The sequence below is a fragment of the Martes martes genome (assembly GCF_963455335.1).
Source record: "Martes martes genome assembly, chromosome: 10".
In the NCBI taxonomy this organism is placed as follows: domain Eukaryota; kingdom Metazoa; phylum Chordata; class Mammalia; order Carnivora; family Mustelidae; genus Martes; species Martes martes.
The window spans coordinates 39,980,182-40,124,360 of NC_137898.1; the positions used below are offsets into that span (position 1 = coordinate 39,980,182).

General features: G+C 37.5%; 1 protein-coding gene across 2 annotated transcripts; it reads right to left on the bottom strand.

Moving 5' to 3' along the window:
• Positions 1–18,455: 18,455 nt before the first annotated feature.
• Positions 18,456–112,938, bottom strand: ANO5 (anoctamin 5). Of its 2 annotated transcripts, none has more exons than XM_080815979.1 (22): positions 112,506–112,938; positions 103,187–103,233; positions 92,256–92,306; positions 80,548–80,589; positions 77,460–77,573; positions 75,749–75,817; positions 74,231–74,515; positions 68,997–69,110; positions 67,521–67,636; positions 52,965–53,099; positions 52,506–52,611; positions 52,343–52,403; positions 43,434–43,585; positions 41,288–41,362; positions 39,417–39,639; positions 36,414–36,583; positions 35,670–35,767; positions 30,184–30,314; positions 27,836–28,041; positions 25,358–25,536; positions 23,840–23,945; positions 18,456–21,151 (listed from the first exon to the last, which is right to left on the bottom strand). In XM_080815979.1, exons 1-22 carry the CDS (start codon positions 112,543–112,545, stop codon positions 20,930–20,932), a joined length of 2,742 nt encoding a protein of 913 aa, XP_080672105.1. In that variant the 5' UTR covers positions 112,546–112,938; the 3' UTR covers positions 18,456–20,929. The 2 variants fall into 2 exon arrangements, with proteins under 2 accessions (XP_080672105.1, XP_080672106.1); XM_080815980.1 differs by having other exon boundaries at positions 92,256–92,303; positions 112,506–112,931.
• Between the last annotated feature and the right edge of the window lie 31,241 nt (positions 112,939–144,179).

Genomic DNA, 144,179 nt, shown 5'->3' on the forward strand with positions numbered 1-144,179 from the left:
AAGGTAAGGGAATTTCACTTTTAGAATATTTAGAGTGACATTTCCCAAAGTAAAGCTATGGGTACATAGTTTTTTTTAGTAGGACAGAATATTTAAAATACAGAGTACTTCACTGCTGTATGGAAACTCTATCACAATTTTGGGGAAGTAAAAACAACAGAAGTAACAACAGTGAAAAGATGTAATGAAATACAGTGTTGGCTATAAATCTTTTCTAACCTCTGCCCTCTAGTGGTGAAAAAGAAAAAAGAGTTCTTTCAGTTAAAAAAGTTAACCTAAAGCATGCTGACTTAAATCATTTTAAAATCAGCAGGTAAACATGTCTCAAATAATATTCATATTATTTGTTGTTTTTTCCTAACACCAAGAATAAAGGGCACTTATTAATTGCCATGGAAAAATTGTGCTACAACTTAAATAATTTTTTGGTAATTTTATGGTAATTGTAAAGACAATTATACTATGGTGAGAACCATGGTGAGTAGGTCTTATTATATAAAAAGGAGAGGTTGTGGCCCTTCACTGACACTGGATATTGAGTGCCATTTCCTTTGCTCATTCATTGTGGAGAAACAGAATCAGGGAGCTGATCAAACCATACCTGAAACCTGCCCTCTCACTAGACTGACTTTCCAAATTTTGAGCCACTGAGTCCCTTTTAATTAACATTTAAGCCAGTTTGAGTCAGGGTTTTCATTACTGGTAACTGAGATAATCCTGATTTAGCACCTTAAAAATATTTCATAGATGGATAAATGAGTGAATAGAAAAAAAGGATAAATAGATAGATTTGAGGTCTAGAATATAAATTAAAAACACTGGAAAGTGAGAAAGGTCATATAAAAGTAATTGCAGAACAAAATATCAGAAAGGCAGAATTGCATAAGACAGAAGAATTTCAAGTGAATTCAATTACACTTTTATTCAACATTTCTAAGTTATGATTATGTTCCAGGTCTTTTGATGGATACCAGGGAAACAGAAATATAATACGCAGATTTTGCTCTCAGAAAGCTCAGATTTTAATTAAGAATTTTATATTTTTTTCTTATAAATAATTATGATAACATTCTTAGAAGTTTAATCAGGCAATAATGTGGTAAACTGTGAAGAGAAAATGGAGGCAGTCTTCTCAGTTCAGAAGACAACAATTGCAATAATCTATCAGTTGATGAAATGTTTTAAAAATTAGTTTTCTTTCCCATATCATGATCCAGTTGTTGCTAAAAATAAGAGAAGCTAACATTAATATTTTCAGAAAACTTTATTATTTTTAGTTTTCTTTTTGTTCCTGCTTTTCTGTTAATTTCCTCTTTTTCACTTTGTTTTAGATTCTTTTAGAGTTTTTCCTCATACATGTAGGAGTCCTCAGCAGTCCATTTGTATTCAAGAGTAAGGCACTGTGGGGGTGCCTGGGTGGGTCATTCGATTAAGTGTGCAGCTCTTGATTTCAGCTCAGGTCATGATCGCAGGGTCACGAGACTGAGCTCTCTGTTGGGCTCCATGCTCCGCCTGGAGCCTGCTTGAGATTCTTTCTCTCTGCCCCTCACCCTGATCTCTCTCTTTCATAACTAGATAAATCTTAAAAAAAAAAAAAAAAAAGAGTAGAGCACTGTAAATACAGGCCTTATCAACCAAGATGAATCACACAAAAACTCAACCTTTCAGTTGTGGGCCCTGGATAGCAACAACGTTTGTTTGTTTGTTTGTTTGTTTTGTTTGTTTTTCTTAAGTTGATGAGATTCTCTATATAGGAGTCCTCCAATCTCTTTCCTGAAGATTACACATCTGACAACCAGTATTCTAGAAGATGAGTAGAGAAGAGCTAGCGATAGAATCTCGCTGTTCAGATGCACACTACCGTGTTTCCTCCTGACTTTAATAAGGCATGTTCCCCTGGACATCAGCTGTGCCTGCTTTCCTTGAGACCCAGGTCTATATGGTTCACCCTGCAGGGATAAATTTCCATATTCTGCAAGGGTGAGGTCTATTTGCCTGTCTCTATAGGCTAAGGTAGGTCTAAATCCTCTTTATATGGAATTGTAGCAAACCATCTGTTTTTAACCACAGGCCCACAATGCTGCTTTCAGAGTGACCTGGTCACTTCAACTCACAAGTTTTTTCCGTAGTTTACATATGAACCAGATTGCCTCCTGTTACCTCCCACAGAAATGCATTTAAAGTTCATCTTTCCCCACCATCTAAGCCACTTCCCACTTGTGCATCAGCCTTCGATCTTTTAAAATCTTGTTAACATCCTCTACATATTGGAAACTTCTGTTTCACTCTCTTTATCCTTAGGCATTTTTAACTTAGAAAAATACCTTACTATAATTTTAGTGAGGTCCTAGGAGAAAATGGACATAAGCTATATATGTTCACTCATCCAGATTTAATTGGAAATCAGTGTCTATTTTATAGTTTAAAAAAAATAATGGAAAACTATGCCCACACAGAAACCTACACATGGATGTTTATAGAGGTTTATTTATAAATTGCCAAAATGTAGAAGCAATCGAGATGTCCTTCAGTAGGTGAATGGATCGCTAAACTGTGGTACATTCAAACAATGGAAAACTATTCAGCACTAGAAAAGAAATGAACTATCAAGCCATGAAAAGATGTGGAAACATTTTAAATGCATATTATTAAGTGAAAGAAACCCATTTGAAAAAAGCACATGCTGCAGGATTCCAACTATATGACATTCTGGAAAAGGCAAAATTATGGAGAAAGTGAAAAGATCAGTGGTTCCCAGGAATTGTAAGGGTTGGGGACTGGGAGGGGAAAGGAAGAAAGGGTGGATCACGGAGGATTTTAAGGGCAATGAAAATATGATAACATACTGATGGATACATGTCATTACACAGTGGTCCAAACCTACACAATGTACAGCAGCAAGATTGAACCCTAATATAAACTATAGACTTGGGTGATTATGATGTGTCCATGTAGGTAGTTGTAATCCTCTAGTTGGAGATGTTGATACTGGGTATGGGGGAGGGAGTATATGCAAGTCTCTGTACCTTCCCCTCAGTTTTGCTGCGAACCTTAAACTCCTCTAAAAAAATAGGTCTTAATATTTTTAAAAAGACTGTTGTATAACCTTGAAGCCAATCTCATGTTTCTCTTTTTCAGGGATAGAAAAAAAATAACATATTTATCACAGAAACAATTCTAATATTTCAGCTTATACCATTCTGATCAAGGTTAGCTGAATCCTCCCTAGGGAAGCCTACCTCTACACTTTCATCTTAACTAATCTCATTCTTACTCTTTAGACACCATGAATGCAGGACAAGTGTGTTTTTGTGTTAGGACCTCTTCTGGCTTACTATCCTATTATATTTTTAAAAATTCTCTTCATTACAGGGAGCCTGGTGGCTTGGTTAGTTAATCATCCAACTCTTGATTTCAGCTCAGATCATGATATCAGGGTTGTGAGATCCAGCCCAATGTCAGATTCCACACAGGGTGTGAAGTCTGCTTGAGGTTCTCTCTCTCCCTCTCCTCCTCCCCTGCTCTCTCCCCCTCTCTCCTTCTCTCTCAAAATAAAAAGAAAAGTAAAATTATTTTCTTTCTAGATCTAGATTTTCCTTTTTCTGCATTAGAGCCAATGGAAAAACAGCTTAAGATCACTCAATGGCCATCCCTATCCATTCATGGACCTGTGGACCAGTCCCCAGTGGCAGGTTGAGCGCTCCCATCCTTACTAGGCAACGACTGGGTAGGAACAGAGGAGGGCATGCCTTCAGACCTCAGGCTGAGTGACATTAAACTCACCCTGAATCCCTGCTTGGTTACAGCCTTTTCAGCAGCAACATGATCTTCCTTTTTAATCTCTTCCGGATCCCTGTAGAAGTAGAGGTCAGGCATGGGTTCTTATAGGGCACCACACATACTCGGAACTTCTAGGTCAGCATCCACACATCAGACCCCTTGTTGTTGTGCAGAGTGGCATGTCCACATAGGGCATTCTATGTTACATAGAGTGATGTAGACAGGTTAGTGTAAGACATGTCTTTGAGAGGATGGTGGTCAGCGCTGGGATCAGTAACCTTCAGAAAATGTGGCTCCTGGGAAGCTGCCTGGATCTGGCTGGTGAAGTTTCCAGAAGCCAGGCAGCCAACAGTGGGAGAGGTTCTGGTAGCAGCGGCAAACTTCAGCCCATCCCCCTGGCCAGTATTCCTGGAGGATGTGACTCTGACATCAGCCACATCCTCAGTGACAACAATGGCGGGAGCCATCAGCAGAAGCGGCTCCCAGGTGCTCCTCAGATTTATGACGTCGACGCCATCACATCGCGTCACGTCACGTCCACGTCAGGTCACATCACATCATGAACCTGCAAGTCAATGTTAGTGCCACTTCAGTGGGCTCCTGCTGCAAGAAATTTGAGGACATCCTTCTTCACTTGCAAGATATCTGGGCTCCAGACATGGTAAACATTTGCCTTTAAGTTAGAATGGAAACCCAGGACATTGCCCTATAGAGAAAGCCCTGTTTGGATAACACCGAACGGTTCAGCAGGTATTTTTGAATAAATGAGTAATTGGTGTTTGAACTTAGAGTTGTTTTCTGAAGAAAGTGAATAGATTTTGTCCTCTCTAATGGCATTTGGCTCCTAAGTGGGCTCTTGGTCACTAGTCTCTCCTGAGCTCCAGTCCACTTTTCACACCCCTGTGGGACTTATCTGCCGGAAGCAACACTCAGATCTTTCCACCTGTTTTCGCAAAATCTTTCAGAATTCCAGTCTCTTTGAAAATCATTCCATAGTTCCTCCTGACATTAATGACATCTGCTCGTTGGTCAATAGCTGGTCTGAATCTGCCATTCCAAACGGATTTCCCACTTTTCCTTTTTAGTGTTCTACACATTCTAACAAATTGAAGCCTGCTATTACCCACAAAATTCCCACTCCTTTCTCCTCTGGCTATATGTTCCCTACCACTCGCCCATAATCCCATTGTCCTTGCCTTCGTTTACCAGTGCCCAGCATGGCTCATCATTCCAGACCCAGATCAAATGCATGCTGTTTAATGAAGTTCCTTCCTTTATCCCCTCACTGGAAAGTGAGATCCAGCTCTGTCATTGGAAAAAAATGAGCAATGCTAGAGAAGGTAATTAAACCCCATCAAACCTCAGTTCCATTATCTGTTAAATGGAATGAGTTATATCTCTCTTTTGTAAATTAAATTAAATAATGCATGTAAGCCACCTCTCACAGTGGTTGGCACATGGAAGTAATTATTAATATGACGATGATGATGATGATTTCTTTAAAACTGTTATATGAAATGCCATTTTCAACCCAGCAGCCTTTGAAAATGGGGTTCCTTTTGGCATTATGTGCATTTTCCATAATTCTTGCCAGACAGACAAACAATAAATAAGGTTGAATAAGTATATCCTCCTAAACTTTATTACTAGGTTCTGCTTGTGGGAAAGGGTGCTGTATTGGTTTCCTAGGGCTACCACAACAAATTACCACATTCTGAATGGCTTAAAATAACCAGAATTTATTCTCTCACAGTTTAGGAAGCATAAAGTTCAAATTCAAGGTGTTAGCAGGGTTGGTTCCTTCCACGAGGGAGAAATCTTCTCATGTCTGGCTCTTAGCTCCCAGTGGTTGGTGGCAATCCTTGTCTTTTCTTATAGATGGGTCACTTCAACCTCTGCCTCTGTCCTCACATTGCTTTCTTCTCTGTGTCTCTGTGTCCTCTCTTCTTAAAAGGACTTTGGTCGTTGGATTTAGGGCCCACTCTAAATTCCGAATGTTTTATCTCAAGGCCCAAATTAGGTCCCATTCTCAGGTTCAGGTAGACATGAATTTGGAGGAGACACTGTTCAATCCACTACAAGTAAATCCAAGGCTCCTCCTTCCTTATAACAAACTGTAATTAAGAATCTAAATTCTAAAACTACACTGCACTGGCCCAGGCCCTGGCCTTTTCCACCATGTGTGGCTTGGGTTACATTGCTTAACTACACCCAGTTTCAGTTTCTGGATAAGGGAAATGAGGATAGTAATAATACCTACCTTAAAGAGTTTCTGTGTGAATTAAGAGAAATAATCCTTATAAAGGGCTTAGGGTAGCCTGGTTATCATTAATCAAGCAGTAAATGTTGGCTTCTCCTTTCCTGTTTTGTTTTGTTTTACACGGCACATCTCTCTGCCTGGAAGGCTCACTCCCCTTCCCACTGTTTACCTGATTAACTCCTAAACATTCGTGTTTCAGCGTAAGGTTTACTCCCACGGGGAGGCGTTCTCTGATATCCTCTATGGGATCTAATAGTCCTCCATAGTCCTTTGTTCGGTCTTAATCACAATCATATAATGATGAACTATTACAAAACAATAATTGAACTCACTTCAGGGAATTAACATTTGACCTATTGCTCCCCACGGAGGTATATGCTCCACAGGGACAAGCACTCTGTCCAGTTTGGTAGGGACTCAGATGGGCTGGGGTGAGATCCCGGTCCCTTCAGTCTTCCGCCTTGCCAGAGCTCCTCTGCGCATGTCTGTTTCCGCACACAAAGTGGCTTTATGGTTATGACTCAACCGGGAAGTTGTTGGGAGGATTAAATGAGATCCTATCTGAAACGCACAGAGCTCCCAGTGTGTCTCACATGCCAAGAGCTTTAAAATCACTAATTAGTATTTTGTTTTCTGTTCCTGGCACTTAGTGGGTTCAGTGAAAGAATACGCCATGAGCCAGGTTATTGGTCAAATCTAGGAATACAGTCTGTGCCACAGAAGAACGTGGCAATTCAATAGTTTCCAGTGACCTTGTCCTCATCAGAGATTTTCTCTAACAAAAGGAGCTAAAAAGCCCAAGGGAAGACCTGCCTAACACCACTGCCCCCAAATAATTTTCTTTCTTATAGCCTTTACAATCCCATTTAGAACTGGAATTTAAAAAAACAAAAACAAAAACCGGGTCAGAGAATCCAATTTCTTTCTAGCCCTAGGGTGGTCTTTTGGAAATGGAGAAAAGCCTTTGGAAGGGCAGTGAAAAAGATCAGGCTAAGCAAGTCTAGTTCCTTATTAGTGAGTGACACGAGGCCGGACGCAGCAATGCTCTCATGTAAGGAGAGACAGAAACTCACCCGGACTTTGCAGCTTTTACTGGGCTTCTCTACGGTCTAGGAAAACAACCACAGTGCTGTGTGAATACAAAAAGGCAGCTTTAAAATGTTCAATAAGATTATCCACTACCCTAAGTATAAATCGGCGTTCCGGAAGGGAGATGCCCATTGAAGAGCATGCAATATTAGAGGCCGTTGAGTGGTACAGTGATGCCATCGGACTGACTAGGCTTAAAACTCCGATGGAAATGTCACCTTTTTTTTTTTTTTTTTTTAAATGAGTCATGAATCACACAGGTTATTTATTTATTTATTTATTTATTTTCAGCGTAACAGAATTCATTGTTTATGCACCACACCCAGTGCTCCATGCAATATGTGCCCTCCATAATACCCACCACCTGGCTCCCCCAACCTCCCACCCTCCACTCCTTCAAAACCTTCAGATTGTTTTTCAGAGTCCATAGTCTCTCATGGTTCGCCTCCCCTTCCAATTTCCAACTCCCTTCTCCTCTCCATCTCCCCATGTCCTCCGTGTTATTTCTTATGCTCCACAAATAAGTGAAACCATATGGTAATTGACTCTCTCTGCTTGACCTATTTCACTCAGCATAATCTCTTCCAGTCCCATCCATGCTGATACAAAAGTTGGGTATTCGTCCTTTCTGATGGAGGCATAATACTCCTAGTGTATATGGACCACATCTTCCGAATCACACAGGTTTTAAATCTACTTTTTAGGGGCTGACAGCTTGATGGCTGAAGTCATTTGTATTTCCTTAAATAGAGGGAGCTGAAACAATGTGTGTGTGTGTAAATATATATATATATATATAAATATATACATATAAAATTATTTTTTGCTGAGACAAATAATTTTAGAACTTGAAGATTATTTATTTTCCAACTATTTATTAAAATTGATTTTTTGTGTATTGACCTTATATGCTATGACCTTGATAAATTTAGCTATTAATTCTATTAGGGTTTTTGCACATTTGTTAAGATGTTCTACATATACAATCATGCTATCAACAAATAAATACAGCTTTCTTATTTCCTCTCCAATCTCTACGCCCTTTACTTTTTTTATTGCCTTATTACACTGATTAGTACCTTTAGCACAATGTTGAATAGAAGTGGATTAAAGCAAGAACCCTGGTTTTGTTGCCAAAATTTTCCCTAAGTTTGATGTTGGTGTAGTTTTCTGTTGATGCCCTTTATCAAGTTATAAAAATTCTCTTTTCCTCCCAGTTTTGCTGAGGGTTTTTGTCACAAATGGGTGTTGAATTGTCTTTTTTTCTCCTCCAAAATTTTGAGTAACATGATTGAGTGATTTTTCTCCTTTATTCTTTAAACGTGGCTAATTCTGTCAATGAACTATTGACTATGAAGACAACTTGCTTGGCCCCTTCAGGATAAGCCCCTCTGGTCATGAGATATTGTAATATTAACGTGTTGCTGATTTGGCTTGCTAACATCAGTTTAAAGATTTTTGTTTCTATCTTCTTAAGGCATAGAAGGCTGTTCTTTCGCTTCCTTGTAATATTGCTTCTGCTTTTGCAGAGTCATGCTGGCCTCATAAAATGAGTTGGAAGCAACCTCTCCTTTAAGTCCTTGGATAGACAGATAAATACTAGATATGGAGATATTAGCCAATTTAAAGTCAATACCCAGTAATTTAATCATCGCTGTCATTTCTACAGCTGTTTCTGTTGACTTGTTGGACCTCGTTATAGATCATAGTTTCCCACTTCATTATGTGTCTAATAATTTTTTATTCTATGCTGAGCTTTGTAAATGTTACACTGTTGAATGTCTGGATTCTTCTTTGTTCCTTCGGAAACTGTTTTTGAAATGCGGTTATATTATTATGAACCTGTCTGATTCTTTCATGACTTATTTTTAAGCATTGTTAAGTTTAAGAATAGCCTATACTCTAGGGCTAATTTAAATCTGTCTCACATGAGACAAGCCTAAGGTGTCATACTAAGGTGTGACCTTTCTAGGATCTCTACTGATTGTCACAGGTGCTCACAAGTTCTTTCCACCGTACACAGTCAGAACTCTGCCTTTCCCCATACCAACGTGAGCTTTGAGAACTTTTCAGCTGAGAGCCATCTGGTAATCATTTGCCTGACCTCACACACAGTTTAATAGTTGGCTAGAGAATCAAGAGAATTCCTGTGCAGATTTCTGGAGTTCTTTCTCTACATAGGTCCTTCCTTTCCAGTGGTATGTCCTGCAAATATCAGCCTTCCCAGCTCCCGGAACTCCAGTCTCCATCCCCTCCACTCAACAAGCCGGGCACTGTGTGGGCCTCCTCTCCCTGTTATTCAGCCTTGAAAGTGCCTCCAGGCAGAGAGCCCAAGGGGTAAGAGACTTCTCTTCATTCCGTTCCCTTCTCTTAAGAAGCCCAAGTCAGTGAGGTCTAGTTGTTTACTCTTTGCGGGCAAGTCCAGGACCAGTTAATAAGTGCACTTCATAAGGTCTTAATAATATCTGAGTATTACAATGGAATTTAATACTCATGTATGTGAGTTCTTCAGCACAAAGTCATCAATAGTGGTGTTAATAATTACTGTTTCCCCTCACCTGCCCACCTTTCAGTTCACATAGCAATAAATCAATGTTTAGGAAATTATTTAATCACCATGTGTCTGTAAATAAACTAAAATCCACTGATTTGTACACTTTCAATGACTGAATTGCATACTATGTATTTATATTTCAATAAAGTTTTTTTTTTTTTTTAATGCATGTGGCTTCCATTTGCAAACTAAGAGCTAAGCTTAGAGGTATCCCCCATAGAGTTTCTTCATTGCACAGAAAAAAACAATCTCAGCTTGCTGTTGAAAAAATCTTGAGCAATAATAGATTTAGAACTGGGGAAAAGCAGTGTATGGCGAATGGGAAATCGCACTGCTTTGCGGGATGGTGACAGAAAGGTGAAGTCAAAGAGAGGAAAGCATATTAATGAGACATTAATTTCAATTTCCCCTTCCTAGGTTTAGTCCAGAGAGGAATATTATCCTAATAAGGAGAGGGGATGTAAGCAGATGCTACTGGTACCCTACCCATCGCCCTTCACTCACCGAGTTTACTGCACCTTCAGTGGACAATTCCCATCAGACTGTTGGCATTCCAGCCCCAGGTGCCTGCGTCTCTTTACCTTTATCAGAATGATTTTTTCTGGCTGCTAGAGCGTTCTTGGCTTGCAGGGACAGGTAGAACTTCATGAGAGTCATTCCTAGAAGCAACCTTTAATCAATGAGGGATGGACTTGGTGGATAAAGACCCCATCTTGTCCCTCCCTCAGCGTAAGAATTCTGGACTTCGTTTTCAACGGTGTCTCTGAGGATTCTCAGTAAGGCTGAACTCTAGTTTCCTATAATGGTAGTCCACCGAGAAACACATGCCTTATTCCCTGCCTCATCTTCTCAGTCCTTGGAATCCCATCCTGAAGAAATCATTTCACCCAATCCTTATTGCATTCCCTGCGACAAGCACGGGAAGACTGAAAGCAGGAAGTACTTGCCCTGATATCCAGTTGGGGTCTCCAGAAGGAAACTAGGAAGTTATACGGAGGACTCTGCGCCACTATGGACCAGCCCAGCATAGTAACAAAGAGTCGATGGGTGTGATCAGGCAGACTATCTAGTTGTCCTCCTCTTTTTATTCCTCAACTCTTGTGTGCAGTGGATCCTAATCGGAGAATCTGTCGAACTGCCATTTAGCGCCCTTGGAAGATGGAGGGCACTATCCAGCAGAGGTTGTGAGCAGGCCCCTGGGCCAGAGGGCCAGATGGGGCCATGACATAAGCTGAGAGGCAGCTAACTAGCAAAACCTGAGGGCAAATAGAGCTGGCAGGAGGAAGATAGCTGCTCCCCCTGAGGTGTATTATCCACGCAATGTCACAGGTTTACTTGTCCTAGGATGTCACCAGGCTCCCAGTGGCCACACCTACAAGGGTCATTTGCCAAAGAACAGTGGAGAACAGTGCACATATATACTCCAAACCAGTGTGAGACAAGAGACCCTTCTCCCATTCCACATTTCCCTCCACTAATAAACTGGAACGCCATCTTTGCTATAAGAAATAAGAAGGGAGGCAGGCTCCCTGAGAGACGGGGCATTTTTATCCAGGAATTACTGGGATTACCTAAGCATTCTGTTTGCTTCTTTGGACCCAACTAACTTGGAAACTGGGTAATGGTTAAAAATTATATTTCTAGGGACGCCTGGGGGGCTCAGTGGGTTAAGCCTCTGCCTTCAGCTCTGGTCAGGATTTCAGGGTCCTGGGGTCAAACCCCTCATCGGGCTCTCTGCTCAGCAGGGAGCCTGCTTCCTTCTCTCTCTCTGCCTGCCTCTCTGCCTACTTGTGATCTCTGTCAAATAAATAAATAAAATCTTAAAAATATTTTTTTCTCAAAATATATATATTTCTCCTTGCTACCAGCAGGTGGCAATCAAGATAAAAGTAATTACAGAAAAACTTGCTTATCTCAATTTCAGATGTGAGTTAAACTGTGAACTCAACTGTATACACATGAAATTACAATTTTGTAGAACCTCCATATTAATTTTAACAAATAGACTGTGCTATATCCCAGAATGTTAACTTACTTAATCTTTACTAATTACTTTCAGGTTATTTCCAATATTTGCGAATTATAAACAATACTCCGGTGTAAAGAATATACTTAACTATCAACTTCCCACACAAATTTCTCTATCTACAGTTTACAATTTTTTTTTAAGATTTTATTTATTTAACACAGAGAGAGAGATCACAAGTAGGCAAAGAGGCAGGCAGAGGGCGGGGAGGAGGGTGGAGCAGGCTCCCTGCCAAGCAGAAAGCCCTTTGTGGGGCTCGATCCCAGGACCCTGAGATCATGACCTGAGCCAAAGGCAGAGGCTTAACCCACTGAGCCACCCAGGGGCCCTTACAAATTTTTTATTATTTCTGTAACATAAATTTCTAGTTAAATTGCTTGTCAGACACTTCGTAGTTTGTTGTTGTTTTGACTGTTAATTGTGAAAGACTTCAGACATATACAATAGTAGAAAGAATAGCTCTTAAAACCCTTATGTCCCCAGTACCAAACTAGAACAAATGTGAACACTGGCAATCTTGTTTTATTTTTATCTCCTCCCATTTAATTCCCCTCCCCATCAGGGATTATTTTAAATTAAATAATCACTATATCATTTCACCCACAAATGGTTAGGATGTGTCTCTAAAAGAAACATACTCTCAAAATCATAGCAATAATGCCATTACCATACCTAAAATTTAAACAAGATTCCATCATCCATTTTGAGATGAAAAAAGTAGTCTTCTGGAAGTTTTTATTATGAATGGGTGTTGGATTTTGTCAAGTGGCTTTTCTGTGTCTATTGATACGATTATGTGATTTTTCTTCATTAGCCTGTTGGTCTGGTGTATTAACTAATTGATTTGTGAAGATTGAACCAGTCTAGCATTCCTGGGATGAGTGCCACTTAGTTGTGGTGCATAATTCTTTTTATACATTGTTGGATTTAATATTTTTCCTGAATAATAATGAAGTTGAGCTCTTTGTCATGTACTTATTGGCTATTCGGATTTTTTTTATATTGTGTGTTTAAGCCTCTTAACCATTTTCAATAACAGGTTGCCTATCTTACAAATTTGTAGCAGTTTCCAAAAATATTGTGGATATGTTTTTGTCAGAAATATATCTTGTTAATACCTTTTCCTATTCCACGGTTATAATTTCAATTTTTTATTGATGCATGATATTCACAGAGTATACTGAAGAGATATGTACAGCTTAATGAATTCACAGTTACGTATACACCTGTGTAACCACAACTCAAACGAAAATATAAAACATTTTCAATAGCCCAGAAAATTCCTTCACCCATTCTCCCAAATGACAACTCTTCCCAAAAGTAACAATTATTCTGACCGCTACAATCATGGATTCATCTTGCCATGTTTTTCCACTTCATGTGCATCAAAAATATGTACGTTAGACATGCAAATGTACTCCTTTGTTTTGAGCTTCTTTTATACTCTGTGAACTTTAATCATGATAGTTCATTATTTCATTGCTGTTAGCATTCTATTGAATTAATATAACACAACTTAATTCTCCATTATGTTGTTGCTAGATTTTCAGATGGTAGCTAGTTTGGAGTATAATAGATAAAGCTGCTACAGACCTTCTTTACGTGTCTTCTGGTGGATTTAAGTATTTAAAAATTGTTCAGTCATAGGGTAAACTAATGTCTAGACTTAGTAGCTCATATTGAACAATTTTCAAAGTGTTGGTAATAATTTTCAGTCCCATCAGCTGTGGATGAGTGTTCCACTGGCTTCTTTCCTTTCTAACACTTGTATTGTTGGTCATTTCACATCTGCCATTTGGGTAGGGGTGTACTGGTCTAAACGGCATCTGTCTTATGACTAAGGGTGCTGTTTACCTTTCCATAGTTCATTGGTAATTTGGACTTTGGTAAAATGTCTGATTAAAGTTTTTTGCCCACTTTTAAAAATTGTGCCATTTTTAAAATTATATTTACAGAACTTATACATATTCTGGGTTCAAACCATTTTGGAAATACTTTTTCTTTATCTGTGGCATATATTTTCACAGTCTTAAGGTCTTTTATTGAATAGAGTTTCCTAATTTTAAAGAAGTTAATGTATCTCTCATTTCTTTAACGGTATTGTTCTTCCTAGCCCCAGCCATGAAGATAGTCTCCTGATTTTGGTAATTTGTGATTTCTCTTTCTCTTGATCATTTCTTGCTAGGTATTTATCAATTTTGTTAGCTTTTTCAAAGAACCAACTTTTGTCTTTGTTAATTTTCTCTGCTATTTGCTTGCTTTCTATTTTTATTTTCTCTTTTCTCCATTCTTTAGCTTTATGTTGCTACTTTTATTCCTATATATTTGAGATAGAAGCTTATCTTAATCTATTTTCATAATTTTGTCTAATGCATACATTAAGATCCAGATACTTTTTTCTTAAGGCAGTAATTTAGCTTCTTCCCACAAATAATGAAATGTCAATATTTTCATTTAAAAATGTTACCTAATATCCATTGAGATTTCTCCTCTAATCCATATGGCATTGAGAACTGTGTTGCTTAATTTCCAGGTATTTTGAATGTTTTCTAGTTATCTTTCCGTTGCTGAGTTCTAGTTTAATTCACTGGACCAGAGAACATACTCCAAATGATTTTAGTTCTCTGAAATTGTATTCGCTCTGTGGCCCAGGATATGTTCCATTTTGGTAAATGTTTCACGTGCACCTGTGAAAGAATGTGTATTTTGCTATTTTTGATGTAATTTTATCTCTAGATCATGATGATTGATCACATTGTTAAAAATTCCGTGTCCTTGTTGCATTTTCTTTTTCCTGCTTAGTCTACCAATTATGAGAGCATATTCTCATGGTTGTGGATTTACTATCCCTTCTAGTTCCACCAACATTTCTTTTATATATTTCTTGTATTTATTAGATATACATCTTTAGTATGGTTATGTATTCTTTTAAAAATTACCATTTTTTCATTATAAAATATCCCAAATTCTAGTTATTATATCTTGCCTCACAATCTACTTTGCCTGACATTTTCATATATCTATCTTATTTCATTGAAATTAGTGTTTCTATGGAGTCTCTTTTTTCCATTCTGTGCCTTTCAACCTCTCTGTGTCCTTGTATGTATAGTCTCAACAGACAACCCTGGGGTTTACCAAGGCTTCTTATCTTTGGGGGGCCCTGAACTTAAATATTTTTCCCAAACTCCAAGTCTGTTGGATGCTCAGCTCAGCTTCTCTCCCTCTCAGCTCTTACTTTTGCTTTTGGAATCTCCAATTTCCTCAAGGAGAAAAATCACCACAAACACGGGCTGGTCTTGCTCACTAGGTTTTCCTCCCCTCTCCTGGATACTGATTCTAAAAGGCTGCAAGTCCCCCTTGGCTATGTAGTTTTCTGATATTTTCAACTTTTTAAAACATTTTACCCAATTTTTCTAGTTGTTTTCAGAGTTTCTGTGATCTGAATAAAACTCAGGCTATTATTACCAGAAGTGTAATTTCTTGTTGCTGATTATAAAAGGGTGGGTCTAACATATTCCCATTGAAAATGATGTTTTCTGTAAGGCTTTCATTAATTTCTCCTCTTAAATTCATTCCTCCTTTCTTTTCCTGTTTACATTGCTGTTCTCTAATTTCTTTTGATGCTTAACCTATTTTTTCCTTTGTTCTGTTTGAACAGCCTAACTGAAGGCTCTATGCTTTCCCTGGAAGCAACCCACAAGTATTGAGTACACTCACACAATTTGAGCTGCTCGGTACTTTTGGTTCCATGTAATTAGAATTATCTTCTAGTTTCTATTTTTTTTTTAAGATTTTATTATTTATTTGATAGAGAGAGACACAGCCAGAGAGGGAACACAAGCACGGGGAATGGGAGAGGGAAAAGCAGGCTTCCTGTTGAGCAGGGAGCCCAATGCGGGGCTGGAGCTGGATCCCAGGACTCTGGGATCATGACCTGAGCTGAAGGCAGATGCTTAACGACTGAGCCACCCAGGTGCCCTTCTAGTTTCTATTTTGACTGATTTTTTTTTTATTCATACAGTATTTCAAAATCTGTCACATAATTTTCTAGTTATTATTATTGTTTTCTAGTTTCATTTTATTGTAGACAGAGAAAATTACCTTCTGATTGATTTTAGTCCTTTGAAATTATCTTATTTTTTTTATGGCCTTGCATTTGGTCAGATTTTGTACTGACAGTGTTCTTAGAAAGTCCTATTCTTAGTTATTGAATACAACATTTTATGAAGGCAAATTGGCTCTGCTTTTTAACCACATCGTTCAAATAATCAATAGTTTCATTAATTTGGCAGTTTTGTTTATATGGTAGTTTTGGTTAAGCTGGAGCTGTAATTTCCACTCCCTTATCTGGTGTCTGGTGAGATTGGCAAAAAAGGCAGACAGAAGTGAAGCCGCCGCTCTGTGCCTCTGGAGAGCTTTGCAGTGATTGATGACAGGAATCTGGTCTCACTCTTCTCCACTTCATGTCCAGACCTTGCTGACCAGCAGGGAAGCTGAGCTGCAAACCACAAAAGCAAGGAGCTGTACAGAAGCAATGACCTTCCACACTTAATCTTCGCCAAAAGAAAGACTCCTTCACTCGCCCTCCTTCCCAGTCTCACTTTAGCTCTTGAATATCCGTATGTGCTCAAATTTGTTCACCGATGGCAGCGTTCCAGGAGAGGTGAACAGTGCTTTTTTCTGACTCTCTAAATCCCACTTCTGCACCATTGTTTCTCACTTTCTTCCACAGTTTCAAAAGGCCTATTTTTCTATAACAAATTCTTTATTCTACAATATTCATCATTTTGCTGTCCTGATTAAATTCTGAAAATCTGTGTATTCTTTCAACCTAAAATGTGTCTCTCATACAGAGAATGCGATGAATTCACCTGGATTTCTGGCCAGTGTGCACTTCTCTTTTCTTGAATACACTGGTAAAAGCAAATGTATTTTATTTTATCCTCTCTCTCTTTTTTAATTAAGTAGAAACTACAAGTCTAGGACTCTTAATGTATAAAATTTGGATAACTTCTGCACACTGCAGAATTAGAACAGTTCTATGAACTTGGAAATCCTGAGTCTAACCAGCCGTGACATATTTCCTTGATGAGTTGGAATGACAAGTTTGTGAGTTATTATGAAAAATGTTTTAGTAAGGCTAGGAAATTTGGCATTCTTAGGAAACTGAGTCTTATACCCACCAACATGTAATGGGAGATTTTTTTTAAAGCTCCTCTCCCAAAGGTTTTGTTCCTAGAGATCTGGATTAGGACCAAGGGATATGAATTTCTCACAACTATCCCAGATAATTCCAATGCATGTGGTTGTGGGTTTTTTAGACCTTTATTCAGAATATAGGACTTTCTAGTCACCTTTATCAATTTTCCAAAGTAGACAAAAGTAGAGGCAAAACAATGAGAAGTACCACTTTCTCCAAATTTTCTGGACCCTGCAGCCTCTTATTTTGAGGAATTTGCATCTCTACATGTGACAAACATGTAATCTGGTGACTTAAACATGTTACAAGTAATATTTAATATTAATTGTTAATATTTAATATTAATTGCATTTAATATTTCTAAATAAAAAGAGGTCTAAAAACCTCGAGAGCACTCAAATTCAGAGCATTCAAATTATATCAATGTTTACTGGAAGAATAAATTGAATTCATGTCAAAGTATTACTTTATTCACTGCATGAATCTGAATCTCTTGAGATTTATATACCTGTTACTAAACTGCAACTTTCCCTGCCTAACCCCATACCCATCTCCTCGGGGGTGGGGGGAGAACGGAAGAAAGAAAAGAAAAAGGAGCACTTATTTTCTTGGTTGGCACCATGGCACAAAATCACTCATAGGAAAGACATTCCTAGTCAAATGTTTGGGAGGGGGGGAATGGAAGAAGGTATCTCATATATATTGAACCATGCTATTCTTTTTAATATTCTCATGAATTTCTGCCTAATGCTAGAATAATTGACATACTTGAATTATCACACATAAAACAGAAGAGTAAAAATTTGTCTAGAAAAAGAATAACATACTAGTTATAGTGAATCATGGTAGCAGACTTCCAAGCCTAACCAATGGTACTTCTGGAAACGGTCTCTTCCTTATTAACATTCTTTGATAACATAATAACTACTGCTAATTAAAAACAACTGTTATGGAGGGGTTCTTTCAAAACAATAGATTCCCCTTTTGAAGAAGCAGCACAAGCTCCTCACCCTGGACTGGAGTCAATCAACAGAGATTCACGGCTCTGCATAGCACCTGACTGTACAAAATCACTTTGGAATCAAAGTTTACTTTTGACAGGTAACAGTTTTCAACGTGATACTTCTTTGGCTTTTCTCTCACCCTCACTAAGATGGCTTAGGAGAGACATTCCCCTTACCAACCACAGCGCGCCATGCTGCCTCACCAATGCCTCCCCCCATGGAAGCATGTGCGGCTTTATATGGAGAGAACTCTCTTACCCCATTCATCCTCTGTCCCTCCTCTGCTTTATCATCTTCTTTCCATCTTCTCCTGGGAAACTGACTTAATGGCTTCTTTAAGAGAAGAATGTTAAAGCCAAGAGGAGTCACGAGATGTAGCAGAACTAGGACAGCATTCCATCTAATTAAGATACTCCCTTCTTGATGGAGTCCTCTAGAATAAATGTTTGGAAGGGATTCTGCTTCTTGTGTGCAAAGAAAAACTGATGAAGGCAAGGATTAGAAATGACATTTGAAAGAGTTATGTAATTTTTTTTTGTTTTGCACTTTAAATTATTTCGAATAAAATCTCCAGTGTCTCCTGGAACATTTCTGAAAAAAGTAAGTATGGGTTTGACCCGATGATGATAAACACACCAGCTGTCTTATAAATATCAACTTACACTTGGTAGTCAGGTGCTCTTAATTCAGCCCTCCCAGAATAACATGAGTTTAATTAGATAGGCCAAATCTACCTGAATTGATTGGACATTAAATTTTGGTCAGCAAGCTTTTAGGAAAGTGAGGGATACTTTTATTTCATTTTAAAATCTGTGAAACAAGGAAAAGGGTCTTGGTAGAAAATTGAAACATGAATACAAAGTATTTATCAATAACATTTTAAAAGGAAATATCTACCAATCATAGGAACTATTTACTTGTCTTAAAACTATTTCCTCTCTTGCCAGTTTCTCCATACATTCTAGAAACCCAACACTTGAGTTGGTTTGTTTTTAAGATTGCAGTGTACAGATAACTTTGTGAGTTAAATTTGTCTTTATTTATCTTAACACTCTAGGTCTATAAATACTATTAAGCCATAGAAACAAAAACTTATATCCAAGAAACTGATTTCCACACTCTTCCTTATTTTTATTAGCACCTAGGAAGAAAGTAATATGTATGAGCTGTGCAAAGGGACAACATGGTAGTAACACAGAGTTTGATATGACAAGCCAAAGATACTGCATCTGTGGCTTATTTCATGGTAACACTAGTGTTCTCAAGCAAGGAATAGGCCTCCTCCTCCTATGAAATCATTCTTCAATAATGAGATCATTTTAAATTACACACAAAAAATTTTTTTTATAAAATCTACCCAGTGGATGACAAGTTATTACTGCCAATATTGGGGTAATTGTCTCATGGTTTTATAAAATTCATAATCCTCATTTCTACATGTTTAATATCTATCATTAGTTAATACTACCTGCCATATAATTAATATTGACAATTCTACAAAAATGTATTAGTATCAAATAATGAAACTACTTTAAAAATATCTTGTGATAAAGTTTCTTCTTTTGTATGTAATTAAAAAAAACACTATTCTTTTGGAACCGAAGTGTAATTTAAAGCTAGAGATGCAAGTACTATATCTGAACAGTATCCCTCACTTTGTAGTGTTAAAAATGTATATGAAGTATTTTTCATAAGAGAAAAAGGAACTGGTGTACATGTGCCATAGGCCTAAGTATGAGAGAAATAATGCAATTAATTTTTTTTCCACTTAGCAATCAAATCCATCACCCCTTTCTTACTTGGTTAATCTACTTTTGGTGTTAAACTCTGTGACTGATGTTAAACTGACAGTTTCTGTACAACAAGCTAATATTTGAGATGTTACATCATATCACATGAACAGCACAATCACTTCTTGTGTGTCAAAGGTGTAGGGACAAGGCACTGAGTATTGTATGAAGTGATGCATCAATAGAAAACAGGGTAAACTCATTAAAAGATTCAAGATTGCTTCAAACAGATCAAGTTGCATAAACAACTTGTACCTAACTTATACAAAGAGCTAATGCTCAAACAGGCTTCATGATGCAAAATACGCATTACAGAAGAAAAATGATTTTTTTAAAAATAATTCAACAATTTTTTTCAGATTAAGGTCAATAAATTAGTCAATATTCATTGTCTTGCATTTGTTAGCTACTAAGGAGACACATTTACTTCTCTATAATATCTTTCATTTACTTGAAGAACTGAAGCAACCTAACAACTTCTTAAGGCTGTTTTCCAGATAAGACAATCCAGCCTTGAAACTACTATTACCAAAATGTTATCTTAAAGACCAGAGTTGTTAGTCTTTTGTTGAAACCCAAATGTTCAGTCTCTTGAAAAATCAATTCTGCATTGACCTGGAAGGGGAGTCTAGGATTCTGATGGAAGTTTAACTTAACTTACTCAGGATGATTTCAGAAACAAACCCCCGCCATGATATCCATCCAACATTTTTAATATGTGAGTTTTCTCAAGTCGTCAGATTTTGTTTTTTCATTCACATAGTCTGCAATGGCAGGAGATACATGGCTCAGGAGGCCACTTCACTTCCTTTCCTTTTGTCCCGACATTTTTCTTGATGGGAAGGAGTTTTAAAACAACCCAACAGAAGACCATGAAAATGTGCAGATGCACTGGAACGTGATGGGACAGCCCGAGTCCAGTGTTTAATTCTAAACTGCAACATTCCATGATTTTCCAATATTCTGATTCAACACACACTTTTAACAATCATTTCTAGAACTCTAATAAAACAATATCTGGGAAGAGTTCAGCCAATAAAGCAGACAAGTGTTATTCTTCCAACCTCACAAAGTAGGCCTCTGTAAAAGTGTACAAAACTCTGAATTAAAAAAGAAGAAGGAAGAGGAAGTGGGGTGAAATTGACACATGCCTTCTGGCCTCTACCCAAAACCCAGGGAAAGTTGTGACGCCAGAGAGGCAACCAATTGCTTGCTCATTATGGTGATTAGACTGCTGACTTGGCCAGTTGTGCTTTGTTTTCCTGAATCAAGACTTGTTTGGCAAGTTCATTAGAACTAATTTTCAAGTTCTCTTTTAATTTGTGAAGCTCAAAGTCATGAAGAATCTTGACAGTCATTAACTTTTCTCGCTTGATTCTGTCCAGAACAACTTTTGGAACATCAGGGATCATCCAGGCCAACAAAAATTTAACTAAAAACACAACGTGCTGGAAGAAACATAAGAGAAAATCAAGGACACTGTTAGAACTGTCAAATGTTCAGCAGAAAGTTCTTACAAATCACTTCATTCATTCAATAAACTGTGCTCAATACAGAAGGTATCAGGAATAGCAAAAAGATAAGGTTCCTGTCCTGGAACTTTCCCAGAAAGACAGAAAGACAAACATTAAACAAATAAATGTTTACTAAAATGCGTAATTACAGATATTCCAGGTGATCATGGTTATTGAATACACTGTTTATCTGTGCTTACGCCTGAAAACCTAATAAGATACTTGGAAGGAAGGGAATTTTAAAAAATGGTGTAACTCACAAAGACAAAAAAAAAAAAAAAAAGGAGGGAACAGCGATAACAGATTCAAGAGAGTAAAGAAAGCTGGCACTTCAGCTTGCAACTGATGATATGATGGTGGTAAAACCCAACAAGTCAAAAGCCAACTTTGTTTAGATCTTCAATAAAGTTCCAGAAAGACGGTCCTGAGGACTGTGAAAGCGTACATGTGGGTGGCTAACCAGAGGATTAGCCAACATCTGGTATAAGGAAAAGTTGGAATTTTCAGGACTTCTCTCCCATTGCCATCTAGGTACTACTTCCCTCCAACCTCACCCTGGCAGCAACTGAGTAATTTGTGCAGAAATCAAAACAGAAAGCCAGGAACTCAGGAGCACCAGAGACAGTGGAGGATGGAGGAGTGGCGCCATACTGAAAATAGGGCAACTAAGTGAAATTCAGTGAATCCTAAGATCCTTGGTCATCTTTGTCTCACTCAGGTCTCAGAACACAGGCAGCCGTAAAAGAGCACAACAGAAAGGAGTTCGGAAGACTTTTCTCTGGGGAAAGTAAGTAGTCTGTGAAATTACAACAGCAGATACCAAATTTTGTAGGTTTCAAATGAAAAGTCCCCTCACCACCTCATCACCCTACAGTGAAACCTGCCAAGTGACGTTCCTCCTGTAGGCACACAAAGCTTATAATTAGGTTTCACTTATTCGCTTTTAAGTAGGAGCAAATTGCCAAGAATCAGCATGTATGTAAAAGAAAGTATCTAATGCAAAAGAAAAAGATTGAAACAGACAAATAGAAAGAGGAAACAGATAATGAAGGAGCAAAACAACAGCAAAATAAAAAGATAAAAATATGAGTTCATCTAAAGGAGAGAAAATAATTACAGTTTCAAAACAGGAAGTATAACACCTGAATAACAGAACTTCTAGGAAGACAGAACAGAGAAAAGATGGAAATAATTCAAAAAATAATATGTATAAGCAAATTTTCTCAACTTGAAGGGTAAGTATCTTTTCAGATTCACAAGGCTCAGCAAGTGTCCAAAAAAATGAGTATTATCCAATAATAAAAACTTGTGATTTTTCATAAAAGAAGGACTAGTGAGAGAATCCTTAAAGCTTACTGATTTATAAAAAGATCATAAACAAAGACTGGGGAATTGGAATTATATCGCATTTTTTAACAACATTGAAGCTGACAGAAAAGAGAGCACTGTCTTCAAAAATGTCAGGAATATCTAAATAAGTTGGTTGAAAAATTTTCAGGGAAAATGACTTTCAATCTCAAATTCTATGCCATTTAGTCATCTGTGAGGAAAGAAAAGAAATATTCAATATTCAAGTTCTCAACAATTGACCACTCGTAATTTTCCTCAGAAAATTACTGAAAAATCCACTTCATCAAAATAAGCTAGTAAACCAAGAATGAGAGAAACACAGACCACAGAAAATAGTTTTCAATACAAGAGAAGGTGAAGAGAAGGTGAAAGTCCCGGGACGATGGTGAGTCAGAGCCTGGCATAATTAAAAACATTAATAAGAAGAATAAATAGACAAAAATCAAAGAATCCCTGGTGCAACTGACCAGACTGAAAGGTGATCTAAACTTATGGTGGAAAATATGAGAACAAAAGAGTGATAAGATCACAAAGAACGAGAGAGAGAGAAGAAAAATATAGGGAAGGATATACATAAGACTGCTCTCTTTTTCATCACATAGAATTTGTATGTGTTTGCATTAGACTTGACTACTACTGAACTTCATGGCAGAGTGAAGTTCATTTCCTTCATTGGCCCTCACGTCTTTTGATATAGAACATCACCATGAAACTTACCCAAATCCCTCCTCTATATTTGTTCTCTTTTAATGCATGCCCTATATCCATAGTAAGAGTCGATATTCCACAAAGGGGGAAACATAATATAGTGGACAGAGCAGAGGCCTGGGAGGGATATGTATCTGGCATGGAAACCCAGCTCCAATATTAGCTGATTATCTTTAAACCCACTGCCAATTCTGCTGAGTCTCAGATTCATTTTTCAGGAGTGAACAATAAAGTCTAACCTACAAGGTTATCATTATAGTGTCTGGACCAGTATGTAATAGCTATTCAGTAAAATCAGTGCATTCTTTGTCCTTTTCCTGACCTCGACAGAAGAAACCCTATGTTTTCTTTTCTTTATGTCACCTGGATATTTTCAACAATAGTAGGTGAATAATAGGCAACAACACATTGTACTGAAAATATCCCTATGTTGCTTTTCAGGACAACGAATACTTCCTTCAAAACAATTTCCTGAGATAATACTAATTTTCTCCCGAGCAGATACCATTAGAAATCTGGAGGGAGAGGACAGACTAAGTGGAATGTAAGTTAAGGGAGACTTACTTCCATAACAATGATGAAGGTCATCTTGGCAGCGAGGACGTGCCAGTACTGCATATTATGAAAATATTTCTGATCATGATCAGGAGGATATCTGTAATCTCTGTACCTGAAAAACAGAAGTAAATGCAAAAAATTAACTATCGCTTCTCATAGAGACCTAGCGTAAATTCTTATCATTTCTCTTAAGAGACACTTTTAATTGACTACAAAGGTCAAGTCATAGGACGGTAACTGCCATTATGATACATTTCATTTTTGCACAGATAAAAATCATGGCCATGTGTTATTTGTACATAGTCTGGTGTAGCAGGAGACACAGGTGAAACTTCTGTCCTGTCCTTCAAAGTCAAATTTCTCAAAAGAGTCAGCAAAATGATTCTGTCTCCATTCGCTCTCTTCCTACTCCTTAACACACTTAGTTCTGTCCACCACTCCACTAAAACGCATTGTCTCCTGCCATTAAACTGAAGAAACATGCTAATCCTTTTTTCGTATTTCGAGAATAGGACTTGGTATTGTTGACTGTTTTTTATTTTATTTTTTAACTCTACTTTCTTTTGGCTTATCTGACACTGCATTGTTTTTATTTTTCTTACTATTCTTCTGGACTTTTCTTAGTGCTCGACTTTGTATGCCCACTGTTTTCTGCAAGGTTACTAGACATTGATGTTCTTCAAAGATTTAGTCCACCTAGGAAGTGATGAAATCAAGAAAATGGACACATGCCCATGCTCATAAACACCATACTATGATTCCTCTATATGCAGGCCTAAAATTGAACAATGGTTTGGCTACCTGTATGTCTACCAGCATTTTGCTGTCTCTTGCTGTTTCTCAGAAGAAGTAGCTTGCTTAAGGTTTAAGTTAAGTGGTCTTGATGTACTAGATATATACTATATGTATAATCTTTATGTACTACATATATAATCTTTATGTCATATATATTTATCATATACAATCTTAAAATGAGATTAAAAAGACCCTCATAGTACAGGAGATGCTGAGTATGGAAACAGGTTCACAAACCTAATTTCATGCTCCCTGCATGGAGGAAAACTTTTACATGGGACAGATGGTGAATTTATCATATTATTTCTCCTTTTCTCACTCTATCTCTTTTTAAGAACATATAGTTATATTCAAGTAGGTTTAATGCAGATATATGATCATGGTGTAAATTCAAATAGGTTAAATGCAGATATACTATGATTGTGCTGTATGATCGAATAGATATTATATTGTGGGGCCAAGGGGCATTTGTTGGTGAGAAATCTCTCCAATAAATTTAGAAAATGAGAAACAATTCAAAATTGATACTATTTTTATCCATAATATCATTTTACTTTTGGACTTTCTACTTTTCCAAATCAGATCAGTGAAGTCTAAAATCGATGCACTTTACCCAGGATATTTATTGCCCTAAGTAAATCCTTTGCATCTCAAGCCATGGGGGAAATGGAGAACTTAAAAAACACATTTTAAAAAGCAAAATTAAAAGCTAAGAAATTAAGAGGAAACCTGCAAGTGACGAAGTCTCGTTTTTCCGAAGGTGCAGTGTGGTTTGGAAAATCAGCTATAAGGAATGTTGACAGGCTGTCATTGACATATCCTCTCATGGGCTCAGTGTCATCCGTTGAGTAGGCATAGTAGTAAACTAAACGGGGAATGATGTCCGATGTAAATGCCACAATAAAAGCCTAAAAGACAAAGCAAGAGGGAAATCTTGAGCTAACAATCTAGTTTTTAAAAAATGTCTGATTTGCATATCTCTCCATTATGGATGCAAGCGATTAAAATGCCATTACAAGTTACGTTAACATGGGAGTCCTTGGCCTGCAACATGAAATAGTCCTTTTCAAGTTTATGATTAGTATTCCAAGACTTCCCAGCTAGAGAGTGGCTATGATGAAAACTGAGCCTAAATGTATCTGGCTCCAAAAACCATGCTCTTTCCACCATGTCTTGTTATTTCTTACATCTGTTTCACAGCACATTTACAAATGCATTTGCCTGGGGGCGCCTGGGTGGCTCAGTGGGTTGAGCCTCTGCCTTCGGCTCGGGTCATGATCTCAGGGTCCTGGGATCAAGCCCCACAGCGGGCTCTCTGCTCAGCAGGGAGCCTGCTTCCTCCTCTCTCCCTGCCTGCCTCTCTACTTGTGATCTCTGTCTTTCAAATAAATAAATAAAATCTTTAAAAAAACAAAAAAAACAAATGCATTTGCCTGAACCAACTCCATAAGCTGGGACCGTGAGTGTGCATGCATCCGTGCGTGTGTGTTCATGCCCTTGCACTGGTCAGTGATTGGTGGGGAGGCGATGGAGAGAGAAGACCATGCGATGGTTAATGTCCCACAGTTCAGTGCAATTAATTTCAATATTTGATTCTACAGGAATGGTATTTTTCCATCCTTCCCCAAGCTCTGGAATGGTATAAATACCATGTTTCTTTTTACCAGGTAAGTCCATTGAAAACCATCTGGCTCTGCCCTCTACATTTTTAGTGGTAGGTTCTTTTGTTTAGTTTTGTTAAAGATTTTATTTATTTGTTTGAGAGAGCGAGCGAGAGAGAGCATGAGCAGGGGGTAGAGGGAGAAGCACACTCCCCGCTGAGCAGGGAGCCCAGTGCCCTTGGGGCTGGATTCCAGGACCCTGGGATCATGACCTGAAACGAAGGCAGAGGCTTAATCACCAGAGCCACGCAGGCGCCCCTTAGTGGTAGCTTTTTAAAAAACTTTTAATACTTTGGTAGCTACTGTTCCAATCAGGTTTCCTACCACTTACTGAATAAACTTTGGCAGTCTTTATTTCCTTAAAAAGGTGACAATTTCAAAAATAGATTTTAAAATTTATTGGAAGAAAGGGACATATAACAGTCTCACAATTTTCTCACCTGTATCTTATAACTCCTTTTCTTGATGGAGATTTTCAGAGTTCTGTTTATATGTCTTTTCAATGAACCAACTCTTAATTCACTTAGGAATTATACTGCTTTTTATTTGTTTTCCAATTTTATTATTTCTGATTGTATCTGTATTAATTTTTTCTTACTACTCTCTGTTGATTAGTTTTACATTTTTCCTTACATTTATGAACTCATGCTCAGCTCATGCTTTCAAATCTTCTTTAATAATAAAAGCATTTATTGCTATGAATTTTTCTGTAACTGTGGTTTTAGTTAATTCCTATTGGTATTCATCTTAATTAAGTGCTCTTTATAATTTCAATTTTGCTTCCTCTTTATATAATAAAGCTTACTTAGAAGTGTGAATGTTAGTTCGTTAGAGTTTTTTAAATTATCTTCATTATCAACTTCAATTTTTACACCATTTTTATATGTAAATATATATGGTAAAAATTTCTGCTTTGGGGGAATTTAGTTTTATTATCATTTTTTAATAAGTGCTCCATAAACATAACGTGTAAGTGTTGTATATTCTCTATTTTTAGTATAAAACATCATGTACAATCAAGCTTTACCTGTGTTATTCAAATCTTTTATGTACCATTACATATTTTCTACCTACTTTGTCATGTGTTATAAAACTGTACCATGGTATTTCGGGGACAGTGATTTTACAATTTTCCTTGTATTTCTAAGAGTTTGCATGTCATAAATTTCTCTTTGTTGTTTAGTGCATAAAAGTGGGGGGCACCTGAGTGGCTCAGTCAGTTAAGAATCTGAGTCTTAATTTCGACTCAGGTCATGGTCTCTGGGTTGTGAGATCAAACCAGGCATCGGGCTCTGTGCTGGACAGAGAACCTGCTTAAGATTCTCTTTCCCTCTCCTTCTGCTCCTCCCCTGACCTCCATTTACACACATGCTCTATCTCTCTAAAAAAAAAAAAAAAAAAAGCATAGGGATGATGTACCGTTATGGACTGTCACCATGATGAAATTAACATAGCTAAAGATGGAGTGAAGCATCATGCTTATCTTCCCATTGCCAAGAAAACAAAATGAAATACAAAGCCACCCAAGCAAAATGGGCCCACTTACATTAGTTGCCACAGAAAGGACGGCCATTCCATAGAGAATGTCTTGCCAAACACCTATGCTGTGAGCTTTAGCAGCCACGGGTCTCCGATACTGAGTCGTAAGTTTCCAGGCATCCACTCGGATCTCTATAATATTATTCAAGAGAGCAAGAAGAGGAGCCAGAGGAAAAGAGGCCACAAATAATGTAACAAATCCAAACTGGGTAACTGTAGGAAAAAAAGAAAAATTAGTGAACTCATTATCATGAAGGAGAAAAGGGGGAAAACTCTGCCCAAATTCCGCAACGTCCTCCTTTTGGAGGGATCTACACCAGCAAAACACACCAGGCCTCTTTCCATTGGCCCACTTCCTCCTCCCCACTGGAAGCGTAGTGACTTAGTTACTGGCTAGCACAGAGAGGAGAAACTGGGCATATATAGCTCAGTTCTGTCCTCGCTGTTTCTTTTGACATCTGCTTGTCTGAAGAAAGCATCTCTTCTTGTTTGATAAGAGATCCTTTTTATTCTTCTTGAAACCCAGCCTTTTATTAGGGGCCATGTTTAGGTCTATGCCGGTCTAGTCTTTACACTGGTAGTGACACATTAGTGGGGTAATCAAGTTCTTCTATCTTGAGGAATCTATGAGATCAGGGAGAATGTCTGATTCATTTGTGTGTTTCCAACAGCCAGCGTGTGTTGGTTATATAAACATACTCAACTACAACAGTGTACAAGCTACACTGTTTAAGGTTTGAAGGTGCTAACAGATGAAAAGACAGTGCAAAGGAAGATGCTTGAGAATAAATCAGAAAATGAATCATCTAAAGCATTACAAACATATATAAATTATATGTGGGCCAAGGAAATATAACACAATTTTCTGGAAAGATGTATTTGTTTAGGTCCTGGTCCTCTATACTATCTTGACATTTTTCTAAATAAATTTTATTTTCTTTCCTCATTAAGACTTAACACCTATGTAAGTTAGCTTCTCTTCCCATTTTTGTTTTATTTCCAACAATGACTGAGGTACAAGCGTACATTCAACTGGCAGTCTGGACTTCCCCCATAAGTGGAAACCATATAAGAGATACAGGAATGGCTTTCCAATGAAGGGAGAGAGGAAGGTGCTTCTACTAGTCCTCTATTTTTAGATGGATCTCAAGTGTTTCTGGATTTCAACTCTTCTCACAAAAGTTTCTCAAAAGAATTAGTCTTGCCCAGCTGAACACCTCTTCAGAGGAAGAATTATGTAGAAACAACTTGAATTTTCTGTGTTCAAATCCCACATTTTACTTAAAATCTTTTAGGCCCATAGCATAAATTGACCCATCCTAATTCCAGCATCCTCTAAAACAAAATGCAGTGAATGATGAGTTCTCTGTGGAATGTTTCAAGATGCTATAATGTCCACAAGACATCCACAATAAACTAACTCAGCTGTACCTCAGTAAATGGTAGTTAATTTTCTTATGAAACTTTGATTTCATTTTTTAAATTTCCCTAATGCATTTATGCACAAATGCATTTGATACACAATTAATTAAAAATTAGAGCCTTATCACCCCATAAAGCAAGGACTACCCAATTTTACAACCGGTTATATGAAACAGACTGCTCTCAGTTTGTCCTAAATTTACCTATTTCATTTCAGGTATCTTGTGTATGTATCACAGTGGAGAAACCAGTAGCAATTTCAGGTCACTTTTTCATTCCACCATGCTTTCATGGGCCTTAAGAGTCTTAAGCAAAGCAAACTGTCCTCCTTAATTTCATCACAGAAGCAGAGAAGTAACTTCAGAGGAAACATTTATGTAGACTTTAAGAGCAGTCTCCATCATCATCCCTCCTAAAATTTCACCTCAAAATCTCTTCTCTGTTCAATCCTTAGCATTTTTTATGCATTTCTTGTGTTCAACGTGAACTCCCCCTACACAACTGCTTTTAGCCTTCTTCTTTTCAGCCTGAAATAAAGGACTTACTCTAAATGTATGTCAGACTCTGGAAATGTCTACCAAGTTATTCTCTCTCTGGGCTGTAAGTAAGGCAAACAGGGGAACTATGCAAGCTAATCTGAGAGAGGAGTTAAAAAAAAATGACTCTTCCTTTACTTGGTTCAATAATCTTAACATTCAATTGATAGAAAATATATCTCTAACATGGGTGTTTTGAAACTCAGCTTCATTCTGCATTCTACCTAGTAAGGAATACAACCATCCACCTGTCTTTTTATCCACATTCCAATGGTTTATTGGACACCTACTAGGTACAAGGCAGGAAGAAACATTAAGAGCTAAAAAAAAAAAAAAAAAAAAAAAACACTTACTTTACTCAGCCTGACTATGTTTCAAGACAGTGGTTAAAACTTACCTGTTTCTAAGTACTCATAGAAGAGCCCAAGAGATCCAAAAGTTTCGAGGTCATGATCCTGCTCCCATCGACTGTATAGCTTTTCAGAGTTGGTCCGAGCTTTTCGACGTCTCCACCAATTCAGAACCATACTGTTGGAAGTGATAAAAGTAAATACATGATTAGAATTTAAAAGAAAGTGGTCAGAAAACCAGGGTGTTAGATCTAGAAATTGGTGGTGAGAGGGGTTAAGTAGCTTAAGATCACAGAGCAAAGAGAGTATAACTATAGCTAAAGTTAAATTAAGAATCTAGTGTTCAAGGTCAAAGCTCTTTATTGGTGTGTTAAGAAAATAAGACTACCCTGACTCTCCCCATGGAAATACTTTACCCAGAGACAGTTCTGTTAAAGAGCATATGGAAGAGAGGGTCACCATAGGACCACTTTTTTTTTCCATTTAATTTACTAATCTTTAAGTTGTCGTGATACTCAGAAGGATGCTGAAGGAAGTGAGAAATTGGTTACAAGAGAAAATATATAACAAAGGAAACAAAGAGGCCTATCAAACACGTGAAAATAAATGCAATAACCCTAAGTAAAATATTACCTAACTAAATTCCATAGTATTTGAAAAATACTGTATCATGGTAATGTTGGAATCCTTTAGGAACAGAAATTTTTTTATTAGAAAAGCAATCAATGTAATAAATGACATTAACAGATTTAAACAGAAAAATATAAAATTATGTTGACTAATGAGAAAAATGCATTTGATATATTTTAAACACCTAGTAAAACCTATTGATGACAGAAAAGCAGAAAAAGAAGGAAATTACCTCAACCTGATAAAAAAAAAAATCTGCCAAAATCCTGGGGCAACTATCATTCTGAACAGGGAAAACCTAAAAGCATTCCCTTTAGAATAAAGAACAAAGTAAGACATCTTATTCAAGAATCTATTAGACACAGCAAAGGAAACAACAACAAACTAAAAGACAACCTAGTAAGTAGAAAATACTCACAAATGACATATCCAATAAATGATTAATATCCAAAATACATAAAGCACCGATACAACTCACCACCCAAAAAACAAATATTTCAATTAAAAAATGTCAACATGAACAGCCATTTCTCCAAAGAAGACATATAGATGGCCAACAGACACATAAAAAGATGCTCAACACCTCTCATCATCAGGGAAATACAAATCAAAACCACAATGAGATATCACCTTGTATCCATCAGAATGGTTAACATCAAAAACATAAGAAACAATAAGTGTTGGCAAGGATGTGGAGAAAAGGAATCCTCTTACACTATTGGTGGGAATACAAACTGGTTCAACCATCGTGGAAGACAGTGTGGAGGTTCCTCAAAAAGTAAAAATGGAACTACCCTATGACATAGTAATTGCACTACTGGGTATTTTCCCAAAGAATACAAAAACACTAATTCAAAGGGATACAAGCACCCCTATGTTTATTGCAGCATTATTTACAATAGCCAAATTATGGAAGCAACCAAAGTGTCCCCTGACAGATAAATGAATGGATGAAGAAGATGTGGTAGGGCAGCTACGTGGCTCAGTTGGCTGAGTGTCCGAACCTTGATTTTGGCTCAGGTCATGATCTCAGGGTTGTGGGATTGAGCTCCTCATTGGCTCCACACTCATAAGAAGCCTGCTTGAGATTCTCTCCCCCTCTCTTCTTCCTTCCCCCCTACTTATTTTCTCTTTCTGTCTAAAATAAATAAATAAATCTTTTTAAAAAATGATGTGATATGTGTGCATACACACACACACCATGGAAAAGTAGTCAGCCATAAAAAAGAATGAAATTTTGCCATTTACAACAATGGATCTAGAGAGGATAATGCTAAGCAAAACAAGTCTACGAAAGACAAGTACCATAGGATATCATTCATATAAGGAATTTAAGAAACAAAACAAACAAAGGGAAAAAAAAGAGAGGGACAAATAAAAAGCCAGACTCTTACCTGCAGAGAACAAACAAATGGTTACCAGAGAGGAGGTGGGTGAAGGAAAAGGTGAAATAGGTGAAGGGAATTAAGAGTACACTTATCTTGACGAGCACTGAGTAATATACGGAATTATGGAATGACTATATTGTACACCTGAATTGAATACAACACTGTATGTTAACTACATAAATTAAAATTTAAAAAGTCATCTTACTTGAATAAAGTAGCACTATATCAAGCAAATGTTAGGAACTCATGGTCAATTTAATAAAAAATTTTCTGTAAAAACCAAAAAAAAGACTCTATAGGAGATCTTAGCACAGCAAGATGAAAAAGAAAAAGGCAAAAGAATTGGAAATGAGGAGAAGAAATTTCTGATTCAGATTATGAACAGTAATGTGAATGAAATGTCTGCTTAAAAAACCCAAATGAAGTTCGATAAGAATTATTGTTAAAAATGGAGTTTATCTACATATTTTATTCCTATATACCCATAAAACACAAGTAGAAAACATAATTTTTTAAAAGATACCATTTACAACAGCAACTAAAATTGAAAGTACTTTTAGATGGATTTGACAAAAGATCTGTAAGACCTATATGCCTAAGTTTAAATCTCTTTATAGTCACTGAAGTCCAAAATAAACATTCATGAAATAAAAAGACTTGGTATTATGAAAATGCCAGTTGTTTTATTGAAAAAACTGAAATGTAATTTCAATAAAAACATCAAATATTTTTCCATATGAGGTCTGGCAAGCTGTTTCTAAAATCTGTACAGAAAGACAAAAGACAAAAGATAGCCAATATATTTCTAGTATACGTGCTGCCGAAGCGAGCGCTAGCCAATATATTTCTATAGATAAAGAATAAGTTGGTAAGACTTGACCCACCAGAGATCAAGACTTACTATAAAGCTGTATTAATTAAGAGAGTATAGTATTGGTACAAGGATAGACAAATCCTGGAACAGAATGGAAACCTAGTACTAGCCTTGCACTTGCTACATGGCATAAGGTAATATTGTAGAGCATGGAGAGAGGAGAGGAGGAACTTCTCAATAAATGGTAAACACAACAATTACATATATATGTGCACATGAGAAAGAAATTAAATTTGAACTTCAAACACAAAAATCTTTTCCGTGTATATTCAAACTTTAAAAGATAAAGACAATAATGTTAAAATGTTAAAAATTTAGAAGTATATGAAAATATCTTTTTGATCTTGGGGTAGGAAAGGATTTATTAAATAAGACTTGAAAAATGTTAACCCATAAAAGAGAAGATTGGTAAATTCTACTGTATTAAAAGTATATTCTTTTATCCATCTATACCAGAGGTTCTGCAGAGAGTACACACACAAGGGCACAAGGGTACACTGCAATGTCAGAGACATTTTTGGTTGCCACAACTGGGGAGAGGCTGGGCTACTGGCATCTAGTCTGTCTAAAGTCCAAGCATGCTGCTAAACCTCTTACAATGCAGAGGACAGCTCCCTACAACAAAGAATTATTTGGCTCAAATTGTCAATAGTGCTGGGTTTGAGAAAAATAAAGAGACAAAACTTACGCTCGGATAAAATAAATGTAACACAGATGACCAAATCCCAAACAAAAACACTGTCACCAGAAGTAATAAAGTATTCCTACAGATCAATTAGAAAAGGATAAATTGGTAGAAAAATGGTTAAACAACACCAACAAGTGTTTCACTGAAGAGGAAACACAGTAGCTAAAACTGCTCATTCATGTTATTAATCAGGGACATGCAAAGTAAGACCAAAATGAGATATCATGTGTACCTTCCAAATTTGTAAAATTTAAAAGACAACATGAAGTACTATAGTAAATGTACATTAAAATGAATATTTACATGCTGCTTATATCCAAACTGAAAGAGAAAGGGCACAGAACCCCTCAGATTTTTCAGACAATATAAAAAAGATGGGCATAGATGGAACTGGAAAAACAAAGAAAAAAACTCACATTTTTCTTCATTTCTGGAAAATTTTCAGCAATTACTAATTCAGAGAATTGGTAAGAAAGAATTGGTCAGAAATTTTTTTTTTCCTCCAACATTACTCAGTTCTCTTTTTCTGGAACAACTAGTAAGTTAACATGGAAGCCTTTTTATGTAATATAGCTTCCTGTCACTTCAATTTTTTTAATCTCATTGTCACTCTGTTGTATTGTACAATGTGGGAATTTCTCAGTACTATTTTCCAATTCATTAATTCATTCTTCAGTTGTGTCTAATCTGCAATCAATGTCATCTACTCCACTCTTTATTTAAAGTAACATGTTTCATTTATGTAGAATGGGTTCTTTTTCATATTAATTTGTTCTTGTTTCATTTATATGTTTTTAATTAAATTATTTCCTGACCCTTTTAAATAACGGTATTACCTCCTTTTATGTTTTTAGGCTTTGCCAGAATCTTCTAGCTAGAGTTAAGTTCACTTTCTAAAAACCGATTTTGCTAGCAGCCTTCGTAGCATGAAATCTCATCAGCAGTTTTGGAACTTTGGTTTGCAGGCTTAATTCTACTTGCTTCTTTTTTCTTTTATCTCCCTGAGTGTCTCTTTTCCTCTGTGAATATTTACTCTCCCTCTTGTGTTTGGTTTAGGAGTTATTCCCATTCTGTCCTCCAGGTTCTCAATCTAGAGTTAGGACTTAAGATAATAGCTTAGAGTTATTTCTCTATGGTAATTGGATGTGGTTTATCAAATACTCTTTGTAGAGATACATCATGTTCTTCCTTTGTCAGCACATGAAATAGAACCCCAGGAGAACTACTGAACTGTGGGGAGAGGTGGAAACAGAGGAGAAAGATATTTTCAACTGTCTTTCATGAAGAGGTGAGAATAAATCCAATCCCTAACTTCAAGTACAGTTACATGAGCCAAGCCCTGGTCTTAAGTAGAGCACTTTAGTCCACCTGACATTGTAGGTGCTAAACCTTGATGCTGTCACTTCCTAACTAGGAGCCCTGCAAGATGATAGGCTTATGATTCTCTCTCTTTTTATTCATGGAAATTTTCAACTTTTATTTGAGATCAACTGTCATTTGGTTTTTTCTTTTCATAACATGTCTATTATTGTCATGCTTTTGGAATAGAAAACAATACCTTCATATACCAAAACTTTATTCATGACCAATTTTTGTGCCTAAGGTGCACAACACATGGATATTTTTACAGAGTTTAACTTTCAGTAATCTTGAGAAGTAATAGGCAACATATAGAATAATGTACAGAGGATAAAACATTTAGATTTCCCAATGGAACCTCCATAGGAGAGGGGAATAATACCTTTTCCTCAATTTCACTCAAGCAATAAAAATCCATATCTAATAGCCTATATTACCTCAATGCATTCCTGACTGTTGATTAAAAGTGAGTTTTTGTTGTTGACTCAACCATTTGCTAACAATGATACCATGATAATCACAGAATTCCATCTTCTTCCAGAGGAAATCTCTCATGGTTACCTGACTCAAGAAAAACTTGTAAGTTGTACATACGGATAAATGGCTTCTTTGACATTTCCGAAGATCTGTTTTCCAGTCATTATGATGGTCAGCTGGGCTGTCAATTCTATTAGACAGCCTCCAGGGTCACACTAGTCAGAAGCAAGGAAAAAAAGAAAAGGGAGCGATGAAAGATGGATTTTTGCCAACAAAAGAAATCTTAGACCCAGGATTAGAATCTGAAGATTTTGATGGGAATGGATATTAAAGGGATACAGATATTAAGCTCAATAGTTTCAAGCAGGATAACTAACCAGTTACAAGACAGCTGCATCACATTTGGATTGCTGGGTATCATTCTTAGAACATCCTGAATCTTTCTGTTGGGGGTCAGGGGTAGGGGTTGTTATTTTCTCCATGTGATTTGGGTGCAAGGCAGGTATGGAAACCATTGATGTGGTCTAGGTCTGTGACCCATGGTGGAGCCTTCCTGCTGTACTTCTGGAACGCTATCACTCATCCTTTGCAGGAAGCCTTCAGGAATAGAGAACTCACTTATTTCATTCCGTAGCTCATATTTTATTCCTAAATAATAGGCACAAAATAACTCCCTGCCCAAAAGGAACTGGGAAGTCTATCAGACGATAGGATGGTAAGACCAATACTCTCTGTGGAGAGAGCTGGTGTCTTACACTTCTCTGGGATCTTGAAAAAAATCTGAGTTACTGCTGGGCACACAACAAGTATTTAGTTAATACTGAGTTCCTGAAGCCACAAGCCTCTCAAGACAACTCTTACCTCTTCACTTCTCCACGCATGAAACAAATATGTGTATTTTCCGGGATAGCCCACGAACTTCCCTTTAAAGAATGCTACGTAGAAGCAGGACGAGTAAAAATTCACAAACTGAAACAGGAACATTTTCAAGGTAAGACTGCTCTCATATTCCTGGTAAGTTCGAGGAATTTCTGTTAAGTAATAAAACACCAAGGTTAAATTATGCACTTTCCTGTTTCTCCCTCAATTCTGTATTGCCTAGGACAAGTCACATTATTAGTCATATTATTCTGAGAGCCTGTTGAAATATGAGCCATTCTTGTCCTAACAGACCAATATTAAGTAACAGTTTGTGTTCAGCGTTCTGTTAAGAGGCTTTGTATTAATCTAATCACTGGAAAAGCCCAAGAAGCAGTTATTACTATACTTAGATGGATAAAATACTTTGCCTGGAGTCACACAGTCAGAATATGGAATTCAAACCCATATCAGACTGGAGAGGCTTATGCCTACCCTGGTACACTGTATGATATCCTATAAACATAACAGATCTCTCTCTGTCTGTTGTCAATCAGGTTTAAATAAAGTAAAGGGCATCCGCAAGGACAGAGGATGATTTCCAAACTAAATTGTGTTTTCGTCTCGTGAATTAATGCTTATATCAATTTTGAAAAGAATGTCATACAATTGGTGGCAGTAATAATACACTTTCTCTCTCCTTTATTTAAAATGCAGGATCATGATATAACATTTAGTGAATTCCAAAGACAAAAAAAATGTTAGATTTCTTTCACATCACAGATAAGCATCGGGAGGTGTGAAAGAGTCAGGGAGCATGTTTTACTGAGCTGATGATCTCCCAGCAGCATGAGCTGATCTAGCCAAAGTGGTAACAGTTTCAATGATACTAAAATGGTAACAGTATTATTCTAAAGACAAAGAGAATTCCTCCTTTTTAGAGAAATTATTTGCATTCTTACAAAATCTCTAATGTTTATTTAAGTGATTTTTCTCACTGAAATCTCTGATTTTTAAGATGCTTTAAGTGCTATATGCTAGATTTTTTTTTTATTAACAAAAAAAAGCAGTAAAGTTGAGCGAGAACTACAAACCTGAAAATAGCCTTTAATGAAAGTTGCTTCCTAGTGCAAACTCCGGGGCTGAATGAGTAATGTGCTCTTCCTGGTTACTGTTGGGTGCAGTGATGGTATACGGACTTGGAGGAGGGACCTGCGCACTCAGAGGAGAAGCTGACGCCTGGACTGGGGTCTCAACCTCACTTCCAACTTGCCAGGGGCAAGGTGAGAAGCAACTGTGCTCCATACCCCTCTCCCTGACTAAATCTCCCACTTTGACTGTGACTCCTTTACTGTCCCTCATGGCTATAGGAGAACTTTTAATAATTTAAAAGGAAAAGAGGGGCACCTGGGTGGCTCAGTCAGATGTGTCTGACTTGACTTTGGCTCAGGTCATATCAGGGTCGTGATCTCAAGCCCCACGTAGGGTTCACCCTGGGCATGGAGCCTGCTTACAATTCTCTCTCTCCCTCTCACTTTGCCCCTCCCCACCACAGCACACATGCACGCTCCTATCTCTCTCTCTCTCTCTCTCAAAATTAATTAATCAGTTCATTAATGAAGGAAAATAATCCAGGGTCTAAGACCCATGACAACTGAAAAGAAAAGTATTACATTTTAGATATATTCAGGAGGAGCTGATTGTTTTATTTTTCCCACAATGGTTTTCAAAAGCAAATCCCTTCCAAAAACCATACACATGAAATAAAAATTATCCGTGTCTTGAGAAAAGTGAGGCTTTTACTTAAAATTCAACTAGCCTGATCAAGGGAGGATTAAGACAAGAATACTCTGAAAGATCTACTGAGTCCTAATTCTTCCTTTTAATTCTTTTACTTGCTTCCACCATAATGGGTCTAAGTGTGGCTGTTAGGGAGTTCTGATTACCAGTCTATGTGTCTACCTATAGAACAAAACTGCCTTAGCAGGTGCCTTTAAAAACTGCCTTTAAAAATGACAGGTGTTTGGGCACCTGGGTGGCTCAGTGGGTTAAAGCCTCTGTTTTCGGCTCAGGTCATGATCCCAGGGTCCTGGGATCGAGCCCCACATCGGGCTCTCTGCACAGCAGGGAATGTGCTTCCCCCTCTCTCTCTCTGCTGCCTCTCTGCCTACTTGTGAGCTGTATGTCAAATAAATAAAATCTTTAAAAAAAAATGACAGGTGTTGGCGAGGATGCGGAGAAAGAGGAGCCTTCCTACGCTGTTGGTGGGAATGCAAGCTGGTGCAGCCACTTTGGAATAAGCATGGATGTTCCTCAAAGAGGTGAAAATTGAGCTACTCTTACTCAGCAATTGCACGACTGGGTATTTATCCCAAAGATACAAATGTAGTGATTTGAAGGGGCATGTGCACCCAATGTTTATAGCAGCAATGTCCATGATAGCCAACCTATGGAAAGAGCCCAGATGTCCATCAACAGATGAATGGATAACGAAGATGTGGTACATATATACAATGGAATATTATCAGCCATCAAAAACCTGAAGTCTTGCCATTTGCAATGATGTGAATGGAACTAGAGGGTATTATGCTAAGCGAAATAAGTCAATCAGAGAAAGACAATTATCATATGGTATCTCTGATATGAGGAATTGGAGAGGCAGGGCAGGGGGTCGTGGTGGGCAGGGAGGGAAAAAAATGAAACAAAATGGGACTGGGGAGGGAGATAAACCATGAGACTCTTAATCTCAGGAAACAAACTGAGGGTTGCTGGGGGGTCAGAGGGAGGGATAGGGTGGCTGGGTTATGGACATTGGGGAGAGTATATGCTATGGCGAGTACTGTAAATTGTGTAAGACTGATGAATCACAGTCCTGTACCCTTGAAACAACTAATACCTTATACGTTAATTAAAAAAAAATGAACTCCCCAAGGGATGGTCCAAAATTGATGTATAGCGCTGGTAGAATATTTTTTCAGTGCCACACAGATGACCTGGCCAACTTACCCATTTTTGTAATCCACACAGATATCTTTTCATAAATGAAATTCAAGATCAAGATGACGATAAAGTTCAAGCAGGATCCACTGAGTGACGTGGCTATCTGGGGAGTGAGGAAACTTTTGACATGCTTAAAGGATGCTTCACTTTCCATAAAGCTAGCAAATGTAGCAAACACTGACAGGCGGTACACAATCACAGCTACCATACAGGCGATGACAAGGGCCATCTAGAAAAGGGAAACAAGGAAATCAGTCACTCTGGTCTCTATCTCTGCAATGTGTACCCATCTGAAACATACTACTCTCTTCATCTCATTATGTTAAGGTCAGCCCCTCTGACCTGGGAAGCAGACCAAGCCAGTTCCTCTCACATAGATGGCAGGGAAAGAACGCTGGCAAGGCAAAAGGTTTATAGAGAAGACAAGACCTGTGGTTGTAGCTGGGTGAGTCTAAAACAGATGAGTAGCCATGGCCCATCCATCATCTGTCAAGTGTTGGAAAACTAGGCACAAGGCCAAATCCTGCCTGTGGCCTTACTCACTCTTATATGGTTTTTGAGTTATAAATGGCTTTTTGCTGCTTTTTTTTAAGGTTATAGGAAAAAACAAAGATGATCACATGCCAGAGACTGTGGCCCACAAAGCCTAAAATACATGTGGCCCCTCCACAGTAAACCGTTGCCAAACTCTGCCCCAGGTTGTAGTTAAACAGGTAGTGTGAAGACCATGTACTTTCCCAAGAAGGACACATTTAGAGATCCTATCTCATTTCCCCTCAGAATGTTGCCATTAGTGTTCTGATATGCCTGGTAGTTTAGATATTTATATAGGTGCTACATAAATTTTAAACACTTCCCACATTGGAAAACCCCAAAGATCTGGGGAAGCTTTTACCTCGATGATTGGAAAACCTGACTGTGAAAGTTGAGGGACTGAATCAAATGGAATGAGTACTAGAAATAAAAGATAGAATAATCTTTCTGGAACCACACTCTAGATTATTTCTCAAGCAGTGCCCTGACTTGCTCTATTATTAATAAAGTATTATTTACACTATCACTTCTCCTCAGTGACTGTTATATCATCTAAGAAAACACACAATTTTTTTTTTTAAGATTTTATTTATCTGACAGACAGAGATCACAAGTAGGCAGAGAGGCAGGCAGAGAGAGAGGGGGAAGCAGGCTCCCTGCTGAGCAGAGAGCCCGATGTGGGGCTCGATCCCAGGACCCTGGGACCATGACCTGAGCTGAAAGCAGAGGCCTTAACCCACTGAGCCACCCAGGCGCCCCCAAAAACACATATTTAAAAGAGAAAAACTGGGCCCCTGGGTGGCTCAGTGGGTTAAAGCCTCTGCCTTCAGCTCAGGTCATGATCCCAGGGTCCTGGGATCGAGTCCCGCATTAGAGAGCCCGCTTCTCCATCTCTCTCTGCCTACTTGTGATCTCTGTCCATCAAATAAATAAATAAAACCTTTGAGATGAACCATAAGAGACTATGGACTCTGAAAAACAACCTGAGGGTTTGAAGGGGCAGGGAGTGGGAGGTTGGGGGAGCCAGGTTGTGGGTATTATGGAGGGCACGTATTGCATGGAGCACTGGGTGTGGTGCATAAACAATGAATTCTGTTACGCTGAAAAGAAATGAATAAACAAATTAATTAATTAAAAACAAAAAAACCCCAAACAATAAATAAATAAATAAAATCTTATATATGAGTTTATATATGAGTTTATATATGAGCTCTATTCAAAATAAAAAGACAGGGGAGGGGTTGGGGGAGAGGGGCTCGAGAGCCATGGCAGATGAAACTACAGAGGTTATCCTAATAAGACTGCACATCAAGAGATGAGAGCAAGTTCCCAAAAATGCTCACCCAAAATGTCACCGTAGCTCCTGATAAAAAGTACCATGGGAGACGACTCCACAGAGGCATGTACGGTTCCATCTCCTGCAATTTTGAAGAAATCACAGCAAAATTCAAAATCTACCCTCAACGTTGGGACGCCAAGCCGTAGTCAAAACCGTAAAACCCAGTTAGAGTAGAAACCTCCCCGAGTCCACGACAGCTCATGGGCAGCTACATTCTAGCCCTGGTTCCTTCCCTTCAGGTAGAGACCTTCGGGGGTCTCAGGTGAGATCGTTCACACATGATATGAGCCATGATGGATACACGCTGTATCCTCGGGGTTGGATGAGAGTGCGGTTCAGGGCCTGGGAGAGAGGAAACGACGTCAGAACCCGAGGGCTGCTGCTTAAGCGGACATGCTTTAATGACAACAGCTTTCTTCTAATTGAATTGAATCAAGCTGCACTGCTCTACAATTGCTATGCATGATATTAAATAGGGCACCATCTTTATATTTACAGGACTGTGTTCTTCTGCACAGTTCAGGGGACCAAGCTTTTCTACCTGGATGTTCTTCTAAGCCATTAACGGAAGATAGTCATTACATCAGCTGAAATTCTTAGCTACATCAAGAGGCAGTGAGATCTTACCCCCCGAAAATTGCCATAGAGTAAAAAACAGCTGTCAGCAGAAATCTAAATCATGTAATTCTATCTAAAGGACAGGATTTTTACGGAGGATTTTTACACCTGGAGGATTTTTAGGGACGACTGAATGCAAACAGAACTTGACAGGCAGAACAGCTGTCCAAGAGCTCTACTGAACGTGTGTGCATGTGTGCACGTGTGTGTGTCCAATGTGTGTGTGTGTGTGTGTGTGTGCCCATGCATACATGTATGTGTTCCCCATACAGACTCAAATGTGAGGGCTCTGGTCATACTGACCTGCTGAAGAAGCCCTGCAAGTAAGTCAGAAACCTTGATTTCAAAACCATTCAAGTGGATGATTCACATCCAGTCCCTTCATACTGTTTTTCAGCTGGTTTCATATGCAAACATTCAGTACCTCTGGTTTTTATGACAATAATTTTAGGCCTACTTTTAGTTTCCTTTTTATACCATGCAATATTAATAGATACACATCATGTCATTATCATGACTAGTCTCTTTTAATATATTTTCTTAATGTCAGACAGCCACCTAAATTGTTAATATATTTTCTGAGACACTTGCTCACTTACTGGATTTTTTTGGTAATGTCTCAGTAAAGTCAATAGATGTCTAGTGAATGTGAGAATGCCTAAACTGTGAAGATAATTTTAAGTATTATACCACAAGAACAGTGTCCTGAACAGAGTGGGAAATTCTGCTAGAGAGATTGTGTTAGAGATATAGTCTCTTCTCCCTTTAACAGCTTTGGGCCACACAGTGATTATGGTTGATGGAAAGGTAGGGACGCTGAGAATATGCGGTCGAGTCTGGTCTTTGAAGGCAAAATACCTTGTATTTTTCACATTTAAAAAAAAAAAAAAAAAGGAAGAAAAAGCACCAAGAAGTCAAATTACTCAGTCGACAACATATAGGTGATTTGCCAGTAAAGGATTCCCAGACTTAGACATTGCCGTCCAGACACTAGTGCAATGATCTTCCCATTATAATAAATTAAAAGAGACTAGGTGAATAAAATTTCGTCTGATAAAACAATCACTCATAAGTTCACTATCCTAAAATAATACTATTTTAATTTTGATGTATTAACTTAGATAGTATCATTTCCGTGTATATATATTTATATACTAAGTCCATTGCATACACATTCTTTTCCATTTTCTTTTTATTTCATTTGTTACAATACTATGTTATATCATGACATGATGCTTTGTATTTGCTTCAAAATCATCCGGTGGCAGAGAGGAGCAAGTGTAAATGTAACAAGACAGTCTGTGAATTAGTATTCACTGAAGCTGGGTGACAGGTCCATCCGGGGGTTCATTTTACTTCTCTACTTTTTTCGTATAGATTTGAAATACGTACGAGAAACAAGGAAAGAAGTTTGTAAGATTTCTCTTTTGGAAAATATTTTAAAAGCAAATTAAAACATCCACTGTTATTTGCGTGGTGGCCTAGAGCAGTGACTCCACCGAGATATGCTGGCCGTCAGCGTGCTGACCCACCTTAGTCACCGCATTTATCTTCCTGTGTTTACACATCGCTTCAAACTCCGGTCTCAGCTGAAGCTGCTGCTGTTCCTCTTCAAAGTCCACCAGGTCCCACTCATATTCCATTCTGGCCTGTCGCTGTTTCCAAAACTCCAAGAACAATGTGACTATAGACAAAGAAAGACATAAAAACAACTGTAATCAAGGGATGGAGAATAAAATGCCTAAGAAAATAATCTGGGTTTTTTTTCTCCACTTTAAAAAAAAAAAAAAAACATGTTGGTTGAATGATGGTTCTTCTGTCACTATTATGTCAGCTTAATAACCTGTAATAACACTGACGTAATTCACGTAAAAACTCAAGTCAATTTCGTAGCAGTCCACGCAAGAGAAACAATTTCAGGCACACTACTCTCTCTTCATTCAAATAATCTGAAGTAATATTTAAACTTATCTTTTTGCTAAAACCTAGATTTTGTTTGCATGTTTTTTTTTTTTCACTGAAATCATTCAAGCAATTATACTAGTTTTTCAGGCTTAGGTAAATTTAAGGAAAACATGAGAGCCATTCCCATAGCACAATCTCTGTCTCTCTGTCCCTGTCCACCTCTGTCTCTCTTTCTCTCTCTCTCTTTTATATATACATATAATTTTTAATAAACTTTCAATTGCATCATAACATATTCACAGAAAAGTACATAAAACACACCTGTACAATTTAAAGAATTTTCACAAAATAAGCATTCCCATGGAATCAGCATCAATATAAAAAAATAGAACATGACCAGCACCCCTAAAAACACAACGTATTACTCTTCTAAGATGTAAGTATAACTAGTATCCTAGCTTCTAACATCATAGGATAGTTTCGCCCATCTTTGAACTTTTCATAAATGGTCACATAATATAGATAGTTTTTGTGTTAGGCTTTGTTTTGGTTCAACTTTTCTTGTAAACTGAATCCATATTGCTGTGTGTAGCAAAAGTTCATTTATTTTCATTGCTGCACAGTGTTCTATTACTTAAGTAAACCATAATTTTGTTTATTCTCGAACTCATAGACGTTTGGATTATTGCCAGGTTTTTTGTTGTTATTACAAATACTGTTGCTGTGAATATTGTACATATCTTTTGGTGGGCATATGCATGCCTTTCTGGTATATATCTAAGAATGGAATACTAACACAATCAATATTAACATATAATTTTTTCACCTGTGATTCAAATTTTAAAGTTTCATCTGACTCATTCCCTGCCTACTTTTATTTTCTTTAATTTTTTAAATTTTAAATTTTTTTATTTTTAAATTTTAAAAAATAGGATCTATAACCAGTGTGGAGCCCAACATGGGACTTGAACCTACAACCTTGAGATCAAGTCCTGAGCTGAGATGAAGAATCAGACACTTAACTGACTGAGCCACTCAGGTGCCCTTTTTCTTCCTTTAAAAAAAAATTACTTTATTGTAAGAACAGCTAACCTGCTTTGTATCCTCTTAACAAATTTTAAGTCTATAGTACCTTATTGTTGACTAGAGGCATGAGATTGTACAGTAGCTCTCTAGAGATTATTTATCTTATAAATAAGACTATACACCCTTTGATTAGTTACTCCTCTTTTCCCTCATTTCCACTAACCCCCAACAATCTCCATTCCACTCGCTGATTCTATAAATGCGACCATTTTAGATTACTTCATGTAAATGGAATCAGGAAGGATTTCTCTGTCTGTAGCTGGCATATTTCAAAGATCATAATGTCTTCAAGATTCATCCATGTTATCACATATTTCAGAATTTCCTTCTTTTCAAGGGTGAATAATATATCAAATGTATATACCAATAGTATATATATACATATATATACATATATATACCAATAGTATATATATACATATATACATATGTATATACACATAATACATTATATATATACATATATATGCATATATGTATGTGCATAATGTGTATATATATACACACACACACATATATATATATACGATCACAATTTCTTTACCCATTCATTTGTCCATGGACATTTAGGTAGTTTCTACCTCTCACTTACTGTGGATAGTACTTTAATGAACACAGGAGTCCCAACATCTCTTCAAGAACCTGATTTCAATTATCTGGAGTAAATTACTCATGGGTGGTACTGCTAGATCATATAGTAGTTCTATTTTTAGTTTTCTGAGGAATTTCCATACTGTTCTCCAGTACAAAAATTTATGATAATTCTCCACATCCTCATCAGCTCTTGTCTTTTGTTTTTTTGGTAATAGCCATCCTGACAGGTATGAGTTGACATCTCATTGTGATTTTTGATTTGCATTTCCCTGGTAACTAGTAATCCTAAGCATTTCTTTATGTACCTATTGGCCATTTGTATATATTCTTGGGAGAATATCTATTTGAATCCTTTGTCCATTTTAAAATCAGGTTATTAGGGCTTTTTCACTATTTTTTAAAATATTTTATTTATTTATTTGAGAGAGAGAGAGAGAGAGAGAGAGACAGCATGAGTGGGGAGGGAGAGAGGAAGAGGGAGAGAGAATTTGAAGCAGATTCCAGACTAAACACAGAGCCTGATGCAGGGCTCAATTCCACAACTGCAAGATCATGACCTGAGCCAAAAGGGAGTCAGATGACTAACCGACTGTGCCAACCAGGTGCCCCGGGTTTTTCCATTATTGAGTTTCAGGAATTCCTTAAGTATTTTGGAGATTCACCTCTTATCAGAGATATGATTCGCAAATATTTTCTGCCATTCCATGGGTTGTCTTTTCACGATGCTGTTTTCTATGCTGCACAGAAACTTTTTTAGCTCAATGTAGTCCAGATTGGTTTTGGTTTCTGTTACCTGGGCTTTGATGTTATGTACAGGAAATCACTGCCAAGATCAATGTCATGAAGTTTTTCCTTAAATGTTCTTCTAAGAGCTTTATATAGTTTCAGGTCTTACATTTGATATTTTATCCGATTTTGAAGTGATTTTTGTGTATAGTGTAAGATAAAGATTTAATTTCATTCTTTTGCATGTGTTTGTTGAAGAGACTATCCCTTCCCCATTGTGTATTCTTGGAACTCTTGTCGAAGAACAGTGAACCATACATGTGTGGGTTTATTTCTGAACTGCAGTCTGTTCTACTGGTCTGTGTATCTGTCTTTATGCCAGTGCCATACTGTTTTGATTACTGTAGACTTTGCAATTTTGAAATCAAGAAGTGTGATGTCTCCAGCTTTGTTCTTTCTCAAGACCGACCTGCCTACTTCAAGAGTCTTGTGATTCCACATGAATTCTTTTCAGTTGTTTTTCCCATTTCTGTAAAAAATGTCGTTGGGATTTTGGTAGAGATCATATTGAATATTTAGATCACTTTGGGTAGTATGGAAAAATTAATAATGTTAAGTCTTCCAATCCACAAGCATGAGGTGGCTTATTATTCCTCCAGATATTTAGAAATATGGGTATTGTTTGCTTTGCATGTTTCTAGGATGCATGTTCCAGTTTCCATGGGTTAGTGACACAACACAAGTCCCCCAGCATGACTCAAAATTCAGGTACTACACTATATTAACTGTGAACTGTTGCATAAATAATAGCATAAATAACCTAACTTTAGACCACAAGAAACTAGAAAAAGAAGAATAGACTAAGCACAAAGTTATCAGAAAGAAGGAAATAATAAAGATTAGAGTGCAAATGAATGAAACAGAGACTAAACAGACAATAGAAAAGATCAATGAAACTAAGAGCTGTTTTTCTTCTTCAAAGGATAAACAAAGTAGACAAACCTTTAGCTAGACTTACCAAGAAAAAAAAAATAGAGAGGACTCATATAAATAAAATTAGAAATGAAAGAGGAAACAGGACATCTGCTATCACGGAAATGCAAAGAATCACAAAAAGACTACTATGTATGCCATCAAATTGGACAAACTAGAAGAAATGCATAAATACCTATAAACATACAACCTACTAAGACTGAATCATGAAGAAATCGAAAATCTGAACAGACCACTGACAAGTAAGAATCTTGAATCAGTAATCAAAAACCTCCCCACAAACACAAGTCCAGAAGAAGATAACTTCACTGATACATTTTACTAATCATTTAAAGAATTAATGTCAATCTTTCTCAAACTCTCGCCAAAAATATAATAGGAGGGAAGACTTTCAGACTCAATTTACAAGGCCAGCATTACTCTGATACCAAAGCCAAAGACATCACGAGAAAAGAAAACTATGGCTCAATATCCCTGATGAACACAGATGCAAAAAACCTGAATAAAATAGCAGAAAGTCAAATTCAAAAATACAGTAAAAGGATCATACACCATGACTAAGTAAAATTTATTCCAGGATACAAGGATGGTTCTACATGCACAAATCAATCAATGTGGCATACTACATTAACAAAACGAATGATAAATCTTACAGTCATCTCAACTGATGAAGTAAAGGCATTGAAAAGAATTCATGATAAAAATTCTCAACATTACGGGTATGGAGGAAATGTAACAACATAATAGGAGGAAACGTACCAACATAATAAGAGTCATATATGACAAGCCAACAGCTAAGATCATTCTCAGTGATGAAAAGCCAAAAGGTTTTCCTCTATCATCAGGAACAAGACAAAGGATGCCCATTCTTGTCACTTGTTTTCAATAAAGTACTGAAGTCCTAGCTAGAGCAATTGGCCAAGAAAAAGAAAGAAATGGCATATAATTTGGAAAGGAAAAAGTAAAACTTTCTCTATTTGCAAATGGCAGTAAATTATGTTTAGGAAGTCTAAAGAGTCCACCAAAAATAGAATAAGGGAATTCTGTAAAGTTTGAGGATAAAAATTAATATACAAAAATTAGTTGTTTCTATAAACTAACCACATACTGTCAGAAAGATAAATTAAGAAAACAATCCCATTTCCAATAGCATCAAAAGGAATGAAATACCTAGGAACAAATTTAACCCAGGAGGTAAAAGATATGTACACTGAATACTACAAGATACAGATAAAAGAAACCAAGAATACACAAATAAATGGAAAGATATTCTACACTTATGGTGTGTAAGAATTAATATTGTAAAAATGTCCACATTACCCAAACAATCTTCAGATTCAATGCAATCCCTATCAAAATTCCAATGACATTTTTCACAGAAATAGAACAAACAATAATAAAATTTGTATGGAACCATAAAAGATCTGGAATACTCAGAGCAATCTTGAGAAAGAAGAACTAAGCAGTAGCCATCACACTGCCTGATTTCAAACCTACAGTAATTATATACTTTTATATTTTATAATTTTATATTTTATATTTTTATATATTATTTTATATTTTTAATTTATAATTAAATTTTATAATTTATAATTTTATAATTTATATTACAAAGCTATATTAGTCAAAACAATAGAATACCCGCAAAAAAACAGTCACATAGACCTACGTATCATCATCAATAGCCCAGATATAAACCCATGCATGTATGATCAACTAATATTTAACAAAAGAGCCAAGAATAGTCAAAGGGGAAAGGACGTTTCTTCAATAAATGGTTTTGTAAAAACTGGATATTCATGTACAAAGGAACAAAGCTAAATCCCTATCTTAGACCATATGTCCAAATCAACTCAAAATAGATTACAGACTGATTGAGCCTAAGACCTGAAACCAGAAAACTCCTGGAAGAAAATATCGTGGGTAATAAGCTCCTTGACATTGCTCATGGCAATGATTTGTTAGATTTGACATTAAAGCTAAGGCAACAAAGGCAATAATAAACAAGTGGGACTATATCAAACTAGAAAGCACAGCAAAGGAAACAATTAACAAAATGAAAAGGTAACCTACAGAATGGAAGGAAATATTTTCAAATTATATATTTGTTAAGGGGTTAATATCATATACACAGAGAGTGAGAGAGAGAGAGAGAGATACACCTCAACAGCAAAACAGAACAAAACAACAATCCAATCAAAAAATGAACACAGAATCTAATTAGATATTTTTCCAAAGACAAAGAAATGGTCAACAGGGGGGCACCTGGGAGACTCAGTCTGTTAAGTGACTGACTGACTCTTGATTTCAGATCAGGTCATGATCTCAGCATTGTGAGCTCAAGCCCCATGTTGGGCTCTGCCCTGGGTGTGGAGCCTGCTCAAGATTCTCTCTCTCCTTCTCCCTCTGCTCCCCAACCCCGCTCACACGTACATATGCGCTGGCTCTCGCTCTTTAAAAAAAGAAAATTAACCAACAGGTAACCAAAAAGAGTCTCAACATCACTCATCATCAGGAAAATGAAAATCAAAACCACAATGAGATATCACTTCACACCTGTCAGAATGGCTGTCATCAGAAAGACAAGACGTAACAAGTGTTGGCAAGGATGTAGAGAAAAGGGACCTCTTGCACACTGATGGTGGGAATGTAAACTGATATAGCCATTTAGGAAAACAACATGGAGGTTCCTCAGAAAAATTAAAAATACAACTACCATATGATTCAGCAATTCTACTTCTAGGTATATACCCAAAGGAAAGAAAAATCACAAATTTGAAGTGATATTTGCATCCCCATGTTTACTGTGCCATGCTTTACAATAGCCAAGTCAGGGAGACAACCTGTGTCCATCAATGCATGATGAACAGGTAAAGAAAATGTGGCATATACATATACAATGGAATAACATTCATCCATAAAAAAGAACGAAATCCTGCTATTTGGGACAACAAGGATGGACCTTAAGGGTGTTATGCTAAATGACATAAATCAGACAGAGAAATATAAATACTGTATGATCTCACTTATATGTGGAATCTTTAAAAAAAAAACACTTGTGGGAAGAGATACAGATTGGTAGTTACTGGAGTTGGGGGTGGATGGGTGAAAGTGGTCAAAAGGTACAAATTTTGGATTAGAAGAGTAATAAGCTTTTGTGATATAAAAGCATGATGATTATATTTAAAATGAAAAGTTGTTAAAGACTGGACCTTAAATGTTCTCATCATAACAAAAATAGGTGAAATGATGGATGTTAACCAAACTTACTGTGGTAATCATTTTATAATATATAAATATATAAGAAATCATGTTGTATACATTAAACTGATACAATATTATATGTCAAATATATCTCAATAAAACGGGGGGGGGAGAAGAAGTGACCTAAATGTCTCAATAGAGAACTGGTTACATAAAATATGATAAGCTCATGTAAGGCAATTCTACTCAGTCATAAATACATGTACACACACACACACACATCCACTGCTCTGGAAGGAGTCTCATCACTCATTGTTTAAACAATGAGTAGATTTAAAACTGTGTATAACAGTTATGTAAAATTGTATGAACACACATACCCACACACATGGAGCAGAAGATTCTGAAAAATCATGGCCAAGATAATGTTTCTATTTCTAGTAATGTTAACATTATTTTCTCTCTACTTCTATATACTACTTGAATTTTCTATGATGGGTATGTATTTTCATTATGAACAAAAACTTAAAAAGCACTTCCTTTCTGCCAGTACAAAGCATAGTAAGCATTATTTTCAGGTCTCAACCTTGAACTAGTGTTGTTCTTTTAACCTAGGATGTTTTTTCGTCAAACCTATTCCGCCAACTCATCCTTTGGTTTGGCTCAATTATTTATTAGTGGTTGTATTAAAACAAATATCCCCAAAGTTCTATTTTCCTAGAATTTGGCCACCATCCTCAAAAACCAAAGATAAACCAATTCACTATAAGAGTAAACTTTTCCCAAAGAACGGATGGTGGCACCTTTCACCATATGTCCAGAGACTGTGGGTCCCACATGCAGCTGCTTCTCTATCTCTGATGAAATAGAAGGTGGCTGTGGGTGCATCATCTCTCTCATTGGAAACTTAACTGCAAACTATTGTATTTGTTGCCATTGGCGCACCTCTCCTGCACTGCTGATTCCGAGTCACGACAAAGGAAGGACTTGGCGGCCACAGGGATGAAGACACATGGAGCTGGGTAATTAGAGGACTGTTGGTAAGATTTCTCTGTTCTCTGGTTTTTGAATCTAGGCTGCTATCTTCAGAGCATAGCAGCTCTGCAATTAGCTCTGCTAAATCCCTCTGCTTTACACCACATTCCCATGTCTTGGTGTCTTTTTGCCTGGATTAAGCTACCCTGGTTCTCTTGCCCAGTTTTTAAATGCACATATTGTTGAAGACTTTTTTTTTTTTTTTAAGTTGGAAAGAAAAGAAGTCTATTTTTCCCCAGAGTCCCCTGAGATTTGGGACATGTTTTAGAAGTCTTTAGGCTTCTTCCTGCTGACTTACTCTTACATAAAATATTTTCCTCACTGATGGCAGGAACAACTTCATGACACCTCTTCTTCTCATGTAAAATGAAAAAGATGAGATACTGGGACATTTCCAAAATTAAGGGGAACTCCACTTTACATGAAGATTTTTAACAAATAGAACTGGAAGCTGGATACAGAATTTTACTCAGGGAATTTCAACTCAAACATGGATTTATTAGCCCTCAAGAGTTGTTGATTCTTGTTCAACTTTGTGCCCATGATTCAGTGGCTTTCAGCCAACAAATATTCATGTGTATTCTCTCTTGCATTAAGTAGTTATTGAACTGGGTTTTTACCACGCCCTGGGAGACAGTGTAAGCTGAATATATACAAAGCTTCAAAAATTATTATCTCAGAGAAATTGAGAGATAATTAATAAAGACCTTTTTGGACCAAGGACAAAGGACTATGGGCCACTGATGCAGACTCCATCAGTGTACTGATGCTAGCTGGCAAAGACACAAAGGTCCAAAATCATCTTTGGTATAAGGTATGCCATCTGTATAGGTTATACAGATGGGCCATAGAATACATTACATGGAGAAAGTTGTTTTTTATGTAACTATTTACTCACCCCAAATTCCCATGAATATTGCAAAGAACACTGTCGACTCATTATCAAACAAATGGGAGATCTGTAAAAACGGCAATAACATCACAACGTCTACTTAGTATCAAACGCCATACAAAAAGAGAGAAATTCCAAGTCTTTTCATTGTTCTGTAGTATGTACATACCTTGGAAGCCAAACACGTGGTATTTAGTCTCCAATAATCACACACTTGATCACAGAGTGGGCACATGATAATCTGACCTCCAATTGTAGGGTCACAGATCTCAGAGCTGCAGAGGGAACAGCCAAGTTATTTGCAAAGTGATGTGTTTTCAGGTGGGAGAACCACTCTTTATACAGCTTCTCACATATGGCGGGGGGGGCAACAAAGCAGCAATTTCTGTAGTAGGTCAAGTCATGTTTTGAGAAACAGAACCTTTAGAGCTGATCATTAAAACAGACTGTCCCTAAAGCACCAGGTGAGGGGCAGCTGTTACATTGGGATATTTTTTTTCAAAAATATCAATTATCTGCCTGCCATCAGGAAACATTCTGAAACACATGCCAGGGAAATCATAGCAATAGCCTCAGTTAGCGTAACAGCAAAGTGTTCGCTCTGTGTGGGCAATTCAGCTGCACTCACCTGCTTGAGTTACTATGCATGGATAATAAGCCGTAAATGAAACACGCTAAGCCAACTATAGCTGCAAAGGACAGCATCTCGGTGTAAAATCCAAGAAAGACAAAATACATGGCAATTTTTTCTCCAAAATAATTCCTATGGAAGAAGGTAGAAATAAGATCAAAGGTTAGAAGCATGATACCCTTCAGAGAGCTTTGGTTTTTGTACTCAGACGAGACCTACATTCCTCTCTCCCTTGCTCTTGAGCCCTGTAATCTTGGTAAAGTTACTAAACTCTCCTCACTTTGGTTTCCACAGCACAAAACGCAGGAGGGTGCTTATCCACAGAATTGGTGTAAGGACTGAAGGAGAGAACATATGTAAGTCAGACACCAACTGAGTATAAGTTAATTTTTAATTTTGAAACAGTAAGGTAATTTGAAAATCTTCTAAGTTTTAAGGAGAGTTGAAATGAAATAAACTGCAGAACATTCTGGAATGTAACTTCTAACAATTAACAAGATCAAAATCACTTTCACAATGTGAATGGAGTTTCATTTTATTTCTCTTTCTAATATAAAGAAGGTTCTCTAACTACATCAGACAAGAGTGGTTCTATGTATAAACTTCCTTCTTCCTGCAATTTTTAATCTCTGATGGATGTTTATAGGATTGTGAGATAGGTAGCAAAACAAGGAATTAAAAATGACTACTTAATAAGAGTTCCATAAGGGGCGCCTGGGTGGCTCAGTGGGTTAAGCCTCTGCCTTCGGCTCAGGTCATGATCTCAGGGTCCTGGGATTTAGCCCCACATCAGACTCTCTGCTCAGCAGGGAGCTTGCTTCCCCCTCTCTCTCTCTGCCTGCCTCTCTGCCTACTTGTGTTCTCTGCCTCTCTCTGTCAAATAAATAAACAAAAATCTTAAAAAAAAATAAGAGTTCCATAAAATACTCAGTTCAGCCCTTGTTTTACAAAAAGTTAAAAAGTTAGAGCACTATGTGTCCTAAATGCTTTTTTTTCTTGTTTCTGTTTTTGTTTTTAGACCAAGCCCCCCTTAAGGTATCCCTTAAGGAATCTAAGAATATTGTTTTCTCTCTCAAAAACCACATTTTTAAAAACCAGATTAATCCTACCTATCCATATAGAGTTCAGCTTATCAAATCTGTGAAACCTTTCTACAGTTTCCAAGGCAGATAGATGTGATCCCTTCTGGGTTCTAATAGCAAGCTCTATCACAATCTATGACATCGCTTAATATTAGCTTGTAATTCCCATACATGTTCAAAAAGAAGATAATTATAAACATAAGGGTATAAACTTAATTTCCAAATATTTACATAATTTCTTGTATTCAATATTAATTTTATTGAACCTCATATTCTTCAGTATTCAAAATTCCTAATCTTTTCTAATTAAATAGGCATCTCACTGCTTATACCATCTTTCATTCTTCTCACTGATTATAAACATTTTTGCACTGTGTTTTCTCTTGCTCTGTCCTCAAATCACTATAAACTTGAAATTAAATCACAACTCCATCGTAGTCCCTTGTTAATTTGCCACTCACAAATTCCTTGTTCACTTACATTTGGGACAAGTGAACTTGTTTTTTTCCTTTTCTTTTCTTTTTTGCTGAAAAACACAGCAATTACTTCAATACTGCATAACATCAAAATCTCTCTCTTTTTTTAAGAGTTTGTTTATTTACTTGAGAGAGAGAAAGAGAGAGAGAGAGAGAGCATGAGTGGGGGTAGGGACAGAGGGAGAAGGAGAAGCAGACTTCCCATTGAGCACAGAGCCCAACACAGGTCTGGATTCCAGGACCCTGAGATCACGACATGAGCTGAAGGCAGATGCTTGGCCAATGAGCAACCCAGGCACCCCATAACATCAAAATCTTTTAATAAAGGATAAAAATATTTGATTTTGTAGAATTCATTCTTCATCATATCTATTTCTACGTGCTGTTTTTTTTTTTTTAAGATTTTATTTATTTACTTGATAGACAGAGATCACAAGTAGGCAGAGAGGCAGGCACAGAGAGAGGGGGAAGCAGGCTCCCTGCTAAGCAGAAAGTCTGATAATGTGGGGCTTGATCCCAGGACCCCAGGATCATGACCCAAGCTGAAGGTGAAGTCTTAACCCACTGAGTCACCCAGATGCCCCTTTATGTGCTGTTTTAAAAATTATAAAACCAATCATTTTCTGAAGTGAAGATATCAATACTACTGCTATAGATTTAACCTAAAAATTCTTTGGGAATTTATAAAGAAACCGGATATTTCAACAAACCTTATTTTTAAAGAACTATCTTTTCTCCCTTTCAATTTTCAAGAATCTTATTCCTTGACAATTAAGAGAAGAATGTCCTCAAGAACTCCAGACCTTTAATTAGTATTAAAAAATTATTTAAAAGAGAAATTCTCAGATGAGCATTTGTTATATGGAATCATAGAAGTTGTTTTACTAAACTTTGGACTGGGAAGCTTAACAATCACAGATTAACAACTAATACAACTCTTACAAATGTAAAATGCAAAAGACATATCTCAAATTTGTATTATGATAAAAATGTACACAGTATTGAAACATTTAAGATGTTAAATTATCTCACTATTCATAACAAAGAAAATGAGAGAACTCTAATAATATGAGTTATTCTATAAAGACTCAAATATAAAGAGAATCTTTCTTTTGAGTATTTATTTTTAGAAAAATGAGCCTTATATTCACACCTGTGGTGTATGGTACTTCTTAATCTGCCCATTTCACTTAGTAGACTTTGAGCCCATCTGTGGCCCCAGAGCATCTCAACAGCCCACTGACAGGTAGGAGATATTCATTAATATTGTTTGTGAGATCTGGTGAGAAGGCATTGGTCCAATTCTGTATCTCCAAGACTTAGTCTAAGCCACAGCAAATAATCAAAAGAATGATGATATAATTGAGCTGAGTATGGGCTTGAGGAATGAGCAAACATGCGGAAACATTTGGTTAAAAGGGATTCATTTTTATAGTGAATTGATGGACATCGGAGACACTTAGCTATTACATTTAACAGCATTTGAACAGCACCATTATACTCACTATAAATAGATTTATTCTAAGCTATAAGCTATATAGGCATATACCAAGTATTAAGTCACTCAAAATAGGTGACATCAAAAGAAAAAATATAGAGAGCTCTTAAACTGGAAAGAAAAAATAGGATTGGAGGGCATATAACACTGAAGACTGATAAATCAACGACGGCAACCTCAGTATTTCTATTTTTTCTTTAAAAATGAAATGTAATGTGACAAAATGACCAGTACCCCAAAGACAGGAAGACTATTTACAAATGTTTGAACGTGGAACTTAAGTTTGGTGTAGAGGTCATGCGAACTATGTGAAATCTCAAAAATCAGACTCCTAAATTCTAAACCCCTTTCTACCAAGTCATCCCGTCTTCCTTTTTTTTTTTTTTAATTTTCCATGTTCAATCATCCACTAAATGCAGTAAATTTTGTTATAAAAATATTTTTCTAATTCACAGTCTCCTCTCTTTTCTCTTACCAGTATCTTGCGTATGACCTTGAATACCTATTACTGAAAATTTTTAATAGCCTCCTTACTTCCCTGACTTCAGTCTTGCATCCATCTCTTATCTTCCTTATTTACAATGAGGTCATGGTTCTAAAGCAAAAACTGAACCATGTCCTTTTCCTCCTTCAAATGGTTTTTATCCCTTCTTTTAGCAATGTTCTGCATGATGTTGCTGATAAACATTCAAGTCTCGCCTGCTTCTGCTCCTACATGAAGAACTAAATGTGCAAAGCTCTTTCTTAGGCCCGTGCTCTGTACTACTTCTCTCTGCCTGAAACATTCTTACGTAACTTGTTTACTTTGGAACTTACTATTTATCTTTCAAGACACAGCTCAAGAATAAGTGCTGTGAAGACTTTCCCTGAGGTCGTCATCAAAGTAGGTGCTTTTTCATCTGTGCTCTGTTCTTTCATGAGTATCGCTCTGTTATAATAATTATATATTTGGGTGTCTTCCTGTGAATATATTCATATTAGGAAACCATGTTCTGATTATCTTTGTAGCCCTACTCTCTTGCCTAGTATCTAGTGATGTTCATTGGGCACCTGGTGGCTCAGTTGGTTAATCGTCTGCCTTTGGCTCAGGTCATGATCCCAGGGTCCTAGGATCGAGCCCCACATCATGCTCTCTGCCCAGCATAGCCTGCTTCTCCCTCTCCCTGCTGCTACTCCTGCTTGTACTCTCTCTGTCAAATAAATAAATAAAATCTTTAAAATAAATAAATAAATACTCATTAAAGGAACTGTGTGCATTGTAATCATGCATCTGTGGATAATTCCTTTCTCTTTTTAAGGATGTTTTCTATCTTCTTGCTATCAAGAGCTACCAAGTTTCTAAAACTTTTCCTAAAAACCATAAGATCAACAAAGAGAAGAAATAAAACCACACCCAATATAGGCCTTCAGCATCATGACAAAGAACACCATGATCTTCAAATTACCTGTAAGTAAAGAAAAAAGCCCAATTCTAACAGAGCATCTGCCACCTGCTGCCACAAACCTGAGGTACCAGAGAGCAAGGAAGAAGATGCTTAAGAAGTTCCGGGTTAAAAAAAAAAAAAAAAAAAAAAAAGAAGAAGTAAAGTAAGGAAAGACATTAGACAAATTTAGACAAAATAACCCCCAGGGGGAGAAAAAATGTAGTTAAATGTCATAATACTGAACACATGTTGGGACATGGTAATTCATAGTGCTGGCCAAAAGAAAGGGATCTGAAAATAAGCAAGAGTGGCAGCCTCAGAGAAGCAACATTCTGGGGGTAGACTCATATATAAAGGGCGGTACTCCTTAAAGGAGTGGCAGTATAGAGAGAAAAGAAAATAAGAGGGACAGTTAGGATCCTGTGGATCCTGTGGATCCTAGACAATAGCCACACACTATCATCCATAAAAGAAACTCCATGGAATAGTAAAGGACTAGCAGAAGAGTGCACTCTAATGCTAGAAACTCTGTGAGTTAATTACAAATAGAAAAAAGCAGACCATGTCCATACAAAACTATATTAGAAAAACCAACAATGTTAATAGTTTCAGCTAATGAATATTTCCCCAAAGGAACATAAGAAATAGTGGACTAAAGCACTACAAATTGAATTAAATTTTCTCAAATAAATAATTGAGAACATAAGAAAATACTAGAAATATAAAAAAAAGAAGTGTGGGAATTGGAATAAATAAAACAAGCGGTGAAAGAACTCCACAAAGAGAGGAGAAAGAAAAATCGTAAAAGGTTGTATCGGAATTCATGAAATTATGAGGTATTCAAAAAGGTAAATAAAGAGGGAATTAAGTGAAAATCTAATAAAAGACAATCAGAAAAACAGGAGACCTATCAGAAGAATGGGAATGACATGGAGAAGTAAAAGAGTCTCACGGAAATTTTTTGATAAAAGGGCAGGCAAAAGAAGACTCAACATACATATAACTGGAGTCAAAAGAAAATCAAAATACTGGGGGTGCTGATATTTTAAAATTATAATCCACAAACACCTTCCCGAAGGGGGGAAAAAAAAAAAGAAGGTATGCATTGAAAGGATCCAGTAGGAACCAGGGAAAACAGACTTAGAACAATCACCTCCAAAACATAATGTGTTGAAACTATCAGATTTTAAAACAAACAAGCAAGTAAACAAAACTCTCAAAGCTTCCTAGCAAAATGATAAAGTAATGTTGAAGGACAAAAGAATTTTCTACTCATGAGGACACACTGGAGACTTTTCCACAAGGCAAGGGTACCCACTATCTCCACTACTATTTAATACCGTTCTGAAATTACTAGCCAATGCAACTGAACAAAAGAGAATAACTGGAGACCTAAGAATTGGTAAAGAAAAAAGCAAACTATTCCTATTTAAAAATGACAGGGTGGAAAAAAAAAAAAATGACAGGGTGGGACGCCTGGCTGGCATAGTCGGTTAAGTATCTGACTCTTGGTTTCAACTCAGGGTTGTGAGATCACGCCCCACATCAGGCTCTATGCTCAGTGTGGAGTCTGCTTGAGTTTCTCTCTCTCTTCACCCCTTCTACTCATGCATGTGCTCTCTCTCTCTCAAATAAATAAACAAATATTTTTAAAAACAGTAAATAAATAAATATAAATAAGACATGGTAATATACTCGGATAACCTTAAAGAATCAGTGATAAAACTAATTCAATGAAGATTTCTTCAAGGTATCAGAATATAAAATTAAGATATAAAAATCAACAGCATTCAATATATAAATAATAACAAGTTAGAATATATAGAATACATAAAATATAACAGCAACAAAAAATATAAAATACCTAGGATTAAGCCTAAGAGAGGTGCCTAACCTATACAAAGGATTGAAAATCCCAATGTAGACTTGAAAAAAGACACACCTTTTCCTTGACATGCCTTTTCCTTGATTAGAATGACTGAATTATTATCAAACTATCAGGTCTACCTAATAAATAAATGAACTTATTTATAAATTTAATGTGATCCCCATATGAATACCAACAATATGCTTTTTAGTAAAGAGCTAACCAAGTTGATACTCGAGTTTATATGGAAGAATAAATATGCAGAATGTGCAAGGAAACACTGAGAGTAAAAGCTATGATAAAGTATTAGCCCAACCAGATTTTAAAACATACTATGTAGTACTATATAGTAAAACATGCTGTGGCAATGGTGCTGTAATGAAAACAGCCTGGTACTGACACATGAGTAGCCAGCCTGATCAAAGGAAAACAAAACAAAACAAACAACACCACCAAAAAGAACCCAGAACATCCAGAAAGAAACTCAATTGCATGTAGAAATCTAGTATAAGATAAAGGTAGTACTTCAAATCACTGGGACATCAATAAACTTCTTAATAAATGGTATTGGGACAGTAGATAAAATTAGATCTACTCCTCACATGATATGGAAGAATAAATTCTAAATGGATCAGGAATCTAAACACAAAAATTGAAACTATGCAAGTAAAAGAAAATGTAGGAGAATTCCTCTATAACTTGTGTGTACAAAAAAGGCATTGTCTGGGTGCCTGGGTAGCTCAGTCATTACTCATCTGCCTTCAGCTCAGGTCATGATCCCAGAGTCATGGGATAGAGTCCCACATCAGGCTCCCTGCTCAGCAGGGAGTCTGCTTCTCCCTCTGACCCTCACTCCACTTTTTCTCTCTCTCTGTCTCTCACTCTAATAAGTAAAATCTTTAAAAAAAGGCATTGTCACTAAAAATCCAAAAGCAATGAAAATTTTGATAAAGTTGACTTCATATAAAATAAGAAAATATTCTACATAGCAAAAGCCAAACAACCAAACAAACAAATTTTTAAAAACTCATAAGCAAAGTCAAAATGCAAATGACAAACTTAGAGAAAATATTAGGAATATGTGTTATAAAGGGTTACAAAACCCCAATAAATAAAACACTTAAAAAAAACTTAGAAAGAAGGCAAAAATTCTATAGAAAAATGGACAAAAGATACAAATATACAATTCATTAAAAAGGCTACAAAAATGTCCCTTAACATATGAAAGGATGTTCAATTTCAGTCATATTAAGGGAAATACAAATTAAAAGTACACTAAAATACCATTTCTCATCTGTCAGCTAGCAAGAATTGGAAAACTTGACAGTGTACTCTGCACTTTCATACATTGTTGGTGGGAATTCCAAATAGTACAATCCCACTGAGAGGGAATTTGGCAATTTTTAATACAACTACATATGCACATACCCAGCACCCCAACAATCTCATATATATGGTTTTACCCTGAAGATACTCCCAACAATACAGAAATACACATATCCATTGTTAGTCACTGAAGCACCTTTGTTTGTAATTGTGAAGTACTGGAAACTACCTAAATGTCTAAGAACACATAATGGTGTACCATAAAGCAGAAAAAAGAATGACGATGTCTCCATGAATTCATACACATTGATCTTCAGAACATACTCTAAGTGAAAAGAGCAAAGTGCTGAGGGGTCTATATAGAATGCCACTTTTGTTTAGCAAGGAGAAATTTGAGAGGATACATATATCTGCTTCTTTTGATAAAGATAAATCAGGAAATAATGACACTGGCAAACTACAAGGGATAAGGAATTAGAGAAGAGGGCAAGGTACAGTAAAAGGGATCTGGGAAGGAATGCCGCTCCTTCCTTGGACTTTGACTAATAGTAAAAAGTAACTGAAATAAATCTTATTATGCTAGAAGCCAGAAGGGTAGAGTTTTGGGGAGGAAAAGGGAGAAATGTTTAAAAAGACACAGGATCTAGTTCCAAGGGCTCCCAGTGGAACTTTGGTAAAGGAACGTTGAGAGAAAGCTAGTAAATGAGGAAGGAGTGCTGCCGTTGGAAACTCATTTTGCAACCAAAACAGTGAATACTGGTTCAGGTGAGAATCCTTCTGTCTGCTAAGTCGAGGGAGAAATTGGAATGAGTAGCAGAACTTCCCACAGATTGTTTATTACTAGCAGGGTAAAAACAGTGGAGCAATCAAATTCTTCACTGGACAATCAAACTTAATATAAAAGGAGGGGCTTATTGGAAGCAAGGGAAAATTACATATAGAGTTGTAAAACAGCATCACACTATGACCGGATGCTCAAAATTATCATCAACAACCTGGTGCTCCCCGGAGCTAAAAGTCATCCCAGAAGATGGTGTTCGTAGCTGGTGTGCTATCTCTAAAGTCACAGGAGGGGGCCTGTGGGGCCGGGACCCAGGTCTCTGAGGAGGAGGTACTGGCAGGCTGGCAGGCTCTCTCAGAACAGATATGAGGTTGGATCTGCAAGTGTTGGCAGAACTATAAAGAGCATGCAGCCCCAGCAATAGGATGGCACTGCCACAGCCAGGAAAGAAGCCTCGTTGGAGAAATGCTCATAGGAAGCAGAGGGAACACATTAAAAAACCAAAAACCAAAAACCAAAACAAAAAACAATAGAAACGCATCCTCTTTTCCTCCCCCCATCTTTCCGTCTCCTCAGTGCTTCTTGCCGGCAGTGAGCTAACCAGCAAAGCATACTGGTGACACTCAGAGCTCCAGCCTCAATCTCACAAAGCAGATTATAGAAAGGTGGGCCGCAGCCGAGGAACAATAGCTTAATGACTGGTACATAAATGAGATCACATTAAGTGTTAATCTAGGAATCTACTGTCCAATTGCCATTTCCCACCTGCACAACGGCAAGCCTTGCCCCCCATCTCCTGTGTCATTTCCTTCCAGGCATCCTGGGGAGTCCCCAGATAGGTCTCTCCTGTACTAGGAATATCTTTGGGGAACAGCTTTCACACTGTCTCCAGGTCAGCTCCTCCAACCCAATGGTGCTCATTTCTCCAAGAAGGAATTCCCCCTCCCCTCTCTGAGTTTCTCCACCAAACCCCATCTCACCCTCTATCCCAGAAAGTTAATCCTCTAAGAGGAGTGGGGTTTTTTTTTAATTCAAATTGATTGGGGTGTATTTCATATATAATAAAATATACCTAAGTGTATAATTTGACAAGTTCAAATGCACACACTCATGTAACTGAGTAAGAGACAGGCAAGGCTAGGTAGGGGACTACGTGACCAGGATCACAGAAATCCTAGACGGGATGGAGCGCTTGGGTGGCTCAGTCAGTTAAGTGTCTGCCTTTGGCTCAGGTCATGATGTTGGGGTCCTGGCATGGAGCCTCACCTCAGGCTCCCTATTCAGCAGGGAGTTTGCTTCTCCCTTTCCCTCTGCCTCCCCCATCATACTCTTTCTTGATCTCAAACAAATAAAATCTAAAAAAAAAAAAAAAAGAAAAGAAAGGAAAAGAAAAATTCCAGATGTGGAAAAATGTTATGCACAAGATATTAACCACAGAGAAGAAAAAATAACAAATCCACTTTGTTCTAAATGTAGATGAGATATTTTCACAATATTTACAAGTCTACCTTGTTTGCCTTAAATGTTATAGACAAGATATTTGCCAAGTTCCCTGGTCAGTTTTCTATAAAAGACCAACCATGAAAGCCCTCAGTGGCAACCCATTTGGGACCCCTCTCTAGAGAGTCTTCCTTTCTGTTCTCAACTTCCCTTAATAAACTTTCAGTTCACCTTATTTTCCACAAGATTTATACTTATAACTCCCTGAGACAAGAACCCTGCAACCCTGCAACATAACCACCAGCACAATCAACATGTGGAGCATTTCCATCATCTCAAAAAGTTCCCTTGAGACCCTTGCACTTAACCCCTTCCCCAATATCCAGATCTGGGCAACTCCTATTTTAATTTAGGTCCCTATAGTTTTGCCTCTTCCAGAATAATGTTTTATAAATGGAAACAAAACTGTGCAACCTTTCGTGGCCTGCCTCTTTTTCTTAGCAAAATACGTTGAAGATTCATCCTTTGATGTTGCATGCATCAGTAATGTATCACAGAGGAAAAAAATCCATTGTGTGAATACATGATAATTTGTTTAGCCAATTATCAATTGATGGACCTTTGGGTTGTTTCCAGTTTTTTCTTGTGAGTTAAGCTGCTATAAACATTCAAATAATGGTGTTTTTGTGGACATGTGCTTCATTTTTCCTGGGTAAAGACTTAGTAGGGGAATTGTTGGGTCATACAAAAAGTGCATATTTAACTTGATAAGAAACTGTCAAATTTTTTTGTAGAGTTGCTCCACCATTTGCATTCTAGCAGTACTTAGAGATTTCAAGTTGCTCTACATCCTTGTTAGCACTTACTACTGTCAATCTTTCAGATTTTAGCTATTAGAATGGGTAGTATATTAGTATCTCAATGACAGACATTTAAATTTTTTTCCTCTAGTGGATACAGATGCTGTGTATTTCTTGATTACTAAGTGACCATCCATAAATATCTTTCTTTGGTGAAGTATCTGTTATAATCTTTTGTCCATTTTTAATGATTTTGTCTTACTGAATTGTAAGAGTTCCTTAAATATTCTAGGTGTCCTTTGTCAATATGTGTCTTTCAAGTATTTTTTCCAGCTTGTGGTTTGCCTTTTTACTTTTATAATGGTGTCTTTTAAAGAACAGAGTTTTTTATTTTTATGAAGTCAAATTTATGTACTTTTAAATTGTACTTTTTGTGTCTTTTCTGAAAAGTACATACCAAATCCCAGGCCTTAAAAATTTTTCTCCTAGACATTCTTCTATAGAAGTTCTATAGTTTTAGCCATTACACTAAGTTCCCTAATCCATTTCAAATTAGTTTACATTTTTGTGTAGGAAACGATCTAGATTCATGTTTTGCATATGGATTTCCATTTGTTCTAACATCATTTGTTTAAAGGACTATCCTTTCCCCAGTGAATAACCAAGCACCTTTGCTGAAAATCAGTTGACCATATATGTGTGGATCTACTTCTGTACTCTCCTTTTATTAAATTCTCCATTTGTTAATAATTTCAAATATATGGAAAAAGTTATAAGAATAATTTAGATAACTTCCATATACTTTTTAATTCTTTTATTGCAAAAGTACTGTTCCATTTGTACTTTCTCTTCATACAACTCTCTCTGCATATATATATATGTATATATGAAGAGATATATATATGTTTGTCTATCTGTGTATCTGTATCTATATATCAATATCTATCTTTGGATAATATAGATATAGATATATAGAGATATGGATATAGATGTAGATATCTTTTGATGAGCCCTTTGAAAGTAAGTTGGTTGATTATATTTAATTAAATAATTAATTATATTATATTTAATTAAATAATTAATATTTAATATTATACCCCTAAATACTAATATTATACCCCTAAATACTTCATTGTCTGTTCCTAGAAAAAGAATATTATCTTACATAAACACTAAAAAGAAACCCCATGGATAATAGCTATTTTCTGCAGTTGTTACCTCTGTGATAACATAGTGTTTTCTTTTTTGCCTTTTCAGTTAACTAGTTAAAGACTTTTCACCTAAGTTATCAGTTCCTTAATTAAATTTTGTTAAAATTTTACATTTATTTAAAAATGCCGTTTCACTATTGAAATGGAAAAGCAGTATAGCTTGCTATAATAAGATGAAACATTTTTAAAAGTTATTAAATTTATGCTAGATACTGTCACCTGGTTAAATATCTGACTTTTCATTTTTTTTTGACTTCTCATTTTATTGTAAAAGGAAATTTGCAAGGGCTAACAAAGTATTACAGATCTAGCCCCCACTGACCGAAGAGGTAATGTGTTCATAGGGTGATAAGTACAAACCTTTGGAGAATATTCATAGCAGAAACACCTATTGAGAGTTTAAAAATGTTAAGTGAATACATATTTTCTATATATTTTGAACACTAGAAACTATGTAAACCTTCATTCTGATGACCACGTTTCTTGCGAGGATGCAGAGAAAACCCTCCTACACTGTTGGTGGGAATGCAAGCTGGTGCAGCCACTCTGGAAAACAGCATAGAGGTTCCTCAAAAAGTTGAAAATAGAGCTACCCTATGACCCAGCAATTGCACTACTGGGTATTTACCTTAAAGATACAAACGTAGTGATCCGAAGGGGCACGTGCACCCGAATGTTTATAGCAGCAATGTCCACAATAGCCAAACTCTGGAAAGAACCTAGATGTCCATCAACAGATGAATGGATAAAGAAGATGTGGTACATATACACCATGGAATACTCTGCAGCCATCAAAAGAAATGAAATCTTGCCATTTGCGACGACATGGATGGAACTAGAGGGTATCATGCTTAGCGAAATAAGTCAATCGGAGAAAGACAACTATCATATGATCTCTCTGATATGAGGAAGTGGAGATGCAAGGTGGGGGGGGTTGGCGGGAGGTAGGAAAAGAAAAAATGAAGAGATGGGATTGGGAGGGAGACAAACCATAAGAAACTCTTAATGTCACAAAACACACTGAGGGGGACTGGGGGGAGGGGGATAGGGAGAGGGTGGTTGGGTTATGGACACTGGGGAGGGTATGTGCTATGGTGAGTGCTGTGAAGTGTGTAAACCTGACGATTCACAGACCTGTACCCCTGGGGCTAATAATACATTATATGTTTATAAAAAAAATAAAAAAAATTAAATGATGACCATGTTTCTTTAAAAATAGGCTCTAAAAACATTCTCCAAGGGCCCAATGTCTGTAAACGTCCTTGGCAGCAGGTTTGTAACAGTAACAGACTGCTTGTTTTCGAACAGAAGAACAAGTAAGTGCATTATGAAACATTTATAATGTGGCACTTTATGTTCTGTTAAAAAGCACGAGATAGATCTAGATGTATTCGCAGAAGGAGTACCAATAATATATTATTTAGCGCAAAAAGAAAATGGCAGCAAAAACGTAAATAAAGTTGCCATTGTTTTTTCTAAGGAAAAAAGTATGATTGCGTATGCATTTTATTATGCATGCACATAAAAACAGAATTGAATAGATAATACCAAATCAAGGGCAGTTCCCTCTACAAAGTTCCATGGAAGTAGAATTTCACTTAAGACTTTGCTCATCTCTTTACGATTTGAAGGTTCATAAATGTGCTTCTTTTGTCATCTAAAAAATTAAATGGCCATTATTCAAAACAATTAAAACATCTATCCAACGAAGAGTTCATATAATGGTTTACAGAAAGTACCAGCTTACCTATGCTATCTGCCTTTCATTTATTCTTAAAAGTTTCCCCTTACTTTTCTTAAAGGAAACTGGCGAGAGAACCCTTCAGCTGATTTGGATGTGTGCGCCAACACTGGTCTCCTAAAAGGGACACCGTGATGGTGCGCTAGCATAGCACTACCAGCATAAATCACTGAGCAGAACTGCAGGTGTGGAGCAACCAGGGCTCTCACAGGATTGTTCCTTTATTGAAATCATAGCACGAGTCTCCTGACACCCTGTATGCACGGGGCATTGTTAGGGCTCAAAGCAGGAACCTGCAACGGAGGTCTTCTTGCTTAGCCAATGAAACCGTCTAAAGAACTGAGGTCAGGGAAAAAGAGCCTTCAGGGATCTCTGAGATTTACACGTGTGTGCGCGTGCACGTACACACACACACACACACCTCCATACAAAAGCTTTCTGGACTCAGAGAAAAACAAAACAAAACAAAACTAATTTGTATGAAGCACTAAGTGCTAGCCCCTATGCTAAAAAAAAAAAAAAAAAATTCATGTCTCATTTCATTATTAAACACCCCCCTAAGGAAAGCACCATTGTTACTCCCACCTTACAGATGAGCCTCACAGAGGTTAAATAATTTGGCCAAGTTTATGTAGCCTCTAAGAGGAAGAACTTGGATCTGAACCCAGCCTACCTAACTACCAACACTCAACCTCTGAGCTACCCAGAGACCACCGTGGGGCGGTGAGAAGTACTCTGGCAATGGCATTCTATTCACGAATGACTGAGTGACAGTGTGGCTGCAAACTTGGGAAGATGTAACACGCCGTGGATGAAGACAGTGGTAAAAGAAAGGGAATGTGAGGCCACGTGAATAAAAATCACGTCACCAAGTTTTAATCAGTTTGATAGTATGTAGGGAACTTACCTAACCAAATCTAAAGGTTGCTCCTTGTAAAAATAGGAAAACCGAGCCCAATTCTGGAAAAGTATGTGCCTCTCGTTGACAGGATTGGGAGGTTCTGAAGGCTTCCAATATTGACCCTACAGATGTTCAAAAAGAAAGTACTTGAATGACATAGCAAAAGACAGGGGTGAAGTAAATAAACACAACTTTTACAAGGTTAGTGAATGAGGCAAATTTTTCTTTTGCTTTTGATTTGAGTTTTCATATTCCATTGATGTACAATTATCTCCTAAAATCTATAATAAACTACTATAACAATAGTGATAATCATTAAGATTCCTCCACCCAGTTAGTTAAAAATCCCAGTTAAAATTTGAGACTCTGGCTTGACTCCAGCTCTTCTTCCCTGTGGGATGCCCTTTCTTCTCTACTCAAATCCTACCGGAATATTCACAGCTCAGGGATTCATGCTAACAGTACGACTGTCTGGGACTTTAGAAATACCCTAACACTTTTATTCTATAGATGGGAAAATCATACTCAAGCAAGGTTCAGTGAATGATCCAAAGTCACACTACTGTGACAGAAATTTCTTCCAGACTTGTCTGGTCCTCAATGGTAATCACTGACACAATTTCCCAGAAAATTTAAAACATGCATCGCAAACATTAGCACCTAAGAACCTCAGTACTGTGTCATGCATTTTCTCCGTTGTTACATACTGAGTTGCCTTATTAATAATAACCCTTTGAGACAGAGAGTACTGTCTACACATCGTAGTTCAACACATTTTTTTAACTGTGTGCCCAGACAAGTGAACTGCTGAAGACAACATAAATAAATACCCAATCGAAATTAAGCACATGAGAAAATCATGATATGATAAGGTATAAGATTTTTTATCACCTAGGTTCCAACTTTTTTTCTTTTCTTCTTCTGTAGCTAATCCTACTGAATCTTGAGAAATATAATAAATTAAAAGGCAGCCTATTTGGGTACCTTGAAAAATGATTCTTTAATGCACAGAAAATCCAGTACCTAATATTGCACTCAGGATAGAAAAAAAGAAGAAAAAAAAATTAAAACTAACAGTAAGTTACAACTACCTCTCACCACAGCTAAGTACCCCTGATTTTCTAGCGATCTTAAATGACTCTACTGGGAGGCTGGATGTACAGATTAAAGTTGCTGGTGCCTGAGGATATTAGCTTGGCTTAATGACCTGGTAATAGTAAAAAGAGAATTAATGCCCTAAAACAAACCCACAATCCTCAAAATCTTCTAAAAGGAAATGAGCCTTTCGTGAGGAAAGACTGACAGAGAATCCATTGTATAGTGTTTATTACCCCACTATATATCTCTCTACCAATGTGAGGAAGAATTAAGTAACCTGTCATAAAAGAGGAAGCAAAGGGAAGAGTCTCTCTCCCAACAAGGTGACCTTTTCATGTCAGAGGGAAAATGGGCTCAGCATTTCAAAACCAACCTTATACTTACATCATGGAGTGGATAGGCAGATGAGTAAGTATTAGAAGTTAGCAGTCTTTCAATCCCAAACTTTTTCTTCCCATCTTCTATGCCAAAAGGACATCGGGAGAGAATGTAATAAACCTATGAGGTAAGCATTACACACACATTTCAGAACTTTATGCTATCCACATTTTTTTCCCACCCCAATTTAACAATGGCCAACTTTGTCTGAATGTAGATACAGGCTCTGATTACAGAAGGAACTTCCCTCTGTTGTTTGAGGGAAGATGGGGAGGGTGAGCTTGTGTGGAGTCTGTAGGTAGGTTAGCTCCTGGGTATGAACACTCTCCATTCCTTTGGGGAGAGGCAGGAATGGATCACGATTTATTTTGCTTCTCCTGTCCCAAGCTCCTCTGGAAGTCTTGTGCCAAAATTCCTACAATCAGGCCTTCAAGTTGGGAGTGTAGTATCACCACTAACGGTTCGTCTGGGGGAACATGGGATAGAACTGATACTTAGCTAGGCTGATTACTTCAATTACTCTGAGGATTTCTACAGGGCCCCTTCCTGACACCTGAATTTATTAACACAAGATTACCATATATCTACAATACTTTGCAATCAGCTGTCTCTTTGCCTTCGGTTTTTTCCTCCATATAATTTGGGCTTTGGTGTCCTCTGCTTTCCTATTCCTGCCATCTCAATTCTATCTGCATTTTGTTTTCCAGCAACTTTTCAGAATTTCTGCTTTTCTGCTGAATTTGGTCTTTTCAGCACTGTTCTTGATTTATTTCCCTTACCTCCCTTTTCTTACATCTCCTATGTTAAAGGTTTGTTGGTTGGTGTGCTACAGTGCTGGTCGTTTTTGAATCACCATTAGCTAATATGGCAACACCTTTAAGTGCAGCTTACTATTACATGCTGGCAAATATATCACAATTTATGAAAGCAGTTTTAATTTTTATAAATAGATACTTATTATCTATTTGTTGTATTATAGATACTAATTATTTTATATACTTTGGATTATTTCTTTGGGAAAGAGTCACCAAAATTAGAACTCTGTCCTAGGGTATTAACAAAGTAGAAAATTTTACTCCACCAGATATTGAGACTTATTATGAAGCCATGGTTAAAAAAAAAAATACAGCACGGTATTGTCAAATAAAAACAAATCTGGACTTAGAAAAGATATTATGTGAAAAGATGATAACAAGAGGGGGAGGGAAACTATTGTAATAGGGAGACCTGTGAACATCTGAAGAGTCAGGCAGAAAGGGACTTTTCTTTTTATTCATTCATTCATTCATTCACTCACTCCTTCACTCATTCACTTGGGAGAGGCAAGCCAGGTTCAGGGAGTGTCCTTCTTTGTGGTAAGAAAAGGCTATTATATACGCCAGTGTTGGCCTGGGTTAAGGGTACAACACAGTTTAGGTTCCTGTGGGAGCAAAGTTTAATTAATATTAGGTCAATTCAGCGAACACATCCTTTGTTTTGATGGATCGGTGGGGATAAAGAGTTCAGCTGGCCGTTTATTAGACCAAGAGTGAGAATATGGAGGGCCTGTTTGACTCTTATTGCTACAAACTAATTACAAAAGGGAGAAATTACAAGGCTAATTATAAATCTAAAAGAACTGAAATTTCTCTGGTGCCAAAATGTTGTTCTCAGAGCATTTCCTTTAGGGAACTTGTAAGTATAAATTCTTTCTCTATCCCTTTGAGATTTATGTAAATCTGCAGCAAAGCTAAATAAGCCTCTTGATAGTTTTACAACCCAGGAAGTGTTTTTCCGTAAGTTTTCTAGGAGCCATCCCTTTTAAATGTAAACATGAAGCAAGATAGCATCCCTACTGCCCTGGCTCTACCAGTAAGGTAGCTTGCGCACCTGACTCCAAACTGTAACTACTTGCTTGGCATAGAGATATGAGAAGCTTAATTTTTTCTTGCTTTAAAAACAACTAACATAGATCGACACTTCAATCGCCAGGTGAATTTATGATAAACTATGTGGCAAGTAGTGCTGTCAAGTCAAATGGGAGATGGGGGCAGTGGTTATCCAGGAATACTTATACGGTGGATGGTAGTCCTTTACAGGAAACAGTTTCCCAGAATGAGAAGAGTGGGGGATTTCTTTAACGGTCCCTGTTTTCTAGGACTAAGAACTCAAGTAAAGTTCAACATTGTCAGTATCAATACAAAAAGAGACAAAAAGATCAAAGCTGCAGAACTGGACCCAGAACTAGACCTACGAGTATACAGAAACTTGAGTATGACAAAGGTGGAACTGAAAAACAGTATGAAAAGTTGAATATTTTCAATAATTTTGACAAACTGAATGATCACACATACAGTGGGAAATGGTACCGTGCACAAAAATGAACTCCAGGTGGACACTAGTTCTCCATGTGGAAAGTAAAATAATACAACCTCTAAAAAATAACATAGGAAATTAACATCATGGTCTTGGTGGTAGTTAAAAGATTAAGAGCATGATTCATAAAGAAAAGGCTGAGAAACTGGACTACCTTAAAATTTAAAACATCTGATTAGCAAAAGAATCCATTAAAAGAAAGAAAAAGGAAGCACGGGTAGGAAAAGATCAGTTATGTATATGATAAGCAAAGGACTCATAGGAATACATAAATGATTTCTACCAATCAACCAGGAAAGACCTAACTGAGAAACAGACAAAAGACTTCACAAAAGTGCCTATCTAAATAAGCCATAACACATCCAAACACACATTAGAGAAACGCAAATTAAAACCATAATGACACATACACAAATAAACTTCAGTACAAAGTAATGAAAATGAATGCACAAAAACTCACACAAGAGTTAAATCACCCAAACGAGCATTGAACCGAAGAAGCCTGAAGACTCAATATCTACTGCATGATTCCATTTTTATAAAATGTAAGTCCGCTTCTGCTGAGGACGATGGGAGTAGTGACTGGGAAGTCAGGAGGGCTTCTGGAGGGCTAACAAGTTTGTCTCCTTGATGTGGGTGGTAGTCACACAGCTGCGTAAGCTCTTCACTTACACCTTGGGGGGCCTACCTCTATTCATACTATGCCACAATTTAAAAAGAGAGAAAAAGAAAGATCGGTAAATCCTAATGTTAAGAAAGATGTGGAACACGGAGCACTCTCATACATTGTCACTAGGACTCTAAACTAGTACATCTTTTTGTAAAGGGTGATAGTGCAATATAAAAATTTTTTATGTGCGTGCCCTTAGATCCAGAAATTCTGTATCTGGTATCAATTTTGCAGAAAAATTTACATAAATGCTGAAATATGTAAGTACCAGGTTGAAAACTACAGAATTGTTTGTAAATCAGAAAAGTTGGGAATAAAGTTAATAGCTGTCAGAATGGGGAATATATGTACATGCTAGATATTACAAAATATACACCATGAGGCTCAGATGTCATGATGGTTGTGAAGACGCTTTGAGAAGTATGAAATTCAAGACCAGTGTAAGATGCTCTTGGAATACTTTCAATGTGTAGATACATAAACTCGAGAGTCCTGGATGAGGATAGGAAGGAACGTTAATCTCCCCAATAGCTTCTTCAACAGAGCAAAAATAGTTCTGCTCCACTGTGAAGGAGGAAAAATTTCTGTTTTAATGCTGAATTAATCTAAGGCATCCATACTCTTTACACAGAACAAGTAAAGAGAAATGGATACTGATATGTCTATACCTCATCAGGGTCCTAACTTGCTCCTTCTGGTTCACTGGCCTTTCCTTAGCTACTTTTTAACATAACAAGTCTATCCAAAGTACTCTACAGTTTGCAAAGGGCTTCACATGGAGTCTTTCATTTGACTTTGACAATAATGCCAGTACTGACTATCATTATCTCTGTCTTAAGAGAGGTTATCTCATTGAGAAAGCAGCAGAGTTATGACTTGAAACCAGGTCTTCTGATTCCATGTCATATGCTCTTTATTCCCTTAAAAGTTGCCTCTCAGGTTTGTAGTTGTGGTCGTGGTGGTGGTATTTTATTTCTGTTAAGAAAAAGGAGAACAGGGGTGCCTGGGTGGCTCAGTGGGTTAAAGCCTCTGCCTTCGGATCAGGTCATGATCCCAGGGTCCTGGGATGGAGCCCCGCATCTGGCTCTCTGCTCAGCGGGGGCCTGCTTCCTCCTCTCTCTGCCTGCCTCTCTGCCTACTGGTGATCTCTGTCAGATAAATAAATAAAATCTTAAAAAAAAAAAAAAGAAAGAAAAAGGAGGACACTTTTGGGTTTGTAGATTCCTATTTTTATATGTAAATCCTACACATTGTATTTTGTTTAATATTCCTGTCTGTGATTTTAAAAAAAAAAGACTGAGAAACTAGAAAAATGATTATTTCAAAATCCTTCTTAAATACTGAAGAGTACTGAACCTTAAGGGAATATGGTCTCAAGTCCAGAAAGAGAGTAAGTGACCTCCAGGAGGAGGATCCTGTGATTGCTAGAACCTTGGTGATCACATTCATAGGCAACAAGGAGAAGGGGCACCAAAGAACCAGAACTTTTTTCCCCTCTAAAATCAGGTCAATAATAATAATACCTAACACTTACTAAGCATCTAGTATATTCAGATATCAGTCTTTCATATTTTAAGTCATGTAATTCTCAGAGTACCCTATGAGGTAGACTTTATTCCTATCTTAACACGAGGAAACAGTGTAGTAGTGGAAGCATGAGTCTTTTGGGGAGAGGCTTTTCACGGGAAACGTAAAGATGCTAGGACTACAAATAGAGAGGAAATATTATTATTCTAGACTGAAAATGGTTTTAAATAAGAGGAGAAAGTTTTGAGGTTTCTCAAATGCTCTCTCTATATAAAGAAATTTTAAAATTCCATTTTCATTTGGAATGGCCAGTATTCATCCAGCTGTGCACTGTGTTTATAAAACCCAACTCTAAGTTTATAAAACCATTTTACAAAGAACGAATAAAACCTAAGCCCTGGCTCTCAGTTAAGAGCTTTTCCAGTATTACACGAAGCCTCTATCTTAACTATGTCTGCACTGTCAAACTTTGGTGTTTAAACAAGCTTGATAAGTCAGTAGGGGAACAGGTTTATGTGGTCCTGATGGACTTTTAAACCTGCTCAATACCACCATGTACTTATCAAATTGTATGCAGACACACGGTGCAGACAGAGCATCACACATGTATACATGCACAAGTACACAAGCACACGCAGGCACACATGCCTCACTTCAAGGGACATAACCAAAGGTCTTCTCTACCTACAATTCTGTTTCTCATTGAGGATGGAAAGAAGCTTGACTCGTCTTCAATGAGGAAGAGTTCCTGCCGATGTCTGGTGAATTGAGCAGTGAAATATTCAGGACGAGGGTGCCTCACGTTCTTTGGGAGCTTCAGAGGCCCGAGCATATAACTAAAGGGGATATTCTCAGCTGGAGGAATATCGCTCTCTTTAATAGGCATTTTGATTCCCAACACTTCAGCGTAAGTAACCAGTACCTCCCAAGGGGCATGGATCTTGACAAAATAAGTCCTTCCATCTTCGGAGTTCTGTCGAAAAAGGAGGCAAAATCAGGCAGCATCATGATTTATTTGATACCAATCTGATTAAAGAAACAAAGTTTTATAAAATCTCAAAAAAATAACGATGTCACAGCATTTTCAATTTATTGAAAATTTTCAGCAAAACTTCTTGAGGAACAAATGCTCAAAACACATATCTGTATATTATATTGACATATACATGTTTGTGTGTGTGTGTGTCTGTGTGTGTGTGTGTGTGTGTGAGACAGAGAAAGAATATTCTAAAAAATGTATTTTTTTTAAGATTTTATTTTTTTATTTGACAGACAGAGATCACAAGTAGGCAGAGAGAGGAGGAAGCAGGCTCCCCGCTGAGCAGAGAGCCCAATGCGGGGCTCGATCCCAGGACCCCGGGACCATGACCTGAGCTGAAGGCAGAGGCTTTAACCCACTGAGCCACCCAGGTGCCCCTAAAAAATGTATTTAAGAGTCAATGTACACTAGGCCCAAATCCACAGACACATATGTGATTCTGGGAAATCTCTAAAGTTATTATTGACTAACCATGAACTCAGAACTGTGCTTAGGGTACATGAGGGATGCATACAAAGTATAAGACACACTTACTCTTCTTCCCCAGCTATACCTAGAGGAAGCACTTTTAAGTAATAAGGGTTCAGGACACAGGAGAATGACCTAGTTATACATTGTGTGGTAGAACACATATTTATTAGTTTAGTAAAAAAAGATAAATAAGAACTACAGAATACCAGAGTTTCATGGACAGTTGGGGATCCAAAATAGGTCTTTAAAAACCATTTTGAAGGTAATTCTAGAAAACCAGTGCATGGCAAGAGAATTTAAAAAATAATGAAAGAACTTGCCATATTCATGAGGAGAGAAAGTCAACCTGACTTACATAGTGGGTTGTCGTTATAAGACAGCCAGGTTAACTAGAGTGCGAGATAACAGGCAGCCTTAAAAATGAGACATATGGAAAACACTTGTGTCTTCACTTTCTTTGCACCCTGAGTAGAATTATGTCTGTCTATTTTTACAATGTTCCACTCATCATCTTACATTCAGAACACTGACCTACTTATTTACCGGGAAGACCACAGGCCCTACCTCTACATATCTGTAGCCAGAGAAACTATTGTATCACTCCCAAACACAAAGTCCATCTGGTCAAAGGCTGTAGCAGAAGAAAATGATGCTTTAAACACCAAGACTCTGGTAAAAATTAACAACTACACTTACCCTTTTGTCTTCAATTTCCAACTCAAGACCTGTTTTTCTAAGATTTTGTTCAAATTCTTTTCTCCTTTCCTATGGAAAAAAACAAATCAATAGAAATATTTGGGACACTCTTCTTTGCCCAGTGATAAAACAGGCTTATTATTCCAGATGGTCCTCTGCCCCTCCCATGGTGTGTCCTCTGTGTGTCCTCTCTGCCTGGTTCCAGTACCCAGTTGGTAGAAAGATGAGTTTAACTGCAGTCACTGTTTTGCCAAGGAAGCACAATGAGAGAGGGGCAGGGGTCTGAAGGCAAACATAATAGAATGATTACATTCGCTGGCCGTGAGATTTAAGCTGGGTCGGCATAGGAAAGCAGTGGGTAAGGACCAGCAGTGAAAAGGGGGGTTACAGTAATTGTATCTTATCTGGTCCTGCTTGAAGGAAGGGTATTGGTCAGAAATATTTGAGGGGTTGGTCAGATAGTCAGATGCCTGGAACAAGATGATAAAGTCTCGAAGTTATTGGTAATGACAAGTTCTAGGGAAGTGAATGGTGGAGCCAGAGACTAAGATAAATGGAAAGAGAGTTCAAGGAAGAAAGTGGATAGGATCCTAAAACAGTCATCTATGTATGCATTGCAATCATCAATGTCTTAAGAGGAATATTGGTGGAGAGAATGAGAGTGAACCAGGAGCTCAAACTGTTGAGAAATAAAATGGAAGACCTAGGGAAAGATTATTAATGACAGCAGCAAAGCAGGGCAGTGATTAATGTGATGGGAATTAAAATTCAGGGAATTTTAGGGATAAGGTAGGAAGAACAGACTGTAATCAACAATTAGACGGGGGGAGGGCAGGCATTTACCCATCTCCAGAAAAAGGTCCCATGAGTGAAAACCAACCACTACCTGAGAGGACTCTTGGAGAAGGCAGTGAACCTCAGTGAAGAGTCCGGTTTCAGGGGGACATTTAGAGAAAAGGAAAATGGTAACAGGGGGTGGGTTTCAGGGCCCTGATGGAAGAGTTTCCAGGGAAAAACGGTGGAAGAAGGGGACAGGGTCTTATGGGATAGTATCTATTGTTTTTTATTTTTATTTTACATGATATTTATTTCCCATGTAAGTAGTTATCAAATGTGTGTACATGTTTCACATATGGACTCATTTATCAATTCACTATTTCAAATATCTAATATGTATCGAGCATCAATACTGCCACCAGTGCTTAAGGCATCTGAGTATACAGCAGTGACCAGGACATAGTCCTCAGTCTCATGAACTTAATTTATGGTGATGGACACAGTAAGCAACTTAAACAACAAATACATATAAGCTCAGAAACTGATGTGTTATAATAAAGAAAACAGGATAAGGAATAGAGCATAATGTGAAGGCTATTTCAGACTGCATAGATTAGCCACACATTTTCAAAATGAAAATTGCCTGCAAAAAATGAATATTATATTCAGACATACACCTCAAATTTTGGAGGTTACATTTAATACTGCAGAGTTACATAAAAAAGTACCAGTCACTTGGAAGAAGATAAAGAAGATAGGGTTCAGAAAAGTCCAAAAAAACCAAATCGACTTAACACATCCAATCCATTCTTAGGTTTCTGACCAAGTCTCAGCTTTCAGTAACTTTTATAATTTAAATTCATGGGAACAACCCTGTTGAACTACAGAAACTGCTTCTTTTAATGATTCCCATTTCTCTCACCTAAGTACTTACCGCCTTTAATTCCGCTTCTTTCTTAATGTCATCAACATAGGAGAGCACAAAATCAATTTGCCTAATCCCATCTCGGAAGAAGATAGAATCTTTGCTTTGTTCATCTTTTTTAAACTGCAGGAGACATGAATGACACAACTTTTACAGTTTTATTTTCAGTTTTTTTATTTTTTATTTTTTATTTCAGTTTTATTTTACAGTTTTATTTTCAAATGGTAAAAACATGAAAAGAATTAGCTAAAATTTGGTCCAGTTTTTTTTCAGTCCTGAAATGGCAGGTGAAGACAAATCACCAGAGTTTTTATCAACAGATTATGTTTGTTTTAGAAAGTGAAATTCCATAAAGAATATATATATATAGATAGATATCTATTTAACTATCTATCTATCTATATATATATATATGAAAGATTCAAGATGAAGCTAAGCATTTCCCTACTGCAATTATACCAAAATATAAAATAAACATATGTATACATTGATCCCAAAATTCATATTCAGAGGGAGCCTTGTTATCTTCATTAAAACACATGCCAATTAGTCCAACAGATAATTCATATTCACACACTACTTTGGAAGTGTAATTAATTATAGACCAATTAATGCATCTCACTCCTAAGAAAATTGATTGATGACTCATGCTTATACTATCTTCATAAAACTGCCACTTTCCTTAATTCAACTTCCGAAGGATTAAAATAAAATCAAGGTGCAGTGAAAAATTAGAAAGCAGGTAGCTTGCCAGCTGAGTTTACTATAAGTAAACTACGCTCATGCAGATCTCCTTTCAACACCAATCCCTAAGTGAGCCAGAATCCATGCTTTGCTCTCATTATAATAGTCAGACTGAAAAATTCAGTGTTCCCATGTTGTATAGTTCATTAATTCCTTCACTTTCAGAACCATAAAAACACGAGAGAGCTTCAGAAGAAAAGATCTCATGTTTGACTAGTTTGGCTTTCCTCAATTTATTTGTAATATGCAATATATAATATTTGGAATATCCCACATACAATACTTAGAATGATGCAAATAGATGATGCAGTAGGTGTCAGTGATCTCTCTAGCCCTAAGATGCATAATTTAACATGGGAAATTTTCCAAGTGCTTCAGCCAACTTGTGAATGGAGAACTGTAGGTTTTTCCATTTCATAACTGGCATTTATGTTAGTTTATTATGAGTTTCTGTTATGGCACTCAATGCTGTTTTTCACCCAAGGCAGGTCAAGGAGACCTTCCCTAAAAAAGAATGGGTATAGATCAGTCATATATAAGACAAAAATCTCATTGACCTGGTCTTTGAACAAAGTCACTGTATTTTATCTGAGTGAAGGCAGGGCTGGTGTGTCTTGGGAAGAATTAACTCCCAATGCGCAGGAGGAAATGAGTGTGAAAATAAACAAAGAAACAACACACATCCAGGGACTCTCCAGTGTCAGTATCAGAATACAGTAATTCAAATGTTATGTCTGAGTTCTCTGTACCCTAACAAAAGATGCATAATCATCTCCCTTTTCCTAAAAGAAAGTAAAAGAATCTGAGAAAACTCACTCTTATTATGTTACCTCTTGGTTTATATAAATCACTACAGGGGCACACCTGGGTGGCTCAGTCAGTTAAGCCGCTGCCTTCAGCTCAGGTCATGATCCCAGGGTTCTGGGATTGAGTCCTGCATCGGGCTCTTTGTCCAGCAGAGAGCCTGCTTCTCTCTCTGCCTCTGCCTGTCACTCTGCCTACTTGTGCTTTCTCTCTGACAAATAAGTAAATAAAATCTTAAAAAAAAAAAAAAGAAAGCATACAAGAAATTTAAAAAATAAAATCTTTAAAAAAAAAGATTTTAAATCACTACAGGAAGGAAAAGCAATAAAACAAAAAAATCATTTGAGCTCTTGTAGATCATCATAATATTAGCATATTCTATGAGATCCACCAAAACTCATGGAAGCCAAACTGGGGCAGGAAAAAAAAAAAGACTAATTGGACTACACATAATCAAAGCAAAAAATTAGGGGGAAAATAATTATTTTGCTCTTAGTTTGTAAAGGCTGAAATTTGCATGGTAGAGATTATTTTTGAAACAATATATATTTACAAGTGCTTTTATTGTTTGGCAAGCTAAATCTAGGTCCACCTAGAAGTTCTGATGACAGAGGACGTGTACATAGAAATCAACAAAAATCACACTCAGAGTATTTAACTGTTAGGGAATAAACGAAGCAACTAGAAGAATAGTGACTCTAATTTTTCTGAGTGTTCAGTCAAAATGGGTATATACACTTCCCTTCTGAAAGCCAAATGCTACCTAGGAAAACCCAAACTTCCTTCATTGTGTCATGCCCCAATATTAACAGTAAAATGTTTAAAAATATGGAGAAATCACTGGTAACCTTGTCAATCACCATGAGGCACATGACTTAGCACCATTAAACAAAAGCCTGATAACGTTGTTACATATAACTGAAGGCTATTAAAAAAAATAATTCTTCAGTTTTGCTCAAGACATGACAATAAGATAATATTTTGCAATGTGTCTATGTATCTGTGTTTGACTTGTTCTTAGAAAGGCCAATTTATAATGAGGCAAACATCCGAGTGCCTTTTCTTTGAATGAGGTAGTTGTTTTAAGGTTCATAGTCCAGGATCCCTACTGGGAGCTCATAAATTTCTAAAATTGTAGGCAAATTGTGTGTATGTGTGTATATGTATGTAATATATGTGTGTGTGTATGTGTGTATATATATGGACATGCCAAATATATATATAATATATGACATATATTATATATATATATTAGTATACATAATAACTAGAAATATGTATACACACCAAATATATATAATATATAATACATACATAAATTATATGTATATGAACAGACACACATATACATTTTTTAGAAAAAGGGTCCACATCTTTAATCAGATCCAGAAACAATTAAGAATCACCATTCTAAAATCTCAGTTGCCTGGGGACTGGGAATCAATGACAAAGTCCCCCCAAATCACAGGTATACATTGGAATAAAAGTGACTGGGGCTATCACTGCAGCCATCCAAAGCATAAGCAGCATCATTCAGGGCTTGTTTTACCATAAGACGTCGCCTCAGGAACAAATTGAATCGCTTTGCAGACTGTGAAACAATCAACAGAAAGTTAGCAAATTCTGCCTGACATTAAAGATCTCCAAAACGCAGGCATGCAAATACACAAACCTTCAGTATGATCACTCAAGTGAGTGTGTGTGTGTGGAGGGGGAGGAATTAAATCTGGAGGGTGGGATTAAGGAGGGCACATGATATGATGAGCACTGGGTGTTACACCCATCTGATAAATTATTGAACACTACATCTGAAACTAATGATGTACTATATGCTGGCTTATTGAATTTAAATTTAAAAATTAAAAATAAAGTTCGAGGGTGGGAGAAGCTAGTGAGAGGGAAAGAAGAACAAATATAGGAAGAAAACAATAAAGAATAAAGGAAAGAAGGGAAAAGAGACTTCAAGGAAAATTTCCCTAAGTTATTTATACAGTAACTTTAAATAATATGTATTTGTGGAACTGAATTAAGGAAGAAAGGAGAAAGAGAAAAATAATGAAGGAAAACATGAGAAGGATGGAAAATATTAAGTATGTCCATATAAAGCAGGCAAAGAAAGTAAAATCAGTACAATTCTACTATATGGTATGGAAAGTTCACCTCATAGCATAAAATATTTCATAGGCTCCCAAAATACTGGGGTAAAGAAAGGGAAAGACATTTGGTTACTTAAATGCTGAGCTGTCTTCAATCTTCAGTCACTATGACTGTTATTTATTTATTTATTTATTTATTTATTTATTTATTTATTTTAAGATTTTATCCACTTATCTGACAGACAGAGATCACAAGTAGGCAGAGAGGCAGGCAGAGAGAGAGGAAGGGAAGCAGGTTCCCTGTTGAGCAGAGCCCGATTCGGGGCTCAATTCCAGGACTCTGGAATCATGACCTGAGCGGAAGGCAGAGGCTTTAACCCACTGAGCCACCCAGGCGCACCTGTGACTGTTATTTTTAAAACACCAAGGCAATTACCTAAAACATCTGGGAAAATCAATAATATTTTAAAGAAAACCAAACGATGGCACAAAAAAGCAAGTGTTATGTGTATTTCATAATACAGTGAAATATAAATACTCTAATAAAATTGTCGATAAAAAGTTTTAGTTCTCATCATGGAAAAAGTTTTGCCAAAACTGTTGTTTTCTTACAATAAGCTAGACACCTAAGCAAAGGTGATTGCTGCAGTGAAAAATCCCTGCTCTATAAAGCAAGGACCAGCTATGTACAGCCAAGTTAATACCACTGTTGCTTAAGAACACAACAGACACAAGAAGGATGCTGGTTATTGCATAAAGCATATTTTTTTCTATTTTTTAAATCCTTTTATTTTTTAAATTTAAGATTTTATTTATTTGTCAGAGAAAGAGAGAGCACAAGCTCCTGCTGAACAGGGAGCCTGATGTGGGTCTCAATCCCAGGACCCTGGTATCATGACCTGAGTAGAAGGCACTTAACTGAGTCACACAGGCGTCCTGCATAAAGCACATTTTAAACTGCATTTTTCTGCTGGGCTGATATTTTTCATCTTAGCACTTTTATTTTCTTATGATCTTTCATGAGATCCACAAGTTACTGTTATTCTCAGATGTTTTTTCCTAAATTCATCACAGAATCATTAAGGGAAAGGAAAGAGTTGTGCACTCAGGGGTCATGCAGGACCACATAATTTTCAAAGGCCCTGTCTGACCTATTTGCTTTCTTTGGGCTCTTTCTACCATCAATTTTTTTTTTTCAATTTAAAAAGAAATAAATGAGGGGAACTTGGGTGGTTCAGTCAGTTAACTGTCTTTTTTCTGCTCAGATCACAATCTTGAAGTCCTGGGATGCAGCCTCGCTTCAGGCTCCCTGTTCAGTGGGGAGCCTGCTTCTCCCTCTGCCCCTGCTGCTCCCCCTGCTTGTACCCTCCCACTCTCTCTCTCTGACAAATTAATAAGTAAAATATTTAAAAATTTTTAAATAAGTAAAAGACATAAATGAATATACATATGTATGTGTGTATATATTTTTTCATATATACATATATACAATTATATTTATAGGTTTTTTTTAGAGTATATTTATTTATTTGACAGAGATCACAAGTAGGCAGAGAGGCAGGCAGCAAGAGAGGGAAGCAGGCTCCCCGCTGAGCAGAGAGCCCAACTTGGGGCTCCATCCCAAGACCCCTAGACCATGACCCAAGCCGAAGGCAGAGGCCCAATCCACCAAGCCACCGAAGCACCCTTTTATGGGTTCTTTTTGTTTAATTTTTATTTTAGAAGAATTAAAATTAAAACATTTCCATGGGCTCCAGAAAGTGTCGTAGGTCTGAGTAGGCACAGTGCCCACTGTGCCTATACAATAAGCTGGCCCATGGGACACGTGGGAGGCTCAGTCAGTGAAGCATCTGTCTTTGGCTCAGGTCATGATCTCAGAGTCCTGGGATCCAGCCCTGCATCAGGCTCCCTCTCAGTGGGAAGTCTGCTTCTCCCTCTTCCACTGCCTTTCCCCCTGTTCATGTGTGCTCTTTCTCTCTCAAATAAATAAAGAAAATCTTAAGTTGGGCCTAGGGTCATGAATTAACTAAGTACCATACATTTAAGACTTGCTAAGAGTGCAGGGTTTAAAAAGTTACTCAGATGATTGCTAAAAAGCCTTCTGCAATAAATACATCTAATATCAAGTTAGTTTGCAGCTTTTCCAATACATCTCTTCACAATATAAACGCCAATGGGATCAATACCAGCAGTTGACCATGAAAACATATTGCCTCAACAGTTAATGTGTTTTAAACTTAATTTTAAATATATTACAAGATCACCAGCAAAGGACTTGATCACAAAAAGATAAAATTATGTTCCAGTGATAAAAATTATAGAATTAATAACTTTGTTATAAATTTCCATCATGTGCTAAATTATGTTTAAATGGGTAACGCTGAAACTAATGAAAAGGCATTTTTAAAATCAGTGCTATTTCCTTGTTACCTTAGTAACTATTTGATGTATTTATTTCTGGCTTTCTTCAAGCACTGAATTTTTTAATATAGTAAATCATTTAATGTATGCATTTTCTTGCCTTTTTCATAATATTACCATAATTTTAAAATAAACTTTCATATATTGTAAACTTTTCATAAAAGTTTTCCCTACATAATTTCAATTCATTAAATTTAATCTAATTTATTCATACGAAGACACTTTAGAGTCCTTTCTTTAGGAGTAGTGTTCATAACCTGAATCACTGGAGCCACATAGTAGGAGTTGTCAATGGCATCATTCTCTCATTATATGTAAATTTGATCACTCATCTGCATTCCTCTCTCTTTATGTATTTTTTTTCTCACACCCTTCCTTGGCCATTTTTGAATGTCTTCAACAGACCAGCTACTGACCAATACAGGGACTACTCAGTGTGGGAGAGCAGGAAGCACTTGAGAGATTGCTGACTCTGGCTCCTGTCTCAGCTACTATATCACTGGTGACGGAGGAGCAGGGTATGAAAGTCCAGTATCCTAGACAATTCTGGTATACATACTGTAAGCGAATGAAAATCAGTACAACTCAGAGAGTTGGAATACAGGAAGCCATTCAGTGCTCTCAATTCCTAAGCAAGACAAAGCCCAGCTGCTCTTGAGGCTTTGATTTCACATTTAAATCTACATTAACTCTTGAGGTTAAGGATGTAGACACTCAATCTACAAACTATGAAAATCACTTACTGAGTGGATCCTACACAAGTCCTAAATTAAAACAAAAACCACAGCAATTAAAAACTAATTAAAACTAATTAAAAGCTACCATATCTTAATTTCTTTGTGCCGAACACTGGGTACTCTGTATGTTTAATGTTATCAGGTAGATTCTTATTAATTATCAGCAAATGGTAATAAAGACACAGAATCAACTAGGTACACAAAAGGCTTGCACACCCTTAGTGTTCACCCAATAAAATAATAAAAACAACAAAAAAATCAACTACCAGCAAATTCTTATGACACTGGTAAAATATTTCTTCTTGAAAAATATGTTTGTCTAAATCCTAAACAGATTCTAAGTTGTATCTGATAAGTTTTAATATTGTATATGTAAGTTTCAATTTAGTAAATGGAAGTTAATTTGGAGAATCCCCAGTTATGTGTAACCATATCTGGATATGCCAATGCTTGTGGATTGAGCAACAGACTTTGCTTTTATAGTATATGTGTAACTTCCTCGAAGATTGCTTTGAGTGTATTTCATAGTCTCAGCCCCTGTGGTCTACATATTTCTATGCTTAAACTGTAGCTTCAAAATATACAGTAACAGCCACGTGGAATTTCCTTTCTATCTATTTTTCTAGTTTGTAATATTAAATGGACTAATCAGACACAGAAATATTTGCATATACTTGCAATGGACCTTAAGAATGTATAGTGAAACACCAAGCTTTAATTAAGACTATTCCTCAAAGACCAGCACATAAAAATCATAGAATAATTAACCATGCAGTAAAAAATTTAAGGAAATAGATATTTGCACATAAAAAGAGAATCCGACTTATGAGAAGAATCCTAGGAAAAACGACAAAAGATTCTGGTCTTACATGGCAAGAAAAATCAAAATTTCAGTATCTGAATTCCTCAATCAATTTCACCAAGAAGTAGCCAGTCCCCTTTTTTAAAAAAAAAAGTTATTTATTTATTTATTTATTTATTTATTTATTTATGAGAGAGACAGAGAGAGCGCATGAGCAGAGGGAGGGAAAGAGGGAGAGTGAGAGGGGGAATCCCAAGCAGACTCCCCACTGAACATGGAGCCCAACGCAGGGCTTGATCCCATGTCCCTGAGACCATGACCCCAGACAAAATCAAGAGTCAGATGCTTAACTGACTGAGCCACCCAGGTGCCCCAACACTCCTTCTATAGAAATAGGAAAAATAATGTCAATGCTCCCTCTCATTTAGTCATTTTCTTTGTTTTTGTTTTGGTGTGGTTTTGGGGGGGCAGTTTGCAGAAGAAAAGCTTTGGATGTTTTTTGCAAAAAGAATTTAGGATGCATTTCCTGGTGAAGATAGTTCAATGGAATTTTTTTTTTTCCACTCTGAAGATATTTGAAGTGGATAGAACAGATCTCTAAAATTGAAGACGTGTGAAGTATTATGACTTCTTGGGAATTTACTGTGAAATGGGATTTTATGAATTTCTAATCCCTTATGTTTAAGATTCTTCCTATTTGTTTATCCATTGCTTCACGGGAAAGAAATTTTTGAAGTTAAAATGAATAAAATATATCATTTTTATCAACTATGAGTATATTTGACAAATTTGGCTATACACTATTAACTATAAATATGCAAAGCTCAATTTTAAATACACCAACAACACATTTGCCAAAGGCCCCCAAACAGGCAACTGCAATTCATTGCTGAGATAGACCAATATGCAGGGATATGGTTGCTCCCTTTTTTCCAAAAATTCAACTATATAATGTTAAAATATTCATTATTCTTTTTTTAATAACATACTTTTAAAAATTTTTTTAACTAGTAAGAACATATGTGTATGTGTGTGTGCATATATATATATGCATGTACATATATGAAATGTAATAATATAAAATGTCCATTGACGTATTTATTTTCTGGCCAACATTATTACTCATTTCATGATTAATCCTAAAATATATTTTGTCATGCAGGGGAGCTATGTTAAAAAAATTAATTATTCCAGGGTGCCTGGGAGGCATTGTGGTTAAGCATCTGCCTTCAGCTTAGGTCATGATCCCAGGGTTCTGGGATCGAGCCCCACATCGGGCTTCCTCCTTGGCAGGAAGACTGCTTCTCCCTCTCCCACTCCTCCTGCTTTTGTTCCCTTTTTCACTGTGTCTCTCTCTGTCAAATAAATAAAAATCTTCTGTTAAGATTTTAAATTAAAAATTAAAATTAATTTTAATTAACTCAATTAATTAAAATTAATTAAAAATTAAATTAAAGAAAAGAAAGAGAATGAGTGTCTTCCTTCCAGAGGTCAGATTCAGGAAGGCTGTATCCCCCCCACTCAAGGTCATTGAGCCTCTCAAGAATCTTGTCAGTACATGATGCTCTCTTTTTATTCCCTTCAGTTCTATCAATAATAATTGATGCATGAATACTATAGCTATACATAGCGGCATTCTCTAGCACCCTACATTTGTAAAAGTTTTTCATTCAGACCTCCCTATATTATCCTACTCTGAGTATGGCTGATAGAACCTTAAATGATACAGATTCTTCTTTTGTGATATTTCTGTGACATTAAAAGAAAAGTTCCCTGGAGAAATGGTTGATTCCAGGACTGATACAGGGAATGAATAAAATGAGCTTAGGGCACATTGCAGTGCTACAAAGTAAGTAAATGCTAAAAACAAAGCAAAACAAAATTAATAGGGTTAAGAAAGTTCCAAATAGCCACAGCGACAACAATTTGAGCAAAAAAATAAATAAATAGTATTGGGTTTGTAACACAAAATAGAAAATAAATATCTATGAGTCCATCATGATAGAAATAAATGAATGAATAAATGAGAGATAAATTTTCCATACAGAAGCATTCTAAATAGTTCATTTACCCTTAAGGATTTGAAGCGCAACCCCCTAGTCCTTAAGTGTAGGCTTCATAGATTGACTTTCTTCTAAAGAATATAGTATAGAAAGGGAGAAGAAAAAGAATAACTTTATAGCAGAGTAAAATGACAAACACTACTTTAAACTTTAAAGTTAACATCAAGAATGGTAAGTCATGTTGACAGGGCATACACTTGATGTAATGTGATGAAAATAGCACTTAACTTCTATTGTCTTCCTCCCCAAAACACATTTACTCTAGTCTAATCATGAGAAAAACATCAGAAAAATCCTAATTGGGGGACAGCCTACAAAGTATCTAATTAGTACTCCTTAACACTATGAATGTCATTAAAAACAGGAAAAGTATAAGAAGCTGTCACAGCCAAGAGGAGACATGCCTACTGAATGCAGTGTAGTAAAAATAAATCAAAATGGGTTAAAGACCTAATGTGAGAAATCCTAGAAGAGAAGGGATTATAGGAAGTAACCACTTAAAAAAAAAAAAAAAGGAAGTAACCACTTTGACACTGCTGTTGCAACTTTTTTCTAGCTAAGTCTCTTAGGGTAAAGGCAACAAAAGCAAAAGTAAACTATTAGGATTATATCAAAATAAAAAGCTTCTGCACAGCAAAGGAAATAATCAACAAAAAATAAAAGGCAACCTGTAGAATAGGAGAAGATATTTGCAAATATCTTGACATATCTGATAAAGGGTTAGGATCTAAAATATATAAAGAACTGAAACAACTCAAAATACAAATAATCTTGGGGTGCCTGTGTGGCTCAGTCCGTTAAGCATCTGCATTCGGCTCAGGTCATGATCCCAGGGTACTGGGATCTAGTCCCACATCAGGCTCCCTGCTCTGCAGAGAGCCTGCTTCTCCTTAGGCCTCTGCCTGTCTCTCCTCTCTCTCTGTCTCTCATGAATAAATAAATAAAATCTTTTAAAAACAACAACAACAATAAATAATCCAATTTTAAAATGGCCAGAAGGCATGAATGGACATTTCTCTGAAGAAGACATCCAGATGACCAACAGACACATGAAAAGATGTTCATTACCATCAGGGAAATGCAAATCAAAACTACAATGAGATATCAGCTCACACCTGTCAGAATGGCTAAAGTGAACAATACAAGAAACAACAGGTGTTGGGGAGGATGTGGAGAAAAAGGAACCCTCATGCACGGTTGGTGGGAATGCAAACTGGTGTAGCTGCTGTAGAAAATACTATGGAGGTTCTGGAAGGAGTTAAAAAATAGATGGCCCTACCATTCCGTAATCATACTACTAAGTATTTCCCCAAAGAATACAAAAGCACTAATTCAAAGGGATACATGGCACCGTATTTTTATAGCAGCATTAGTCAAAGATAACAGATGCAGCTAAAGTGTCCATCGATTGATGAATGGATAAAGAAGATGTGGCATATATATACGTTGGAATATTATTCAGGCAAAAAGAATAAAATTGTTCCATTTGCAATGACATGGATGGAGCTACAGAGTATAATGTTAAGTGAAGTAAGTCAGTCAGAGAAAGACAAATACATATGATCTCACTCATACATGGAATTTAAGAAACAAAACAAACAAGCAAAGGGGAAAAAAAGAAAGAGAAACAAACCAAGAACCAGATTCTTAACTACAGAGAACCGACTGATGGTTTCCAGAGGGGAGGAGGTGGGAGGATGGGTGAAATAGGTGATGGGGGTTAAGGAGTGCACTTGTCGTGATGAGAAAAGGTGATGCACGGAAGTGGTGAGTTACTATACTACACACCTAAAACCAATAAAACACTGTATACTACCTGTACTGGAGTTAAAATAAAAACACAAAAATAAATAAATAAATGCAATGTAGTATCCTGATGGGATCCTGAAATAGAAAAAAGGACATTAGGGAAAAACTACAGAAATCCAAATAAATTATGGACTTCAGTTAATAATAATGTGCCAATAACAGTTCATTAATTGTACCATACTAATGCAAGATGCTAATAACAAGGGAAAATGGAAATGGGGTGTAAGAAATTTGATGTACTACTGTATTCACAGTAAATCTGTAAATCTAAAACTGTACTCAAATTAAAAGTTTATTTGAAAAAGAAGCTTACTGTTTAATTTCCAAAACTTACTGTTTAACCAAAGACACTGTAATAAAAAAAATGAAGTATCATAAATCATTTTCAAATCATTTGGAATCTAGAATTTTAATCACTAGCATATGATATAATGGGGAAATTATTTACAACTCATATCACAGGCAAAGGATAACAATAAATATGTAAACAACTCCAAAAAAAAATTCAAGAGAAAAAGGAAACACCTAACAGTTTGACAGGAAAATAGACAAAATAAATGAACAGAGTTATCCAGAAAAATAAGTTAAAATGACCATCAACATAGGAAAAGATGGATGTCCCACTCATACTGAGAGAAAGGAAAATTTAAACCACACTAAGGGGGTGCCTGGGTGGCTCAGTGGGTTACGCCTCTGCCTTCAGCTCAGGTCATGATCTCAAGGTCCTGGGATCAAGCCCCGTATTGGGCTCTCTACTCAGCAGGAAGCCTGCTTCTGCCTCTCTCTCTGCCTGCTGCTCTGCCTACTTGTGATCTATCTCTCCCTGTCAAATAAATAAAATAAAATCTTTAAGAAAAATAAATAAACCACACTACATACACAGCTAACTGATGGAGCTCCCAACAGCCACTAACCATCCCAACATCAGACAGGCAAAAATCTAAACCCATGGCAACATGCAGGCATCCTCCTACACTTGTTAGAAATGTAAATCATAGGGGAATTTGGCAATATGTGGCAAAATTACACATATGTTATTCTTTTATGCAGAAATCTTATTTAACACTGGCCAGAATATTATCAATACTGACTCTCAAGGGTATTTGTTATAACAATATTTGTGATAAAAAAGATTAAAAACAACTCAAATGTGCATCAATAAGGGGACTGAATGAATATACCACACTAAACCCCCACAATGTAATATTATGCAACATACAAATGAATAGGAATGAAATCTACATAAAATATTGCGTGAACTCAGGTTATGTTAAGTGAAAATAAAGGAACAGACCAGTACATACAGTATGCTGCCTTTAGTGTAAGAAGTAGGAGGAATATAAATATACAGATGCATGAGTACACACACCCATGTATGGAAAAGTAAAGGACACGTTAAAAGGATAACCCAAGTATAAATGATTACTACAGAGGATTAAGAGGAAAAACAAGGAAGAAAATTTTCTCTGAAAATACTGCGTTTTACAGTTTCATTCTCACATAGATTTACCTTCAAGCTAATAAAGGTAAAAATGGGCAGAAGACATGAACAGACACTTCTCCAATGAGGACATACAAATGGCTATCAGACACATGAAAAAATGTTAATCATCACTAGACATCAGGGAGATTCAAATCAAAACCACGTTGAGATACCACCTTACACCAGTTAGAATGGCCAAAATTAGCAAGACAGGAAACAACATGTGTTGGAGAGGATGTGGAGAAAGGGGAACCCTCTTACACTGTTGGTGGGAATGCAAGTTGGTGCAGCCACTTTGGAGAACAGTGTGGAGATTCCTCAAGAAATTAAAAATAGAGTTTCCCTATGACCCTGCAATTGCACTACTGGGTATTTACCCCAAAGATGCAGATGTAGTGAAAAGAAGGGCCATCTGTACCCCAATGTTTATAGCAGCAATGGCCACGGTCACTAAACTGTGGAAAGAACCAAGATGCCCTTCAACGGACGAATGGATAAGGAAGATGTGGTCCATATACACTATGGAGTATTATGCCTCCATCAGAAAGGATGAATACCCAACTTTTGTAGCAACATGGATGGGACTGGAAGAGATTATGCTGAATGAAATAAGTCAAGCAGAGAGAGTCAATTATCATATGGTTTCACTTATTTGTGGAGCATAACAAATAACATGAAGGACAAGGGAAGATGGAGAGGAGAAGGGAGTTGAGGGAAATTGGAAGGGGAGGTGAACCATGAGAGACTACAGACTCTGAAAAACAACCTGAGGGTTTTGAAGGGGCGGGAGGTGGGAGGTTGGGGGAACAAGGTGGTGGGTATTAGGGAGGGCACGGATTGCATGGAGCACTGGGTGTGGTGAAAAAACAATGAATACTGTTACGCTGAAAAGAAATAAAAAATTTAAAAAAAATAAATAAAGGTAAATCTATTTACTTTCTTCTTTACGCTTCTTGCTTGCACCAGCCCCTCCAAGTATTTCAAAGGACATTCTAACAATACGTCCGCATGATCAAATAGTTTATAAATTTTTTAAAGTAAATTATTATTGTTCCATTATTCTTCTTAAAGAGTGACAGCAAAATAGCATAAGCTTTAGGTTCCATTAAACCTTATTTGATCTATGGCTTTCAACTTTTGAATCATATAAATGTTTTACATGATCAAAAAAAAAAAAAGAACCAACAAAGTTCTAATTATTATAATTTGATCACCCCACATCCTTCATTCATTACAGATCAGTATGCTAACAGAAAGCAAAACATCACCTGTGTTAAAATTGTCAGTATAAGAATATAACTCTATTTCCCCATCTTCCCAAACAGCAACATTTTTTTTTTTACTAAGCAATTAGTGAAAAATTTTAAATCCCTTTACTAACCTCTTAATTGATATTCAAATTTGATTATTAAATAAATTGTACTTCATGATTATTCTTAGGCATGTACTCAAAGGGGAAAGGACTGAAGGGATGAAATAGGAAGAAAGAATACTGAACCACAGTTCAGAAACTCGAGTTCTAGTCCAGGATCCACCTCTTCTACATCAGGATAATTTTGGTCAAGTCATTAAGTCTCTGAGATCCCTCATTTTTTTTCTCATTTGTAAAACTGAGAAATTAAAATGCAAGCAAAGAGCTATGCTTTATGTGTATTTCTCATAGATTCATTTGATGTTACTTTTTTCCCCATAAGAAACTGATTTTTTCCCAAAGTAATAAATTCTCAAATATCACGTATGAGGACCTGAAAGATAACTGACCTGGGAAAGAGAGCATCACCCACTCTGACTACACAATAATACCTCATTTGTGTCCATGCAGGAAAGTATAGTGATGGCTGCTTACCACTGGTTCTTCACTGATGAGAAAGCTGGTCTCTCTGCTGCTCAGGGACTGCTAACAGTAACATGGGGGGGAGACGGAATGCTGTTAATAATAATGCAAGTGGGGAGGATATAACTTTCAACTACAAAAACTCTAGGTTCTCAATACAGAAATACAAAACCTGCAATTCAGAGAACTTACAGAACACCTGAAATTGAATGCAAAACTGTGTGCGTGCATGTGTGTGTGTGTGTGTGTGTGTGTGCAGGGAGAAAGAGCTTGAGAAAGAATGAGAATTTTGAAAGTAGCTCTATCAAATCAAAAAACCCAAGATGTGGGAAGTGGTTAAGAAACTACTATATTATAGAGAAATTAGCAAAGAGTACCACCCTTTGAATGATGCTGGGTCGTGAGCAGGATCACAAGGAAAGGCAGAATTAGCCGGCTATTTCAGGCCTTTCAACATTTTGGGGGGATTATTAAACAAATATTTATTAAATTAAATAATTAAATTATTTTATTTATGAATTTATTAAATAAAATGAATACCTTAGGAAACACACCACCAGAATTCTTAAGGATCTGCACTTACAACCCAAGAAAAAAGCCATACTTGGCTATAAATACACACAGAACACTTGTAATTAAAGTAATATCAGGCCTCTGTATATTGGATTTTAAATCCTCATACTCCCTGATAGACTGCACATCACAGCACAGGCGCCTGGAGCCACACCCTATCACTTCTTGTGGTGTCTGGTGTCAGGCACCAGGGGGTGCTATGGAGAGGCAGCAGTCAGCAAAAAAAGAACCTTAAACTCATGGCTAGATGGGGAATTCACTTACCTGGTTCTTGGAAAATCACAAACAGCATCATTATACCCAGGTGCCACAAGAAAAAAACAAAAACAAAAACAAAACAAAACTAATTTATCTGTTTTCTTAAGGAGGACAAGGAATAGAATTTTGAACACCTATTGATTTTCATATTACGGTATTCAAAATAAATTCCATGAAAAGATAAATGTCATCTATAGTATTAAAGCTATGCTGAAACAGTTGGAAGAACTATGGTAAACTGAGTCAAAGAGTAAATATAAGTTCAAAATCCTCTTTTCACCGATGTGTGTTCTGCCTATGGACCTTGAATGAATCCCATTAACTCACCTAAATACATCAGATATGAACTAATGAATATCTCCATCCCTCAATTCTAAAGTAGCAGCCTCTAATAATAAATTGTGCACCTATATTTCAGCCTTTAAGATAATATATAAGTCCATTATAGCTTCACTTTATGTTGACTCCTCATAAAATAATTTTTTTCATTTATGGTAGAGAGCGGCCAGTTGTTTACTTAAAAGAAGGTACCAAAAAAAAAAAAAATACATTAAATGTCCCAAAAGCAACCAGGCTAGTCATTTCACGATCTCTCCCTTTAAGAAATATGAACCTGTTGTGACTTTCCAATCAAAACCTGTGAGTGTATCTTCAGTTTGCAAAATAAAACTCACATAGGTTCCTTCATACTTTTTGCTGAGTATTTCATTGTTCAATTTGTCACTGACTTTAGTCTCAGGCCAAGGGAGAATCCATGCTGTTCTCAATTCTACATTTCCCCCTTCCATAGCTGTGACTTTCCTGACTCAGGCTTCCTCCTTCCCTGACCTCAACCGTTATGGAATTGAATGAAATGGTACAAAATGTAATGAAATGAATAAATAGATGAATGATTGATACAAACTTCCAGTAGCAAAAACAAAAACAAAACAAAACAAAAACGAGGCAGTATTCAGAAGATCTGTACATCACCATAGAAACTAAGTAGCAATCCCAACTATTCTAAACATAGGAAGCAATTGTTTGGAAATTCAAATTCAGGGGGAAAAATGTACTTCTACATAGGATTCTTTAAAGCAGTATTCTTAAAGAGGTAATACTGTAGAGTGATTAAGAGAGCAAGCTCTAGAATCAGCCTGCTTGGGTTCAGATGCCTGACACCAGAATTTTTGGACATAGCAAACGAGTTTAGTCTCATTTTAAAGACTCTTCATAACCTTTTTCTTCAGTTATGCAAAACTAATGACTTGATACATACCAACTTGAGCAAGTCAACCTCTCCATGCCACAATTTTAGTGCAGTGAAATTAAACATGATAACACAATGGAAGTTTTCAATATATGTTGACATTTTAAAATTAATATTTGCTTAATTTCTAGTGATCGTATCATAAATTTAATATATTTATATTAATTAATTTTTAATAAACATAAATAAAACATAAATTTTTAATTCACATGCATTCTCTGGATCTCCAAAAAAATACTAACAACGTTCAGTGATCACCTACATCAATTGTAGATCAGAGGTAATAGTCTAGAATTCAGTCCTTTTCAAGTTTAAGCAATTGTGAAAGAAGGCATCATTTGAAAGTGTAAGAAAATTTCAAAATAGTGAGCCTAGAATTTATATGTATTCTGTCTTGAATTGAATTCAATTGAATTATTCTGGTCATCTTTGCCTCAATCCAAAGCTTGGATGAATATTCTCTTATTAATATGTCTTTTAAAAAAATGGACTACAATGTAGATTTTGCATTTTTATAGCTTTTGAGCATTTGAGTCGATAAAAGGAAATCAAATTGGCATTGAGAAAAAGTTACATAAGTTGTATTTATTTTTTCTTTTCATTTTGAAATAATTATAGATTCCTAGAAATTTGCAAAGATAGCAGAGAAATCTCATGTGCCCACCACCCAGTTTCCCCCAATGATTAATGCCTCACATAACTATGATACAACCTCAAAACCAGGAAACTGATGTGAGTACAACGTGTGTGCATAGCTGCATAGCACTGTGTTGTATCACATCTGTACATTTGAGTAAGAACCAGCGCGATTAATACACAGAGCAATTCTAGCTAGAAGGATCTCCTTTGTGCTACTTCTTTAAGAGTTATATCTATATTCCTCCCCCAAACATCCATAACCACTAACAAGTACTAATTTATTCTCCATCTCTATTATATTGTTATTTCAAGAGATATAAAAATAGAATCATACAGTATGTGGCCTTTGAGATTTTTTTTTTTCATTAAGCTTAATGCCCTGGAGATCCATCTCGGCTGTGTGCATATCAATAATTGATTCCTTTTATTGGTGGGTAGTAGTCCATGGTGAGCTATGGCACAGTTGATTTAACCGGTCACCTACTTTAGGACATTCGGGTTACTTGTACTCTGGACTACTACAATAAAAGCTACTCAAAACAGTTGTTCCAAGGTTTTCTTGTGATTATGTTTTCACTTCTGTGGGATAAATGCCCAGGGGTGTGATTACAGAGTCATAGAGTAACTGTATGTTTAGTTTAGGTTTGTTTTTTTTTTTAAGAAACTGACACACAGGGCGCCTAGGTGGCTCAGTGGGTTAAGCCTCTGCCTTCAGCTCTAGTCATGATCCCAGGGTCCAGGGATGGAGTCCTGCATCGGGCTCTCTGCTCAGCAGGAAGCCTGCTTCCTCCTCTCTCTCTGCCTCTCTGCCTACTTGGGATCTCTCTCTGTCAACTAAATAAATAAATTCTTTAAAAAAAAAAAAAAGAAAGAAAGAAAAGAAACTGCCCCACAGTTTCCTAATGTGACTGTTCTATTTTCCATCCCTACCAACAATGTATGAGAGCCCTGGTTTTTCATCATCTCCACCGCTGTTTGGTATCATCACTATTTTCCATTTTAGTGGTTCTTGTGGGCTATATATAGTGATAGCTCACTTTGGTCTTATTTTGCAATTCCTTAATTGCTAGTCATATTGAACATCTTTTATTTGCCAGATGTATTTATTTGCCATCTATATCCTCTTTAAGGAAATATATCATCGTGTATTTCACTCATTGGGGCTGGTTGTTTTTTAATACTGGGTTTTGCTGTTTCTTTATAATACTGTAGATAGGGATCTCTTGTCAGATATGCAATGTGCACATGTTTTCTCCAGATCTGTGGCTTGTCTGTTCCTCTTACCACGATCTTATATAAAACAAAAGTTTTTAGGTTTGAAAAAGTCCAACTTATCAATTTTTCTTTTATGGATCATGCTTTTGTGTCATGTCTAATAGCTCTTTACAAAGACCTACTTCCCAAAGGTTTTCTCCTATTTTTTTCTTCAAAAAGTTGTATAGTTTAATGATTTACATTGAAATCTGTGATCAGTCTTGAACTGATTTTTGTATAAGGGGTGAGGCTAAAGTTAAAGTTCATAATTCTGCCTATATATATCCAAATGTTCCCGCACCATTTGCTGAAAAGACTGTTCTTTCTCTATCGAGTTGTTTTTACTCATCTGTCCAAAATCATTTGGAAGTAACTGTGTGGGGCTAGTCCCAAATTTTCCATTCTGCTTCATTAATCTATATGCTTCTCTCTGGAAATAACACAATATCTTGATTAAACTGTAGCTGAAAAAAAAAAAAAAGGATTCCTCCCACTTTCCTTTTTCAAAACTGTTTTATCTCTTCTACTTCCTTTGCATTTTCATATAAATTTTAGAACAATTTTGTCTATGTCTACAAAAAGTCTTGCTGAGACTTTGATAGGAATTGGATTAACCCATATACCAATTTGGGCTTCCATGTGTTTACTGGTCATATAGAGAAATGCAATTGATTTCTGTATGAAATTAGCTTCTTTGTTCCAGGAGGGTTTTGGGGGGTTTTTGTTTTGTTTTGGTTTGGTTTTGGTTTTTGGAGGGGTTGGTTTTGCTTGTTTGTTTTGTAGATTTCTTAGATTTTTCTGTTTAGACCACTGTGTCATCTACAACCTGGCAGAGTTTTATTTATTCCTTTCTTATCCATATGCATTTTAGTTTACCTTATTGCAAGAGTTTTCAGTACTATGTTCAATAGGAAGAATAAAGGAAGATATTCTTGTCATGTTTTTGACCATAATGGAAAGCATTCAGTCTTTTACTGCTTAATATGATGCTATTGTTTTATTGATGTTCTTTTTCAGGTAAAGAAGTTCCTCTCTATTTCTAGTTTTCTGAGATTAGATAGATATAGATACAGATATAGATACAGATAAATATGTGGGTGTATATATAAAATAAATGTTTTTTTCTGAAAAAAATTAAATCCTCTGGTTTTTATCTTTATCCTTTTTATATAATCAAGTACATCAACTGATTTTTGGAAAATGAATGAGCCTTCCATCATTGGAATAAACTTCACTTGGTTATGGTATTATATTCTTTTCATATTCCATTTGCAAAGTATTTTACTAAGGATTTTTGTGTCTGTGATCATGAAAAGTATTAGTCTGTAGTTTTCTCTCTCTCTTTTTTTGGTACTATTTTTGTTTGGTTTAGTACAAGGGTAATGCAAGCCTCTAAAATGAATTGGGAAGTGTTTGTTCCTCTTCTATTGTCTGGAAGAGATTGGTGTTAATTATTCTTTAAACATTTGGTAGAATTCTCCAGTGAAGCCATCTGGGCCTAGAGATTTCTTTGGGGGAAGAAGTCCTTAAGTTACTCATTTTATTTCCTTAATAATTATGGAACTATTCATATTATCAATTTAATATTGAATGGGTTAAGATAGTTTGTGATTTTAAGGAATTCATCCACTTTATTTAAGTTGTCAAACTTATACGTGTAGAATTATTCTTAGTATTCCTTTATTATCATTTTGATAGCTACAAAATCTATAGTGATATGCCTTATTTTATTCCTGATAGTACGTCTCTCTCTTCTCTCTCCCTTGTGCTCTCTCTCTCTCCTATACTTTTTTGCTAAGTCTTGCTAAAGTTCTGTCAATTTTATTATCTGTTCAAAGAACCAGCTGTTCATTTCAATTATTTTCTCAAACATTTTTCAATTTTCAGTTCATTGATTTCTGCTCTTACCTTTATTATTTCCATGGTTTTGTTTTCTCTGGGTTTATTTTGCTCTTATTTCTTGAGATGGAAGCTTGTTATTGACTTGAGACTTCTCCTTTTTACTAACAAACATTTAGGGCTACAATTTCCCTCTCAGCATTGCTTTGGCTACACCCCTCAAATGTTAGTATGTTGTATTTTCACTTTTACTCAGTTGAATGTTGTTTTGTTTTGGTTTTGTCTTTTTCTTGAGATTTTCTTTGTCCTTCAGATTGTTTAGAAGTATGTTGTTTAGTTTCCAACTGTTGGAGCTGTTCCTGTTCTCTCTCTCTCTTAACCAATTTCTAGTTTGATTTTATTGTGGTCAGAGAACCAACTCTGCATGATTTGAATTACTTTAAATTTGTTACGGTTTTTCTATGGCTCATGATATGCTATTTCCTGGCATATATTCCATCAACAGTTGAGGTGGATGTGTATTCTGCTGTTAGGTATAATAGTCAATAAATGTCAATTATATCCCATTGGACAACAGTCCTCTCCTGTTGTTGAGCCCACCTATATCCTTGCTGGTTTCTATTTAGTTTTTTCATCTATTGTTAAGAAAGAGGTGAAGTCTCCAATTATAATTATAGAGTTGTGTATTACTTCATTCCAATATATTAGTTTTTGCTTCACATATTGTGATGCTATTATTTGGTGCATACAACTTTTAGCATTGCTATGTCTTATTGTTGAATAGGCCCTTTTTATCATTATATAATGTTCCCCTCTGTCCATGGTAATTTTCTTTGTTCCAAAGTATACTTTATAGGATATTAATGTAACACCCCTACTTTCTTCTTATTAATGTTTGCATATATCTTCAGCCATAATGTATATTTTTAATTCTCTTATTGTCATGCTTTTTAAGCCATTTTTCAAATCTCTTACATTTCATGTAATTATTGACACACATTTGCGATTAATCCTTCCTTATTAATTTTTTGGTTTCTATTTGTTCCCTCCATTTTGTGTTTCTCTGTCTTTTCATGACTGTGGGTTCCTGAAACCTTACTTTATAATTCCACTTTTATTTATCGAAACAGTTTTTGTTTTGTTTGTTTTGTTTTAAAGATTTTATTTATTTATTTGACAGAGACCACAAGAAGTCAGAGAGGCAGGCAGAGAGAGATTGGAGGAAGCAAGCTCCCTGCTGAGCAGAGAGCCCAATGCAGCGCTTGATCCCAGGACCCTGGGATCATGACCTGAGCTGAAGGCAGAGGCTTTAACCCACTGAGCCACCCAGGCACCCCTCGAAACAGTTTTTGAGTGTATCTCTTCATATAGTTTTAAAAATGGTTGCTTTTTATATTAAATTATATATACATTACTTATCACAGTCTACAGTTTACATGCTTTCTCTCTCAAGTAAGATATAAAATCCTCACCTTTCTTTATATCCCAGACTTTGTTTATAATTATCTTCTATATTTCTCTGCATACACTGAGAACCACATCAGAGGTTGTTAAAATTTTTACTTCAACTGTCAAACACAAGTTTGATAACTCAAGAGGATAAAATCTTTTCATTCTTCCCGTTGTTGCTTTTTTCCTCCACCCTCATGTTACAAAATTCTTTCTATTTTCTGTTAGAGAACTTCCTTTGATCAATCTGTTAAGGTAGATGTGCTGGTAAAAAATTTCCTCAGTCTTCCTTCACTTGAGAACGTCTTGCTCGTTTCTAAGGATCTTTTCACTGGCTGTAGAATTCTGGATTGGCTTTTTTTCTTTTTCTTCTTCTTTTTCTTTTCTTTTCCTTTCTTTCTTTCTTTCTTTGTATTTGAAAAAACATGTGTGCCAGTTCCTTCAGCCTCATGGTTTCTGATGAGAAATCTACGGTCATTTTAATGATCATTCCCTTATAGTTATGACGTTGTTTCTCTCTCACTGCCTTCAAAATTTTCTTTTTCTTTTATCTAGTTTTGTGAATTGGTGTGAATTTCTTTGGACTTACTTATTTCTGTGGTTCCCTCAGATTCTTGAATTTGTAGTTTCAGGTCTTTTGACAAATAAAAATTTCTATTCTATCTCCAGATTCAGTGATTTTTTTTATCCTTTCCACTTTGCTGTTGAGGTTTTTTTTTTTTTTTTCTCAGTTATTCTATTTTTCAGTTTTAAGCTTTCTATTATGTTCTTCATTAAAACTTTTTTTTTTTTTTGCTGAGATTTCTATTTTTTTATTTGTTCAAAGAATGTTCACAAATACTCACTGAAGCATTATTATGTTGCTCTACAATCCTTATCTAAATAAGTCTAACATCCAGGACACCTCAGCATTGTTATCTGTCTTTTCTCATTCAAGTTGCTATCCTTTTGGTTCTTTGTATTACATGTGACTTTCCTCCAGAAATCTGGACTTTAGAACTTTCGAGTATTATGTTATGAGTCTAGATTTTATTAAAACCTTTCTTTTTCTTTTTTTTTAAAGATTTAATCTATTTATTTGAGAGACACAATGGGAGGAGAGAGTGTGAGAGAGGGGAGGTCAGAGGGAGAAGCTGACCCCCTGCTGAGCAGGAAGCCCGATGTGGGACTAGATCCTGGGACTCAGGATCATGACCTGAGCTGAAGGCAGTTTCTTAACCAACTGAGCCACCCAGATGCCCCAAACCTTATGTTTTATTAAGCCTCCTCTGATACTGCTCTGGTGGTATCTGATCACTAGCTGATGCAAAGAGAAGTCCATGTTCCCCACTCAGCCTCCGTGGACATGAGGTAGTGGTGAAGGTGGTAGAAGTGTTTCTCATCAATGCTGGCTGGTGTTGGGAGTTCAAACTTACCATCAGACCTTCACCGATCCCAAGCTGGCTAGAAAGGGCAAGGGTGCCTCCTTCTGTTCCCCACATGGCCTTCACTGTCAGGGAGAGATAATGAGGTGGCTTTTCTCCCAGACAGTGGTGAAACTACTGACTCTCCATTGGGCTACCTCTAATACCAACCTAGCAGAAAAGGGTTGGGCACCTTATTACTATTGATGAGAGTGGAAGTCTAGCTGCTTACATGGTCTCCACTGACTTCATGCAGGGGATTGTGAGAGACGGACATGTTAACATCCATTGGGAATGAAAGTCCTGGATCCTCATTCAGAATTCTTTGACACAAACTCTAGGAGGATTTGGGGCATCCTGTTATCACCAGACAGGGGTTAAAGCCTAGTCTCCTTACTAAAACCTAGCGAACTAACTTAAGTGTTGTCCCTTGGGTCCTGAGGTCACTAGACAGATTTTCTTCTCTATAACTTTCAGAGTCCTCTTGTTTTATATATAATGCCCAGGGTTTTTAGTAGTATTTAGCAAAAGGAACAGGGAAAATTTTTTCTACTCCATCTTTCTGGAAGTAAAAGCTACAGTCACTTTTGAACTGATTAATTTGATAACATATCCATTTATTAATTCCTAACTTTACAAGGCATTCTTTAATTATGTTTCAGAGAGATCCTATTTTTACTCCAAAGTACTTTACATGAAAAAAGTTAAGTCAAATGTAAAGTCTTAAAAATCTAAGCAAATTTGTTTCAAATGAAGACCCATCGAAGGTTGAAAGCAAGGAAGCAATATCCGTTGCTTTTTAAATATGCAAAGAGACAAGGAACAGAACAAATATGACTTGATGAAATTGTTTTTCTATTATAGAAGTTCAAGTCTAGAGTGTGTGTATGCAAATGAAAGATATACACAGAAGCAAAGAAATGAGCTGTAATTGAAGTTAACTTCAGCAATGCATATGGAGATCTGTGAGGAGTATATTACTATTATGTCAATATGAACAACATGAAAATGACAATCTATTTATTACCAATTAAATTGGATCAGTAAATCTCATATGATAATTGTTTCTTCAGTCCACTCCAGAGACATACAATATTTTCATGTTATTTTTTACAAAGTGACCTTGATTTACTTACTTATTTAATAAATTGTCCCCTGTGTCATATTACATCACTTTAAGTTGTGGAGACTCTGCTTTATGACAGTGGTTTTCAAACTTCAGTAACAATAAAGATCACTTGGGGTGTTATTTTAAATCATGACTCTATAACACTATTCCCCAGTAATATGATTAGTAGTCTAAGATTGGACCCAGGAGTCTACATTTTTAAGAAAATTTTAATATAATTGTTATTCAGGTGGTCTACAAACTACACTGTAAAAGTCACTGAACTAAACAATTTTCATAGTCCCCTTGGTTGTCATATTCTATTTCTCTCAGCATTTTGGTCACAGGTTTTAAACTAATCTCAGAACTTCTGTGAATCTTAAGTCAACCAGCTTATTCAGTTCATGTATATGGTGTGTTGTGTTTTCCGGGGTGCAAATTTCAGTCATTCTTAAAAAACTATCTATTTTTAAAGAACTTTTTTTCTATCTGGCTCAACACCCCAACCCAATTCAAAGAAATCTACCTCTGTGAGTGCTTTAGTGTCAGCTAGAGCCTACCAGAAAGATTATTTTATCCAAAGTATCTTTAGAATGCCTATACTCTGTATACAAGAAATGTGAATTTTTAGTATATTTTTACAAGTTTATATAAATAAAATAAGGCCTTTAGTTAAGTTTTTTTTCACTTTTTCAACTTGTATTTAATTTTATTATTATTTCATTTAATATATGTACTTAATTTTAGTTGAGTCATTCAAATGTAGCACAGTCATTAATAAGCACCCCTCACATACCAATAAGGGTAACATAAAAAGCTGTCACATATCCCACCCACATTATACTCTAACAAAGTTAAACCAAATATTCTTCTTTTACACAGGAAGATTCAGAACATCTGAGTTTGTTTCACAGGGAGCCTCAAAACTAATCCAAACTTATATTTGCTCCCTTATCACATCTAGAAAGATCGAATATTAAATCTGCATGAAATATGGAATTTGCTTTCCTTACCAAAAACATGAATAGATCAGAGGACAAAATAAGAAGAATGTAGTATGAGTAAATAATAAATTACAAAGACCCAAGTATTCAGATGAAGTACATTTCTAACCTTGTCTTGATTTTCTGTTCTGACTTATAAGAAGCGAATACATACACATTTAACTTACCTCATTCATTCCGAAAACATATTCTGCTTCTATATTGGATAGTCTCTCTAAATTAAGTAAGAAAGGAAAAAAAAAACATGTTAGAATGACCAACTGATCAGAATAGTTTAAAACTCTGCATGAGGAGAAAAAAGAAATTCCAAAATTAAACAAAAGAGTTCAAAGAAAAAACACCGGAAGGAAGCATCCAAAACCTTCCCGGAGCGAAGTTGTTCAAAATAGCTGTTAGTAGAAGTCAGCAACAAAAACTGTTATAACCCAGGGGAAAAGTAAACACTGATGTGTAAAGTATAATCTTACCCACTAAGAAATAAAATTAACTCCAATAAATGCAGTTATTGATCTGTAGCCACAAAACTGCAAAGAGGAAAGCATCCAATAGGGATGTCCATCGTTACCTCTTAGTTTTCACTGTGTGAGATTTAATATTCTGCAGCGTGTTTTCCTGGAGTTGAACCAGACTGTCTGCAAGGAAGGCACTGAAGGACACCACCAATTCTAAACAGGCCAATGACTTTCCTTATACACATGAATATCTTTGTGATAGTTATGTGTTATGTCATTTGGGCTGAAATACATCCTCGAATAAGTTTCTGATGCTAAAAAAAATTAAACATAGAAGATGTTTATTCTCTAGTGATTCTACATTGGAGAAACACCGAGAAATACTTTTCAAGTCAAAACCTTCCTATATAAAAACATTTTTTGGAGAAAATCGCAATGGGAATGGAATAAAGTCCTATCCACAGTAACTCTAACCTTTGGAAGTGTTCATATATATTCTAAAAATATAGAAGATACAAATCTACCATTTGTATACCTCTTTCTATTTTTCTTTTTTTTTTTTGCTGTCCTTTCCCCATTTTTTATTGTGTAAAATATAGATAACAAACTTTACTATCCAACCATTTTTAAGTGTACTGTTCAAAGGTATTAAATATATTCATAATATTGAGCAACCATCACCACCATCTATCTCCAGAACTCTTACATTTTGTAAAACCGAAACACAATACCCATTAATAATAACTCTTCATTCTCCTCTCCTCCAGTCCCTGGCAATCACCATTCTACTCTCTGTCTCTACAGTCTTGACTACTCTATGTACCTTATAAAAGTGGAATCATACAGAATTTGTCATTATGTGAGTGGTTTATTTCACCTAGCATAATGTCCTCAAGGTTCATCAATGTTGTAGCATATGTCCTTCCTTTTTGAGGCTACATAATATTCTACTGTATGTGTATACCATGTTTTATTTATCCACTCATTTGTTATTGTACACTTGGACTGTTTCTATATTTTAGCTATTATGAATAATGCTGCAATCAACATGGCTGTAAAAGTATCCCTTTGAGATCCTCCTTTCAATTATTTTGAGCATATACTGAAAAGTGGAATTGCTGGATCGTATGGTGATTCAATTTTTAATTTTCTGAGGAACTGCCATATTGTTTTCCACAGCAACTCTACCATTATACATTCTCACCAACAGTCCATAAGATTCTAATGACTCCACATTCTCATCAAATCCTTTTACTTTTTTGTTTTTTTGATAGTGGCCATTTTAATGGCTTTGAGGCGGTAGCTCACATTAGTTTTGATTTGCATTTACTTCCCTAATGGCTTTGCTATTGAGCATCTTTTCATGTTCTTACTGGCCAATTTTATATTTTTATGTATGTGTATCTAAATCCTTTGCCTGTTTTTTAACCAAATTTTTTTTTATTGTTGAGTTTCAGGAGATCCTTATATATTCTGAAACAGATATATGATTTGGAAACATTTTCTCCCATTCTGTGGTTTGCTTTTTTAGACTGTTTATAGTATCTTTTGATGCACAATTTTTTTTTCATATTCATGAGGTCATTTTGTCTCTTTTTCTTTTCTTGTGTGTGCATTTGGTGTCACATACAAGAAACCACTGCCAAATCCAACATTATGAAACTCGCTCTCTTTTCTTCTAAGAGGTTGATAGTTTTAGGTCTTATATTTAGGTTTGATCCATTTTGAGTTAACTTTTGTATATGGTGGTGGTAAGGGTCCAATTTCATTCTTTTGTATGTGGGTATCCAAATTTCCCAGCACCATCTGATGAAAAAACTGTCCTTTCCCCAGAAGTCACTTGACCATATATGTGAGAATTAATTTCTGGGCTTTCTATTCTATTCCATTGGTCTATGCCTGTTTTCATGCCAGTTCCACACTGTTTTTATTACTGTAGCTCTGTGGTAAGTTTAGAAATCAGGAAGTATGAATCTTCCAGCTTTATTCTTCTGTTGTTGTTGTTGTTGTTTTAAGATTTTATTTATTTATTTGACAGACAGAGATCACAAGTAAGCAGAGAGACAGGCAGAGAGGAGGAAGCAGGCTCCCTGCTAAGCAGAGAGCCTGATGTGGGACTCGATCCCAGGACCCTGGGATCATGACCGGAGCCGAAGGCAGAGGCTTTAACCTACTGAGCCACCCAGGCACCCCTTATTCTTCTGTTTTAAGATTGATTGTCTGTTCAGCATTCATTGAGAGTTCATATGAATTTCAAGATGGGTTTTTCTATTTCTGCAAAAAACGTCATTGGAATTTTAATAGGGACTGCACTGAATCGATAGATCACTCTGGTTAGTATTGACATCTTATTAAGTCTTCCAATCTATGAACATGAGCTTTGTTTGCATTTTTAAAAAGTTTTTTCAGCAGTGTTTTATAGTTTTATTTATATAAGTCTTTCAATCTTTGGTTAATTCTTAAATATTGTTCTTTTCTTAAGTTTTCATTTTAATTTCAGTTAGTTAACATACAGTGTTATATTAGTTTCAGGTGTACAATATAAAATTTCAACAGTTCCATACATCTCCCAGTGTTCATCACAAGTGCACTCCTGGATTAAAGACCTAAATGTCAGACCTGAAACCACAAAAATCCTGGAAGGCAGTAACTTTTTTGACATTAGCTTTAGCAATATTTTTGTAGATGTGTCTCTTATTCTATAAATAGGATTGTTCTCCCAATTTCCTTTTCAGATTGTTCATTGTTAGTGTACAAAACTGCAACTGTATTTTTGTGTAGTGACTTTGTATTCTGCTTTTATGAATGCATTATAGGTTCTAAGAGGTTTTGGGGGGTACTTTTTTAGGGTTTTCTACATATAAGATCATATCATCTGTGAGTAGAGAGAATTTTAATTGTTCTTTTCCAATGTGGATGCCTTTTATTTCTTTTTCTTGCCAAATAGTCGGGTGAGAACTTCCAGTACTATTTTTAATAGAACAGGTAAAAGTGGAAATCCTTAGTAAATAACAACAGACATAACTCACATAAACAAAAGCTCTTTGGGGTTCCTAATAATTGTTTAAAGTATGAAGAGACATCCTGAGATCAAAAAGTTTGAGATGTGCTATCTTAGGTATACTCAAAAGAAATACAGGCATTATGGGACTGTACAAGAATGCCCATAAAAGTATTGCTGGGAATAACTAGGAAACCAAAATCATCTCAAATATCCAGAAATAGTGAAATGGATAAATACAAGTATGTGATATTATAGCCAATAATATATATAATAATACTAGGTATTGTATCTAGTAACAAAATTGAATGAATTTCAATTATATGCAAAAAGATGGATAAATCTCCAAAGAATATTATTTAGCCAAAAAAAGGAGGGGCAGAAACTTTAATATTTCACTTACATGAAGTTAATTATGCAAAACCCAAGTATGTTACTTAAGGATGAATACTTAAAGGCAGATATTGTTTAGAGACAATTCTCTGTGGGTCTCTCATGTTTCTGTGTATCTTGCAAGTGAGACATTGACTGCCCTCTGTTCTGGATTATCTTTTCAAGGATCCTGGTTGAGTGAACACCTTGGAAGATACAGCATCTCCTTCTGTAGCAAAGGGCAGGTTTGCTCGCATCTGGGACTACTGCAGTATTGTCTTCCTCCAGAGTAAACAGAAGGCATAATTACTGGCTAGTACAAAAGACTCAAGTTCCTTAACTTGAGACTGCTCTCCTGTATTACAACCCACCACATACGCAGGTATTTTCTGGGTCTCTTTGAGTTGATTTTTGGAAACTTGGGCCCAAGAAATGGGAAGAAAATCCTGCTACTCAGGCTACTGTGAATGCTGTGAGTAATAAACTGCCCTTTGTCTCTGATCCATGTATCTTATATCTTCTACCAGTATTCATGAAACTGTAATGGGATATTCTGTTAACTTCCAGCTTCAGTAAAATCTCAGACCTTTAACAGTTTTCAATATTGGATCATTAACATAACAATGATAATAATGTGATAACGGCTAACATGTGTTGATTCTCCATTGTTAAGAAGTTTCAGTTCTGCAGAGGAAGCAGACCAAAACTTGAGATAAATGCTTTAAACAGAGCTGGGCAGGGGAGTAGTTTAGATATGAGAAATTCAAAAAATCTCTCTGAGGCAGGAATATATACACTGAGATCTGAAAGTTGAGCACACATCGCTTCTCAGCCTTTTGGCTAAGATCAAGTGTGAAAGTTGAGCACATTCAAACCGTATGAGAACACATAAAGTCTGGAAGGCAGGAATGGTTTTGACGTGTTCAAAGGAGTGAAGGTCAAGCTGGAGATGAGGAGGTGATGTAGAGGGGCAGGACAGAACAGAGGGGCACAGAGTTGGGGACAGTTTGTGGAAGACTCTGTATACCTGGATTTTTTTTTTTTTCTAAGTAAAATAGCCACAAAAGAGTTTTTTTTTGTTGTTGTTTTTAAGTAGACTCCAAGCTCAGGGTAGAGCTCAATGCAGGGACTTCAACTCATGACCCTGAGATCAAGACCTGGGCTGAGATCAAGAGTCAGATGCTGAACCAATGGAACCACCAGGTCCCCCCACAAAAAAGCTTTTAAGGCATATTTATGTTTACACTGTGTGGAAAGCACAGGTCCCTCAGTGAAGAATGGGTTAAAAGGAAGGCACAGGGATGGAGCAAAGAAACAAATTAGGAGTTGTTGCAGTAAACCAGTAAACCAGGAAGAAGGTGTGGCTGTCTCCACTGCAGTGGGGGCAAGTGTGTGTGAAAACACATCAATGACTCACAGACACTTATGCAAACATTTGAAATAAACTGCTATCAAATTTCAGATGTGCAAGTTGAGGACCTCCTAGGCTTGAGCAATTTGAGAAGATTCTATTTAATAAAATGGGTAAGATTTTAATGGTGGGCAAATACAGGAGAGGCTGCCACTTGCTGCCCAAAAGTATGCTTTCTCCACCTTCCTCTTCACTAATAAAACACTAATTACTGGTGAAGCAATGTGCTCTAGCAAAACCAAAAACAAAACAAAACGCACATATCCCAGCCTTCCTTGCAACTTATATGCATAAATTGAAAGCCTCCAAGTATCATATACATGGGATTAATGTCCACCTCATCCGGTCTGTGCAAGCATTAAATGAGATAATGCATGTGAAGTGTTTCATGCAGCTATGAGGGCGCAGAGGTCAATGAATCTAAGTTATTTTTGTTGATATTGTTATTATTATTAGGATATATTCTGTTACTGATTTTCAAATCTTAAATTCTTTGAGATAAATTTGAGAGTGTCAGAATAAAGATGAAAGAATTTCTTTGGGATTCAGATCTTTTTTTGTTGCAGGGTCTACTATTAAAAAGTCAATAGCAAAAGCAATAGCAAAGCACGAGAACTAAACTGTGGCTATAGCTATATCATTTAACTTTTCAAAGTGCAGGCTTTCTCATCTAAAAGACTAAAAGTATAAATAAAAATTATTTGAAAGATATAAAACATGGTCCAGCACCATCACCAAAATGTTTTACCCATGAGTACTGTCTAGACGTAGAGCTCAAAATTACCCAATATGGCGACCATCTTTCACTGGATTTTCGAATAAGAAAAAATCTAGCAAACTCTTATAATAAGTACACAAAAAATAGAATTCCAAGGAATACATGCTTTGTCTTTCAATGTAGGGTACTTGAATTCTGACTTAGGGGAGGCTTTTATTTTCTTGAGAACAGAAAGAGTCATTATGCACAAGAATTGTTCAGAGTACAGAGGGAAGAAGTGCAAGCCTTAAGCTAGGATTACAGAGTATTTTAGAATTCTGTTTTTTAGAAGAGAGAGTTTAAAAACTGTAAGCACTAACCCTTCCTTCTCCTTAGCATTTTTGCTGCATTTAACATAAAACAACTCATTGAAACAAAACATTTTCAAGTTGCTACCTGAGCTGGATGCAGTGTGTTTATTTGAGAATGCGGAAAAGGGAGAACACAGCTCCTCCAGGTTATTTCCTACCCCTACTATTCTCTTACCCATTTCCCTTTCAACTTGCTTTCCTTCCTTAGAACTAACAACTCTCTTCCTCCTTAACTAACTATTGCTCATTTTTCACACTGTATCCTTCCTGACATTCTCCTTTCAGTGCTGGCCTGAAACCTCCTCCTCTGTCCCCTGTGTTTGTCTCCTTCCTGCTTCCCCCCACCCCCTGCGGAATGGTGCCCTCTCTGGGTACCCAGCCCAATTACATCACCCTTTGTGAGAGGGCAAGCCCCCAGAGCCAGGTGGGACACACTTTGTAAACTTTCTCCTTTTTTGAAAAGCAGAAAGATTAGAAAAAAAAACAGATATATTTCCTCACACACTGTGCTCTCTTTCTCACACATAGTGCACACTAGCTCTGTCTCTCTGACACACACATGCACAATCAGATGCTCGCACATGCCAGAGATGCAAACTGTCACACTCACTCACAAAGTATGAAGTTGTCATAATTACACGTAATCACCAAACCTTTGTCAAAACAAACATATCTGAGGCAGGATGTGAAGCCAACAACTCTTAACTCAGCCTCTTGTCATTCCTCCGGCATCCTCTAAAATCAGTAGAAATAATTACACTCTTCCTATGGGCTTGAAACCAGAGATATAAAAGGTTTAACATCAAATGCTATGGAGAATCATAAAATATGAGCAAAAGTAAAGCCAACCCAAAGACTGGGCTTTGAGTTTTCTCTGAAAGCACATTGCTAAGAATACACACTCCAACAAACCCTGAGCCCAAAAATAGCCCTTGCATTTACCAAATAATCTTCTCAGTTTACACCTCTTCCAGCAGCATAAAACAAAATGCATACACTCAAATATTCACAATCCTAAAGGAAGGGTGGTTTGGCTAAAGACAATGCTTAAAGCAGTTGTAAAGATTCAAGCAACTTTACATTCAACTTTACTTGTGTCTTTTCTAATGTTAAACCCTTAAAACTGTCTTTTGCCATGTTGAATGTGTCATAAATTAACTAAAGAATGAATATTTCAAATCACAACTTCCTTACAATGTCAAGCAGTCAATAGTTCAATTTCAGCAACACTGACATTTTACCAGCAGTATTTGTTTATGAACTATTTAAACATTGTTACACTTGGGGTGCCTGGGTGGCAAGGTTGGTTAAGTGACCAACTCTTGGTTTCCAGTCAGGTCATGATCTCAGGGTCCTGAGATTGAGCCCTGAATCGGGCTCAATGCTCAGTGCTGAGTTTGCGGTCCTCTCTCCCTCTCCTCTGCCCCTCGCACTCGTTCTCTCTCTCTCACAAAAGTAAATAAACAAATCATCAAAAAGTACACACACACACACATATACACATATATATTTATTCATTGCCTTTACGATTCAGTTTAAAAATTATTAGATAGTGGGAAAACAGCTAACTGGATAAGATTGATTGCTTATGTATTCAATTTTGAAGAAAATAAACAAAGAAAATGTAACAAATCCTAGAAACACCTCATCAACTATTATGTCTAATAATAATAAATAATAATTATAATAAATAATAAATAATAAATAATAATAAATAATAAATAATAAATAATAAATTTAATAAATAAATAAAAATAATAAATAATAATAAATAATAATATAATAAATATAATAAATAAAAAATAAATAATAAAGGTAAAATGTTAGCATTCTGTCTCTAGGAAAAAACGTGTGTTCATGCAAAAACTTGCCCATGAATTTCAGAGCAGCATTATCTGTGGTGATGGGGAAAAAAGGTACAACCCAATTTTCCACCAACTGATGACTAGATAAAATGTGGTATGCCTATAATGATGGAGCAGTACATTGCAATAAAAAGGAAGGAGGCAAATTACAACACAGATGAACTTCAGAAACATTATGGTAAGAGACAGAAAACGGTAACAAAAGACCACACATTGTAAGAGTCTGTTTTTTAGGGAGTGTTCGGAATAGGTATATCAGGGGAGTAAATAGATTAGTAACTGCCTAGAACTAAGTGTAGGAAATAGGGGGATGGGGAGTGACAGCTAAGGTTTCTATTGGCTAAAGTTTCTATTTGAGGAGATGATTGCAAAACCGTAAATACACTAAAAAGCACCGATTGTACACTTTAAATAGGTCACTTACGGTATCTAAATTACATCTCAATAAAACTGTTAAGAAAAGAGAGGCGGACTCAATAATGCATTGTATTTCTTGGTGACTCTGAAGACTCAATGATAAGGCCTACTTGGATGTTTTATCACTTAAAAAAAAATGTTTCCATGTTCAGTTCTAATACCAAACAAGACCTGAAAAGAGAGTGTCACCGAGGGAAGTGAGTGTCATTGAGAGTCCTGGAGATAGTCCCCAAAACATACGTGCATTCTTAGGCATATGTGTGTACTGAGAAAGATCCACAGAACATAGGTCTGTGCAACGGCCTTAGCAAACAATGAACATATATTTCTCAACGGAACTGAAGATTCAGTGAAAGCCAGTAAAACAGCAGCGTTTCCAGGTGCACAAGAATCTGAAGCCCATGGACCGTAGGGTCTGCCCCCTCGCATAATTACCAAAGATCTCGCAGCTTGATCAATAATTGGCAAATGGAGAGAGGCAGAAGAACTCAAGGGCTAGCTCCGTACACCGGGGACCGCTGTCACGCACCCAAAGCCGCGGCTCCGCGCGCGAGTCTGAGGCCAGAGCGCCGCAGCTCCCGCGCGGAGCGCGCTCGCCTCGCCGCCCGCACTATTCCACCGCCCGGCGGCGCACACTGGAGCAGCACGGCGGTCTCGGAACCGCCGGGGTCACAGGACGCAGGTCCCGGGCTAGCGCGAGCGGCAGGGGAAATCGCGCTGCGCTGACACCCAGCCACCCGCCGGGGCAGGGACTGTGCGTCTGGCAGCCGCTGTCTCGCGCAGGGCACGCCACCCCGAGAACGTCCCCGGGATCCAGGCCGCAGGGCCGCCAACGTCCCCCGGGGTCCCCGCGCGCCCAGCCCGGCCCTCCCCCGCGCCACTGAGTCCGCCGGCTCCTACCTTCCTCCTGCACCATCTCCAGGACGTCCGGATCGCCCATCTTCGCCAGCTCGTTAATGACACTGACCGAGGGGCGGCAGATGGGCCACTGCGACTGGAGGTGAGGTCTGGGGTAGACGCTGAATCGAACCGTGGCCCGCTGGCTTGGCTGCCCCGACACCCAGTTGGCCAAGTTTTCCTCAGTCTTCACTTTGAGGACCTCCCTCGGCTCGGTCCCCACCAGCGTCGGGTTCTTGAGCCAGTTGGGCTTCTTCTCCAGCGGGTACTTACTCTCGAACGGCTTCGCGCCCTTGGCCCTGCGCTTCACCTCCCTCTCCCGGCAGCGCTCCTGGGTGCCCTCCCAGTACCGTTCCCGGAGCTTCCTGGGCCCCGGGACGCCCAGGCTCCACAACTCCTCCTCTGGGCTGCTGATACTCGCGGCCTCCCGGGACTGCCTCTCGGCTTCCAGCCGGTGCCTTTCTCCCCGCCCCTCTCCGCCGCTCCCTCCCTCCCGCCCCGCCGCCGCCCCTCCCCCGCGGGCCGCCCTCTCCCCGCCCCTCGGCTCGGAGGGCTCCCAGCCCGCCCGCCCTTCGCTGCTCCGGCCGCCCGAGCCCGTGGGCCTCTGCTCCTTCGCCTCCTCCGGGCCCGCCGCGTCCGGCACCCCCGGCGGCCCCGCCGCCTCCCGGCTCTCCTGGCCGCTCAGCCCCATCAACAGGTCCTGCTGGTCCCCTTCTACCCTGTTGGCCCACACCCAAGACTGCTGTCCCTCCCCCGCTGCCTCCTCCCATCTCTCCGAACCCTCCTCCTCCGGTCTCCGCCGACCGGCCCGGTGCTCTTCCATCAGCCCAGCCCTCCGCCTTCCGCGGGGGGCACGCGGAGGGAACCCCCTCCCAGTTGAGGAGTTATTTTTTGTCGGGGGAGGAAAAGCCCCCTTCCCTTAAGGGGGCTCCTGCCTTAAGCACAGCGCGTGGGCGGGTCTCCGTATCCTGCAGCCCCTCCCTCCCCGCCTCTGCCACCTGCCGCGCGACTCTTCAATTTTCTCCCTTGGGGCCTCTTTCCTGGGCCTAAACCCAATCTCTCTAATACAGTTGGGGGCAAGTGCAGACGTTTTTTGTTATTGTTGTTTTTTTACCTGCGTTCGAATCCAGCCAATGCCTCCTTACAAGTTGGACGGCATTGGGCGCGTTTCTAGAAGCCTCATTTTGAAAATAAGAACAACAGCACTCACTTCCCAGGGTGCTGTGAGGAGTATAAAGTGGTAGTGTACTGTGCTAACACTTAGCTGCTCTCAGAACTCAGCCCCAGGACATTGAGCCCTGCTCCACCTCCACCTTACTGCCTTGAGCAGAGGAGATGGTCCCCCTCTTCCCAGCCTCCTCTGAACTGGTTCTGTGTGGCTGAGACCCTATCAACTGCCCGCTCCCCAATACTTGGAGGTAAGAATTACCGTCTAAGGAGGGAAACTAGAGGAGTGCCGGTGAACTGAGGGTGCGGTAGTGGTCTGAGCTGAAAGCCTTGACGAAGTTGAAAAGGGAGTGACGGAGTTTGGAGCAGGGATGGGGTGATTTAAGAATAAGGAGGAGGAAGGGCGCCTGGGTGGCTCAGTGGGTTAAGCCTCTTACTCCGTGGTGGTCCTGGGATTAAGCCACATGGGCTCCCTGCTCAGTGTGGAGGCTGCTTCTTTCTCACACGCTCCCTTTGTGCTCTGTCTCTCTAATAATAAATAAAATCTTACACACACACACACAACCTCTAAAAAAAGAATAAGGAGGAAAGGCAAAGATGACCAGGGAAGACCTGACCTTTCTTCATTTTCAAGCTACTCTTTTTTTTTTTTTTTCTTTTTCTTTTCTATTGACATTTCGGAACTGAGAATTACCTCTTACAGGTGAGGAAACAGGCCTAGAAAGAAATGTTTTAATGTAGGTCTTGGTTAACTGTGGAACTGAAAATCTTTTTTCTTTCTTTTTTTTTCTTTTTTTTTTTGTCTCTTTTTCGTCTCTCTTCTTTCATTTTCTTTTTCTTTCTTCTTTCCTTCCTCTACTCCGTTCTTTCCTTTTCTATACCATGCTATCCGTTCCCTATTTAAACTTCTAGGAGTGGCATCAGTTCTGGTCAAGTGAATTGAGACTAGAGGCAATTCCTTACTGGATGCATTTTGGAATTGTGTTTGAAATACGAATGTACATAGGTTAAGCAATAGTCTTAAATGTGATCATAATAGATCACTAGTTATGATATGAGTGTTTAGTTTTTGCCCCTTGATTATTAATCACTCTTTGATTCCAATAAGATGTGGAACAACGTGATATATTTCTTGTTCTTCCTGTATACCAGAACTCTGCTGGGTGCTGTGGATATGTGATTAAGCAGATGACAATAGTCTTTGTTTTACATAGATTAAATAAAAATAAATGCAATAAAGTTATTTTTTATAATTTTATAAAATTGTTTTATATTTCTTGATTGTCTACCATATTTGAAGTGACACATATGAGAAGACATTTCATATTTATGATTTTGCACAAAAGTAATTGGACTTTTTGATGGTGTATTTGCTGATATTTTATCAATTTCTTGTAAACTTTGTTAAAAATTGGAAGGCTCCTTTAGTTCCTTTGATAAAGGTCTTTATTTTACCCACAACTCTTTTAGCTCTTGGAAATTTTCTCTGTATCCTTAACTCTGAAATATTTTATGTTGCTTATCCATTTGTAATTTTAGGATCTGTCCATTTCCTCCATTGCTACATCCTACATCTTTTAACAGAATCATCAACCACACATTTCCAGAATTTTGTTCTGAATAATGAATACATGTTCTTTTAATGAAATTGAACACACAGTTAAGTATTGGATTGGGGTCAAAAATTGTCTTTAAGGAAAAAAAAAGTGTCTTTTTTAGCCCTCTAGATGAATTCTGCGTTTGTTTCAAGATTATCTGGTCTTTGTTTCAGTGTTACTACAATTATCAGGTAGTGCTATTTAAAAAAAAAAAAAATTGCCTTTTGTTGATGGGGATTAAGGAATGTACTTACTGTGATGATTAAAATGAAAACTTAGGAGTGCCTGGCTCATTCAGTCAGTAGAGCAGGTGACTCTTGATCTCAGGGTCATGAGTTCAAGCCCCACACTAGATGTGGAGGTCACTAAAAATAAAAAATAAAAATAAATAAATAACATGAAAAAATATTTGCTTTTGTTTCTTAGACTAAGGGTGGTATGCAAAAGTATTTAAATAATAATAGAAACACAGCTGTAAAGATATATAAATGGCGATACTTTGAAAATTAAACTGTTCACTGACAGATCAAAAGAATTATTTGCCAACTGACAAGTGAAAGTATGAATTTGCTATTGGAAAGACACTTCAGGGGTGTCAGTATATAATATGTGAAAGCCTGAGGTGTATGGAAGTTAAGTGTATACACTTGAGCAACACTTACATAGGAGTAATTTTTTATCCTAGCAACTTGATTGAAGAGCTGGATTTAACTCTGAAGAGGATAAGTTCATGAGCTAGACTCTGGAGACCAGAAAAGGCCTTGGGAAGTCATCTGATGAATTCTCCATTCTCCTGGTATTTAAAGAAAGAATGTGGCACCTCCAGTCCATGTTCTAGATCAGTCTGCTTTCTCGATTTCTCTACATATCATACTTTACTTCCTAGACTACGTTTCCTTCTTTTGGGCTATTAGGCATTTATTATTTTTTAACTCCTAAAAATTTCATTCACTCTATGTTTAGTTGACCCTCGAACAATACAGGGGTTAGGGACATCGACCCGCACGCAGTTAAAAATCTGCATATAACGTTTGACTCCCCCAAAACTTAACCATCAATAGCCTACTGATGATCAGAAGCCTTAACAAGGACATAAACAATCAATTAACACATATTTTTTATGTTATATGTATTACATACTTTATTCTTACAATAAAGTAAGAAAATGTTAAAATCATAAGGAAGAGAAAGTGGATTTACTTTTTTTTATAAAAAATGACCATGTATAAGTGGATTAAACCTATGGGGCTCAAGGATCAACTATTTTTTAAAATTATGTATTGTTAGTCAACATACAGTACATCATTAGTTTCTGATATAGTGTTCCATGATTCATTGTTTGTGTATAACACCCAGTGCTCCATGCAATATGTGTGCTCCTTAATACCCATCACTGGGCTAAGCTATCCCCTAGCCCCCTCCCCTCTAAAACCCTCAGTTTGATTCCCAGAGTCCATAGTCTGTCATGGTTCATCTCTCCCTCTGATTCCCCACCCCCTTCATTTTTCCCTTCCTTCTGCTAATGTCGGCTGTGTTTTTAATACCACTACAATCCTCATAAAAGAGCATGCTCTAAAGTATGGAGTTTTGACTCAGGTATCAAAAGACCTACATCCTTTCCTTGTCTCTGTTCCTTAATAAGCAGAACAGCACAATGACCTTGAACTGATGACTTTGCTTCTATGAGCCACAGGTCCCCCCCCAATCTGTCAATATTAAAGCTCTTACCCATTCTGCCCATCTCCCAAAGTTGTTATGAAGTCAAACAGATGACATGCCTGAAAGGAATTTAGAAAACAAACCTGAGAAAGTTTTATTGACTGACAGAAATAAAGTTACAGATTTTCCAGTGAGTAGGGGCACTAGTCCTGGGTATTGCTTTCCCCCACAAAATGCTGCTTGAACCATCTCCCCAGAATTTCAGGGCACTTTCTGACTCCGTAAAGATTCCTCACTCACTACTCCCTGATTTCAGAGGGGCTGTGTCTCTGTAGTTGCAAAACTTATCTCTTCAAATCTTGGCTTTTTTTTTTTTTTTTTAAGGTCCAGGACTTTTACAATGAGCCCTAGTCCTATTTATTAGCACCTTTATCACAGCCTATCATCTTGAATTCTTCCCTCCTAGAAAAATCTCACTTCACAAGCTGGCTTCTGGAACCATTGTAGTCATCAAAATAATTTAATACTTAGCCCTCATGCACATGCTTGTAAATACCTAGGATGCCATGTCAACTCTGCCTTGTTACTAGGAAAATGGCATTTGTTCCCAGACTAAAGAGATCATGGGGAAGGGTCTCAGCAGAATATAAGGAACAAAGGTGTGTTATCCTCCCCCATGCCGGCTTGGGACCGCAACTGAGGTTAGAAAGGACACTGCAACGCTTGCAATCCACCAATGGCTGTCTATTACATATAAGGGAAAATGTGAATGCCTTTCTTGTAGGATTGCAAAGCTCTAGTTCCATGATCTCAGCCTGGCTACATCTCTGTTATGATTTCCCACTTCTCCCATCACACTCCAATCACACTCCAGCCAAGACAGCCATGTCTTATTGCTGTTCCTTAACACAATGAGCACTTGCTCATTACTTCCTTTGCACTTGCACTTGCTCTTCTCCCATCAAGATCTTCACCCAGATGCTTGATCTCTTACTCTTACATCATTCAGTTTCTATGTAGATGTCACTTCCTTGGAAAGAACTTCACCGAGCACCCTAAGGCAACAACCTCACACAAGTATATTCTTAACCTGTGTTATTTTTCTTCATAGCAGGTCTCTCCTCCTGACTCTATATTTATTTGCTCATGTGGATTTACTTGTGTATAAGCTCTGTGGAGGCTGAGGTTTCGTGGTTGTTTCTGTGGCATTTAGAATGTTGCCTGACCCAGAAAGGCTCTCAATAAATATTTCTTGAATGAACGATATGGCCAAGGTTTATCATCAGATGTCCTATTCTTTTAGTCTAGCCAGTAGCTGACTCCCCCAACGCCCCATGCTTTCTAGCAGCTGGGCAAGTAATCTTACTACACACTCGGACTGGCTTGTGGCTTTAAAAATGTCAAGTGCCATTATGAGAAATAATTTCTAATTCTGAGGAAACTATAAAATTTACCCAAAGAAACTACTAGAATTAGTGCAGATACCCAGAGTAAATCAGGACTTCATCTCACCATCTGAGCACCAGTCTCTTGGCTTCTCTTTGGACCCAGATGCTGGATCTTTGGCAAACAGTGGCAGCAAATAACAAGAGGAGGCAAGTTGACCCATCTGTGCTTTAGTGCTACTATCTTCCTGTACTAATATGTGTCCTTTAGTATAAAATAATCACATTTCTCTTCTTTAAATGGCAGATGTTTTGTACTGTTATTTTTCTTTGGCATATACATAAACAGGGGATAAAAATTTAAAATAATCCATGTGGCCTACACTAGCTGCATCAAAGTAGAATTGGCATCTTGGGCCTTGAGTGGATTTGCATCTATTACTATATTTCTCTTCCATCTTCCACAGATGAGCTTTTCCATCGATGAGTCTGTACTCACTAACCCTACATTTTCCTTACCATCACATCTTTTTCTGAACCTTATTGTGCTCCTGAAATGTTTTCATGCCACACTTAGAGGTAATCCTTCCCTGCTCTGTATCAGTCATTATATGCAGTTCCTCTTTCCCAATCCTCCCCGTGGTTCTCAAGACCTATGCCACTCCAAGCCCCTATAATTCTCACTCTCCTAGTCCTAAAGCGCACATTAAAGTCAGACTCTTCTGGATCAGGCAGACCTGTCTCAGGTTTGACTCCTCCCTCTGCTACCTAGTGGCTGCATAACCTTGAGCTCATGAGTTTACCTCTTTAAATCTTAATTCCTGCATCTATATCATAAAAACAGTTATGAAAATTAAATAGTAATGCCAAGTCCTTGGCACATAGGAGATATTAAATAAATATGAGTTTTCACCTTCCTTTTGTACACACTCAATGATTTCCTTGGCTCTTTCATCTTCTCTCAGCAAAAGGTCCCTTTTTTTTCACGTTTACTATTTTTCCCCATTAACTATCTTTCTTTATGGCTCTCTCTCAAATATATGGGTCCACACTTATTTCCCATTGAAAATTTGTAAGTTCCGGGGGCATCTGGGTGGCACAGTCTTTTGGGCATCTGAGTCTTGATTTTGGCTCAGGTCGTGATCTCAGGGTCGTGGGATTGAGCCCCATGATGGCTCTGTGCTCTGTGTGAAGTCTGCTGGTCCCTCTCCCTCTACTCCTTTCCCTGCTCATGCTTGCACATGCTTGCGCTCTCTCTCTCTTTCTCTCTCTCAAGTAAATAAATTAATTATTTATTAAAAAAGAAAGAAAATTTCTAAGTTCCTCAGAAAATTTTTGTCACCTGTGTGTTCTAATATTACCTTTATTTGAACAAATCAGTCTTCCTTCAAACTAGTTCCGCTCCCAGCTCTCCTACTTATTTCAGTTATCAGGGTTATCTCAAGCTAGTGGTACTAATTATAATAGCTACTCTTATTCATATATGTACTAAATAATGTGCTTTGCATATATTACTGCACTGACTTTGCATGATGATATGAGTAGGTACTTATTATAGAAACCTTTTGTGTGTGCTGAACATCTTAGTTCACCCTTTTATTTTTTTTAAGATATCATTTATTTTATCATTTATTTATTAGTAAGAGAAAGAGAGAGCACAAGCAGGGGAAGCAGCAGTTGGAGAAACAGGCTCCCCTCAGCGGGGAGCCCAACATGGGGCTCCATCCCAGGACCCTGGGATCATGACCTAAGCTGAAGGCAGTCACCTAACTAACTGAGCCACCCAGGCATCCTTCACCCTTTTTTTAAAATCACTTTATTGGGGTATAATTTATAAAAATTATGATTATATTAATAGTTAAATTCACCAATTAAAGTGTGCAATTAGATAAATTTTGTGATATGTATATCATCACAACATTTACTACATAGACTATTTCCCAAAACTATTCCATGCATTTGTAGTCAGTCCCCTTGTCCCATCCCGTGGCCCCTGGCAATCACTGATATTCTTTCTGTCACCAGTACTGTTCCATTCCAGTTCCATTTTTTTCCATTCCAGTTTTTACTATGGCAGTTACTTATCCACATGTAAAATTGGAAGGAATCTTGCCTGAACTCCACTGAGAATCTCATGCTTTCTTCCCTAGGGTTTCTCTAGGGAAACCCCCACCATGAAGTGGGGTTCCTAAGCGTGTCTGTGCTGCTACTCTGACACATGTGCAAACCTTTAAGAGGAAGGAAGTTAGCTGGGGCACCTGGGTAGCTCAGTTGGTTAAGTGTCTGCCTTTGGCTTGGGTCATGATCCAGGGGTCTTGGAATCTAGCCCTGCATCAAGCATCACAGAGCTCGCTGCTCAGCGGGGAGTCTGCTTCTCCCTCTCACTCTGCCCCTCCCCCACTCATGCGTGCACTCTCTCTCTCTCACTCACTCAAATAAATCAAATAAATGTCTCTCTCAAAAAATTAAATAAAATCCTTAAAAAACAAACAAACAAAAAATAAACAAAGAACAGGGCATTTACCAGAACATGGTCAACTCTGACTAGTAGGGGTTGTTGTCATTCTTTGGTGGGGCATTTCTGAGGTGTATTTATTGCAGCTCTTCAAGGGTATACCAGAGGGACCATCCCTCATTTGTCCTTCAATCATCTTTTTCTTCCTTCCCGGTGTGACTCTTTCCAGCATTCCCTTCCTCCCCACTCCGCTTCCTTAGACTCTCTTCCCAAAATAATCTTTCTGAACATAAGTCATATGTCAGGCTATTAGAGAAAACCCATGCTAAGATAGAATGACTTTTGTATTCCTATTTTTTAAAAGCATTTAGGAAACTGAGGCCAAAAAAAAAAAAGATTAACCACCCAGAATTGCATGGCCATTTTTTTTTAAATTTTATTAACATATAATGTATTATTTGCTTCAGGGGAACAGGTCTGTGAATCATCAGTCTTAACACAATTCACAGCACTCACCACAGTACATAACCTCCCCAATGTCCACAACCCAGCCACCCATCCCTCCCCCCTCATCCACCAGCAACCCTCAGTTTGTTTTCTGAGATTGAGTCTCTTATGGTTGTCTCCCACCCCGGTCCATCTTATTTCACTTTTTTTCCCTCCCTTCCCCCCATAACCCCCTGCCCTGTCTCTCAAATTCCTCATATCAGAGATGCTATATGATAATTGTCTTTCTCTGACTGACTTATTTTGCTTAGCATAATACCCTCTAGTTCCATCCACGTCATTGCAAATGGCGAGATTTCATTTCTGTTGATGACTGCATAGTGTTCCATTGTATATATATACCACTCTTCTTTATCCATTCATCTGTTGATGGACATCTAGGTTCTTTCCATAGTTGGCTACTGTGGACATTGCTGCTATAAACATTTGGGTGCACGTGCCCCCTCGGATCACTACATTTGTATCTTTAAGGTAAATACCCAGTAGTGCAATTGCTGGGTTGTAGGGTAGCTCTATTTTCAATTTTTTGAGGAACCTCCATGCTGTTTTCCAGAGTGGCTGCACCAGCTTGCATTCCCATCAACAGTGTAGGAGGGTTTCCCTTTCTCCACATCTTTGCCAACACCTGTCATTTCCTGACTGGTTAATTTTAGCCATTCTGACTGGTGTGAGGTGGTATCTCACTGTGATTTTGATTTGTACTTCCCAGGTGCTGAGTGATGTTGAGCACTTTTTCATGTGTCTGTTGGCCATGTGGATGTCTTTTTTGCAGAAATGTCTGTTCATGTGCTCTGCCCATTTCTTGATTGTATTTTTTGTTCTTCAGGTGTTGAGTTTAATAAGTTCTTTTAGATTTTGGATACTAGCCCTTTATCTGATATGTCATGCAAATATCTTCTCCCATTCTGTCAGTTGTCTTTCAGTTTTGTTGACTGTTTCCTTTTCTGTGCAAAAACTTTTTATCTTGATGAATTCCCAGTGGTTCATTTTTGCACTTGCTTCCCTTGCCTTTGGCGATGTTTCTAGGAAGAAGTTGCTGTGGCTGAAGTTGGTGAGGTTGCTGCCTGTGTTCTTCTCAAGGATTTTGATGGATTCCTGTCTAACATTGAGGTCTTTCATCATTTTGAGTCTATTTTTGTGTGTGGTCAAAGGAAATGGTCCAGTTTCATTCTTCTGCATGTGGCTGTCCAATTTTCCCAAGCTTGAAGTCTGGAATTTTGATGCTGCCAACTTTGGCATTCTTTTTCAACATTCCTCTGGCATTTTGGGGTCTTTTCTTGTTCCATATAAATTTTAGGATTATTTGTTCCATTTCTTTGAAAGAAATTGATGGTATTTTGATAGGAATTGCATTAAATGTGTAGATTGCTCTGGGTAACATAGACATTTTCATAATATTTGTTCTTCCAGTGCATGAGCATGGAACGTTTTTCCATTTCTTTGTGTCTTTCTCAATTTCTTTCATAAATACTCTATAGTTTTCTGCATACAGATTCTTTGCCTCTTTGGTTAGGTTTATTCCTAGGTATCTCATGGTTTTGGGTGCAATTGTAAATGGGATTGACTCCTTAATTTCTCTTTCTTCTGTCTTGCTGTTGGTGTATAGAAATGCCAACTGATTTCTGTGCTTTGGTTTTATATCCTAACTACTAAATTCCTGTATGAGTTCTAGCAGTTTTGGAGTGGAGTCTTTTGGGTTTTCCACATAAAGTATCATATCATCTGCAAAGAGTGAGAGTTTGACTTCTTTGCTGATTTGAATGCCTTTTATTTCTTTTTTTGTCTGATTGCTAAGGCTAGGACTTCTAGTACTATGTTGTATAGCAATGGTGATACTAGACAGCCCTGCTGTGTTCCTGACCTTAGGGGGGAAAGAGCTCAGTGTTTCCCCATTGAAAATGATATTCGTGGGGCACCTGGGTGGCTCAGTAGGTTAAAGCCTCTGCCTTCAGCTCAGGTCATGGTCCCAGGGTCCTGGGATCGAGCCCCGCATCAGACTCTCTGCTCAGCAGGGAGCCTGCTTCTCCCTCTCTCTCTGCCTGCCTCTCTGCCTACTTGTGATCTCTGTCTGCAAATAAATAAAATCTTAAAAAAAAAAAAGAAAATGATATTTGCTGTGGGTTTTTCTTAGATGGCTTTGATGATATTGAGGTATGTACCCTCTGTATGTACACTGTGAAGAGTTTTGATCAAGAAAGGATGCTGTACTTTGTCAGATGCTTTTTGAGCATCTATTGAGAGTATCCTATGGTTCCTGTTCTTTCTTTTAATGTATTGTATCACGTTGATTTGCTTCTTTATAATATACACTAACCAAATCAGAAGAGACCCAAAGCCATGGGGAGAAGAAAAAAAAAAAAAAATATATATATATATATGATTAGGCTAGTGAATAGAACAGAGCCACACACTTGATTTTGGGGGTATTTTGATCTGTTAGAAGAAACTGCCTCCCACAATTTTAGAGAAAGAAAATATATATATAGACATATGTACATGTCGATATATATGGGTAAACATGATAAAGGGATAGAATATGACTGTAAGGATGAAGATTAAAACAGATTCTAAAAAGGGAATTGATCAGATAAGAAGTTGGTTGAAGAAAAAAAAAAGAGGAAAGAATGTGATCAGGCTGGAGACTAGAACAAAGCTATGTGCTAGATTTAGGGTATATTTTGATCAGTTAGAAGAAACTGTATCCCACTATTTTAAAGAAAGAGAAACTTATATGTTTACAAAAAATAAGATTAAATAGAATGAAAGGATAGAATATAACAATGAAGATTAAAACATTTTTTTAAGGTGTTGATAAGATAAAATAATTTAAAAAGGTTAAAACGGGAAAGAGGAAAATATTAAAAAATAGAATAAGAAAAAAATAAAATTTAAAAAATTTAACTTTGAAAGGCTAAGGAATCATGAGAAAAGAGCCATGAATTTTAGGTGTTACATTCCCCTAACTCTGGAGTTCCACCATTCTCATTGATCAGTGAGCTTGGTCTTGGCTGGACGTTCTTGCTGATCTTCTGAGGGAGGGGTCTGTTGCCATGATTCTCAGATGTCTTTGCCCGAGGCAGAATTGCACTGCCCTCACCAGGGGCCAGGCTAAACAATCTGTTCGGGTTTGCTCTGGGGAGCTTTTGTTCCCTGAATACTTTCCGCTTTCCGTAGAGGGGCAAGCTCTGGGGAGTTTTTGTTCCCTGAACGCTTTCTGTAGAGCTCTGGAGGATGGGAATGAAAATGGCGGCTTCCTAATCTTTGGCCCATGGGAGCCAAGAGCTCAGGGCCCCACTTCTTGGTGCACCCTTGGAGAAAAGCGGTCAATCACTCCCGTCTCCCTGGTCTCCAGCTGCACTCCGTGCTCACCTGGCCTGTGACCAAGTGTTTCTGTCTCTGGCGCACGGCCTCACTTGGAGTCTCCAAATCCAGCTGATTTCTGCAGCACGCTCCCATGCTGCTCCTCCTGGAGGAGGAAGGAGGGGGAGTCTCTCTGGACCTGCCACTTGTGGGGTCCCTGCTGTGCCTCAGATCATGGTTTAAGGTAACCCCGAGCTGAGAGCCCCCTCCTCACCTCCATCTCTGCAGCCAGCTTCCCTGCTCTGATACTCAGGCACCCTTGCTCTTTTTGTGACACTGCCAGTCGTGAGACCACACTGTCCCCGCGAGGGCTCCACCCCTCATTTAGCCTCTAGAGCAATGTCCCTCAGTGGAGCAGACTTCTAAAAGTCCCGATTTTGTGCTCCACTGCTCTGCCGCTTGCTGGGAGCCGGCCCCAACCCCCACAGTCTCTCTTACCATATATCACCTCGGATTCACCTCTCCACACGTCCCATCCAGAAAGTGGTTGCTTTTCTGTTCCTAGAATTGCGGTGCTTCTTCTCTTCAGTCTCCTTTGAGTTTGTAGGTGTTCAGAATGGCTTGATAACTATCTAACTGAACCCCTGGGACGTGATGACATTTAGGTCTCCTACTCTTCTGCCATCTTGCTCCTCCCTCCCCTGCATTAAAACACAAAGCAAGAAAGCTTAGATCCAGAACAGCCTGACTCTAATCATGCTCTTAAATGCTATATTGATTTTCAAAGTGGAAACTAAAATTAGCTTTGACTTTGTCTAATATGATTATTATGTATATCTAACTTACCATTTTTCTGTCATTTCTTCTTTTAAAATCATCAGTTATTAAAAATGCATTCATCTAGTTGGAAGCCACACTAGGTAATTTCCTGCTGCTCTCACTTACAGCCTCCCTCGTAGGTCCCTATGACAGGCTGACAGCTGGTTTTCTTCCTTCCCATCAGGCAATACCCTTTAGAGATAAGTGTGTTTGCTTTGGGGTTTGATAGAACTGATTCGAGTCTTAACTCTCTCAGTTATTCACTATGATACCTGGTGAGGCTCTTACTCTGTCTAAACCTCCCTTCCCTTATTTGTAAAATGGAGAAAATAATTCCTAACTCACAGGGTTGTTTGCTGCAATGATATAATAACTCATGTGTTTTCATTTGTTTAAATATTAAACCTTGGCATGCCATTTTCATTTTATCACATTTGTTATTACTCTTGTTCTGTTGATTTTAAGTGGTAGAGTTCTGGAGAAGCTAAAGCTGTTTATTGTTAAACGCTTATTCATCCCTTTGTTTTTCATGGAAGGATCTATTTTTATGAGTCTATAATACTTCTAGTAATCTATGAAGTAAACCCAAAGATTTCTGGACTTTGAAATCAAGTGCACGATGCATAAAAATGTCGATATAAATATTGCTGGAGGCAATAGAAGGAACTCTTAAGACCCAATGGACTCACATATTGATTCAAGTGCTCCATTATGTGGCATTCAGAGGATCTTTTATGCTGTGGCAATGAAATAAAAGCTTCTGAGAAATAGTAGATTCCCATTAAAAGATGATTTAATGCTTGTATTCAAATATGCTGTCTGCCAATTTACGTTCCCTAAAATATATTATACCCATTACTGAAATTCTAAAGAAGTCCTTAAAACTTGGGTTAAGTAGAAAACCAAAATTGACTGAAATACAGGAGCTTTAAGTTAGTCAAAGCATACAATTATGTATGCTAAAATTAGTGAGGCCTTTTATAAAATATGTTTATAAAAACATAGTCTATCTTCAAAGTATCTAATTTTGTTATAATTTCAACCATGAGTACAAAGAAAATGTGATTAAAGAGTTTCACTGCCTCCGTGGTCACAACTGGGGTTTTATCTACCTTATTAAATCCTCTTTCAAGTACCCAACCCAGTGGCTACATGGTTTTCACCAGTAGCATCAGAAGCATCAAGAATATATTTGACTTTCCCCAAATCATGAGCATACTTGCAACTGATCCTGCTGTGGTTTGTAATTTCAAGTTTTCAGGAGAAAGATTTTAATCACATTCTTTATTTAGTTCCCCCAAGCTAGATACTTATTTGTTGTTGCAAGGTCACGGACAAAATGAGCCCACCCACCATAAGTACATATTTGCTTTACATTAAGAGGATGGTTCTAATCTGACTTGCCAGAAAAGTCATTCTTCAGAGTCCAGAGTGCTGTTACACAAAGTCATACTTCAAGAACAGAGAAATGGGAGTTTGTAAAATAAAAACAGGTCTGCTTCAAAAGTTAACTTATCTGCTAGATAAATTACTAAGTAATTTATGTACTCCACTGAGGTCAGGGAAGGCCTTGAAGATGACCCCAAGGCAGGGTCCGAAGAACCATGACTTGTCCAGGTAAGTAGAGTGTTGAATCATAGAGGAGAGAACTGATGGGAACCTCAAGTATATTTTACATCTGTAGTTATTTAATTATTTGTTCACTATCCTTTCCTCCATTACCCCATGAGGACACAAGCCGTGTCTCTTTTATTCATCACTCATCCACCAGAGGCAAGCACAATGCTTGACATACGAATTTTCATGGATGGATAGCCAGATGAATTTCTCCTTCATTGTTTTGCTTTCTTCTAGTTCTTTTGTGATTGTCTTATCTCCCCAACTAGATTGTAGTCATCTGAGAGCAGAGACCATATCTCACATTCCTCCAAAATCCTTCCCAATGGTGTTTCATTCAAATCAATGTCAATACCAACTGATTAAGCTGTCAAGCTGTGAATTTGAAAAGATAGGGAGGCAAGAATTTGAAAAGATTGGGAGGCAAGAGGATTAGCAAGGAGTTGTCATGACTTCTAGCATATCAAATATGTATATAGCATGTACATATACATATATAGTATCTAGCATATAACTGACATATCTCTAAGTACACATCGAATTATATGAAATTCTCAGATGTGACCATTTAATTTCATATTCGTTTCATATGGTTCCTTCTAACTACTGAAGAGTGATAGAAGCTGAGAACCCAAGAAAAACCATGACATTTTGGGTGGGCAAACTGAACTTTAAATCATAATTCTGCTACTTACTAGCTTTATAACCTTGCACAAGCTTCCAATTCTTGTTGGAGCTCAGTTTCCTCAGTTGTGAAATAGGCGTGGTGCCTTTTGGGAAAGTTGTAGAGGTTATATGAGCTGAAAACTCTAAAATATCTAGCCCATCACAGAAGCTCAGTGAAAGTTCCAGTCCCCAATATTCTTATGCAAGTATCTTAACATCTCCTTTTCTTAATCTGCTTCTCTGCAAAACAAGCAAAAGACATAAGGGAATTAAGTATGGTTCAGGGCTCATGCTCATAACTACTATACTATACTATCTATACTATAATATACTATATTGTACTATACTATCTATACTATACTATATTATACTACACTATACTATATTATACTATACTGTACTGTACATGTTATACCGTATGGTACTATAGTTTTTATAATAGTTTTGAATTCAACTTGCATAAAAATAATCTTTCAGACAACAAGATATAGACCTAGTCTAAAAGATAAACGGGAAAAAATGGTGTGTGTGTGTGTGTGTGTGTGTGTAGTGGGGGGTTACAGATGTCTGTGTCTGGCTCAGGTCACTTATTTTTTTTTTCTCAATGCATGAATGAATGACTAGTATGTGTCATACTTCATAAAACCCTGTGTGCCTTACTTTCATTTGGTAGGAGCTTGTCATGTTTATCTTTGGGTCAGAGTTTGCAACTCAACTCAGACTGTAAGTTGAGCTGTTTTGAATAATAAAAGATTAATAGTACAAGAATATGTGCATTTGCTTTACATTTAAGGATATTCTTCTTAATCATTTTCATCAACTGATTTCAGTTGTATCTCTGGCACTGTTCTAAGGACTTTACACATATTAACTCATTTACTCTTTTTAACAACCTCATATAACAGGTGGTATCCTCCCTCTTTTTCAGATAAGGGAACTGAGGCACAGAGGTTTTAGTACCTTACCCAAAGTCACCCAGCACGTAAGTGGTAGAGTCAGAATTTTCATGGAGGTAAATAGACTCCAGAGCTCGTGCTGTCCCTTTCTGTGCTCTTCTACCGCCTAATGGTTTATTAATTTTGTACATTACAGCTGAAAACTCCTACTACCTAGCAGATGTATTATAGGCAAAAGTGATTACCTATTACTGTTATGTAGATGCCCCTCAGTGAGGTCCTGACAAAGATAACTCACTAACTGCTTCTAAGTGCACCACTAGAGTTCCATTTATTTGTATCACAAGTTATTCTAAGGTGGATGAGAACCTAAGACTGGTCGCGGGAGGGGAGAAAGAGAGAAATGAATCCTGGGGGACTGGAGAGCTGTGGGAAGGTCAGAACTGGGTTTGGCGCCTCAATAAGAGGAAGGCAGAAGGGACAGAAAGGGACTTCCCTATCAGGTAAACTACAACAACAGTGATACCATTACCGCAAGTCCCTGTTTGTGAATGAGGAAACTAAACAGCAGAGAGGTTAAAGACTCATCCACAGTCACATGGCTGGTAAGCAGCAGAGCATGGACTGGAAATCATGTCTAACTGACACCATCTTAAAGTGCTGTTTCCTTCATTACCTTTGGTAGCTTCTGGGGAATGGGAGAATAAGGGGCTATACTTCTCTACTTTAGGGTCCTAAAAAGGGAAAGAGGAGAAGGTAGGGATAAACAAGCCTCTTTCTAATTTTCTAGGATGGCCCTGCTCTCTGACTTTCTATTTATATTATTTGATTATGAATTTATGTCAACTTGTTATCCTCAATATTCTGCTTTACTTGAAAGGACTTTATTGATCACTTTGATGCACAAAGTACTGTTCTTGCTGCTGTATATTTTTGTAGTTGGCAGCGTGGGGTGGTGGTGGGGTGGAGAGATATATATTTTACCTTCTAAACCATCAAAGGAATTTATGATCTTGTTAGAGAAATAATATGCATATTTTCTCCTGGACACAGCCTAAATTTCTGAACCCAGCATCCAGGCTCTTCCCAACTGGACCACAGCCTTCCTTAATGTTCTCAAAACACTCTCTTCCTCATTGCCACCTCCTTTGAGAAATTCCGACTACCCACCATGCAGGTTCTTGCCTTTGTTTCTTGGTAAGTACAGCTCTCGTCCCTGCGTCTCTCGTTTCAGTTACTCCCCTCTCTCCTAACACGGACACTGCCGGAGTCGCAGCTAAGGAACGGTCAATGACTTTGAGTTTGCCAGTCACATGCTCCCATTTGATTTGTTGCAACTTCAGCAAATAACACAAAAACAAAAGAAGATATGAACGCATTCGCCATGGTGGCATGTGGGATCTCACAGAGGCACCGTGCCCAGGCCTGTCCTGGTGGCAGCAGCGCGGGAGGGCCCGGTGTCCTGCCTAGACCATTACTACTACAAGAGGGTTATTGTCCGTCCTGTTCCTGGGCCCTTTGAAATCGCTTTGATTTGTCTCTTTCCTAAGCCCAGCCCTCCTGAGATATGTGGAATCTCTGAGCCCTTTTCGTCTCGTGCTGACACAGCAAATTTGTTCTCAACCTGTGAAAACTTCTGTCTCAAGCATTTTCTGATACTGGTGAGCCAAATTAAATATTCTCCTCTTTGTGAAGTATGCCGATTACTATGTGAGGTACATGGAAAAATAGAGCTAACTAATTTGAAAGAATGGTATTCTTTAAGGATATAGTATACTACATAGCAGGTCCTTTTACTGAATAAGGAAGAGGTACACTCAGGACTTACTGATGAAAGTTCACTCTACATAACAAGTGATCTTCTTGGGTGTTCTACTAGTCCTCTCTTCCTGTCCTTTTTTCCTCTCCCTCTTCTGTCCCTGGTCACTGATTTAAACAAACATCACTGAGCATCTTCTTTGTTGACTGGCATTATTCTGGGCTCTGGGGACACAGTAGCAGCCAAGACAAATAAGGCTGCGATTCAAATGAAACGTCTAGGGTCTGGAGGAGAGATAGATAAAAAGGTAAACCATTTAAAATGATTATTTCAAAGGGTTTTAGGAATAACAACAGAATAATGGGATCAAAAATTATTGGGTTGGGGGCATGAGGGAGGTTGCTTTTCCTGTAGTTTATACAGGAACATCTAAGGACGTCTTCTTTGGGAGGATGAAACTTAAGTTGAGGCCTGAATAATGAAAAGAAGCTAATCTTAGAAAGCAGTGGAGGAAGAGTAATCCAGGTAGAAAAAGTAGTATACAGAGAGGCCCTGCGAAGTGTTCAAGTCTAGGAAAGAGACCAGAGTGAAGAAGAGAACCCAGCAAGGAAGGTGTGGGTGTTAGAAGAGGGGGGTTAAGAGGAAGAAGTAGGGGCTATTTTGTTAGAACATAATGAATCACTGAAATATTTAAATTTTATTCTTTCATTTTCATTGGAATCTCCTCCCCCACACCCCATTCTGTTTCTGAATTTCTAATTAGGAAAGATTGTCCTAATCTTTCCTAATTAGGAAAGATTGTCCTAATCTTTCCTAATTAGGAAAGATTTAATTTAATAGATTACTCATCACCAGAGTTGCTGGTATTAATCAAGAGAAGGTTTACTCTTCTAAGAGATAATCCTCAAAATCTCCCTGACTTAATACTGACCGGAAGAGAAGTATATTTCTTTCTTTCTTTTTTTTTTAAGATTTTATTTATTTATTTGACAGAGAGAGAGAGATCACAAGTAGGCAGAGAGGCAGGCAGAGAGAGGTGGGGAAGCAGGCTCCTGGCTGAGCAGAGAGCCCGATGCGGGGCTCGATCCCAGGACCCTGAGATCATGACCTGAGCCGAAGGCAGAGGCTTAACCCACTGAACCACCCAGGCGCCCCAAGAGAAGTATATTTCTTACTCCATTAAATTCCAAGCTAGTTCCAGATCAGTGTCGGGAGCTCTCTTTTACTTAATCATTCACAAACCTAGACTGATAAAAGATTAACCGTCTTTCACACGTGGCTTTCAAATTTGCCCTGAATGCAGATATCTAGACTGGGAGGGATTAGGAAATTTGGGGAGAGAAGGTGTGATCTCATGTGAGGTTTGATGGGCCAGCTGGAAGAGATGTGAAACACTTCTGCTCACGTCCCTTTGGGCAGAATTTAGTTACCAAACTGCAGAGCAGAGTGGAAAATGTAGTCTGGATGGTGCCCAGGAATAAAGAGTAATGGTTTAATCAATCACAGCCAGTGTCGTGAGTCGCCTGAGGCTGCCTTTCTTGGTAGGTGTTAGTAGAGCACGGTGTAACTGACAGGCATTTGGGGCTTTCTACTCCATGGGGATGGGAGGTGAGTAAAGACAGGATGTATTTTGAAAAATGAAACTCAAGTAAATATGATTTTATCCCTAGAAAATGAAAAACACTGAAGCTTTGATAATGCAAAACTGCACAGAAAATAAAGCTGGACCAAATTTTCTCACCTGGTTGAAATGAGCAGAAAATAGAGTGATATTCAATGGAAAGAACACTTCTTTCACTAGGGCAGTGTAGTGGGTCAAACAGTATCCCCCAAAAGATATGTCCAAGTCCTTACTCTTGGGACCTGTGAATGTGAACTTATTTGAAAATAGGGTCTTTGTAGAAGTAGGGTTCGGGTTAGGGTATTACTGTGGGATGAGACCATCCTGGATTTAGAGGTCCCTCTACATGGGAACATGGGGCAAAAAGAAAGTAAATCCCCACCTTAAAATTGCCCTAGTCAGTATTTCCAATGTCTCCCCAGATGGCCTTGCTGCACGACGAAATATCTCCCCTCACCATTTCAAGGGGTCTTTAAAGAACATCTGTAAAACATGCTCAAGATTCAGTCTCTCCACTCAGCCCCAGCCAGAGAATGGCTGTGCAGCCTCTGCTGTGTCCCCTCAGCTCCCCCTTGTCCGATGCTGGCATCTCACAGCTGCTGGAAGGAACCTCAGCAGGCCTGGGATAATACACACAGCCAGTCAGGCTAAAGCTGCTCATGTTCCTGGAGGTCCCAGCAGAGTATTTTTTTTTTAAGATTTTATTTATTAATTTGACAGAGAGAGAGAGAGATCATAAGTAGGCAGAGAGGCTGGCAGAGAGAGAAGTGAAAGCAGGCTCCCCATGGAGCAGAGAGCCCGATGTGGTGCTCAATCCCAGGACCCTGAGATCATGACCTGAGCCGAAGGCAGAGGCTTAACCCTCTGAGCCACCCAGGCGCCTCCAAGCAGAGTATTTTTAGGAAAGAGGGGACTGATCCTCTCTTCAGCTTCCTGGTGACTGAGTCCCATGCCACCAGCGTGGCTTCCTAGACTCTCACTGGGGCCCTCATGACAGGGGTCCATCACGCTCAGGTCCTAACTCCCTCTTGACCAGAAACTCTCATGGGACCCGAGGGATCTCATGGGGGGCAAACGTCATCCTATTGCCTCTACTCTTTCCACCTCTTCCATTGCCTTGGCACCTCTTTCTTAACAAAAACAAAAACAAAAACAAAAAACTAAGCTGTGTTCCTTCAGCCAAAGCAAAAGTGCCACGAGCCCCACCTATAACAACTTAGGTAAAAAGAACCTTGGTGAGAGAGAAGAAGGTCGCCTAAGCACGCATCGCTGCACTCCAGGTAACATCCCCGCTGTGTAAGGAAAAAGGCGAAGGGAAGGAAAGGGTTGTTGGTATAGAGCAAGTGTGGGGTTGTCAGAGACAAAGGGCTTCTCTCCTGTGGTTCTGCCTATTGTGCTGAAGAGCCATCAACAACCTGAACTTGTACTCCAGGCTTTGCGCTGCTACAGGATTTCTTTTTCTTTGGTGCTGTCATTCTTGGTCATGTTGCTTGGAAGAAGGAAGAGGTAGACCGGACCAAGAGTGATGGGCAGCAAAGCAGTTTATTGAAAGATAGTACAAAGCTCTGGAGTGGGGAGGCGACCCAGGAGGGTTCCCACCGGAGTTTCTATGTCGGGGGTTTTTTTTATGGGCTCTTTGGTGGACTGTTCTAATCTGATTAACCCTCCTTGGGCCTATCACCCAATCAGGTTTTTGTCACCTACCTATCACGTGGTAAAGGATGGGGAGCTCCTTCCAGGATGGTGTAAAATCCCTTTAAGGGTGGTTAAGGGTGGTTTCCTCTTAGGAAGTGGTCCCCTTGTCCCTGCCTGCTTTCTTCTGACTATCCTTCATTACTGTCACTTGTTACTATTTCCGGTGCCCACCTAGAGGAAGGCAGTTCAATTCTCCAAGTCTTGGTGGGATATTCGTTGATGAGAAGTTTGTAAGGTAGAGTTTCCAAGCTTAAGCCCAATTCAGCCACAGGATTTGGGTTGAGAATAGAAAGGATGGGATTTGGTGGTTCATTAGCCCAGTGAAAGAGATCTCAGGAAAAGCACCAGCATCCATTTAGATCGCAGGCCCAATATAGGAGAAGAGATGCCAATTACAACTAAGGAAAGAAGCCAAGAACAGTAACCAAGAAGGAGAATGAATTAGGTTTGAGGAATGAGTTCTGGGTCAGAAACAGAGAACAGGAAGGAACAGTAAGTGTGATATGTCAAATATATATAGGTGATATTGTATTCATTTGCTAGGGTTACCTTAACATGATACCACTGATTGGGTGACTTAACAGAAATTTATTTTCTCCAAGTTCTGGAGGTTAGAAGTCCGAGATCAAGGTATTCACAGTTTCTTTTCAGTTCAGTTCAATTTCTCCTGAGGCTTACACATGATCATCTTTTCTCTGTATCTTCACATAGTCACCCCTCGGTGATGTATCTCTGTGTACTCAAATTTCTTCTTCTTTTAAGGATACTAATAATATTGGATTGGGGCCCATTTTATCAGCCTTAACTTAATTATTTCCTTAAATAAATACTTTATCTCTAAACATAATCACCCTAAAGAACTCCATTCCAAGACAGCCACATTGGGGATTAAAGCTTTAGCATGTGAATTTGGGGGACACAGACACCCATCCAGCCCATGACAGGTACAGAGGCATCCTGATTAGGCTGAACAGCTTTGCGATCTCAAGACGCCTGTGAATGTACCTGGATCCTTAGCAATCGCCATCAATGATCATCTCTTTCCATCAGTTCCCTTGACCTGGGTGGAAGCTCCATTATTCCAAGGAGTTGCTTATAGTTCATTTCCTTAGCCCCCAGGAATCTATTGGTGAAAACCAGCTTTTTGCAGCTAGGGCTCCTCTGCACTTCCGGACAGCTCCTGCATGCGTTACCTCTGGTCTGTGGAAAACTCTCTCATTTCCCTTGCTTCAACAAAGTCCGATAGTTCAGGCCTATTCCAGTATGAACAGCAGAGCTCCCTCTAGGACTTTGCTGCCATAGACTATGTTGGTATTCTCAGACATAAATCAGTTACTGGTCCTCAGGGTTTCTCAATTGCAGAAACACATTTTAAATCCTGGGAGTGGTCCTACAAAGTATTATCCTGCCTCGATAAGCTTTAAGTAAAGGTTTATTCAGTGCCTGGGGTGGGGTGGAGTGAGGACTCACAGCTCTGTTTAAGGACATGTCTTCATTAATTCTTCTGCCCACTTTCTAGCCCTATATTCTCAATTTGGTTGAGGTTTTCAAGAGTAAGTTAAGACTTCACATCTGTTTTATTTTGGGACACATATACTCACCCAAAGAGAGTCTGTCCATATAAGAGAAAGGATAAGGAGCGTAAAGAACTCCATTTGAAAGAAATGGAGAGAGAAATGGATATGGATAAATAAGGAGAGAGGAAAGAAGAAAAGGAGGAAAGGAGGGAGAGAGAGAGAAAACTGTTAAAATATTAAAGGTACTTATGGCAGAAATGGTGGGAAAATGATTTAAGTTTTCCGCTCCATACACTTTGCATTTTCCAAATATTTTGTAGTGATTTTCGGGGCGCCTGGGTGACTCAGTGGGTTAAAACCTCTGCCTTCGGCTTGGGTCATGATCCCAGGGTCCTGGGATCAAGCCCCATGTCGGGCTCTCTGCTCGGCGGGGAGCCTGCTTCCTCCTCCTCTCTCTCTCTCTCTGCCTGCCTCTCTTGCCTGCTTGTGATCTGTCTGTCAAATAACTAAATAAATAAATCTAAAAAAGAAAAAAAAATCCATTAAAATGGAATATTTATTTTAAAATACCTTTAGACTTATAGAAAAATTTCAAAGGTAGTAGGGAGTGTTCCCATATACCCTACAACATGTTTTACTTATTATTAATGTCTTACAATAGTATAATACATTTGTTTCATTAATAAACCAAAATTAGTACACTGTGATTAACTAAAATTCATATTTGTTCAAGTTTCCCTACTTTTTACCTAATGCCCTGTTTCTGTTGCAAGATCCCACTGAGATACTAACATTACATTTAGTAGGTCATGTCTCCATAGGCTCCTTTGGCTTTGATATTTTCTCATTCATTCCTTATTTCTGATGACTTTGGCAGTTTTAAAGAGTACTGATCAGAAATTTTGTAGAATGTCACTCAACTAGGATTTGTCTGATGTTTTTCTTATGATTAGACTGGGGTAATGTATTTTGGGCAGGAAGAGGTCAAGTGCCACTTTCATCCCATTCTACCAAGTGTAAATAAATCAACAGGACTTATCACTAGTGATGTTAACCTTGATTAATTGGATGAGGTAGACTTTGGTATATTTCTTTAAGTAAAGTCACTTTTTTTTTAAACTTCCTTTTTATACTGTACTCTTTGGAAGGAAGTCACAGTGCACAGCTCACACTTAGTAAAGAGTTTTGCTCTACCTCCTTGAGGATTAAATAACTCCATAAATTATTTGGAATTCTTTTACATGGAAGATTAATCTCTTGTTCCCTGTTTATTTATTCAATTATTTACTTGTATCAGGATGGATTCATTGATATTTATTTTATACTTTAGGTTATACGATGCTTTTCATTCTCAAAAATAAACATTGTAAATATGAAATAAGTGAAAATATTTCTAAATTGGCATTGAATGGAAATGCATTAATAAACCCATAAGAACCTTCCATTTAAGTTTTTTAAAAAAGATTTTATTTGTTTGAGAGAGTGAGAGCACAAGCAGGGTGAGCAGAGGGAGAAGCAAACTTCCCACTGAATGGGGAGCCAGATGCAGGGCTTGATCCCAGGACCCTGAGAACATGACCTGGGCCAAAGGTAGAGACTTCACTGACCAAATATAATTTTCTTTGTAAAAAAAAATAATTTTTCAAATAATATAGCCACAATGAAGAAGATAAAAAGACTAACCAAATAACTTCTAAAAATATTTTTAAAACTCAAATAACTTTTAGGCTTTATCATTCTAAATACAAAAAGAACAGTAAACTAAGCTTTCACTCTACTTGGTAGATTTCATAGTAGTATGAGTATAGCAAATCTGAAATTATTTTGTGTTTTGCAGTATTCAGTGAATAAGTAAAGACACTGAAGATATTCAGAGTCAGGGTTTTCACTCTTAGAGAAGGGAGATACTAATATGGAAGAGAAGAAGGCTACAGAGAACCCTGTACTGTTGGATTGGAATTTTCCATGGTTGAGACAGGAAAAGTACAAGATGAGTTTGGAACATTTTGTGGCGCCACTAAGTAAGGAAGTGCTGGAAAAAAAAAATGATGGGAGCTTATCAATAGGACAAAGGGCTCTCCTGAAGGGCTTCCAGTGGTCAAATCTGGCACAATTGGATACCAAAATTAAAAATAGTAGTAATGGATGATAACTCATTGATTAAAAAAGAGAATCCGTATGCTTATACTGCTAATATAGATGAAGAGAAAGGACAACTTTTATAATAGAAGAAAACTATTAAAGAAGAAGGAATGATGGTATTGAAAAATCACCATCTTGTGATTAACTGAGGGATATTTGATTTAGGCATGAATCATCAAAGGATGATAAAACTATAGTGTAAATTTTGATGAGATATAGGCTATGTACATTATCTCAAAGCATCTTTCCAGAAATTAGTTATTAATCACCAAGAATGGAACATCTGATGTGAGTCACTGAGAAGAAACATTACATTTTTGTTGTCCCAGACAAAAATGTATAACCTGAACTGGATTATAAGCACAAAAAATACCCACAAACCGTTGAGAGATGTTCTGCAAAGTAACTGGATGATGGTCTTCAAAAATAGTCAATGTTGCCAGGGACAAAGAGAGCCTGAAGAACTGTTCCAGATTAAAAGCAACTAAGGGAATATTGTAAGTAAATGCATTGTGTAATCCTGGATTGGTTTCTTGATTGAAGAAAAAAAAATTCTGAAATGAAAATTTTTGGTGTAGAGGTGAAATTTGAATATGGCCTGTGCATTATACAGTAAAAATTCACTGCAATAATACAATTACTAATGGCCAAAAATATCATAAGTCATATTCAGCTTCAACAATAGACAAACAAGGTAATATAAAATAAAACAAATTATATTATTCAATGCTGATAAGTACATTGCAAAGTAAGTACTCTCACATACCACCCATATGTGTGTGTTTTGATAGACGGATGGATGGATGGATAGATAGATGGCAATGCATGTTTTAACCTGAGTATTTTCAGCTCTTTAAGCCTATCCTAATAAAATCTTCTTTTACTATCCTTGAATATTTTTGGAAATTTTTTGCTTTTATCAAGATACAAGTTAAGAGCATTCTTTTCTCTAATCATAAGATCAGTATGTTACCCAATTTAGAACATTTAGAAAATGTGAAAAGTTTAGGAAGAAAATAAGAAGTATCTGTAATACTACTATATAAATCTAACCACCATTAATAAAAGAATATTTTACAATGTATTGGAAATGTACTGGGTAAATACTTGTATTTTCTATTTTTTTAAATTTAACATTATATTATGATTTTATCAAATATCATTTAATAATTTTGAAGACATTTTAATGAAAGCATAATATCATATGGCTCTAATAGTAATTTATTATAACATTTTCTTTACTATAAGATACTAAGTTTACTTCCACTTTGTTATTATTATATTGGTCTGGCAAAATGCCTCTGTACATTTATATTTTAATTATCTCCTATTATTTTCTTTTTTTTTTTTTTTTTTAAAGATTTTATTTATTTATTTGTCAGAGAGAGAGAGAGCGCGAGCGAGCATAGGCAGACAGAGTGGCAGAGGGAGAAGCAGGCTCCCTGCGGGGCAAGGAGCCCGATGTGGGACTCGATCCCAGGACGCTGGGATCATGACCTGAGCCGAAGGCAGCTGCTTAACCAACTGAGCCACCCAGGTGTCCCTCCTATTATTTTCTTAAGGAAGCTTTAAAGAAGTAAAGATTTTCAGGTTAAAAGCATCTACCTATTTATCTATCTACCCATATGATCTCCACATTGCTTTCTGGAATTTTTTTTTTTAGCCAATTTAATACTCCTGCCAGTGGTATATGAAAGTCCCTATTATATAATATACTTACTAGCTTTTAACACGATCATCTTTTGTTTTATCTTTTATTGCTTTTTCCTAGATGGACTTTTTCCCTTATTTTTCTTGCCATGTTATTGCTGTGATTCCCGTTTTTATGTTTTACTCACTTTTCTATTGAGAAGCTATGGTTCTCACTGTTTGCTTTATGTGACATAAAGAGACATATTGATAAACATATTGATAGTCCTATATCTAGAGATGGAGATGGAAATGGTGGCATAAGTATAGAAGGAGGGAAAAGGGACAAAAGGAGAGACACAGGGACAGGGAGAGAGTAGCAAGGGTGTGTCTGACACAGATACAGATTTTCCATCAGTTCAGGATTCCTGAGGAAGAGATTATCTTTTCTGGTTTTTATTATAATTCTGCTGATAGTAATATGTTTCTCTAGAGTAAAATAAATATATATTCCCCATATCTTAAAGTAGCATATACGTTCTACATGGGCTTTTTCAAGAGTATGTACCGTGTATTATTGTAACTTCTCCTTTGCTCCCTCTAGTGAGAAAATCCATTTACGTGTAGTTTGTAACATTTCTGACTTCTTTTCAAGTATTCAGTGCCCTCTGCTGTTTGCAAAGCGGAAATAACAATATATTTTGCCTCTAACTCGTTTCTTGCTTATAAGGACTCCTTGGCAGGAATGGATCTATATATAAATATCTGTATTCAGAGGTAATGCTTGAATATTTTCAAATTCACTTCCGAGACAAAAATGAGTGAGTCAATTAGTGATTTGAGGAAAGTTCTGGCATTTTCAAAATGTCTGCCATCTCCATCTGGAAAATGACAGAATGAACATTGCCTGGGAAAGTTAAACTTACGAGAAATGGTTGTCCTTTACAAAGCCAGATAGTGAAGCACTCACGTTCAGCCTGTGAAAGTCCATTTCTTGCTAACATAATAAAATACTGTGGAATAAAAGCAGCAGCAGGAGGAAATGGGAACTACCAAGGAGGAGGAAGGAGGAGAGGGAAAAGAACCATTTTGCTTTGTTATTAGAGGACTACTTACATTTTTCCCAAGGAATTTTCCTCCTCTTGGGGGTTCTTTGCTTTTTTCCTCAAATATAGAGATTGTACATTAGCCACCTCTGCAATTTGGAGTTATTTCACTGACATAACGTGGTCTTCTATTTTCTTATTTGGCCATTGAAATTTACTAGTTCAGTCATTTTATTCTTTTTTTTTTTTTAAGATTTTATTTATTTATTTCAGAGAGAGTGGGAGAGAGCACAAGCAGGGGGAGGGACAGAGGCAGAGGGAGAAGCAGACTCCCTGTTGAGCAAGAAGCCTGATGCTATGGGGGGCTCCATCCCAGGACCCTGGGATCATGACCTGAACTGAAGGCAGAGGCCTAACCCACTGAGCCACCCAGGCGCCCCTAGTTTAGTCATTTTCAAACCTTTTTGATGGGGAAGGAGAGTGGACAGTTATTCAAATGAAATAGTTCATAGAAGTCTAATGTAAATACAGGAAAATTGAAGTTAATCTGGTTCAAGTGTGGGGGAGGGGCTGACAGGGTTTCTGGTTCCCCAACACGTAACCTTCTCTTTGTTTAATTCCAGTTGAGCTCTGGATCAGCTTTGAGGCTTTCCAAGTTCTTGAGGAGCACATTTTGACCAATAAGGGAAATTGACAAAATTTACAAAATGCCTCCTTCCCATAAAGGGTTAAATGTGATCCTCAAATGCAGAAAGTTTGTTCTCTTGTGAGTGATTTTGTATTCAAAAATAAGTAAAATTTCTTTTGTTTATTTATGTGCTTAACAAATACTTAATGACAACCAGACACTATGCTCAATTCTGATATGTTCCCTGTCCTCTGTAAGTATATGGTCCTATGGGGAAGATTAGGTTAATGAAATTATTACATAAATAAATATAATGTTTTGAAGGTGTAACACTATAAAAAGAAGTGAACGCTACCATGGTGTCATATAAGAAGAAGATTTGATCTAGACAGGAATATTAGGAAGGCTTTCTAGGGGAGGTGATGAGTGAAGTGGAATCTGATGATAAACATTTCTAAGGTAGGGGCGCCTGGGTGGCTCAGTCACTAAGCAGTAGCCTTTGGCTCAGGTCATGCATGATCCCAGGGTCCTGGGATCAAGCCCCACATGGGGCTCCCTGCTCAGCGGGAAGCCTGCTTCTCCCTCTCCCACTCCTCATGCTTGTGTTCCCTCTCTTGCTGTGTCTCTCCCTGTCAAATAAGTAAATAAACAAACAAAAAAATAAATAAAATCTTAAATAAAAGTTACCAGGGTAAAGCAAAGAGGTAGGAGTATTTCACGCAGAACACAAGACAAGAAGCAGCATAACACTGCAATTCATTGAAGGTGAAGGTGAAAAGAAAGCAAAGGACAGAGGAAAAATGGGATGACCAGGGGGAAGGATAAAAAGAGCCTTGTAATCTACTCAAGGATTCTGATCTGTATTTATATCTATATATCTATATCTATGAAAAATGGACAGCTACCAAAGTGTTTTAAGCAGAGGTAATATCATCAGATCACTCTGGTTATTTATTGGGGGATGTACTAGGGTGGGGGAAGCAAGAAGTACAAACAGGGACAGGGATACATGTGTGGAGATAATTTAATGTCTGGTAGAGAGATTATGTTGTCTTGGACTGGGATTTGTTCATGAAGACAGAAAAGTAGGTATATTTCATTAAGTCTTAAGGGACAAAATTGACTCAGCTGGGTGATGGATTGGATACAGAAGGTATGGGAAAAGAAGGTGTTAAGGATAACCCCCAAATATCTGTTTTACTCAACTGAATGGATAAGAGATAGACCATCAAAAGAAGGGTGCAACTTCTGGCGATAGGAGGGAAGTCATGAATGTGGTTTGGCTGTGTTATGTCTGAAGAGTTTTTGAAACACTTTTTCAAGTTGACTATTGCAAATTCACACTTGAAATGCAAAGGAATTATCCAAGCTGGAGAAATGAATCTGGGAGTCATCTATGTTTGGGAGCAATGGAGACATGAGTGTTGATGATGGTTCCAAGAAAGACAGTGCAAAGTTACAGCTGGTGCTCTTATAGAACTTTTACAGATCAAGAGAGTATTGGATCCTGTAACAATGAGCAAGAAGATGCTTCAAGAAGAAAGAAGTAGTCTGCAGAATCAAATAATGCTGAGAAGTTAAGTTAAAAGAGGCCTACAAATATTCATGGGCTTTAGCAACAATAGGTTTTGAGGGTCCTTTGGGAGACCTGTTTCTGTGCAATGATGGAATCCAAACTCCAGATTCATGTAGTTGGAAAAGTGAGTTGGAAATGAGTTGAAACATTTCTTTGTATACACCCAGCCTTAAAGGTGAAGAGAGAGAGAGATTCCTAACTGGTGCAGAATGGTCACATTTGAGGAAAGGATTTTAATTTTTAAATAATAGAGACTTGAGTATGTGTAAACACCAATGGAACAATCCAAAGAGATGTCACAATGTATGAGGAAAAAAAAAAGAATAAGGGGGATAATCAATAATGCAATTTTCCACAGAAGAGTGAAGATGATAAGATTGAAAACATACAAGGAGATATTGCCCTTGGATGGGCAAAAGAGCTGTACATCCTCTCTAAGCAAGGAGAAACACTGTTAGCTTACTTTGGTATACATGGTGAGTTCAAATACTTGGTGGCAAGGGTAGCAGGTGTGTGTGTATGCCTATATATACATATAAATCTTGTATGTTCTCTGTAAAGTAAATGATGACATCATCTGCTTAATTTTGTGAAAGAGAAAGGAGAATTAAGATTTGAAGTTTCTGGTATCTGGGTGGCTCAGTTGGTTAAGCGTTTGCCTTCAGCTCAGGCCATGATCCCAGAGTCCTGGGATGGAGTCCCACATCGGGCTCCCCGCTCAGCGGGGAGTCTGCTTCTCCTTCTACCCTTCCCCCTTGCTTGGGATCCCTCTCACTTACTCTCTCAAATAAGCAAATAAAATCTTAAAAAAAAAAAAAAGATTTGAAGTTGAGGTCAAAATAATAGAAGAAGTTGACCAGACAAATGTAGGAGAATAGACTGTCAGTGTTAACTGTATATTAAGGTTGGTTACCATGGATTTATGGGTATCCAATCTGCTTTCCTTGACTGACTCACCTTTATTTCATTTTGCCTTTTACCACATACAGTTTAGCTGGGACAAACATAATAAGTAGGCAACCATGGAAATAAAATTTTATATCTATTTCAAACAGTTTGAATGGTGTTCTGCTCATGCACTATATATAATAACATTTTGAAATTCCCTGGAGCCACACCTGATGTAATTGAATATGTACAAATGTAAAACAGGGATAGAATCATTTAGCATATAAAAGCCATTTGGAACAAGAAGAAAGAGGACAAAAGAAGCACGTGACCACAGAATCTAAGGGGGCAGTAACATTTTGATATAACAACCCTTCTTGAGGTTGGGGAGGCATTAAAGAGGCAAAGAATGGTGTCTTCCTGCTTTCAGGATGCTTGTGGAGGCAAATCTACAATGAGACGAAGCATGCTAGAATACACAGATGAAAATGTTATTATGCAAAAGGAAGGAAATGGGGATTTAATGTGACTAAGTTCGCTTCTAAATCCATTTTTCATGCCATTGTATGAAACCTTGGGTCTTGAAGCTAAAAGAACAGGTAAAAAATGGTGAGATAACAAATCCTATAACATTTTGCTGCTACCTCTTCCTTTTTATATGCAAGCTATTATCCTTTCCATGAGACTCACCTTATGTAAGTGGTTATTTTTTCTTTCCAATAAAATCTGGCTTTAGTGTAACAATGGCTGCACTTTCTTTTACCTCAGCTTTCCAATGTATTTGGTGCATGCGTAGTCGGGAATCTGACCTGCCCAAAGTGACGTTCAGCCTCTGTTCCAGATTCCAGAGGAGGTAACCTCTAAACCTTCATTATTTCCTGAGTGATAGGAGTATCTTTGTTATTCATGATGGGCCCCGGGGACCTCACTGATAATTTAGGCTATGCTACCAAGGTGGCTCATGGCAGGCCCTTCTGGTCATGTAATATTAGCTCAATCTCCCGGGAGGGAGTAGGTACTATTGATTGAGTTCAATCACATGAATAATGATTCAATCAATCATGCCTGTGTAATGAATCCCAATAAAAAATTCTGGCCATCAAAGTG

Excerpts from the sequence above, each read along its gene's own strand:
- ANO5 (XM_080815979.1), bottom strand. The coding sequence starts at position 112,545 with ATGGGCGATCCGGACGTCCTGGAGATGGTGCAGGAGGAAG. Across the intron at positions 80,590-92,255 it reads TCATCAGTGAAGAACCAGTG|TCTGCAAAGCGATTCAATTT; the intron begins GTAAGCAGCCAT and ends ATTGTTTCACAG. Across the intron at positions 75,818-77,459 it reads AAGAAGCGGAATTAAAGGCG|GAAAGGAGAAAAGAATTTGA; the intron begins GTAAGTACTTAG and ends TTTTTTCCATAG.